Here is a 118,178-nt window from a genome sequence, read left to right as displayed (position 1 = left end):
CAGGGTCTTCCCCACAAGGCCATGTTGTTTCCGTACATTTCTTATGCATTTCCTGTCATTTGGAGGCTTCAGCTCAGGCCACCAGAGTTTGTGTGACCTGACGGGGTCTCTACTTGGAGGCTGGGTCCCTTCAATGTCCCTTGCTTCCCTGGTTGCTCAAACGGTAAAGAATCTGTATGCAATTAAGGAGAACTGGGTTCCATCCCTGGGTCAGGAAGATCCCCTGGAGAAGGACATGGCAACCCTCTTCAATATTCTTGCCTGGAGAATTCCATGGACAGAGGACCCTGGCGGGCTATAGTCCACAGGGTCACAGTCAGACAGGACTGAAGTGACTTAGCAGTAGCAGCAAGTATGAACCAAATTGAGAAAGGCAAACCCAGTTTATCCAGGCAGCCTACCACTCCTCCACTCAGTCACCTTAAGTAAACAGACTTCAAAACATAGTAAAACCCAAGCTCTGGCCATGGGGAGATTACAATCTAGGAGCCCAACAGATGGGAAATGGTCAGACATTTTCTCGGAGTGATAGGTGCTATAACATTTAAACACAGGCTTGGGTCGGGGGTGGAGGGGTGCGGCAGGGGAAGAACCACCATCGGATCTCTAGGATTTTTTCTTTCTGATTTGAAATTTGAAGGTCAAAAAAGAAAGGAAAGATGAGCCGCCCCTAACAGTGGGTTCCCTTAGTGGGTGGGGAGTGGAAGCAAAGTTAAACTGAAGGGCAATCTCAGTTTTTCACAGTAATACTTTGATGTAGGTTTCACTCTTATGATTAAAATATAATCATTTATTAGTAGTGTGGAAAAGAAAGAAACGTCAGGCCCTGCACAACCTGCTGCAAGCTCAGCACTCCACCATCACTCATCTCACTCCTCTTCCTCATTACCCCAGCTGCAGCCTCAGGCGCTGAAAAGAGCTGGAAAGTTCCCGAGTTTAACAAACCAGCCTTAAATGTCAACTCCAGGCTTTGTAGAGACAGAAGGACTACTGAACGCACTAGGCACCCTTTGCGATCACCTGTGGATGTACTTACTTGGTTCCTGGAGACTTCAATGCCTCTGCCGGCACTCTTCCCAACTAGTTCCTCCTTCCTTCCTGCTCCTTCCTAATGCAGCCATCAGCAAAATTACTTACATGCTTAATTTATACAAGTTACTGGATGAAGCACAAGCTGGAATCAAGATTGCCAGGAGAAATATCAATAACCTCAGATATGCAGATGACACCACCCTTACAGCAGAAAGTGAAGAACTAAAGACCCTCTTGATGAAAGTGAAAGAGGAGAGTGAAAAAGTTGGCTTAAAACTCAACATTCAAAAAAAAAAACCTCAACATTCAGAAAACTAAGATCATGGCATCTGGTCCCATCACTGCATGGCAAATAGATGCGGAAACAATGGAAACAGTGACAGACTTTACTTTCAGGGGCTCCAAAATCACTGCAGATGGTGACTGTAGCATGAAATTAAAAGACGCTTACTCCTTGGAAGGAAAGTTATGACCAACCTAGACAGCATAGTCAAAAGCAGAGACATTACTTTGCCGACAAAGGCCCGTCTAGTCAAAGCTATGGTTTTTCCAGTAGTCACGTATGGATGTGAGAGTTGGACTATAAAGAAAGCTGGGTGCCAAAGAATCGATGCTTTTGAACTGTGATGTTGGAGAAGACTCTTGAGAGTCCCTTGGACTGCAAGGAGCTCCAACCAGTCCATCCTAAAGGAAATCAGTCCTGAATATCCATTGGAAGGACTGATGCTGAAGCTGAAACTCCAATACTTTGACCACCTGATGTGAAGAACTGACTCATTGGAAAAGACCCTGATGCTGGGAAAAATTGAAGGCAGGAGGAGAAGGGGATGACAGAGGATGAGATGGTTGGATGGCATCACCAACTCAATGGACATGAGTTTGAGTAAACTCTGGGAGTTGGCAATGGACAGGGAGGCCTGGCGTGCTGCAGCCCATGGGGTTGCAAAGAGTCGGATACAGCTGAGCGTCTGAACTGAACTGAACTGGTCCAGATCATTCTGTAGCCATGCTTGCTCCTGTATTAATACATGACTTATTCTTAAGCATGAATATTAAAAATTATCATTAAAGTCTGAACTATGTCATATAGCACTTTGTGCTGGAGATCCTCCGTTTCTTGACACTTCTCTAAATATCTTTGTTAATTGCTCAGTCGTTTCTGACTCTTTGTGACCCCATGTACTATAACCTGCCAGGCTTCTCTGTCCTGGAATTCTCCAGGCAAGAATATTGGAGTGGGTTGCCATTCCCTTCTTAGGGAACTAAGTATCTTTGGAGATCTCCAAACACAGTCTGGTCTTCTAATTCTCCACTTAATTATGAAACTCAGCAATGGTCAAAAGACATCAGTTGAGTAAAGATATGAGGCAATCTCACAGAATCTAAATTGCAACTTACAAATTCTGAAGTGGAGATATTTTTTAAATGTTTTTAATAGGAAGTTTCAAGCATGCAGAAGAGAAGAAAGACTGATTTAATACAACTCCACATACCAACACCTGAGCATCAATATTACCAATATATAATCAGTCTTGTTTCATCCATAACCTTTATTCCTTCCCATGTATTATATAATTTCATCAGTAAATCGTAACTTTTTTCTAAAATCTTGTGGTAAAAAACACATAAATTTACAATCTTTACCATTTTAAGTGTACAGTTCAGTAGTGTTAAGTATAGCCACATGGTTGTACGATAGACATCCAGAACTTTTTCATCTTACAAAACAAACTATATCCATTACACAATTCCTCACTTTTCCCTCATCAAAGCCCCGGCAACCATCAGTCTACTTTCTGTTAATATGAATTGACTGGTTTAGATAGCTCACAAAGGTGAAATTATAGAGTTTTGTATCCTTATTCCACTTAGCATAATGTTCTTAAGGTTCATCAAGTTCTGACAGATGCAGCATGGGTCAGAATTTTCTTCCTTTTTAAGGCTAAATAATATTCTGTCATATGATATATATATTGCATTTTCTTCATCCATCTGTCCATGGACATTTGGATTGCTTCCACCTTAGTTACTATGAGTAGAGCTGTTGTTAACACAGATGTACAAATATGTCTTTGTGATCCTGCTTTCTGTTCTTTTAGATATATACCCAGGAATGGAATTGCTGGATTCTATGGTAATTCTATTTTCAGTTTTTTAAAGAATCACCATACTGGTTTCCAGAGCTACTGAACCATTTTACATTCCCACTAATAAGCTCCTTTTTTTTTTTTGATTGGTTGATTTCACTTTCAAGGGTTTTTTTTTCCTTCATTTTTTCAAGTTTTTATTTTGACATATTTCAACTTACAGGAAATTATAAATAATTCCCATAGGCTTTTCACCATTCTCACCAGATTTCTTAAATTATAACATTTTATCACCTTGGCTTTATTCTTTTTTTCTCTTTCTCCTAAACTAAACTTACTCTGTGTAAGTTGCACACACCATGAACCTTCATCCCTAAATATTTCACTTCATGTTTTCCTAAGAATAAGGACATTCATTTACATCACCACTCTACAATTATCAAAATCAGTGTATTAATTTTGATATAATACCATTATCAAATTGACATAACTTACTCAGATTTCACCAAATGTCCCAACAATAGAGGGAAAGAAAATCCCAAATTATGTGTTTAGGTATTCCACTCAGTACCCTCTCTGTTTGATTTCCTTCAGTCTGGAGTGGTTCTCTGTCATGAAGATGATGTCTTGAAGATTACTAGTCAGTTATTTTGTCCTTCAATATGAGTTGTCTTTGTTTCCTCCTGGTTAGATTCAGTCTAAACATTTTTGGCAGAAATAACATGATTCAGGCATTAGAATGATAGTTGACAAATGCTAATCTTCTAGTTCCATTTCCATAAACATTTATTAGTTGGCTTTCTACTATAGGGTGTTTGTTCCGTCTGCAAGACTCATAGATTCATTTGATCTGAGTGAATTGTATTAGTAGTGCTTTGCTATCATTATTTATTTTAGTGCTCAAATTGTCCGAGATTGGGTCAGTAGGAGCCCCTTTGAGTCGGCTCCTGTGTTTCTAATGTGTGTGTGTGTGTGTGTGTGTGTGGTCAGTCATGTCCGACTCTTTGCAAGCCCATTAGGCTCCTCTGTCCATGGGATATACCCAACAAGAATACAGGAGTTGCTTAACAGTTCCTCTTCCAGGAGATCTTCCCAACCCAGGAATTGAAACTGCTTCTCCTATGTCCACATCATTCTTTGAGCACTTTCTCATTTTCTGGCACAACAAAATATTTCAGGCTTAAGAATAAGTCATTTCTCAATCATCAAAAAGTCTATAAATAATAAATGCTAGGGAGAGTGTGGAGAAAAGGAAACCCTCATACACTGTTGGTGGGGATATAAATTGGTGCAGCCACTATGAAGAACAGTATGGTGTTTCCTTAAAAGAGCTAAAAATAGAGTTACCATATGATCCAGCAATCCTACCCCTGGGCATATATCCAGAAAAGACAAAAACTCTTAATTCAAAAAGATTTATGCACCCCAAGATTCATAGCAGCACTATTTACAACAGCTGAGACATGGAAACAGCCCAAATATCAATAGATGATTGATTTAAGATGATGTGAGATATATGTAATATAGATACATAATGAGATATTAGCCATAAAAAAGAATGAAATATTGTCATCTGCAGCAACATGGGTGGGCCTAGAGAATATCATACTAAGTGAAGTAAGTCAGACAGAGAAAGACAATAATTATATGATATCACATATATGTGGAACCTGACAAACAATACAAATGGATCTATATACAAAACAGAAACAAACAGGCATAGAAAACAGTTTTGTGGTTACCAAAGGGGAGAAGGGGAGAGGAGGGATAAATGGGTGGAAGAATAAATTAGAAGCATAGAATTAACAGAAATACACTATGCATAAAATAGATAATCAACAAGGATTTACTGTGTAACACAGGGAATAATATTCAGTATCTTGGATGGAGGATGAGATGGTCGGATGGCATCACCAACACAATGGAATGGGTTTGGGTGGACTCCGGGAGTTGGTGATGGACAGGGAGGCCTGGCGTGCTGCTGTTCATGGGGTCGCAAAGGGTCGGACATGACTGAGCAACTGAACTGAACTGAACTAAACTGCGATCATCTATAATGGAAAATAACCTGAAAAATATATGTGACTTAATCACCTTGCTATATATCTGAAACTAACAGAATATTGTAAGTCAACGATACTTCAACTGAAAAAAGAAAGAAATGATGGTGATTAATGTCATACATGTGTGAACTAAAGCTTTGGTGACAATTATTTTGCAATATTTGAAAGTATCAAATCAACTGGTTCTATACCTTAAACTTACTCAATGCTATATGAGTAAGTTCTCCGTAAAGTCATTTCTCAGTAAAGCTGACAGTGGAAAGAATAAGCCACTTCTACAAAAACTTCTGGTACTTTTGAGAGGAAAATGAAGAAACCAAGATTCACGTGCCAGGTGCTATCCTTGCTATGACTGCAACTTCTCCTTTTCCTCCTTAGTTCTCATCTTCTCCTTTGGGCTTTCCTGGTGGCTCAGACAATAAACAATATGCCTGCAATGAGGGAAACGGGTTTGACTCCTGGGTTGGGAAGATCCTCTGGAGAAGGGAACAGCTACCCACTCCAGTATTTGCCTGGAGAATTCCATGGACAGAGGAGCCTGGCAGGCTATAGTCCATGGGGTCGCAAAGAGTCAGACATGACTGAGTGAGTTTTGTTTTCTCCTTTATGCAACCACAAAATTATTAAAACATCAAAAATTTCTCCTCCAAATTCCATAATGTCATCCATCATAGTATTTAGATTTGGCCAGCTGGTTGCCATAAATATCTCTCTATTGTCTGTTTGCTTACTTAGGATCCAAACGAGGTCAAAACATTGCATTTGATTGATATAACTCCTAAGTTCCTTAAAAAAATGTTTTTATGATGGACAATTTCAATTATATACAAATGTAAAGATAACAAAATTAATATAATAATGTATAATACAATAATAAAATTATAATAAATCTCAATGTCCCCATCAGCCAGCTTCAATAATTATCAATATTTGGCCAAACTTGTTTCATCTACATCCCCATCATTGCCCTGTGCTTTAATTCTTTTAAAGTAGATTCTACATACCATATAAATTCATCTATAAATAGATGAATAAAATTCATCTAAAATAGAAGAATTTTTATACCATCTTAATATAATCAATATAAATATCACAGATAAAAATTAAAACTATTATTAATAATATCAGCAAATATTCAGTAAATATTCAAATTTTTATAATTGCCTTATTTTTTTCAGTTGGTTTGTTAGAATAAGGATCTAAACAATTCTCTGTATTACATTCATGTCTCTTAAGTCTTTGAAAAATCAGCTTTATATGGTAAATTTTATAATCAATAAAGTATGTCCATTTTAAGTGTACAATCCCATGAGTTCTAACAAATGTGTATACCTGTGTGACTGTCAGCACCAAAATATGAAGCATATCCATTACCCTGAAAAGTTCTCTTATGCTCCTTCTCAGTCAACTCCTGTGACTGCCTACAACCTTGAGCCCTAAGCAAGCACTGCTTTCTGTTACTACAGATTGCTTTCTGTTATATACTCTGTAATACATATATAACATAAATTGTGTATCTTTCCAGATCTCTCCCAGGTGGCTCAGTGGTAAAGAATGCACCTGCCAATGCAGGAGATGCAGGTTTGATCCCCGGGTTGGGAAGATCCTCCAGAGGAGGAAATGGCTACCCACTACAGTATTCTTGCCAGAAAAATTCCATGGATAGAGGACCCTTTTGAGCTACAGTCCATGAGGTCGCAAAGAGTCAGACATGACTGAGCACGCACGCACATGTATTTTTTCATCTGTCGATGGTCATTAGAGTTGTTTTCCAAGTTTTTGCATAATGCAAAAGCTACAATCTTTTAGCAATACATGAACCGTGAACTTCCAGATGTTCAAGCTGGTTTTAGAAAAGGCAGAGGAACCAGAGATCAAAGTGCCAACATCCACTGTGAGGGAGTCTTTTGGGCCTAGAAAAGAAAACAACAGTCTCAAAGGCCCTTGCTGAATCATCTAACTTCGGAGAAAACAAAACAGAACTTTAGGTCTCGCCCTGATGCTCCAGGCTGGTTGCATCTATCTGGGACTTTATCATCCCCTGTCCAGAAACCTTCCACCCCCTACACCTGCCCAGAAGACTTACCACCCCCTGCCCAACTACAAACACCATCTCAACTAAAGAATACCCAAAACATCCCGCCTGATTAATGTTTCCCTTATAGCTTCCACAAACCTCCCTATAAATATAGAGCCTCCCTGATCCCTCTCCATGCTCAGCCTGGTCGTTAGGCTGACTGTCGCCCCTCCTTGCCTGAATAAAGGTAACCTACTTCTGTTGAGGTCATCTTTCCTCTTTCTGCCTCGGCCCAAACTATACCTTACAGGACTGATGCTGAAACTGAAGCTCCAACACTTTGGTCACTTGATGCGAAGAGCCAACTCATGAGAAAAGACCCTGATGTTGGGAAAGATTGAAGGCAGGAGGAGAAGGGGAAGACAGAGGATAAGATGGTTGGATGGCATCAGCGACTCCATGGACATGAGTTTGAGTAAACTCTGAGAGTTGGTGATGGACAGGGAGGCATGGCGTGCTGCAGTCTATGGGGTCACAAAGAGTCAGACATGATTGAGCAACTGAACAACAACAATGAAAAGCAAAGTTAATCTTCATTAGAGGATGTGCTTCTCCTAGATTTAATGGAGTCACTGAAACTGAACAGAGACATTTCTTAGAACAAAATTGTCTACTCTGTAGGGACTGGAGAAGGGCTTTCTGGTTGACAATGAGATACACATCCCTAAAGATGGAGATGGCATCCTGAGGTTCCTGGCATTCTTGGTACATCCTGGCTGGTGCTGGATGGGACACAGGGTCCCTGGAGGCCATGGAAGGAAGGAGACCTTCACTATTGTTGATCTTGGGAATGCACCATTTTCCTGGGATATCTGTTTCTGTCTCTGAATTACTTGTCTCTGCTTAAAAATTTCAGCCCCTCAGAGGCCACTGAAGGCTGAGGATCATCCAGCTAAAGGAGCTGCCTGTGCCAATGATCCTTTCCTTATGCTCAAATGTGAAATTAACATTTCCTTCTCTAAGATCCACCCAATGCCTTTCTTGTTCTCCTGACTTTCAGCATCTTTACTACCCATAACGTAGCCCTCTTTTTCCTGGGCCTGGGCTGACAGGGCTTGTACAAGAGATGGTCTACCTTTTCTCTGGGTTAAAAACCAGTGAAACAAATCTTGAGTCCTAGTTCCTTTTATTTTTTTAATTGAAGTAAAACATATAACATTATCTTAGTTGCAAGTGCATAGCATAATGATTCACTATTTGTATGTATTATGAAATGATCACCACAATAAATCTATTAACATTTGTACACTGTGCACGCATGCTCAGTCACTTCTGTCATGTCCAATTCTGTGCAACCCTATGGACTGGAGCCCACCAGGCTCCTCTGTCCATGAGGATTCTCCAGGCAAGATTACTGGAGTGGGTTCCCATGCCCTCCTAAAGGGGATCTTCCCAACCCAGGGATGGAACTGGTGTCTCCTGCATCTCCTGAATCGCGATGAATTCTTTTAACTGCTGAGCCATCAGGGAAGTGGCTAAGCACTTAGTTACAAAATTTTTTCCTATGATGAAAACTTTTAAGATCTACTCTTTTGGCAACTTTCAAACCTCAATACAGTATTATTAACTATAGTCACTTTGCTATTCATTACGTCCCCTTGACTTAATTTATAGTTGCAAGTTTTTCTTTTTGCCTATCTTCACCCATTTTATCCTCTTCTCATCACCTCTGGCAACCACCAGTCTGTCCTGTACCTGAGTCCATTCCAAATTAGCATTTTGGAGGAGCCTTTCTTTCCTTTCTCTGATGCAAACTGGAGTATTTCCTTCACAGGATCCTCCGTTAACCCCATCCTGGGGAAGTAGCTGGTCTCTATGGTATGAGAGGTCCATATCTTACTTACACTTGAAGTTCTCTTGGTTTGGGGTCTCTTAGGGTCTCACTCCATCCATATGTTGTGAAATTTAACTTTGGGGAGCTTACTAGTTCACTGGCTATGAGGATGTTTCTTAAATCTTTTTTAATTGACATATTCTCCTCCATTTGTTGCCTTGCAATTTGTTGTCATTGAAGGAATTGTATTGTTTTGTAGAGTTTATCTCCGTGTAGGTTTATCCATTTGCATTCCTGTAGTATTTAACTTGCTCTTGGGGACTTTTATTACTTAGATTAGTAGTCAGATCTAGAGTAGTGGTTCTCAACCAGGCTTGATCTTACTCCTCAGGGACCATTTGGCAATGTTTAGAGACCTTTTTTAACTGTCACAACTTGTTGTTTTTCAGTCGATAAAGTTGTGTCCAACTCTTTGCAACCCCAGGGACTGTAGCACGCCAGGCTCCTCTGTCCTCCATGATATCCCGGAGTTTGCTCAAATTCATGTCCATTGAGTCAGTGATGCTATCTAACCATCTGATCCTCTGTTGCTACCTTCTTTTGCCTTCAGTCTTTTCCAGTGAGTCAGCTCTTCCCATCAGGTGGTCAAAGTATTGTCACAACTTGCCAGGGTGCTAATAATAACTAGTAGATAGGTGGCGCTAGGGGTAAAGAACCTACCTGCCCATGCATGAGATGTAGGAGATGCGGGTTCAATCCCTGGCTGAAGAAGATCCCCTGGAGAAGGGCAGGGCAAGCCACTCCAGTATTCTTGCTGCAGAACACTATGGACAGAGGAGCCTGGCAGGCTACAGTCGATATGGTCACAAAGAGTTGGACATGATTGATGCAACTTAGCCAAGGATGCTGCTAAATATCTTAAAAGTTACCAAACACTCCCTCACAAAAGGAATCATCCACCCAAAAAAGTTTAGTAAAGCCCAAGTCGAGAAACCACAATCTAGAGACTTAAGTAGATTCCACATGACATTTTTGCAAGAATATTTCATACATGATGTTGGGAAATTCCCAGTGCATCACATTAGATATCACATCACATCTAGTTGCCTCTTAATGACATTAATGTTGATCAGCAGGTTTAGGTGTTGGTCAGCTCAACTCTTTAATAACAAAGTTTCAGATCAGCTTTTCATCTCAGGTTTTAGCATCCATTGTGATCTTTATCTAAATCAATTACTTTATTTGGAATTGAAGTTGTGGTGATTCTATTCCTCTCAATATTTCCGCATTTGCTGAAAGTTCTTAAAGAACTTTCACTTGTTATCAATTTGGTTGCCCATAGGTAGAATTCATGGAGGACAGGTAAGACCAAAGTTTGATTGCTTCTCTTAATATACCAGCTTTCAGAAAAATGAAGTGCTATGCTGGCAATCTCCAAAAGCAGTTAATGAGCTATGGGTTTGTGTTTATTCTCTTTTTGATAGCATAATAAACTCTTGGATTTATATATATTTGATGTGTTTCAGTTCATTGTAGGCATTATACTTTTTAAGTACCTCTATTTAGGTATAATTGGCATGTAATAAGCTGCACATATTTAAAGTTTACAGTCTGAGAAATTTTAACATATATGTACAGCTAGGAAATCCTCGTTGCAATCAAGATAATGAACATCTCCAATAACGTGAAAGATTTATTTGTGCCCTTTGTAATCCCTCTCTGCCTTAACTCCCAGCCTCCCTCCAATTTCCAGGCAACCACTGATGTGTTTTATGTATTGTCTTGAGTTTTATATAAATGCAATCATACAATATTCATTCTTTTTTTACTCAGCATAATTCTTTAAAGATTCATCCATGTTGTTCCATGTATCAATGGTTCATTCCTTTTTATTGTGTTGAGTACTAAAATGTATTCATCCCTTCACCTGTTGATAGATATTTGGGTTGTTTCCAGTTTCTGGATGTTAACAATAAAGTTGCTATGAACATTTGTGCACAAGGCTTTGTATGAATACATGTTTTCTTTTTTCTTGGGTAAATACCTGAGGTGAAATGATTGGATCATAGGATAAGAGGAGGCTCAACTTTTATTTTTATCGTTTAATATTTTTATTTTTTATAAGAGTTTTAGATTATAGAAAAATTGTGAAAGTAATACAGAGAGTTCCCATATATGCCATACCCAGTTTCCCCCATTAAGGTTTTACATTAATACTGTATATTTGTCACAGTTAATAAAATAATATTGATATACTATTAAATAAACTTAGTATAATATTATTATATTTTATTTAAAGCTTTTACCTAGTATTTATGTTGGATTGTTTGAGGGACTTCCCTGGTGGCCCAGTGGCTAAGACTCCAAACTCCCAATGCAGGAGACATTCAATCCCTGGTCAGGGAACTAGATTCCACATGCAGCAACTAAGAGTTAACATGCAGCAACTAAAGATCCTGCATGCTGAGACTAAGACCTGGTGCTGTCAAGTGAGTAAATAAATAAATATTTTTTTGAAAATGGATTGCTTGTTTTTTTGCATACATATGCTAAATCACTTCAGTCATGTCCGACTCTGGGACCCTATGGACTGGCCCGCAAGGCTCAGCTGTCCATGGGAATCTCCAGGCAAGAATACTAGAGTGGGTGCAATGCCCTTCGCCAGGGGATCTTCCCGACCCAGGTATTGAACCTGAATCTCCTGCTGCTCCTGCATTGCAGGTAGATTTTTACATCTGAGCCACCAGGGAAGCCTGATGTTGGAATACGTTCATAAATAAATGTGATGATGTTATACATCATTTTAATGCATATTTCTCACTTCATATTTTTTTGCTCATGACATTACTTGCTGTTTATATTAGACTATAAAAATGATGTTAGACAAAAAGCAGATTTCAGCGATTTTTATATTCCAATTCATAATGGGTTGTAAAACAGCAGAGACGATTCTCAACAAAGCAATACATTTTCCCAGGAACTGCTAATGAACATAAAGTACAGTGGTGGTTCAAGAAGTTTTGCAAAGGAGATGAGAGACTTGAAGATGAAGAATGCAGTGGCCAGCCAGCAGAAGTTAACAATGACCAATTGAGCACCATCATCGAAGCTGATCCTCTTATAACTACAAGAGAAGTTGCCAAAGAACTCAATGTCAACCATTCTACAGTCATTCAGCATTTGAAGGAAATTGGAAAGGTGAAAAGCTCGTTAAGTGGGTGTCTCATAAGCTGACCAAAAATAAAAAAATTAAAAAAAAAATGTCGCTTTGAAGTGTCATCTTCTCTTATTCTATGAAACAACAATTTCTTGATCGGATTGTGATGTGCAATGAAAAGTGGATTGTATGTGACAAATGGCGATGACTAGCTCAGTGGTTGGACCAAGAAGAAGTTCCAAAGCACTTCCCAAAGCCAAACTTGCATCAAAAATTGGTCATGGTCATTGTCTGGTGGTCTGCTACTGGTCTGATCCAGTACAGCTTTCTGAATCCCGGCAAAACCATTACATCAGAGAATTATGCTCTGCAAATGAAAGAAATACACTGAAAACAGCAACACCTGCAGTCAACAGAATGGGCCCATTTCTCCTCCATGATAAGGCACAGCGCATGTGCCCAACCACATGTCACACAACCAACACTTCACAAGTTAAACGAATTGGGCTACGAAGTTTTGCCTCATCCACCATATTCACCTGATCTCTTGCCAACCGACTACTGCTTCTTCAAACATTTTGACAACTTTTTGCAGAGAAAATGCTTCCACAACCAGCAGGAGGCAGAAAATGCTTTCCAAGAGTTTGTCAAATCCTGAAGCATGGATTTGTTACACTACAGAAATAAACAAACATATTTCTCATTGGCAAAAATGTGTTGATTGTAATGGTTCCTATTCTAACTAATAAAGATGTGTTCAAGCCTAGTTATAATGATTTATAATTCATGATCCAAAACCACAATTACTTTTGTATCAACCTAATACTTTATAGTTTCTAACTAAAGCCTCTCATCAGATATGTAGTATGCAAATATGTCCTTCCAGTCTGGTTTTTTTTTTTTTGGCTGTGAGATCTTAGTTACCCAGCCAGGGATCAAACCTGGGTCCCCCACCCCCGGTCTTGGAAGCATGGAGTCTTAACTTCTGGACCATCAGGTAAGTCCCATATCTTCTTATTTTCTTAACAGTACTTTGAAGAGTGGAAATTTTACATTAGGATGAATTATAATTTATCAGTTTGTTTATTTATGGATCATACTTTTGTATTATATATATATAGAAATATTTGCCTAGCCCAAGATCACAACGTTTTTTTCTTAACTTTGAATCTTATTTAATTTATGACTGTGCTGGGTCTTCGTTGCTTTGCTTGGACTTTTTCTGGTTGCACCAAGCAGGAGCTACTCTTTGTTGCAGTTCATGGGCTTTCCGTTGCAGTGGCTTCTCTTGTTGTGGAGCACAGCTTCTGGGGCATGTGGGTTGTAGCATGTGTGCTCACTGGCGCATGAGCAGTGAGGGCTGCAGTGTGGGCTCACACTGCAGTAGTTATGGCTCATGGGCTCTGGAGTGTGGGTGCACAGGTTGTGCTCACTAGTTGTGGTGCACAGGCTTAGCTGCTCCTCAGCTGGTGGAATCTTCTTGGACCAGGAATTGAACCCATGTGCCCTGCATTGGCAGGTGGATTCTTATCCACTGAGCCACTAGGGAAGCTCCACAAAGATTTTTGTCTGATGTTTTCCTTCTCTAGTTTTATGTTTTATATCTAAGTCTATAAACAAATTTCCCTGAATGACACACTTTCTGAATACCCGTATATCTATTAAAGAAATAAAACTTGTAGTTAAAAATCTTCCTATATAAGAATGTGCGCTTTTGCCACTTCTAGTCAACATTGAACTAAACGTTCTGATCAGAACAGTTGGGCAAGAAAAATAAATAAAAGACATTCAAATTAGAACAGAAGATGTGAAATGACCTCTATTCACAGCTGAAATGATTTTATATATCAAAAATCCTTAAGTTTACACATCAAAAACTTTTAGAGCTAATAAATGAATTTATCAAAGTTTTAGGGTTCAAGGTCAACAAGCAAGAAATAGTTGTATATCAACTATACTTCAATTAAAATAAATTTTTAAAAAACAGTTGTATCGCCATACACTGCTGCTGCTAAGTCGCTTCAGTTGTGTCCGACTCTGTGCAACCCCATAGACGGCAGCCCACCAGGCTCCCCCGTCCCTGGGACTCTCCAGGCAAGAACCCTGGAGTGGGTTGCCATTTCCTTCTCCAATGCATGAAAGTGAAAAGTGAAAGTGAAGTCGCTCAGTCGTGTCCGACTCTTAGTGACCCCATGGACTGCAGCCCACCAGGCTCCTCTGTCCATGGGATTTTCCAGGCAAGAGTACTGGAGTGGGGTGCCATAGCAATGAACAATCCAAACATGGAATTGAGAAAACAATTTTTACAAGAGAATAAAAAAAATAAAATGCTTAGGATAAACTTAACAAAAGAAGTACAAGACTTGTACCCTGAGGACTACAAAATATTTTTGAAACTAAAGAAGTCCTACATAACTGGAAAGACATGCAGTGTTCATGGATTGAAAGGCCTAATATTGTTAGATGGCAGTACAGCCCAAAGTGGTCTACAAATTCAATGTTACTACTATCAAAATCCCAGTGATTATTTTGCAGAAGTGGAAAGGTTGATCCTAAAATCCAGATGGACTCTCAAAGAACCATGAATAGCCAAAACAATCTTGAAAAAGAAAAACAAAGTTGAAGGGCTCATACTTTCCAATTTTATAACTTACTACAAAGCTACAGTAAAAGAATGAGGTATTGGCATAAAGATAAATTAACAGAAGAGTATTGAGAGTTCAGGAATCAACCCGTATATCTATCATCAATTGTTTTTGAAAAGGGTGCCAAGACTATCCAATAAGAGAAGACTAACTTCAACAAATGGTGCTGGGACAACTCGATATCCACATGCAAAAGCATGAAGTTGGATACTTGCTTCATAAGATATGAAAAAGTAACTGAAAAGGGATCAAAAACTTAAATGTAAGAACTAAAACTATGAAGCTCTTAAACCTAAATATAAATCTTCATGACCATGTGTTTGGCAATAAATTCTTAGAGATCACCCCCAAAAACACAAGCAGCAAAAGAAAAAAATAGATGAACTTGACTTCATTAAAATTAAAATCTTTTGTGCATCAAAAGATACTATCAAGAAAGGCAACATACCACCAACAGAAAGGGAGGAAATACCTGCAAATCACACATCTGATAAGGATCTAATATCCAGAATGTATAATAAACTCATATAATTCAACAACCAAAAGACAGACAACCCAATTAAAAAATATGCAAAGGACATGAATGGACATTTCTCCAAAGAAGACATAACCAACAGTCACATGGAAAGATGCTCAACATCATTAGTCACTAGGAAAATGCAAGCTGAAGCCACACGAGATGCCACTAGAATGGCAATAATTTTTTTTAAAAGGAAAATGTGTTGGCCAGGATGTTGCATAATTGGAACCCTGACACATTGCAGGTGGAATGTAAAATAAGACAGCCTTTGTGGAAAAAACAGTTTGGTTGTTCTTCAAAAGGTTAAACATAAAATTGCCATATGACATAGAAATTCTACTCCTAAGTATATATCCAAAAGAATCGAAAACAGGTGCTCAAGCCAAAAGTTGTTTACAAATATTCATAATAGCACTATTAACAATAGCAAAAATGTGGGAACAACTCGAACTTTTGTTTACTGACAAATGTATAAACAAAATGTGGTATATCCATACAGTGGAATACTACTCATCAATACAAAGACTGAATTGCACACTATAAAATGATTAAAATGGTCAATTTTATGTCATTTTTACCACACTTTTAAAGAATTAATTCAGGTAATTGATCACATTAACAAAATCAAGAGAGGAAAAACCATATGATCACCTCAATGCAGAAAAAGCCTTTGATTAAATTCAGCATCTTCCTAATGGAGCTCTTAGCAAACTAAGAATTGAAGGGAACTCCCTCAACCTGATAAAGGACAGCTATGAAAAACCTTCAGTTAGCATTAAATACAGTGGTGAAAGACATCACTTTTCTTCTACGGTCAGGGATCACATAAGGATGTCCTCGTTCAGCACTTCTATTCATCATTGTACCAGAGGTTCTATATTTCAAACCAAGAAGTAAAATTATCTTTATACACATATATAGACAATATGATTATTTTATGTAGAAAAATAGATTCTACAAAAAAAGCTACTAGAGCTAATATGTGTGTTCAACTAGTATACAGGATACAAGATCAACATACAAAATGAATTTTATTTTTACATACAAGCAATGGCCGAGAGGAAATTGACATGTTAAAATGTCATTTACAATAGCATCAAAAATATTAAATATTTAGAGATAACTCTAACAAATAAAATGAAAGACTTGCACACTAAAAACTACTAAATATTGCTGAGAGAATGAGAGAAGTTAAGATTTAAATAAATGGAGAGATAATTCTTTGTTCATTGATTAGAAGACTCAATAGTAAGATGTAAATTTTCCTCATATTAATCTATAGAGTCAGTGTAGAGGTGGTCCTAAGATGGCAGAGGAATAGGACGGGGAGATCACTTTCTCCCCCACAAATTCATCAAAAGAACATTTAAACACTGAGTAAATTCCACAAAACAATTTCTGAATGCTGGCAGAGGACATCAGGCACCCAGAAAAGCAGCCCGTTGTCTTCGAAAGGAGGTAGGAAAAAATATAAAAGATAAAAAGAGAGACAAAAAAGGCATGGACGGAGATCCGTCCTGGGAAGGGAGTCTTAAAAGTGAGAGAAGTTTCCAAACACCAGGAAACACTCTCACTGGCGAGTCTGTGGCGAGCCTTGGAACCTCAGAGGACAGCATAACTGGGAGGAAAAATAAATAATTAAAACCCACAGATTACGTGCCCAACAGTAACTCCCAGTGGAGAAGCAGCGCAGACGCCCGCATCCGCCACTAGCAAGCAGGGGCTGGGCAGGGAGGTGCGGGCTGCATTGCTTAGAGTAAGGACCGGGCCTGAATGCCCCGAGGGCAATCTGAGGGAACTGACTCGAGACAGCAAACCAGACTGTGAGATAGCTACCAAGCGAAAAGCCCTAACCTAAGACACCGCCAGGCCAGGCCCACTCACAGAACAAAGGAACAAAGGACTGACGAGAGCTAGCCGGCTGTGGACCGGCCCATCCCCCGCCAGACACAGGCAGGCGAGGGCAGCCAGAGCCGGAAGGAGGCAATCGCGGCTCCAGAGAGGCATCATCTACCAAACTGCAAGCAGGCTTCGTTGCTAACCAAGACTTCTTGGGATTCTGGACTGTCGACATCTGCCTGAGCAGGTACGCCGGTTGTACACCCAGAAAACCAAGTGGCAGGGACAGGGGAGGCGATAAGTCGCAGCGACCGTGCTCGCCAAACACCTGGTCACCTGAGCTGCTCGGACCTGGGAAGGGCACAAAACGCAGGCCCAACCAAGTCTGCACCTTTGTGGAGTACCGGAGTACCTGAACCTGAGCGGCTTAGACTTAGGAAGCGCATACAACCCAGGGCTGGCCTCAGACAGTTCCCGGCAGAGCAACCTAGAGCCTAAGCAGTGTAGACAGGGAAAACACACATGCGCTGTGAGTGGTGGCAAGCCCAGTGTGGCCGAGACACTGAGAACACACGCCAGTTATTTGTTTGCAGTGTTTCTCCCTCCCCACAGCACGACTGAACAAGTGAGCCTAAAAAAGTGTCCACCACCACCCCCTTGTGTCAGGGCAGAAATTAGACACTGAAGAGACCAGCAAACAGAAGAAGCTAAAACAGAGGGAACCGCCTTGGAAGTGACAGATGGAGAAGTCTTGAGGCTACTGTAAGAATAAGACTGAAAACCAGAGACAGGAGGCTTAAGTCCAAATCCTGAGAACACTAGAGAACTCCTGACTCCAGGGATCATTAATCGATAGGAGCTCATCAAACGCCTCCATACCTACACTGAAACCAAGCACCACCCAAGGGCCAACAAGTTCCAGAGCAAGACATACCACACAAATTCTCTAGCAACACAGGGACATAGCCCTGAGCTTCAATATACAGGCTGCCCAAAGTCACTCCAAACCCATTGACATCTCATAACTCATTACTGGACACTTTATTGCACCCCAGAGAGAAAAAATCCAGCTCCACCCACCAGAACACCGACACAAGCTTCCCTAATCAGGAAACCTTGACAAGCCATCCATACAACCCCACCCACAGCAAGGACACTCCACAATAAAAAGAACTCCACAAACTGCCAGAATACAGAAAGGCTACCCCAAACACAGCAATACAAGCAAGATGAAGAGGCAGAGAAATACCCAGGTAAAGAACGGGATAAATGCTCACCAACCCAAACAAAACAGGAAGAGATAGGGAATCTACCTGATAAAGAATTCCAAATAACGATAGTGAAAATGATACAAAATCTTGAAAACAAAATGGAGTTATAGACAAATAGCCTGGAGACAAGGATTGAGAAGATGCAAGAAAGGTTTAACAAGGACCTAAAAGAAATAAAAAAGAGTCAATATATAATGAATAATGCAATAAATGGAGGGAACCAACAGTAGAATAATGGAGGCAGAGGATAGAATAAGTGAGGTAGAAGATAGAATGGTAGAAATAAATGAAACAGAGAGGGAAAAAGAAAAACGAATTAAAAGAAATGAGGACAATCTCATAGACCTCTGGGACAATGTTAAACGCCCCAACATTCGAATCATAGGCGTCCCAGAAGAAGAAGAAGACAAAAAGAAAGACCATGAGAAAATACTTAAGGAGATAATTGTTGAAAACTTCCCTAAAGTGGGGAAGGAAATAACCACCCAAGTCCAAGAAACCCAAAGAGTCCCAAACAGGATAAACCCAAGGCGAAACACCCCAAGACACATATTAATCAAATTAACAAAGATCAAACACAAAGAACAAATATTAAAAGCAGGAGGGGAAAAACAACAAATAACACACAAGGGGATTCCCATAAGGATAACAGCTGATCTTTCAATAGAAACTCTTCAGCCCAGGAGGGAAGGGCAGGACATACTGAAAGTGATGAAAGTACTATACAGCCCAGATTACTGGGCCCAGCAAGGATCTCATTCAACTATGAAGGAGAAATCAAAAGCTTTACAGACAAGCCAAAGCTTGATATTCTCTAGAAAGGAAACACAGAAAGGGTGTATAAATTCGAACCCCAAACAATAAAGTAAATGGCAATGGGATCATACTTATCAACAATTACCTTAAACATAAATGGGTTGAATACTCCAACCAAAAGACAAAGACCGGCTGAATGGATACAAAAACAAGACCCCTATATATGTTGTCTACAAGAGACCCACCTCGAAACAAGGGACACATACAGACCAAAAGTGAAGGGCTGGAAAAAGATATACCATGCAAATAGAGACCAAAAGAAAGCAGGAGTAGCAATACTCATATCAGATAAAATAGACTTTAAAACAAAGTCTGTGAAAAGAGGCAAAGAAGGACACTACATAGTGATCAAAGGATCAATCCAAGAAGAAGATATAACAATTATAAATATATATGCACCCAAGATAGGAGCACCACAATATGTAAGACAAATGCTAACAAGTATGAAAGGGGAAATTAACAATAACACAATAATAGTGGGAGACTTTAATACCCCACTCACACCTATGGATAGATTAACTAAACAGAAAATTAACAAGGAAACACAAAGTTTAAATGATACAATAGACCAGTTAGACCTAATTGATATCTATAGGACATTTCACCCCAAAACAATGAATTTCACCTTTTCCTCAAGCACACACGGAACCTTCTCCAGGATAGATCACATCCTGGGACATAAATCTAGCCTTGGTAAATTCAAAAAAATTGAAATCATTCCAAGCATCTTTTCTGACCACAATGCAGTAAGATTAGATCTCAATTACAGGAGAAAAACTATTTAAAATTCCAACATATGGAGGCTGAACAACACACTGCTGAATAACCAACAAATCACAGAAGAAATCAAAATATGCATAGAAACAAATGAAAATGAAAACACAACAATCCAAAACCTGTGGGACACTGTAAAAGCATTGCTAAGGGGAAGGCTCATAGCAATACAGGCATACCTCAAGAAACAAGAAAAAAGTCAAATAAATAACCCAACTCTACACCTAAAACAACTAGAAAAGGAAGAAATGAAGAACCCCAGGGTTAGTAGAAGGAAAGAAATCTTAAAAATTAGGGCAAAAATAAATGCAAAAGAAACAAAAGAGACCATAGCAAAAATCAACAAAGCCAAAAGCTGGTTCTTTGAGAGGATAAATAAAACTGACAAACCACTAGCCAGACTCATCAATGAACAAAGGTAGAAAAATCAAATCAATAAAATTAGGAATGAAAATGGAGAGATCACAACAGACAACACAGAAATACAAAGAATCACAAGAGACTACTATCAGCAATTATACGCCAATAAAATGGACAACTTGGAAGAAATGGACAAATTCTTATAAAAGTACAACTTTTCAAAACTGAACCAGGAAGAAATAGAAAATCTTAACAGACCCATCACAAGCACGGAAATTGAAACTGTAATCGAAAGCTTCCAGCAAACAAAAGCCCCGGTCCAGAGGGCTTCACAGCTGAATTCTACCAGATATTTAGAGATGAGCTAACACCTATCCTACTCAAACTCTTCCAGAAAATTGCAGAGGAAGGTAAACTTCCAAACTCATTCTATGAGGCCACCATCACTCTAATACCAAAACCTGACAAAGATGCCACAAAAAAAGAAAACTACAGGCCAATATCACTGATGAATATAGATGCAAAAATCCTTAACAAAATTCTAGCAATCAGAATCCAACAACACATTAAAAAGATCATACATCATGACCAAGTGGGCTTTATCCCACAGATGCAAGGATTCTTCAATATCCACACATCAATCACCACATTAACAAATTGAAAAATAAAAACCATATTTATAGATTCAATGCAATCCCTATCAAGCTACCAACAGTATTCTTCACAGAGCTAGAACAAATAATTTCACAATTTGTATGGAAATACAAAAAACCTTGAATAGCCAAAGCAATCTTGAGAAAGAAGAATGGAAGTGGAGGAATCAACCTGCCAGACTTCAGGCTCTACTACAAAGCCACAGTCATCAAGACAGTATGGTACTGGCACAAAGACAGAAATACAGATCAATGGAACAAATTATAAAGCCCAGAGATAAATCTATGCACCTATGGACACCTTATCTTTGACAAAGGAAGCAAGAATATACAATGGAGAAAAGACAATGTCTTTAACAAGTGGTGCTGGGAAAACTGGTCAACCACTTGTAAAAGAATGAAACTAGAACACTTTCTAACACCATACACAAAAGTAAACTCAAAATGGATTAGAGATCTAAATGTAAGACTAGAAACTATAAAACTCCTAGAGGAGAACATAGGAAAAACACTCTCCGACATATATCACAGCAGGATCCTCCATGACCCACCTCCCTCAATATTGGAAATAAAAGCAAAAATAAACAAATGGGACCTATTTAAAATTAAAATCTTCTGCACAAGAAAAGAAACTATAAGCAAGGTGAAAAGACAGCCTTCAGAATGGGAGAAAATAATAGCAAATGAAGCAACTGACAAACAACTAATCTCAAAAATATACAAGCAACTCCTGCAGCTCAATTCCAGAAAAATAAATGACCCAATCAAAAAATGGGCCAAAGAACTAAATAGACATTTCTCCAAAGAAGACATACAGATGGCTGAAAAACACATGAAAAGATGCTCAACATCACTCATTATCAGAGAAATGCAAATCAAAACCACAATGAGGTACCATCTCATGCCAGTCAGAATGGCTGCGATCCAAAAGTCTAGAAACAATAAATGCTGGAGAGGGTGTGGAGAAAAGGGAACCCTCTTACACTGTTGGTAGGAACGCAAACTAGTACAGCCACTATGGAGAACAGTGTGGAGATTCCTTAAAAAACTGGAAATAGAACTGCCATACGACCCAGCAGTGTCACTGCTGGGCATTCATACTGAGAAGACCAGAATTGAAAGAGACACATGTACCCCAATGTTCATCGCAGCACTGCTTATAACAGCCAGGACATGGAAGCAACCTAGATGTCCATCAGCAGATGAATGGATAAGAAAGCTGTGGTACATATACACAATGGAGTATTACTCAGCCATTAAAAAGAATACATTTGAATCAGTTCTAATGAGGTGGATGAAACTGGAGCCTATTACACAGAGTGAAGTAAGCCAGAAAGAAAAACAACAATCAGATCAGATCAGTTGCTCAGTCGTGTCCAACTCTTTGTGACCCCATGAATCGCAGCACTCCAGGCCTCCCCGTCCATCACCAACTCCCAGAGTTCACTGAGACTCACGTCCATTGAGTCAATGATGCCATCCAGCCATCTCATCCTCTGTCGTCCCCTTCTCCTCTTGCCCCCAATCCCTCCCAGCATCAGAGTCTTTTCCAGTGAGTCAACTCTTCACATGAAGTGGCAAAAGTACTAGAGTTTCAGCTTTAGCATCATTCCTTCCAAAGAAATCCCAGGGCTGATCTCCTTCAGAATGGCCTGGTTGGATCTCCCTGCAGTCCAAGGGACTCTCAAGAGTCTTCTCCAACACCACAGTTCAAAAGCATCAATTCTTCGGCACTCAGCCTTCTTCACAGTCCAACTCTCACATCCATACATGACCACAGGAAAAACCATAGCCTTGACTAGACGAACCTTTGTTGGCAAAGTAATGTCTGCTTTTGAATATGCTATCTAGGTTGGTCATAACTTTCCTTCCAAGCAGTAAGCGTCTTTTAATTTCATGGCTGCAGTCACCATCTGCAGTGATTTTGGAGCCCCAAAAAATAAAGGCTGACACTGTTTCCACTGTTTCCCCATCTATTTCCCATGAAGTGGTGGGACCAGATGCCATGATCTTTCTAAATGTTGAGCTTTAAGCCAACTTTTTCACTCTCCTCTTTCACTTTCATCAAGAGGCTTTTTAGTTCCTCTTCACTTTCTGCCATAAGGGTGGTGTCATCTGCATATCTGAGGTTATTGATATTTCTCCTGGCAATCTTGATTCCAGCTTGTGTTTCTTCCAGTCCAGCGTTTCTCATGATGTAGTCTGCATATAAGTTAAATAAACAGGCTTGACATACTCCTTTTCCTATTTGGAACCAGTCTGTTGTCCCATGTCCAGTTCTAACTGTTGCTTCCTGACCTGCATACAAATTTCTCAAGAGGCAGATCAGGTGGTCTGGTATTCCCATCTCTTTCAGAATTTTCCACAGTTTATTGTGATCCACACAGTCAAAGGCTTTGGCATAGTCAATAAAGCAGAAGCAGATGTTTTTCTGGAACTCTCTTGCTTTTTCCATGATCCAGCGGATGTTGGCAATTTGATCTCTGGTTCTTCTTCCTTTTCTAAAACCAGCTTGAACATCAGGAAGTTCACAGTTCACATATACTAATGCATATATATGAAATTTAGAAAGACAGTAACAATAACCCTGTGTGAGAGACAGCAAAAGAGACACAGATGTATAGAACAGTAGGACTATAGGACTATAGGATTCTGTGGGAGAGGGCGAGGCTGGGATGATTTGGGAGAATAGCATTGAAACATGTATATTATCATATGGGAAATGAATTGCCAGTCCAGGTTCAATGCATGATACAGGATGCTCAGGGCTGGTGCACTGGGATGACCCAGAGGGATGATATGGGGAGGGAGGTGGGAGGGGGGTTCAAGATGGGGAATACAATGTACACCCGTGGCAGATTCATGTCAATGTATGGCAAAACCAATACAATATTGTAAAGTAATTAGCCTCCAATTAAAATAAATAAATTAGAAAAAAAAATAGAGTCAATGCAATCACAGAACTCCGGCAGTACCTAAAGTAGAAAAAAAAAAAAAAAACTTTGGCAAAGAACAAAATTGGAGGACTAACACTACCAGATTTCAAGACTTATTATACAGGTACAGTTATTAAAACAGTGTGGTTTTGGCATCAAAATAAACAAATAGATCAATGAAAGAAAATAGTCTAGAAAAAAGACATACATGTATATAAACAACTGATTTCTGACAAAGTTGCAAAGGCAATTCAGTACGGAAGAGATGGTCATTACATTTTTTTAAATAATTTTATTATTTATGTAAAATTTTTTTTGGCTGTGCTGGATCTTTGCTGTTGCTCAGGCTTTTCTCTAGTTGGGTGAGCAGGGGCTACTCTCTAGCTGCGGTGCATGGGCTTCTCATTGTGGTGGCTTCTCTTGTTGCCAAGCATGGGTTCTAGAGCACACAGGCTTTAGTAGTTGCAGCTCGTGGGCTCAGTAGTTGCAACTCCCAAGGTCTAGAGCACAGGCTCAAAAGCTGTGGCGCAGAATCTTAGGTGCTCCGTAGCACGTGTGATCTTCCTGGATCAGAGATCGAACCCATGTCTTCTGCACTGGCAGGTGGATTCTTCACCACTGAGCCACCAGAAAAGCCCATTGTTATAATTTCTGATGCTTAAATTTCCCCATCTTTGGCCCCTTGTAACAGTTCAACAGCTTGTTTGCTCTCTGACACACATTCCTGGCTCATCCTGTACATTACCTGCCCTCAGACTGGGATTAGTCATTTCTTCAAGGAGTTCTGTGATCTGTTAGCAGAAAATGATATTTAGAAACTGTTGTTGGGGCTCCTCGGTAATTACATTTAATAGACCTCTTTAGTCAACAGAATTGGGCAACACATTTTCTGTTTGAAAAAGAAAAATAAATTGTGCTCTTATTAATATTTCTAATTCAAATTTAAGATTACAATGTTTTACTTAATCCTTTTGATTTTACATCTATATATTTCTCTTTCACCAAAAATTTTGGTTCTCCTGCAGTGGCAGACAGATTCTTTACTATTGCACCACCTGGGAAGCCATAAATCTTGGTTCTAATGCATAATATGACCACTCTTTCTTGCTCTATCTACAGGAAGATATGCTATTGTTGTTGTTCAGTCGCTAAGTCATGTACAACTCTTTTGTGACCCCATGGACTGTAGCCCACCAGGCGCCTCTGTTCGTGGGATTTCCCAGGCAAGAATACTGGAATAGGTTGACAGGGATCTAGGGTATCCAGGGATCAAACCTGGGTCTCCTGAATTGGCAGGTGGATTCTTTGCCATTGAGCCACCAAGGAAGCCCCCATATATAGTTTTTTTAATTTATTTTTTATTGAAGTTTAGTTGGTTTACAATGTTATATTAGTTTCTGATGCACAACAAAGTAATTCAGTCATACATATGTGTGCACACAAATATATATTCTTTTTCAGATTCTTTTCTATTACAGATTATTACAAGATATTGAATATAGTTCCCTGTGCTATACAGTAGGTCCTTGTTTTTATCTGTTTTATATATAGTACTGTGTATCTGTTAATCCCAATCCCCTAATCCCTCCTCTTCCTTTCCCTTTTGTTATTGTTATTCAGTCGCTCAGTCATGTCTGACTCTGTGTGACCCCATGCCAGGTTTCCCTGTCCCTTATCTCCTGGAGTTTGCTCAGATTCATGTCCATTGAGTCAGTGATGCCATCCATCCATCTTGTTTTCTGTCACCCCCTTCTCTTCCTGCCCTCAATCTTCTGCAACATCAGGGTCTTTTCTCTTTTGGTAACCATATATTTGTTTTCTATATCTGTACAGTTTTTAAATAACAACATCAATATTATTATTGACCTGTGATTACTAAATATCATTTAAGATTTTTCTGTTTTTAGGATATAGCCTATTGGGAAAATGTAGGATTATGGCCCTACAGATTGTGTGTTTTAAATTCACTTGAAATTGTTATTTTCTCTGTGGTTGAGCCACTAATTTGATACACAATGTCATAGGCTAGGTCCCATAGAAAACAGCCTGAATCAAAAGCTTACATGTTTATACTTTACTGGGGAGTGCAATTCCAAGGTATCAGGCATGACAGAACAAGGCAGGGAGGCAAGGAACAGGGAGAAATACAGGAGGAAGGCTACTGTTTGGTAGGAACTACATTGCTCCATCCCATGGGTCTGCTTCCAAGAGACCATCTGAATGCTTGCGTCTTAAGACAGCTCAACACGGAGCAGGAAATGAAAAGTTTTCATTTGGCAGATATCAGCTCTCAGAGGTCAGGGTTTTGCCCCGTGGGACATGAATTCTCCCGCACTTCTGTGTAGTACACGTGTGGACATTGTGCTGGTCCACAGTGTCTCGTACTCCAGTAGCAACAGGCAAGCTGTGGGGTGGGAGGCACACCCATGAGGTGAAGCACTGTCAGGCCGTGTCTGTGTAAACGTGTCACCATGGTGGTGACTAGATAGGATCCACGTAGAGCTGGTCACCACGGAAGTGGCTGAGGTGAAACAAGTGACCAAGGACCTTGAAGACAGGTCAAACTGCAAAGGTCTGAAGTGAGAACGTAAGAGTCGTCTGACACAGTACACCCTCAGGCCCTCAGTGTTGTTCATTCCCTCTCATTATACCTGGTCTCATCTGACAATATGGGTCTCCTCTACTGTGGGCAAAAGGACCTCACTCCTTCTGAAAGGCGGGGTACAAGTCCAGCCATTCATAAAAATCCCAGAGATAGTTGGATAGCTTCTCTGACTCAATGGACATGTTTGAGCAAGCTCCGAAAGGTGGTGAAAGGGCAGGGAAGTCTGGCATGCTGCAGTCCATGGGGTCGCAAAGTGTCAGACACGACTGAGCGACTGAACAACAAGAACAAGCCACAATCTCTCTTAAGACTTAGGAAAAATGAGTTAGCAAGACAAGCTACAGTTCTCTGCAGCTGAGGCTGGTTCTGAAGCTCTAAGTGAACATTACATTATCTCCCTCCTACCATTCAGTCTAGATTTTGTCACTCTTGGCTAATACTTCGCTGCTGCTGCTGCTGCTGCTGCTAAGTCACTTCAGTCATGTCCGACTCTGTGCAACCCCATAGATGGCAGCCCATCAGGCTCCGCTGTCCCTGGGATTCTCCAGGCAAGAACACTGGAGTGGGTTGCCATTTCCTTCTCCAATGCAGGAAAGTGAAAAGTGAACGTGAAGTCACTCAGTCGTGTCCGACTCTTAGCAACCCCATGGATTGCAGCCTACCAGGCTCCTCTGTCCATGGGATTTTCCAGGCAAGAGAACTGGAGTGGGGCGCCATTGCCTTCTCTAATACTTCCCAACTCGTCAGCCTGATTGCTTTCCTGAGGAGATATCCAGACTTTGATTTCTGCGGGGTCTGTGTTGCCTCAACTGTGTCAGGTTATAGTTGTTGCAATCGTTTCTTTTCTGTTACCATTGGATACAGAAGCGTGCAGAGATGTCCCAGTGAATCCCCTGGGCTCCAGTCCCACTTTTCCCAACTCTGTTGTGTTGGTCAACCCTGGTCCCTCACTGTAATGGAGGAGGGTTGCCCTGGCAGTATGGTAATGCTTCCATCTCCATATTCATTGGCATATTGAGCCCAAAGTATCCAGATGGTAATCTGAGCATCTGGTTCAGTGGAACCTACGCTATATCTTTGGGAAACATCCTCCCCTCTTCTCCCCCAAGCCAGAGTCTAAGACTGTAGGAACAATTTCAATGCATCTGAGTTACTGAAACCATCTGTAAATAGGCCTTTCCTTCCCTTTCCCACTCTGCCAACTGAGGTGTTGTTTGAACTTGTTGACAGTTCGCAAATCATGTAATTTTTTTTATGAACATGGGGTTTTAAAAGAGCAATAAACTATTTCTGCCTTAAAAAAGAATATCTACCTTAAAAGTCACTGTTATTAGCATCCTTTCCTCCATCGGGCAAAACTTAGGTGATCCTCCTTTTCTTCTCTATTTGAGATGCTGTGGGTAAAGACTTTCTGTCTACATCCCACAGGCAGTAGTTTATTTCCTGATTTAGTTCCCAAGGCTGTATTCCCATAAGTCCATCCACATTCATGAGGTCTTTGCTCTAAGGATCTAGCCTGGGCTCAATATTTATAGACCTTTGACTCTATGCCCAGTGCAGCTTTCAGTACTGGGCACTCAGTGGTGGCCCAAGCCAACTTGGCCTCTCTTTTCCTTCTGGAACACAGAGCTTTGAGATAAATGGATAAGCAACCCAATAGCATCTAGTTACTAGTGATTTGAAGAAAATATACATTTTAGGTTTTATCTGAGGTTGTTATACTCAAGTACTGAGATCTGAACATCAAAAGGGACCTGTCATGTGAGGACTCAAGTGTTCCAGGCAGAGGGTACTAAAAATGCAAAGTCCTTGAGGTATGAATAAGAATAATGAGGTGGAGGTTTGAGAGTAATGAGTTCACAATAATGAGGCCCAGAAAGTGTAGGGTAGGCTTCCTTGTTGGTCACAGAAAGGAGCTTGGATTCTATTCCAAGGCAATGGGAAGCTAATAGAAGGTTTGGAGTTGGGGAGTGATAGGATTTTACTTACTTTTTGAAAAGCTTCTCTGGCAGCTGTGATGAGAGGGGCAAGAGAAAAATCCAGGAGACCAGTTAGGAGGAAACTACAGTGTTCCAGGGAAGAGATGAGATTGGAAGCTAAGAGGTCCTTTGTAACAGACGTGTCTTCCCTGGTGACTCAGACAGTAAGGAATCCACCTGCAATGCAGGAGACCCAGGTTTGATCACTGGATCATGAAGATCCCCTGGAGAAGGGAATGGCTGCCCTGTCCTGTATTCTTGTCTGAAGAACTTCATGGACAGAGGAGCCTGGCAGGCTACAGTCCATGGAATCGCAGAGTCAGACCCGATTTAGTGATTCACACACACACACTTGAAAGATACAGTCTATTACCAACTGTATATCTTTGGGGCTCTGTCATTGCCCAACTGATACTGCAATTGACTTCCTGTTATTCTAGGAGATTCCTGAGGCTAGGCCACCCCCAAAGCTAAGTAAATGTAAGACAGTAACACATGTTGAGTCAATCTATAGCAAAGTCTAACTTCTGAAAATGGCTTTAGCAATAATAAAGCCTTTTCTCTTTTTTTAAAAAAATATTTTATTGAAGTACAGTTGATTTACAGTTGTATTAGTTGAAGTACAGTTGTTGTATAAGTTTCTGGTATATAGCAAGTGATTCAGATATGTATGTGTGTGTGTGCACGCATGCGTGCTAAATCACTTTAGTCATGTCTTGACCCTATGTACTGTAGCCCGCCAGACTCCTTTGTTCATGGGATTCCCCAAGGAAGAATACTGGAGTTTGGGGTTTCCCAGGTGGTCCAGTGGTTAAGACTCCATGCTTCCACTGGGTTCAATCCCTGGTCTGGGAACTAAGATCCCACATGCAGCATGGTGTGGCCAAAAAAGATAAAAAGTAACAAATAAATAAATAACTTTTTTAAAAGAATAGTGGAGAGGGTTGCCATACTCTCCTCCAGGAGATCTCCCTGACCCAGGGATCAAATCCATGACTCTTACATCTCTTGCATTGGTAGGTAGGTTCTTTACCACTAGCACCACCTGGGAAGCCCATATATATGTGTGTGTGTGTATGTGTATATATGGATATAGTCTTTTTCATATTCTTTTGTATTATGATTTATCACAGGATATTGAATAGTTCCCTGTGCTATACAGTAGGACCTTGTTTATCCATTCTCTATGTAATACTTCACAGCTGCTAATCCCCAACAACTCCAATCCACTGCTCCCCAACCCTCCTGCCCCTTGAAAACCACAAATCTGTTCTCTGTGTCTGTGAGTCTGTTTCAGTCTCATAGATAAGTTTATTTTGTCGTATCTTACATGTCGTATCTTACATTTCACATATAAGTGATATCAGGCGATATTTTGCCTTTTTCTGACTTACTTCACTTAGTTTGAGAATCACTAGGTCCATCCATGTTGCTGCAAATGGCATTATTTCATATTTTTCTATAGCTGAGTCATATTCCACTGGGTATATATTCACATCTTCCTTATCCATTCGTCTGCGGATGGACATTTAATTTTTCCCATATCTTGGTTATTCTGAATAGTGCCAGATAATACACTGTTTCACTCTATCCTCTCCCAAGTCTGCAAGGTGGCTATAATAAGGCCATACATTTTATATGTTCTCTATGATTTAATCATTGCCACAAACTGTGAGGTAGGAATTATTCATTTACAGCTAAGAGATGAGCAAACTGAGACAGAGATATTCACTTACCAAAGCCACAAAATTAATAGTGCAATACTCAGGTAAGAAAAGGCAGAGGAACTAGAGATCAAATTGTCAACATTCTTTGGATTGTGGAGAAAGCAAGGTAATTCCAGAAAAACATCTCCTTCTGCTTCATTGACTATGCTGAAGCCTTTGATTGTGTGGATCACAACTAACTGTGGATAATTTTTAAAAGACACGGGTGTACCAGATCACCTTACCTATCTCCTGAGAAACCTGTATATGAGTCAAGAAGCAACAGTTAGAACTGGACATAGAACAAATAACCAGCTCAAAATTGGGAAAAGAGTATGTCAAGGCTATATATTGTCACCCTGCTTATTTCACTTCTATGCAGAGTACATTATGCAAAATACTGGACTGGATGAATTATAAACTGGAATCAAGATTTCCAGGAGAAATACCAACAACTTCAGATATGCAGATGATACCACTCTAACTGCAGAAAGTGAAGAGTAACTAAAGAGCCTCTTGATAAGGGTGAAAGAGAAGAGTGAAAAGGCTGGCTTCAAACTCAGCATTAAAACACTAAGATCATGGCATCTTGTCCTATCACTTCATGGCAAATAGAAGGGGAAAAAGTGAAATCACTGCAAATTTTACTTTCTTGGGCTCCAAAATCCATGTGAATAGTGACTGCAGTCATGAAATTAAAAGACATTTGCTCTTTGGAAGGAAAGCTATGACAAACCTAGTGTGTGCATGCTAAGTCACTTCAGTCGTGTCCAAATCTTTGACCTTACGGACTGTAGCTGGCCAGGCTCCACTGTCATGGGATTCTCCAGTGAAGAATACTGGATGGGTTACCATGCCCTCCTCCAGGGTATCTTACTGACCCAGGGATCGAACCCACATCTTCTGCATCTCAAGTGGATTCTTTACTACTGAGCCACCAAGGAAAGTGAAAGTGAAAGTTGCTCAGTTGTGTCTGACTCTTTGCAACCCCATGGACTATATAGTCCATGGCATTCTTCAGGCAAGAACACTGGAGTGGGTAGCCTTTCTCTTATCCAAGGGATCTTCCAAACCCAGGGATTGAACCCAGGTCTCCCACATTGTAGGTGGATTCTTTACCAGCTGAGTCACAAGGGAAACCCAAGAATACTGCAGAGTGTAGTCTATCCCTTTTCCAGCAGATCTTCCCAACCCAGGAATCCAATCACAGTCTCCTGCATTGAGCCACAAGGGAAACCCAAGAATACTGCAAAGTGTAGTCTATCCCTTTTCCAGCAGATCTTCCCAACCCAGGAATCCAACCACAGTCTCCTGCATTGCAGGCGGATTCTTTACCAACTGAGCTATAAGGGAAACCTGGACAGTGTGTTAAAAAGCAGAGACATTACTTTGCCAACAAAGGTCCATGTAGTCAAAGCTATGATTTTGCCAGTAGTCATGGATGGGATGTGAGAGTTGGACCATAAAGAAAGCTGAGCACCAAAGAATCAAAGCTTGTGAATTATGGTGCTAGAGAGGACTCTTGAGAGTCTCCTGGACAGCAAGGATATCAAACCAGTCAATCCTAAAGGAAATCAACCCTGAACATTCACTGGAAGGACTGATGCTGAAGTTAAAGCTCCAAAACCTTTGGCCACCTGATGCAAAGAGCCAATTCATTGGAAAAGATTCTGATGCTAGAAAAGATAGAAAGCAAAAATGAGAAGGGGATGGCAGAGGATGAGATGATTAGATAACATCACCTACTCAATGGACACGAATTTGAGAAACTCTGGGAGAGAGTGCAGGACAGAGGAGCCTGGCATGCTACAGTCCATGGGGTCACAAAAAGCTGGACATGATTTAGCTACTGAACAGGGGCTTCCCTGGTGGCTCAGAGGTTAAAGTGTCTGCCTGCAATGCGGGATACCTGGGTTCGATCCCTGGGTCAGGAAGATACCCTGGAGAAGGAAATGGCAACCCGCTCCAGTATTCTTGCCTGGAGAATCCAATGGACGGAGGAGCCTAGTGGGCATGGGGTCACAAAGAGTCGGACACGACTGAGCGACTTCACTTTCACTTTCGCTACTGAACAGTAACAACTTGTTTCCCTGCAGAACAGGAGATGTACTTCCTGACTTACATAAGGCAAAACTTTGTTTCCAAGCTTAGTTTATTTTCATCACTCCAAACACCCTTAGCATAAGCCTGAGAATCTAAAATACACTGTTGGGTAAAGGTATTACTTCTCTCAATTCTCCTACTTTTTGAATGAATCTAGTTGAGTCATCTTAATTCCTGCTGGTGTCACTTAACCTATAATGAATAATTTGATGGACAGAAAGACAACAAACAAAAAACTGCTGCTGCCATCTCAATGGTCTGCTTTACTCAGCAATCAAAATGCCGTGTCCCCAACTGATAGAAAATACCTTATGTTCCAGCTACTCATAAATTGAGGGCTTGTTCTAGGATTTTCATTACTCAATAGGACAGATTTCATCCTTATCAGGAATAAAATGGTATGGAGTTAACAAATCCTTATTACTAGAATTAGAGGAACAATTATTCATTAGATTCTCTTAGCTCTCAGTGACAAATCCCAATGTGTTATAGGCATAAAACTGGGACTCAAAAATCTCTCTCTCTCTCTCACACACACACACACCAGTCCAGAGACTGATGAAAATCCAATTAAACTTTCATTTAACTATGTATTCTTTCAAGAACAGTGGCTGTGTCTTGTTTACCATTCTAGCATCTGGTCCACAGCCTGGCTCAGAACAAGCATTCAATAAATATTTGTTGAATAAATTAGCAAAATCTGTAGGTGCATATAATTTTTCAAATTTTATTGAAATATAGTTGATTTACAATGTTATGTCAATTTCTGCTGCACAGCAAAGAGATTCAGTTACATACACACATACATTTATATTCTTTCAAATTCTTTTTCTTTTCATCTTCTTTTCCATTATGCTTTATCACAGGATACTGAATATAGTTCCCTGTGCTATATAGTAGGACCTTGCTGTTTAACCACACTATATATAACACTTTGCATCTTTTAATCCCAAGTTACCAATCTTTCCCTCCCTCACCCACCTTCCCCTTGGCAACCACAAGTCTGTTCTTTATGTCTGTGAGTCTGTTTCTCTTTAGTAGATACATTCATTAGGTACATGGTAAAGTGATTCAGTTATTCATATATGAGTGAGTGAAGTCCCTCAGTCGTGTCCGACTCTTTGCGACCCCATGGACTGTAGCCTACAAGACTCCTCTGTCCATGGAATTTTTCAGGCAAGAGTACTGGAGTAGGTTGCCATTTCCTTCTCCAGGGGATCTTCCCGACCCAGGGATCAAACTCAGGTCTCCCACATTGCAGGCAGACGCTTTACTGTCTGAGCCACCAGGGAAGTCCCTTATTCGTATATATACACATACATATTCTTTTTCAGATTCTTTTCCATTATTATCATAAGATATTGAATATAGTTCTCTGTGCTATACAGTAGGACCTTGTTGCTTATCTATTTCACATATTTGCCTGTTTTTAAAACTTTTCTTTTTTTAAAACTTATTTGGTTTTGGCTGCACTGGGTCTTTGTTGCTGCCCCCTAGTTGAGGCATATGGACTCTTCCCAGAGCAAGGATTGAACCCGTGTTGAACCCTGAACTTCAAGGCAGATTTTCAACCACTGGACCACCAGGGAAGTCCTAGTATGTACCTGTTAACCCCAAATTCCTAATTTATCCCTCCACTGGCCTTACATGGAAGCCAAAAACTACAGCTAAGAAGCAGAAACTACCTTTACTCATGGAATGAACTCTCCAATTTGTCATATCATATTCCTACGATAGGGTTTTGGTTTTTTTTTTAAGTAAAATATTCTTATAACCACATCTTCATTCAAAGAAAAGGGAAATGTAGATTAAGAGGGTGTATGAAAAGCAGAACATTGAATGGTGTTTAATACAACTGCAAAATTTGTGCATGGAAAGAATACATCTTAAATCAGAATTATGCAACAACTCTAGAAGGCAACTGACTTTGCAGTCCCTCATCTAGTTCTTCTGGATCCATCATTATTGGAGATGTTGAATAGTACTGCATCTCCTTTAAGCTTTGAATTGATGTTAAAAAAAAAAGTCTCTCAAGTGGCTGCTCAGTTCAGTTCAGTTCAGTCGCTCAGTCGTGTCTGACTCTTCGCAACCCCATGAATTGCAGCACGCCAGGCCTCCCTGTCCATCACCAACTCCCGGAGTTCACTCAGACTCACGTCCATCGAGTCAGTGATGCCATCCAGCCATCTCATCCTCTGTCGTCCCCTTCTCCTCCTGCCCCCAATCTCTCCCAGCATCAGAGTCTTTTCCAGTGAGTCAACTCTTCGCATGAGGTGGCCAAAGTACTGGAGTTTCAGCTTCAGCATCATTCCTTCCAAAGAAATCCCAGGGCTGATCTCCTTCAGAATGGACTGGTTGGATCTCCTTGCAGTCCAAGGGACTCTCAAGAGTCTTCTCCAACACCACAGTTCAGAAGCATCAATTCTTCAGCGCTCAGCCTTCTTCACAGTCCAACTCTCACATCCATACATGACCACTGGAAAAACCATAGCCTTGACTAGACGGACCTTTGTTGGCAAAGTAATGTCTCTGCTTTTGAATGTGCTATCTAGGTTGGTCATAACTTTCCTTCCAAGGAGTAAGCGTCTTTTAATTTAATGGCTGCAGTCACCACCTGTAGTGATTTTGGAGCCCCCAAAAATAAAGGCTGACACTGTTTCCACTGTTTCCCCATCTATTTCCCATGAAGTGATGGGACCAGATGCCATGATCTTAGTTTTCTGAATGTTGAGCTTTAAGCCAACTTGTTCACTCTCCACTTTCACTTTCATCAAGAGGCTTTTTAGTTCCTCTTCACTTTCTGCCATAAGGGTGGTGTCATCTGCATATCTGAGGTTATTGATATTTCTCCCGGCAATCTTGATTCCAGCTTGTGTTTCTTCCAGTCCAGCATTTCTCATGATGTACTCTGCATATAAGTTAAATAAGCAGGGTGATAATATACAGCCTTGAAGTACTCCTTTTCCTATTTGGAACCAGTCTGTTGTTTCATGTCTAGTTCTAACTGTTGCTTCCTGACCTGCATACAGGTTTCTCAAGAGGTAGGTCAGGTGGTCTGGTATTCCCATCTCTTTCAGAATTTTCCAGAGTTTATTGTGATCCACACAGGCTGCTATTTGCTTCCAATTTTACTTTAAAGGTCTAAGAAAAATTCCAGGACATTGTCATAAAGTTTGTGCAGACTGTTGGTTTTAAAAAAAGTCACAGCTTAAATGTTGAGAGTTACGCTTTATCCGGCAGAAATTTTCAGGGCTTAAGCCCAGGAGGCAGCATCTCAAGTAACCCTGAGAGAACTGCTCCGAGGAGTGTGGGGAGGAGTCAGGTCATATGGAGGTTTGCAACAAAGGGCAGGAAGTCTGAACATCAAAGGTATTTTTGTGAATTAAAGAAAACCAGATATCTTGAGTTAAGGAATTTGGTGATTTTCTATACATGAGAAAGTGAGAGTCTGGGTTTATGGAAATCATTTCTTTTGTATGCATCTCAGCTATCTAGGGCCAGTATCCTGCCTTTTTCCCTCAGTGCTAACCTTAGCAAGTGGCTGCTGGATCACAGGTTGTTCTTCTTGGTTGCCCTGAAGGCCTAGAATCACTGATGACTATGGCATCCTTGTTTATTGATATGGCAGAAAATACTCCATTTCTCAAGACCTATTATAAGACCGGATTCAGGCCTGAAAGAAATAGCCCAAACCTAAATCCTTCCATCCCTTAATGTACTCTTCACAGAACTTTAGTTTTCAAAAGCCCTTCGGGTTCTGTCTCAGCAATTTAAATGCTGTGAAATTGGTGGGGTCAGATAGCACAGATAGGGGACAATGGGGCCCAGAAGGCTGAGTGCCTTGCTAGGAGTTAGACAGACACTTGATGGAAAAGCAGGCACCAGACCCTGACCCCTCTGCCTCCCAAAGCCTTCTGGAGATTGGACAGAAAAACAGGTGGCCGGAGAAAAGAAATGGAAATGAAAATAGATCTGAGGAGAGGTGGAGGGGAAAGGAAAGTGCATAAGAAGGCAGACATTGAGAGGTGGAGATAAGGTAGTAGAAAGGGTGAGGGGCTGCTTCCAAGGAGAGTGAGATAAGGCAGCATATCTGGGGCTTCCGGTGAACCTCATTCCCTCAGTGGCAAAACTAGACCAGAGAGGAGGAAGTTTGTTCAAGGATGTCCAGTACTTTTCCACGTGGACACTGGAACCTGAATCCAAGTCCTCTGATCCCACTCATGGGATCTTCCTTCGGTTGATCACAAAGAAGATGGGCCAGAGGGCAGAAACCCGAGAAGGCCTGAGGCAGGCAGGGGCAGAGTCCCAAGAGGAGTGGACAGAGAGCTCTGCCTAAGTCTGGCAGAGCCCAGGTGGCCGAGTCCCAACAATTTTCATGAGCCCCTAATCTTCCAGCTTCTGGTTCGAAGGCGGTGAGGGGAAATGCCTCGCACCCCTGGCCCAGTATTCAGGGACTTTCAGAGTGAGAGATGGTCAAGGGCTTTTGGAAACATCATGGCAGGAATCAAACATCAAATGACTGTTATTTCTGAATGGCCACAATTTCTTAAGAAACATTCTGAAACACTAGAGATGAAAATGCTTAAAGAGCAGGCAAAATCTGTCGAGTGGCATTCAGGAGTTACCGAAGCATTCGGAACCTCTTGGCTCTGAGGTCTATTCAAGGGTCATAAGTCTGGAAGATCCTGACTTCAGTTCAGTTCAGTCACTCAGTCATGTCTGACTCTTTGCAACCCCATTGACTGCTGCATGCCAGGCCTCCCTGTCCATCACCAACTCTCAAGAGTTTACTCAAACACATGTCCATCGAGTCGGTGATGCCATCCAACCATCTCATCCTCTGTCTTCCCCTTCTCCTCCTGCCTTTAAGCTTTCCCAGCATCCGGGTCTTTTCAAATGAGTCAGTTATTTGCATCAGGTGGCCAAAGTATTGGAGTTTCAGCTTCAGCATCAGTCCTTCCAGTGAATATTCAGGACTGATTTCCTTTAGGATGGACTGGTTGGAGCTCCTTGCAGTCCAAGGGACTCTCAAGAGTCTTCTCCAACACCACAGTTAAAAGGCACCAATTCTTCGGCGCTCAACTTTCTTTACTCTCACGACTCTCCTATCCCTACACGACTACTGGAAAAACCATAGCTTTGACTAGACGGACATTTGGCAAAGTAATGTCTCTGCTTTTTAATATGTTGTCTAGGTTGGTCATAACTTTTCTTTCAAGGATCTATCCTGCCATCGCCTAACTCCAAAAGGCGACTTGTCCACACAGTTCCTGGACTATTTTCGGAAGTGTTCGGGGTCGGCACGGGAGAAGGCGCCCTCTGGCGGGTGAAATTATCACCATTTCCATCCCTCCCCAGCCCCTGGGTTGGGCCGGCAGGCGCAGACGCAGTTGCGCGCCGGCGGCCGTTCAGACCGGATGTGGGTGCTGCTGAGGTCACTTCCGGCGGGTGACGGTGCGGACGGGTCAGAAGCGTAGAGGCGGCGGCAAAATGGCGGCGCCTGAGGAGCGGGATCTAACCCAGGAGCAGACAGAGAAGCTGCTGCAGTTTCAGGTAGCAGCGAGCACTCGGTGCAGCGAATGTTGCCGCGGGCTAGGGAGTGGGTCCCTAGAGGAGCCCAGAACCCTGCTCAGATTGGGCCCGAGATTCTTCTCAGACCAGCAGACGGCCCCCTCCCCCCCAGCCGCCAACTGCCCTGCTAGGTGCCCCCGGCCTCCGAACCTCTGTTTGTCCCTGGCCTTCCAGGAATGGCTGCGGCCAGACCTGCTCTCGCTCTGTCTCATCAGAGGGTCAGCTCTCCAGGTTCCCCTTTAGCAGTGCCCGTCCTTAGCCATCCTTTCCAACCAGGTTACCGGTTGGACCCTCTCCGCCCACGACTCTGGATCCGCTGAGATGCTTAATCCCCGCCGTGGAGTTGGCCTCGTTTCGTGTCTCTGTTAGAGCTTTTCCCCAACTTCCCCATGCCATTTTTACAAACATTGAGGGCTTTTTAGGTGCCAGGTCCTGTGTTGGGCGCTTTGGTAGGGCGGGGGCAGAAATGGCCCCCACCCTAAAGGTGTGGGAGGACACCTCGTATTGAAACAATGCAGCGTTGTAAATGTCATCTGTGCCTTCTGAAGGGGGTTATTTCCTGGAGCTGATTCCTGGACTCAGGCGCTTGACTCTGAGGAGGATGGACGGTACACTTGCTGCAGTCTGCCTCGTTTTAGTGGATGTGTAGGTTAAACACTTTTGGCACTAAACACCTTATCCCTGAGCTGGAGAATCCGGTTGGAGGACTTAGGTTACCTTGGCTCTGTGTTACCCTAATGGGTACCAGTTTATTTCTGCGGTACATATCTTGAGTGTTTACCCCCTGAGGACGTTGTGGAGATCACAGTGAGTTTATGGATGTTTAAAGGGCTGCATAAACAGTAAACTTCTCTCAAACAGTATTGCAACTGTTAATCCTTATTTAACTTAGGGTAGAATTAAAGTTAGTGGTGCACCTATTTCCTAATATAAACTGTGCTAAGTATTCATTAATTCCGCTATTATTTACCAAGAACTGTAGTGCTCAGGCCATAACACCAAATGGTTAGAACACCATTTATTCAGTGTGGTGGTCTAAGTACTTTGCTGAAACACTTAGCACACTAATGCATTTTATACAAGGGTTTAATTGTTTAATACAACAATTGTATTTAATACAGTGGCCCTATGAGATTCATATAGTTACAATCTCTGTTTTAAAGATGAGGGATATGAGACTTAAGAAGTAACATGCCTGGTTTACACAACTAGTAGGTTATGGTGTCAGATTTAAAGCCAGGTCCCTTGCATTTCAGCATTTCCTGAGTTCTTGAGGTGATGCTGTGCAACACGTGGGATTAGCAGTGTACAGCTGAAAGTGGAATGCCAGTGCTCTAATACTGTTTTTTTTTTTCCTTTTAGTAAGTTCTAGCTTTTCTGTGGTTTCCTTGATTTCACTGCAGTTAATTTTGAAGTGTTCTCTCTTAAATCAAGCAGTGGGTTGGAAGCGTATAGATTGGAAAATACTGTCATAGGAGTAGTTGACATTTGATTGGAGTTCTGAGTAGAGAAATTGATGATACAGCAGATTAGAATTAGAATGAATAAAGAGCGGACAACTAGCTTCCACTTCCTGGTAGACCACTAATTTCAGAGTTTTGTTTAACTTTGGCAGATCATTTTATTCCTTACAACTCTTGAGAGATAAGCCCCTGTATGGTTTTAAAGTGTAATGAGGTGATGTGAACCGTAAGTCATGAAGTACTAAGTCTGGTCCTGGAAGAACATGACTATGTGGTAGCTTTTCTGAGATAAAGTGCATGGGAACCTCTGTTTTTGTCTTCACTGGGTATTTCTATCAATAAGAGAGGTGAGGAGCAGGTTAGAATAGTATTAAGATTGCTTTATTTAATAAGGCAAGTACATTTTACATTTGTGTGTTCTCTAAGCAATTGCTTGGATCAGGTTCACCATCCAGATTACCATTAACACTCCGAAATTTACTAGGTGTCAAGCATTATACCAGGTTTTGATGTACATTAACTCTTTTAAACCTTTTCATAACACTGTAAGGTGTTAACCCCAATTCAGTGTATTAACGAAGAAACAGGTTCTGTGAGGCCAGGTAACTTGCTGAAGTAGTAAGTGACAGAGATTTAGAAATCCATACCCTTAGCCATCTTGACTATAAGCTAATGGAGAAGCCAGATAAATACATAAATAATGGATATTTTTTAGTATATTAGTGCTCATAAGTATAATAAACATAGTGGTATAAACCAAGGAAATTTAGGGAATAATAGTATTGATGAAGGTGGGAGGGGTAAAGAAGTTGGCTTTGTAGTTACCATTAAGTTTCTACTGTGCCTCAGGCATGGTGCTAGACAGTTGATAACCATTATGCTTAATTCTGACAATAGCCTTGTAAAGGTGCCACAGGTGGTATGCCTCCTAGGTAAGGAAATGGATCTATTGAAGTATTTTCTCCAGATAATTAAGCTATTAAGCAGTGGGGATGGAATTAGAATTAGAAATCTAGTGGGTCTAGATCTGAACTTAAAGGCTGGACTCCTTCCACTGTTCTTTGCAACTTTGAAGGAGGAATGAAATAACTGGAGGTGGGCAGGAATATGTTCAGAGCTGAGAGATGACTGTGAAATAATGTGGAATGTGTTTGTTGTGATGGATTTCAAGAATTGGAAGTTGAAAATAAGACTGGAAAGGTAAATTAGAGCCAGATTTTGGAGGCCTTGCAGAGCAGTGTTCAATGGTTTAAAGTTTAATCTGTAGGTATGAGGAGCCACCAAAGGTTTTTTCTAACTCTCGAGTGAAATAACACTGGGTTTCAAGTTCGCTTCACTAAAAGTATGGAGTGTGTGCTTGGACTCGCCACAGGGATCAGAGCAGATGACACTGCTAGGAGTCAGTTTTTAATATGTTGCTTCATTTTATATATTGAAATTAGCAAAAAGTAAAATATTTTGGAAATCTCAGGTTTCTTTTGTTTTACAGTTTTTGTGACACATGATTTGATTGGAACTCCTTAGGGTATATTTAGCAGGTTCTGAGTCCGTCTTATGTCTTTTAAGATTTTTCTAGTTATTTTCTCCTCTTTATTTTGGATCTAGTTGAATATGAGTAAATGATGCCATATTTGTTTTAGGTGCTTCAAATGGGAAATAATGGGTTTTTAGAGGAGCTAATGCAAATACGGGGAAGGTCATTTGTATTGAAGTCCATTTTTCCAAGTTTCCAAGTGTAGCAGACTTCTGTGGTGTACTGCCTCTAGGTTTTGTTTGAACACCTGGAGAAGAATGACATGGGCAAAGAGAAGGGACTGAAGGAGCTATGCGTGGCCAGTAGAGGAAGAGTTCTTTTCTTCTTGTACAGGAGTATGAAATTTGAGGTTTGAAGGTGTATTTATTTTTATGTTGTTTGAACACTTATTGGGCTCCCCTGGTGGCTCAGATGGTAAAGAATCTGTCTGCAATGCAGGAGACCCAGGTTCAATCCCTGAGTTGGAAAGATCCCCTGGTGAAGGAAATGGCAACCCACTCCATTATCCTTCCCTGGAAAATACCATGGACAGAGCAGCCTGGCAGGCTGCAGTCCGTAGGGTCAGAGTCAGACACGGCAGACTTGAGTGACTAACACACACACACAAACAGTTATCGAACATTTACTTATCCAAAGTGCTCTAGATGCATTGTATCATTAAGTCCTCCCAATAAGCATGGTGTAGGTTCTGGTGTTGGTGAGTAAACTAGGATGAGGATATAGTTTACCTAAGGTTAGTGACAGTGGCACCCCACTCCAGTGCTCTTGCCTGGAAAATCGCATGGACGGAGGAGCCTGGTAGGCTGCAGTCCATGGGGCCGCTAAGAGTCGGACACGACTGAGCGACTTCACTTTCACTTTTCACTTTCATGCACTGGAGAAGGAAATGGCAACCCACTCCAGTGTTCTTACCTGGAGAATCCCAGGGATGGGGCACCCTGGTGGGCTGCCGTCTATGGGGTCACACAGAGTCAGACAGGACTGAGGTGACTTAGCAGCAGCAGCAGCAAGGTTAGTGATGAGCTTAGAATCCAGAAGTCTGGTTCTCTTTCCTGTTACCTGACACTGCCTCTCTGGCTTTAGGTTTTGATTTTGTTTTCAACTACAGGTGAGTGAGTAGGGCCAGTGGAAATAGTATGGGACACTTTTAAGACAGAGAACACAATAAAGAAAGTCCAAGAGTGTGATTCTAATCCTGGAAATCATCGCTAATGTGAATTCTCTTCATCTCCTCTACATGAAGATGGACTTTTTAAGGAGAAGGGAAGAAGAATCCCCCAAAGTGGGAATGAACAAGGAGCACCATTCTCTCACTTCCATACCCACAGGTAGGAGAGAGAAAACGAGAGAGAGGGCTTCAGTTCAGTTCAGTTCAGTTGCTCAGTCGTATCTGACTCTTTGCGACCCCATGAATCACAGCACACCAGGCCTCCCTGTCCATCACCAACTCCCGGAGTTCACTCAGACTCACGTCCATCGAGTCAGTGATGCCATCCAGCCATCTCATCCTCTGTCATCCCCTTCTCCTGCCCTCAATCCCTCCCAGCCTCAAAGTCTTTTCCAGTGAGTCAGCTCTTCGCATGAGGTGGCCAGAGTACTGGAGTTTCAGCTTTAGCATCATTCCTTCCAAAGAAATCCCAGGGCTGATCTCCTTCAGAATGGACTGGTTGGATCTCCTTGCAGTCCAAGGGACTCTCAAGAGTCTTCTCCAACACCACAGTTCAAAAGCATCAGTTCTTCGGCACTCAGCCTTCTTCACAGTCCAACTCTCACATCCATACATGACCACAGGAAAAACCATAGCCTTGACTAGACGGACCTTTGTTGGCAAAGTAATGTTTCTGCTTTTGAATATGCTATCCAGGTTGGTCATAGCTTTCCTTCCAAGGAGTAAGCATCTTTTAATTTCATGGCTGCAGTCACCATCTGCACTGATTTTGGAGCCCCAAAAAATAAAGTCTGACGCTGTTTCCCCATCTATTTCCCATGAAGTGATGGGACCGGATGCCATGATCTTAGTTTTCTGAATGTTGAGCTTTAAGCCAACTTTTCCACTTTCACTTTCATCAAGAGGCTTTTTAGTTCCTCTTCACTTTCTGCCATAAGGGTGGTATCATCTGCATATCTGAGGTTATTGATATTTCTCCCGGCAATCTTGATTCCAGCTTGTGTTTCTTCCAGTCCGGCATTTCTCATGATGTACTCTGCATAGAAGTTAAATAAGCAGGGTGATAATATACTACCTTGACATACTCCTTTTCCTATTTGGAACCAGTCTGTTGTTCCATGTCCAGTTCTAACTGTTGCTTCCTGACCTGCATACAGATTTCTCAAGAGGCAGGTCAGGTGGTCTGGTATTCCCATCTCTCAGAATTTTCCAAAGTTTGTTGTGATCCACACAGTCAAAGGCTTTGGCATAGTCAGTAAATCAGAAATAGATGTTTTTCTGAAACTCTCTTGCTTTTTCCATGAGGGAGTATTTTTAGGGAAAAGCCAAGCTTCAGTTAGAACATGAAAGTGAAGGAAGTGCTCAGGGAATTTAAGGATGGATGGGCTTCCCTGGTGGGTCAGGTTAAAGCGTCTGCCTGCAATGTGGGAGACCTGGGTTCAATCCCTGGGTCGGGAAGATCCCCTGGAGAAGGCAGTGGCACCCCACTCCAGTATTCTTGCCTGGAAAATCCCATGGATGGAGGAGCCTGGTAAGCTGCAGTCCATGGGTCGCAGAGTTGGACACGACTGAGCGACTTCACTTTCACTTTCACTTTCCAGGGGATATAGCTGATATAGCAGGGCTTTTAATTCTAAACAGAATCCTAAAAATGTGCTAGACTACTTTCCAGGAAGTTTTGGCAGCCCACAGTCTCACTGAGAGGATATGAGACGACCTGCTTCTACACATCCTTGCCAGCATTGGATGGTATCTTTTCAGTTTTTGTCAATCTGATTAAATTTTCAGAGTCCTTACCTCAATTTGCATTTCTAGTGATAGTGGTAGTTATAATTCTTTTATTTTTTTAATTTTATTTTATTTTTAAACCTCAAACACTGTATTAGTTTTGCCAAACATCAAAACGAATCCGCCACAGGTATACATATGATTTTTGTTTTGCAGTCACTTGAGTTTGAACAGCTAATGCAAACACTTGTTTTAAGCTATTTCAAATGGAAAAGAGTAGGAACATAAGAGTGACAGATTGGCTTATCAGCCTCTGTTTTAAAAAAATAGAGATAATGCATGTGTCCCTCCTTATGTGGAAGTTATGTTTTCTGGTTGCCAAATAAAATGTGCCGATTTTCAATTTCATTGTTCTATAAACTGATTGTGGATGAGATTGAAGTTCTTTTGGCTATTTATGGTTAGTTATTATATAAATTCCTTGTTTATCCTTTGTTCACTTTCTTTTGGATTATTTGACATTTTCTTAGCAGTTTGTACAAGTTCTCTATGCTGGACGTGTATAGCAAATATTTTCGTTCATGACATCATTTATCTTTGCTTGTTATCTCTTCCCTTCAGTTCAGTTCACTTAGTTGTGTCCAACTCTTTGTGACCCCATGAATCGCAGCACGCCAGGCCTCCCTGTCCATCACCAACTCCCAGAGTTCACTCAGACTCACGTCCATCGAGTCAGTGATGCCATCCAGCCATCTCCTCCTCTGTCGTCCCCTTCTCCTCCTGCCCCCAATCCCTCCCAGCATCAGAGTCTTTTCCAATGAGTCAAGTCTTCGCATGAGGTGGCCAGAGTACTGGAGTTTCAGCTTTAGTGTCATTATCTCTTCCCTTAGACTTGTTTAAAATTGTCATCTGATTGCCTTTTTGTTCTTTCTGGCCTTTTGATTGTCTATTTTGTGTAAGAATGCCTTCCACTTAATGAGGTTATACAAATGTTCTCTATTGTTTTAAAAAATATTTTACAAATTTATTTTTAAAATCAGGTCTTTAATCCATATGGAATTAATTTCTGTATATATGAGATGAGAAACCAACTTCACATTTTTCCAGTAAAGACTGTAGGTTAGCTAAATAGTCAGTTCCTCCCCCAACTGATTTGAGTAGTCCTCTTTATCATACTTCTCGATAACCTATTTGCTAGTAGCATTGCTGAATTAATAATACCAGCTTTATATCAAATTTTAATATCTGAGAGGACAGGACTCTTTCCCTATTCTTTTTTTAAATTATTGGTAATTCTTACAAGTTCTTTCATGTACACTTAAAAATCATTTTGTGCAGCCATGGAATTACAGAAATTGCTTAAAATAATATATTAATTTGGGACTGGTTGAAGTTCAGGAACATGTACATTTCTTTATTCAGATGTCACATGTCCCTTAAAATATTTTTGGTAACTTTCTTTTAGATTTTTGTACGTTCCTCATTAAACTTATTCCTAGGTATTTTGTAGTTTTGGTCACCCTGTGAATGGGATACCTGTTTATTTCTAAGTGGTTACTAATAGAAACACTGTGGCATTTTGCATATTTATCTAGTTTTTTTTTTTTTTAATTGTTTAGTTTTTATTTCATAATCATAAATTTAACTTTGCAATCCAGCTAAACTTGGAGGGGGATAAGGAAAATATGGAACCCAAAGAACTGTAGCAAGAGCACAAAGATTATAGGATATTTCAAGCAGATGGGGTGAAGGGGTGCTCTCCTGGGCTACAGAAGGAATGGTCTGGTGCTTAAGTAAAACACAAGTCAAATTTATTAGATTTGTCCACAGTCAGCAATGGTGATCTTCTTGCTGGTCTTGCCATTCCTGGACCCAAAGCGCTCCATGGCTTCCACAATATTCATGCCCTCTTTCACCTTGCCAAAGACCACATGCTTGCCATCCAACCACTCAGCCTTGGCAGTGCAGATGAAAAACTGGGAACCATTTGTGTTGGGGCCAGCATTTGCCATGGACAAGATGCCAGGACCTGTATGCTTCAGAATGAAATTCTCATCATCAAATTTCTCGCCATAGATGGACTTGCCACCAGTACCATTATGGCGTGTGAAGTCACCACCCTGGCACATAAATCCCGGAATTATTCTGTGAAAGCAGGAACCTTTATAACCAAATCCTTTCTCTCCAGTGCTCAGAGCACGAAAGTTTTCTGCTGTCTTTGGAACTTTGTCTGCAAACAGCTCAAAAGAGACGCGGCCCAAGGGCTCGCCGTCGACAGCGATGTCGAAGAACACGGTGGGGTTGACCATGGCTAGACAGCAAAGGAAACTCCGGGGTGGCGGCGTCTGCAAGGCCTAGTTTTTTTTTTAACTTTATTTTCTATCCAGTTTCTTATTATGCTTTCTGATCTTTACTAATTTTCTAACTGCTAATTTTCTAGTTTTATGTCTGGGGCTCTTTTAATAGCAGTTTTATTGAGATATAATTCACATATCATAAATTAACCCTTTTAAAATCGTAAATTAATCCTTTTAAAGTATGCAGTTCAGTGGTTTTAGTATATTTACAAAGCTGGGGAGTCATTACTGCTGTTTACTTCTAGAGCATTTCTGTCACCTCAGGAAGAAACCCATTAGCAGTCACTCCCCATTCTTTCCTTCTCACCCCTGGTAACCAGTAATCTATATTCTGTCTCTAAGGATTTTGCCAGTTCTGGGCATTTGGTATTAATGGAATCATATACTGCACAGCCTTTTGTGCCTCACTTCTTTCATTTAGCATAATGTTGTCAAAATTCATCCATATTGTATCCTGTATCAGTATTTTTTTTTATGGCCAGTAATATTTCATTGTGTGGATAAAACACATTTTGTTTATCCATTCTTCAATCCATGGCCATTTGTATTGTTTTCACGTTTCAGCTTATTAATGCTGCTACGAATTTGCATACCAGTTTTTATTGGGACATGTTTTCGTTTCAACTAGGAGTAGAATTGCTGGGTCACATGGTAACTTTAACTTTTTGAGAAATTGCCAAACTTTTTTCAAAGCAGTTATACCATTTTCCCTAGCAATAGTATGTGAAGGTTCCTGTTTCTCCACATCCTTACTAACATTTGTTAATCATTCATCTTTGAAACCTTCCTAAAAGTGTGAGATATTATCTCGTTGTTTTGATTTGCATTTCCCTAATGACCTAAATAATAATGGGCATTTTTTCTTATGTTCATTGGCCATTTAGGGCTTCCCTGGTGGCTCAGATGGTAAGGAATCTGCCTGCAATGCAGGAGACCCAGGTTCGACCCTTGGGTCAGGAAGATCCCTGGAGAAGGAAATAGCTACCCACTGCATTATTCTTGACTGGAGAATTCCATAGACAGAGGAGCCTGGCGGGCTGCAGTTCATGCGGTCGCAAAAGATTCGGACAGGACTTAGCAACTAAACAAAAAAGATACTGAATTCAGTTCCATGTGTTACGCAGTAAATCCTTGTTGCTTGTCTATTTTATGTATGGTAGTTTGTAGCTTTTAATCCCATTTTCTTACTAATTTATCTCTCATCTCTCCTCTTATTCCTTTCCCTTTTAGTAATCATGAGTCTGTTTCTGTTTCTGTATATAGATTCATTTGTATTATTTTTAGATGCCATAGATATGGGATATGATATTTATCTTGTTCTGTCTTCAGTTCAGTCACTCAGTCGTGTCTGCCTCTTTGTGACCCCATGGACTGCAGCACGCCAGGCCTCCCTGTCTATCACCATCTCCCAGAGTTTACTCAAATTCCTGTCCATTGAGTCGGTGATACCATCCAACCATCTCATCCTCTGTTGTCCCCTGCTCCTCCCACCTTAAATCTTTCTCAGCATCAGGGTCTTTTCAGATGAGTCACTTTTTTGCATCAGGTGGCCAAAGTATTGGAGTTTCAGCATCAGCATCAGCCCTTCCCATGAACAGTGAGTGATCAGTGATCAGTCCTTTCAATGATCAGTCCTTCCGGCCATGTGGAGATACCGCACGTCCAAGGTCAGAGAAACCCCAGTAAGACGGTAGGCGCTGGAGTGGCTGTGAAGAGATACCCCACACCCAAGGGCGAAGGAGAAGCCCCAGCAAGACGGTAGGAGGGGCGAATTCACATTTAGAATCAAACCCCATTCCCATCAGAAACTCCTAGAAGGCTCAGAAAATCTTGGTGCGCACCAGGTCCCAAGGACCCCACAGAGACTGAGACAGAACTGTGTTTGAGCATCTCTTGTGGAGGTATGGGTCAGCAGTGGACTACGGCAGGGACAGGGGCTCTGGGTGTGGGTATGGCATAAGTCCTCTTGGAGGAGGTCGCCATTAACCCCACCATAGACCTGCCAGAATGTACACAGGACTGGGAAATAGACTGTTGGAGGGTACAACAGAACCTTGTGCACCAGAACCCAGGAGAAAGGAGCAGTGATCCCACAAGCAGACTGTCTCGGACTTGCCTGTGGGTATCCGGGAGTCTCCGGCGGAGGCATGCGTTGATGGTGGTCTGCTGCAGGGTTGGGGGCACTGAGTGTAGCAGTACATGCATGGGATCTTTTGAGGGAGATCCCCATTATCTTCATTACCTCCACTATAGTTTCAGTTCACTTCAGTTGCTCAGTCGTGTCCGACTCTTTGCGACCCCATGAATTGCAGCACGCCAGGCCTCCCGGTCCATCACCAACTTCCGGAGTTCACTCAAACTCACAACCATCGAGTCAGGGATGTCATCCAGCCATCTCATCCTCTCTTGTCCCCTTCTAATCCTGCCCCCAATCCCTCCCAGCATCAGTCTTTTCCAATGAGGCAACTCTTTCCATGAGGTGGCTAAAGTACTGGAGTTTCAGCTTTAGCATCAGTCCTTCTAAAGAACATCCAGGACTGATCTCCTTCAGAATGGACTGGTTGGATCTCCTTGCAGTCCAAGGGACTCTCAAGAGTCTTCTCCAACACCACAGTTCAGAAGCATCAATTCTTTGGCGCTCAGCTTTCTTCACAGTCCAACTCTCACATCCATACATGACCACAGGAAAAACCATAGCCTTGACTAGATGGACCTTTGTTGGCAAAGTAATGTCTCTGCTTTTGAATATGCTATCTAGGTTGGTCATAACTTTCCTTCCAAGGAGTAAGCGTCTTTTAATTTCATGGCTGCAGTTACCATCTGCAGTGATTTTGGAGCCCCAAAAAATAAAGGCTGACACTGTTTCCACTGTTTCCCCATCTATTTCCCATGAAGTGATGGGACCAGATGCCATGATCTTTGTTTTCTGAATGTTGAGCTTTAAGCCAACTTTTTCACTCTCCTCTTTCACTTTCATCAAGAGGCTTTTTAGTTCCTCTTCACTTTTTGCCATAAGGATGGTGTCATCTGCATATCTGAGGCTATTGATATTTCTCCTGGCAATCTTGATTCCAGCTTGTGCTTCCTCCAGCCCAGTGTTTCTCATGATGTACTCTGCATAGAAGTTAAATAAGCAGGGTGACAATATACAGCCTTGACGTACTCCTTTTCCTATTTGGAACCAGTCTGTTGTTCCATGTCCAGTTCTAACTGTTGCTTCCTGCATATAGGTTTCTCAAGAGGCAGGTCAGGTGGTCTGGTATTCCCATCTCTTTCAGAATTTTCCACAGTTTATTGTGATCCACACAGTCGAAGGCTTTGGCATAGTTAATAAAGCAGAAGTAGATGTTTTTCTGGAACTCTCTTCCTTTTTCCATGATCCAGCGGATGTTGGCAATTTGACCTCTGGTTCTTCTGCCTTCTCTAAAACCAGCTTGAACATCTGGAAGCTCACAGTTCATGTATTGCTGAAGCCTGGCTTGGAGAATTTTGAGCATTACTTTACTAGCGTGTGAGATGAGTGCAATTGCGCAGTAGTTTGAGCATTCTTTGGCATTGCCTTTCTTTGGGATTGGAATGAAAACTGACCTTTTCCAGTCCTGTGACCACTGCTGAGTTTTCCAAATTTGCTGGCATATTGAGTGCAGCACTTTCACAGCATCATCTTTCAGGATTTCAAGTAGCTCAACTGGAATTCCATCACCTCCACTAGCTTTTTCGTAGTGATGCTTCCTAAGGCCCACTTGACTTCACATTCCAGGATGTCTGGCTCTAGGTCAGTGATCACACCATCGTGATTATCTTGGTCTTGAAGATCTTTTTTGTACAGTTCTTCTGTGTATTCTTGCCACCTCTTCTTGATATCTTCTGCTTCTGTTAGGTCCATACCATTTCTGTCCTTTATAGAGCCCATCTTTGCATGAAATGTTCCCTTGGTATCTCTAATTTTCTTGAAGAGATCTCTGGTCTTTGCCATTCTGTTGTTTTCCTCTATTTCTTTGCATTGATCGCTGAGGAAGGCTTTCTTACCTCTCCTTGCTATTCTTTGGAACTGCATTCAGATGCTTATATCTTTGCTTTTCTCCTTTGCTTTTCGCTTCTCTTCTTTTCACAGCTCTTTGTAAGGCCTCCCCAGACAGCCATTTTGCTTTTTTGCATTTCTTTTCCATGGGGATGGTCTTTATCCCTGTCTCCTGTACAGTGTCACGAACCTCCATCCATAGTTCATCAGGCACTTTGTCTATCAGATCTAGTCCCTTAAATCTATTTCTCACTTCCACTGTAGAATCATAAGGGATTTGATTTAGGTCATATCTGAATGGTCTAGTGGTTTTCCCTACTCTCTTCAATTTAAGTCTGAATTTGGCAATAAGGAGTTCATGATCTGAGCCACAGTCAGCTCCTGGTCTTGTTTTTGCTAACTGTATAGAGCTTCTCCATCTTTGGCTGCAAAGAATATAATCAATCTGATTTCGGTGTTGACCATCTGGTGATGTCCATGTGTAGAGTCTTCTCTTGTGTTGTTGGAAGAGGGTGTTTGCTATGACCAGTGTGTTCTCTTGGCAAAACTCTATTAGTCTTTGCCCTGCTTCATTCTGTATTCCAAGGCCAAATTTGCCTGTTACTCCAGGTGTTTCTTGACTTCCTACTTTTGCATTCCAGTCCCCTATAATGAAAAGGACATCTTTTTTGGGTGTTAGTTCTAAAAGGTCTTCTAGGTCTTCATAGAACCGTTCAACTTCAGCTTCTTCAGCATTACTGGTCGGGGCATAGACTTGGATTACCATGATATTGAATGGTTTTCCTTGGAAATGAACAGAGATCATTCTGTCATTTTTGAGATTGCATCCAAGTACTGCATTTCGGGCTCTTTTCTTGACCAAGATAGCTACTCCATTTCTTCTAAGGGATTCCTGCCCACAGTGATAGATATAATGGTCATCTGAGTTAAATTCACCCATTCCAGTCCATTTTAGTTTGCTGATTCCTAGAATGTCGACGTTCACTCTTGCCATCTCCTGTTTGACCACTTCCAATTTGCCTTGATTCATGGACTTAACATTCCAGATTCCTATGCAATATTGCTCTTTACAGCATTGGACCTTGCTTCTATCACCAGTCACATCCACAACTGGGTGTTGTTTTTGCTTTGGCTCCATCCCTTCATTCTTTCTGGAGTTATTTCTCCACTGATCTCCAGTAGCATATTGGGCACCTACTGACCTGGGGAGTTCCTCTTTCAGTATCCTATCATTTTGCCTTTTCATACTGTTCATGGGGTTCTCAAGGCAAGAATACTGAAGTGGTTTGCCATTCCCTTCTCCAGTGGACCACATTCTGTCAGACCTCTCCACCATGACCCGTCCGTCTTGGGTGGCCCCACACAGCATGGCTTAGTTTCATTGAGTTAGACAAGGCTGTGGTCCGTGTGATTAGATTGATTAGTTTTCTGTGATTATGGTTTGTGTGTCTGCCCTCTGATGCCCTCTCATAGCATCTACCGTCTTACTTGAGTTTGTCTTACCTTGGACGTGGGGTATCTCTCACGGCTGCTCCAGCAAAGCACAGCCACTGCTCCTTACCTTGGACGAGGGGTATCTCCTCACTGCCGCCCCTCCTGACCTTGAACATGGAGTAGCTCCTCCAGTGGAGTAGCCACTATAGTTTGGCCCCAGGTAAATAGCAGGGAGAGAACACAGCTCCACCCATCAACAAAATTAGATTAAAGATTTACTGAGCGTGACCCCGCCTGTCAGAACAAGACCCAGTTCCCCCTCAGTCAGTCTCTCCCATCATGAAGCTTCCATAAGCCTCTTATCCGTCTCCATCAGAGGGCAGACAGACTAGAAACCACAATCACAGAAAACTAATCTAATCACATGGACCACAACCTTGTCTAACTCAGTGAAACTAAGCCATGCTGTATAGGGCCACCCCAGCAGATGGGTCTTGGTGGAGAGTTCTGACAAAATGTGGTCCACCGGAGAATTCTTGGCTTGAGAACCCCATGAACAGTATGAAAAGGCAAAAGATAAGACACTGAAAGATGAACTCCCCCGGTAGGTAAGTACCCAATATGCTACTGAAGATCAGTGGAGAAATAACTCCAGAAAGAAAGAAGAGACGGAGCCAAAGCAAAACAACACCCAGTTATGGATGTGACTGGTGATGGAAGCAAGGTCCAATGCTGTAAAGAGCAATGTTGCATAGGAACCTAGAATGTTAGGTCTGTGAATCAAGGCAAATTGGAAGTGGTCAAACAGGAGATGGCAAGAGAGAACTCAACATTTTAGGAATCAGCGAACTCAAATGGACTGGAACGGGTGAATTTAACTCAGATGACCAACCATTATATCTACTACTGTGGGCAGGAATCCCTTAGAAGAAATGGAGTAGCCCTCATAGTCAACATAGTCCGAAATGCAGTACTTGGATGCAATCTCAAAAATGACAGAATGATCTCTGTTCATTTCCAAGGAAAACCATTCAATATCATGGTAATCCAAGTCTATGCCCCGACCAGTAATGCTGAAGAAGCTGAAGTTGAATAGTTCTATGAAGACCTATGAGACCTTCTAGAACTAACACCCAAAAAAGATGTCCTTTTCATTATAGGGGACTGGAATGCAAAAGTAGGAAGTCAAGAAACACCTGGAATAACAGGCAAATTTGGCCTTGGAATACAGAATGAAGCAGGGCAAAGACTAATAGAGTTTTGCCAAGAGAACACACTAGTCATAGCAAACACCCTCTTCCCAACAACACAAGAGAAGACTTTACACATGGACATCACCAGATGGTCAACACCGAAATCAGACTGATTTCTGTCTTACTTAGTATGATATTCTCCAGGCCCATCCATGTTGCTACAGATAGCAATATTTCATTCTTTTTTTATGGCTGAGTAATATTTCATTGTACATATATGTGTATGTATGTGTACACGCTGTATCTTTTAACTGAAGTATAGTTGGTGTACAATATTATATAAGCTACAGGTATACAATATAGTGATTTGCAAGTTTTAAAAGTTTACTCCATTTAATAGCAGTTAATTGATTATTTTGATTGTGTTGGGTCTTAGTCACTACACTGGGCTTTCCCTAGTTGCCAAGCAACTAAGGGTCTGCTGTCTGGTTGCAGTGTGTTGGCTTCTCGTTGCCATGGCTTATCTTGTTGCAGAGCACAGACTTTAGGGTGTTTGGGCTCAGTAGTTGTGATACATGAGCTTAGTTGCCCCACAGCATGTGGAAATCTTCCAGGACCAGGGATCAAACCTGTGTCCTCTGCATTGGTAGGTGGATTCTTTACCACTGGACCATCAGGGGAGTCCAAATTTTGACCATTTTGTTTTGTGTTTTTCAGGTATATACCCAGGAGTGGAATTGCTGGGTCATACGGTAGTTTTGTTTTTAGTTTTTTTTTTAGTTTTGTTTTTTAGTTTTGTGGCTACACCAATTTACATTCCCACCAGTGGTGTGCAAGGTTCCCCTTTTCTTTACACCCTTGCCAGTGTTTATTTGTGTTCTTTTTTTGATAGCCATTCTGAGAGGTGTGACATGATAACTCATTGTGTCTTAGACTTTGCATTTCTCAAATAGCTAGTGATGTTGATCATTTTTTCATGTGCCTGTTGGCCATCTGTGTGTCTTTGGAGAAATGTTTATTTCAGTCTTCTGCCCATTTTTTGATTCCATTATTTGGGGGTTTTTTGATGGTGAGTTATATGAGATGTTTGTAATATTTTGGATATTAAACCTTTGTTGGTTGCATCATTTGCAGCTACTTTCTGCCATTCCTTTAGGTTGCTTTTTTTTTTCCTTTTTTGATGCTTTCTTTTGCTGTGCAAAAGCCTTCACCTTTGATTAGGTCCCATTTGTTTATTTTTGCTTTTATTTCTTTTGCCTTGGAAGACTGATCTAAGAAAACATTGCTATGATATATGTCCAAGTATTTTTGCCTATGTTCTCTTCTATGAGTTTTATGGCTTGGTGGGTTATATTTAGATCTTTAAACCATTTTTATTTTTGTGTATGGTGTGAGGGAGTGTTTCTGATTTCATCGTAGGTGTCCAGCTTTTCCAGTACCACTGTTGAAGGGTGTCTTTTCTCCGTTTCATATTCTCGCCTCCTTTGTCATTAATTGACTATAGATGAGTAGGTTTATTTCTGTCCTTTGCCCATTTTTTAATTGGGCTATTTCTCTGGTTATTGAGTAGTAAGTATTCTTTGTGTATCCTGAGCACAAGTCTTTTGTCAGATATATCATTGACAAAATGTTTTCTCTCATTCTCTGAGTTGTCTTTTCACTTAGCGGTGTCTCGGAAGTTTTTTAATTTGATGAAGTCCAATTTACTTGCTTTATCTTTTGTTGCTTGTCCTTTAGCAGTCATATCTAAGCAACCATGGTGTAATCCAGAAAAATTTACACCTGTTTTCTTCTAAGACTTTTGTAGTTTTAGCTGTTATGTATAAGGTCTGATTCATTTTTAGTTAATGGATTTTAGATAGGGGTCTAACTTCATTCTTTTGGATGTGGATATCCAGTTTTCCCAACACCATTTCTTGAAAAGAGTATTCTTTCTCTGTTGAATAACCTTGAAACCCTTGTTTAAAATCAGTTGACCATAACTAAGGATTTATTTCTGGACTCTGGTTTCTGTTTCATTGGTCTGTCTGTATCCTTATGCTGTTACTACACTGACTTTGACTTTTGCAGTTGTGTAATAAGTGGAAGTCAGAAAGTAGTCCTCCTCCAATGTTGTTTTTCAGAAGTGTTTTAGCTATTCTGGATCCTTTTCATTTCCAAATAAATTGTAGCATCACCTGTGTCAATTTCTGCAAAAAAGGTAGCTGGGACTTTGATAGGAATTACCAGCTGGGACTTTGATAGGAATTGCTGTTTACTCTAGATCAATATGGGGAGCCTTGCTATCTTAATACTAAATCTTTCGGTCCAGCAATATGAGAATCTTTCCATTTATTTAAGTCATCTTTAGTTTCTCTTGATGTTTTGTAGTTTTCTGTGTACGAATCTTGCACTTGTTTTTATTAAATTTATTCCTACATATTTTATTCTTTTTGATGATACTGGGAAAGGAAATGTTTTCTTAATTTTATTTTCAGGTTCATTACTAGTGTATAGAAATACAGAAGTATAACTGAGTCTTGTGTACTGATTTGGCATTGTTCAGCTTGGATGAACTCATTTTTAGTTCTCTCTTCATTTTTTTTTAAACTTTAGGTTTTTTCTATATATAAGATTATGTTATCTGTGAATAGTTTTGCTTCTTATTTTCCAATCTGGGTGCCTTTCACCCACTTCATGCTTAAAAGTTTTAATATAATGTGGAATAAAAATGACCAGAATAAACATCTTTGTCTTGTCCTAATCTTAGGATGAAATCATTTAGTCTTTGACCGTTATTATACTGGCTGTATTTTTATAAATTTATTTATTTTTAACTGAAGGATAATTGCTCTATAGTATTATTTTGGTTTCTGCTGAGCATCAACATGAGTCAGCCGTAGGTATACCTCTGTCCCCTCCATTTGGAATCTCCCTCCCCATCCCACCCTTCCATGTTGTTGCAGAGACCTGGTTTGAGTTCCTTGAGTCATGCAGCAAATTCCCACTGGCTGTCTGTTTTACATACGGTAATACGTGTTTCCATGTTACTGTCTCCATACAGTCCACCTTCTCTTTCCTCCTCCCCTCTCACCCGCCTTGTCCGTAAGTCTGTTCTCTGTGTCTGTGTCAGCTATGAATGTTTCTTGGATCAGGGTGAGAAAGTTCCCTTCTATTCCCAGTTAAAATTTTATCATGAAAGGATGTCTTGGGTTCTTAAAGGGTATGAGATAGTGCATGTAAAGTACCTGATAAATACTAGGGCTCTATCCAAAAAGAGGCTGTTTGGGAGATTGTTCAGTTGTGCACACTTTTTTTTTACATTTCTGTATTCTTCCAAGGAATATTTGATAAAAGAGTAGAATTGAGAATTTGTAAGAATGTTGTCCTTTTTTAAAATTGGAATTAGAAGACAAACACTTACCAAGTAGCCTAACATATACTTGCGGAGAAGGCGATGGCACCCCACTCCAGTACTTTTGTCTGGAAAATCCCATGGACGGAGGAGCCTGGTAGGCTTCAGTCCATGAGGTCGCGAAGAGTCGGACACGACTGAGCGACTTCACTTTCACTTTTCACTTTCATTCATTGGAGAAGGAAATGGCAACCCACTCCAGTGTTCTTGCCTGGAGAATCCCAGGGACGGGGGAGCCTGTTGGGCTGCCGTCTATGGGGTCGCACAGAGTTGGACACGACTGAAGGGACTTAGCAGCAGCAGCAACATATACTTGAAGGAGTGTAAGTCCTCTTCAAAAAGAATACATACAGAAAGTATTTTAAACAGAAGACTTGTCTGGTATTTTTCACATATACAGAATTAACTCTGATTTGGGAATTAAAAGTGTTAATTAAACTTTGTAAAGTTTTTTCACTTGAAAATTCAAATTTAGCTTATTAGTTTTAGTATCCTTGGATACATTTTCTATAAGCTTAATATTAATACATTATATTTCATTAGCTTTTACATAGTCTTTTCAAGATGCTTACTCCTTGGAAGGAAAGTTATTACCAACCTAGATAGCATATTCAAAAGCAGAGATACTACTTTGCCAACAAAGGTCCATCTAGTCAAGGCTATGGTTTTTCCAGTGGTCATGTATGGATGTGAGAGTTGGACTATGAAGAAGGCTGAGCGCCGAAGAATTGATGCTTTTGAACTGTGGTGTTGGAGAAGACTCTTGAGAGTCCCTTGGACTGCAAGGAGATCCAACCAGTCCATTCTAAAGGAGATCAGCCGTGGGATTTCTTTGGAAGGAATGATGCTGAAGCTGAAACTCCAGTACTTTGGCCACCTCATGCGAAGAGTTGACTCATTGGAAAAGACTCTGATGCTGGGAGGGATTGGGGGCAGGAGGAGAAGGGGACGACAGAGGATGAGATGGCTGGATGGCATCACTGACTCGATGGACGTTGAGTCTGGGTGAACTCCGGGAGTTGGTGATGGCCAGGGAGGCCTGGCGTGCTGCGATTCATGGGGTCGCAAAGAGTCGGACACGACTGAGTGACTGAACTGAACTGAGTCTTTTCACACGCAATGTGATGACTTTTTGATTCTGTCTTCCTTTATTTATTTATTAATAGGGAGTCTTCTATAAAGATATACGTTCCCTTACCTGTTTAGTTACACTAAGTTATAGTATGTATAGGGCTTCCCTGGTAGCTCAGCTGGTAAAGAATCTCCCTGCAGTGTGGGAAACCTGGGTTCAAACCCTGGTTTGGGAAGATCCCTTGGAGGAGGAAATGGCAACACACTCCAGTATTCTTGCCTGGAGAATCCAAGAGACAGAGGAGCCTAATGGACTACAGTCCATGGGATTGCAGAGTCAGACATGACTAAGCATAGCACACAGTGTGTATAATAAAGGCAAGATAAACATTTAATCCTTTCAGTTATTAGTTTTTAAATAATGGGTTGATTCCCAGCATCCTAGAAAGTAACCAGCCAAATTTTTAAAATTTTAATTGTAAATTTTTTTAATTTGCAATGAAGTCACAGATGTAAACATATTTAATGTTGTACATTTCATGCCATTGTGCTTATTGAGGCTTAGATTGGGCCGTCTTTGACAGCTGTGAATCTGTTTAGGTTGGTTCCTGATGGCCTTTTTTTTTTATTTTTTAATTTTTTTTAAGGAAAACCTAATAGATAAACAATTTTATTTTTTCAGAATCACAGAAAATATTTCCTTTTTGAGTTTGTAAGAGCTTTGTGTTTCTGTTCCTAAAGACTTGATTGTATTGACATGGCCCCAGTAGCCTTTGATAGCTTTTTAACTTTCCTAAGTTTTAAGATGTTTGACTCATCTTGGGCATTTTCTACCTAAATCTTGAATTAGCCATTTCTCCAGGAAATGTGTGTGTGCCTTGGCTCATTGCTCTTGGGTTGGGCTAGAACTTTTTAGTTAGTAGAACTAGGAAATACATATATAACACAGACACACACACATATTTGTATTTATTTAATTCATAATGAAACAGTTTTGTATTTCCAATTCAAATTCAGGACTGCTAGTTAGAATTCTGCACTATGTTTCACCTCTCCTTTCTCTATACCAAAAAATGTGGTTCTTAATGAGGTTAACATGATGATTCATTTGCTTTATCACATAATCATCACTTTAAGTGTCTCAAAATAATACCCTTACTAGTAGCAACAATCGGAGAAGGCAGTGGCACCCCACTCCAGTACTCTTGCCTGGAAAATCCCATGGATGGAGGAGCCTGGTAGGCTGCAGTCCATGAGGTCGCGAAGAGTCGGACACGACTGAGCGACTTCACTTTCACGTTTCACTTTCATGCATTGGAGAAGGAAATGGCAACCCACTCCAGTGTTCTTGCCTGGAGAATCCCAGGGACGGGGGAGCCTGTTGGGCTGCCGGTCTATGGGGTCGCACAGAGTCGGACATGACTGAAATGATTTAGCAGCAGCAATAGCAGCAGTAACAACAATATGATTATTTAAAACAATTTAAGCCTTTTTATTGTAGAATGTATAGTCAGGTGCGTGTGTGTCCGCAGTGAGACAGACATAACTGAGCATGCACACGCACCTGACTCCTCTGTCAGTGTAGCCCACTCACCAGGCTCCTCTGTCCATGGAATTTTCCAGGCAAGAATACTGAAGTAGGTTGCAGTTTCCTCTTCTAAGGGATCTTTCTGACCCAGGGATTGAACCAGTGTCTCCTGAATGGGTAGGCAGATTGTTTACCACTGTGCCGACAGGGAAGCCAATTTTACTGTGTTTTCAAGTCATGTGAGATAGTTTTGAGTTGTTATGCTACTGTCTCTACATTGATTTTTACTTGTGATGTTTAGGGATTGTTGGTGCTGCTGCTTTTTAAATTTTGTTTTATAAAATGCAATATGATTCCAAAGTCAAATCTACATGTTGCAATATATTTAAAGAAATCTAACTCCTTTTATTATCCCTTGTACTCTGTTCTTTTCCCTGCCTTCTCCTATATAAGCTTAGAATTAAAAAAATAACAAACCCTTTCATTTAAAAATGTAAGTATTAAGTAAATTTGTGACTCCCCCTTTTAAAAAAGATAGATGGTGATATTTATTACACACTTTTCTCCACCTGCCTTTTATACTTATTTTCTTGTGATCACTGCATGGCAATGTAGGAAATTCTCTCTCTTTGATATTTACAGCTATATAATACTCTATTGTATACATACCATAATTTAGCCCCCTCCTGATGGATATTTGGGTTATTTCTCATTATTTGCTATAATAAATAACATAATGGTAAGTAGCCTTGTGCACTAACATTTTATTTTTTTGCTAGTGTTTCTGGATCAAAGAGTTAAATGCATATATATACATATAAATATGTAACATTGCTGCTACTGCTAAGTCACTTCAGTCATGTCCGACTCTGTGCGACCCCAGAGATGGCAGCCCACCAAGCTCCCCCGTCCCTGGGATTCTCCAGGCAAGAACACTGGAGTGGATTGCCATTTCCTTCTCCTATAACGTTGCTAGATATTGCCAAATTTTCCCTTCTGAGGATTGTACCATTTTATGTTCCCACTAGCAATGTTTGAGGGCGCCAGCAACCTCGCTAACAGAATATATTGTCAAATTTAGTGTAGTCTTTAATCTACTTTTCCCTTATGAGTGAGATTGATCAACTTTTGTATTTTTAAGAACCATTTGAGTTTATTTTTCTATGAATAGTCCACTTACCCACTTTTGTAGCAAGTTATCCTTTTCTGGTGTTTTTTTGTGGTTTTTTTTTTTTTTTTTTTTTTTTTGGCCTCACTTTGAAGCATGTGGGATCCCAGTTCCCTGACCAGGGATTGAACCCATACCCCCCGTAGTGGAAGCACAGAGCCCCAATCACTGGATCACCAGAGAAATCCCATCCTTTTTCTTCTGTTTTTTTGTTGTTTTTTTTTAATATATACGTTAGGGATATTAACTCTTCGTCTATTAAATAAGTTGCAGGTGTCGTTCTCAGCTCTTTTCTTTTTGTATGATGCTGTTTTTTGGCCACACTCATGTTGTGGTGTTTTTTTTTTTACACACTCAGAATTTTATTTGTGTAATACAAAATCTTTTCCTTTATTGCTTATGAATTTTGAGTCATGGTTAAAGACTTCCCCACACTTAGGCAGTAGAAGAATTCACTTGTGTTTTCTTATAAACAGTTGTATGGTTGGGCTCTTAAAATTGAGCAGTAAAGAAGCAACTCAGTTAAAAAGCGGGAAAAAGATCTGAACTGATACCTCACCAATGAAGAAATATAAAGGAGATGATAAACATGAAAAGATGCTGAACATCAAGTATCATTTAAGGAATTGCAAACTATAACAATGAGATAACCACCATAAACTGTTAGAATGGCTAAAATCTAAAACACCAGATGCAAGGATATGGAACAACAGAAGCTCATCCATTACTAGTGAGAATACAAAATAGTACAGCTACTTTGGAACAGTTACGCAGTTTCCTAAAAAGTAAACATAGTCTTAGGGAATTCCCTGGTGGTCTAGTGGTTAGGACTCAGAGCTCTCACTGCTTACAGCCTGGCTTCAATGCCTGGTCAGGGAATGAGGATCCCACAAGCTGTGCAGCCAAAAAAAAAAAAAGAAGTAAACATAGTCTTAACCATATGATCCAGCAATATTTACCTAAAGTAAAATAAAAATACTTTATGTCCACACAGACACCTGCACACAGATGTTTATAGCAGCCTTATTCACAATTGCCAAAAAGGTGGAAGAAACAAAGGTGTCCTTCAGTATATAATTGGATAAACAAACTGGTACTTCCATACAATAAAATATTATTCTGTGGGGGCTGAGGGGAAATGAGTTCTCAAGTCATGAAAAGACACAGAGGAAACAAAAAAAGAAAAGACACAGAGGAACCTTAGATGAATATTAAGTGAAAGAAACCAGTCTGAAAAGCTTCTATACCTGACTCCAACTATATGCCTTTCTGAAAAAGGCAAAACTATAGAGATAGTATAAAGATCAGTGGTTGCCAGGGATGGGGGTTAGAAGGGAGAGAACAAATGGAGCATGGAACTTTTAGGGCAGTGGAACTCTTCTCTATGGCACTATGATGATAGATACATGACATTATGTATTTGACAAGACCCATAGAGTGTACGACAAAGAGTGAACCCTAATGTAAACTGTGGGCTTTAGTTAATAATAATGCAGTTATAACACGTGCACAACACTTCAAGATGTTAGTAATGGGGAAGTGGGTGTTGGAAAGGGAGTATAGGAACTGTCCATACTTTCTATACAGTTTTCCTGTAAACCTAAAGCTAAGAAATAGGGTCTACGAGGGTTTTTCTTTGTTTTTGTTTATTTTTTAACTTTCTTTTGCTCTTTGTTTTGAAATTCCTTTCTCAGTACAAAATTCTGTATGCAGTTAAGTCAGTTCCTCAACTCTCTTTTCTGTTCCATTCATCTTACACATACTACTCAAAATTGTATCATGCAAACTCAGGGAGATAGTGAAGGACAGGGATGCCTGGTGTGCTACAGTTCATAGGGTCACAAACAGTCAGACATGACGAGCGACTGAACAACAAGAGATAGTATATTTTAATCTGAAGAGGTGATCTCTTTGTTGCTCTTTTTCAGGATTTTCAAAGATTTTCTTGTTTACCTGTTTTTCCAAAAGAACTTTATAATCAGCTTCATAAAATTGAAATTTTATTAAATTTATAAATGAATTTGAGGGGATGTGATTAACATCTTTGTGTTGTTGAGTGTTGTTATTCAAGAACACAGTTATTGTCTTCTTGTAAGCTTTTGGACAAACTGATTCAGTACTTGCTGGGCTTTTGTTTGTTACATCTTTATGTAACAATCACAGGCATTTGTGATCAAGTTTATTCAGGTTTGGGGTGGTTTCTTCAGAGTGAGCTGGCCATCAGTGTTTGTTTATACATTCCTCTAAGTGTTCTCAGTAATAACATTTGTGTAATTGGCAGAGCAGTATAAATTCAGATTACTCTTGAGTGGAGGATTATCTGTACTGCAGATATTCTTTTAGAAGCAAATCTGTGAGTGTGTGTGTGCGCGTGCATGCTCAGTCGTGTCCGACTCTTTGCAATCCCATGGACTATAGCCCTGCAGGCTCCTCTGTCCGTGGAGTTTTTCAGGCAAGAATACTGAAGTAGATTGCCATTTCCTTCTCCAGGGGACCTTCCCCACCCAGGGATCAAACTTGCCTCCAGCATTGTAGGCAAATTCTTACTGCTGTGCCACTGGGGAAACCCTGCCTGTCTTTGAGGTGAATATTGGTAAAGATTAATTTTGTCAATTTTCTTTTGGGCCAGTTAACAGTCTTTTAATATATTTAGGAAATCTTAGTCGCCATTTATCTATATTATATTTTTTCTTAAAATGAATAGCAAAAAATAAGTAATAAAACTGAAGATTTGATGTTAATGCTTCTAGTTGTATATGTGTATCTTTAAACTCTTATTTCATGAAAGTGTCAGTTTCTTGGAATAAATTTAGCAGAGAAAATGTTTTCATGCTAAATATCTGGGGAATTTTTTTTTTCAGTATGTATGCATGTGTATATGTATTAATGTTTATAAATTCCTGTTGGAGTTGAATGTTGTTGTTCAGTCCATATGTCATGTCCAGCTCTTTGCAACCCCACAGGTTATAGCACAACAGGCTCCCCTGTCCTTCACCATCTCCCGGAGTTTACTTAAACTCCTGTGCATTGAGTCACTGATGCTATCCCACCATCTCATCCTCTGCTGCCCCTTTCTCCTTTTGTCTTCATTCTTTCCCAGCATCAGAGTCTTTTCCAGTGAATCAGCAGTTTGCATCAGGTGTCAGTATTGGAGCTTCAGCTTCAGCATCAGTCCTTCCAGTGACTATTCAGGGTTGATTTCCTTTAGGATTGACTGGTTTGATCTCCTTGCTGTCCAAGGGACTCTGAAGGGTCTTCTCCAGCACCACAGTTCAAAAGCATCAATTCTTCAGCGCTCAGCTTTCTTTATGGTCCAACTCTCATATCTGTACATGACTACTGGAAAAACCATATTTTTGCCTAGACAGACCTTTATTGGTAAAGTGATGTCTCTGCTTTTTAATACACTGTCTAGGTTTGTAATAGGTTTCCTTCCATGGAGCAAAGGTATTTTAATTTCATGGCTATAATTACTGTCTGCAGTGGAGTTAAATCAAACCAAAAAATCCACCACACTCAATTAACCGTCCACTCTGTCTGCATTGCCTCTACCCTAGTTTATACTTAAATTTCAATATACTTTGAACTATTTCAGTAACTGTACCAATGCTCCTAGTTTCAAGTCTCTCTCCTCTTCAATTTAGCCTTCTTAGTTTTTCCAGAATCTTTCTAGCAAAGATTTGATCATGTCACTCATTAAGATTTTTCATTTGCTTTGTATTGATTAAAGCAGCATGAAATCTTTCTTTACTTTTCATGATCTGACTCCTGTTTCACTGTTTAACTCTATAATATTCTACCCTTTATATTTCTATTCCAGTGATATTTTTTAGTTTCCTTAACATGACATTCTTTCTCTTTCCTCTGTGCCTCCATGCATATTCCTCTTTTGTCCTGAAACACCTGCTTCCACTAGTTTTCAGCTCAGAACTTTGATATCATCCTGAGTCCCCTGGAACACTTGGATTTGTTTACTACTGGTATATGGTCATTGTCATAATAATTTAATTATTTACAAGTCTTTTTACTCCACAAAGTTATTGGGAATCAGAACTGTGATTTCTTTGCGGTGCTTGCCACATGATGTCAGTTATTATTTGTTGAGTCAATTTAATAATTCACCAGAAATTTCACTTCCCAGAGGGGTTTTGTTGTAGTGGTGGGCTTCTGTAGTTGTGCTCAGTCTTATCTCCCAAGGCGTGTGAAATCTTAGTTCCTTGAGTAGGAATCGAGCCTATGTCTTCTGCATTTGAAGGTGGATTCTTAACCACTGAATTAACCAGAGACTTAATCAGGGAAGTCCCAGTGCAGTTGTTCCTGATGTTTATCTTTGTTAAAGCAATTCCTGCGGCTTTATCCCTTTTTAAGGAGGAAGGGAAAAACCAAAAAAAATCAATTTATTTGATTCCTTGAAAACAAAGTAATCTGATTGTAGTACTTCAGAACCTTTTAAGCAAGTTCAAATTCATCTCACAATATATTAAAAATATGTTTTTCCTCCAGTTTTTCAAACATGGTAAAATACATAGAAAATTTACCATCTTAGCAATTTTTAAGTATACAATTTAGTAATAACAAACACATCTGTAATGTTGTGCGATCATTATCATTCATCTTCATAACTCTTTTTATCTTTTGAAATTGAAATTACACCCATTAGACAATAACTCCCATTTCCCCCTTCCTCTAGCCCAGGGCAGCCACCAGTTCACTGTCTTTCTCTATGATTTTGAGTACTCCAAATACTTCATAGAAGTGGAATCATGTAGTATTTGTCTTTTTATGACTGGCTTGTTTTTTTTAGCATAATATTCTGAAAGTTCATCATTCTTGTAGGATATTGCAAAAGTTTCTTCTTTTTAAAGGCTGAATAATACTCCATTTTACGTATACATACATTGTGCTTATTTGCCTTATCTGCTAATGGACACTGGGTTATTTCCCATCTTAGCTACCGTGGACAGTGCTGCTGTGGACATGGGTGTACAGGTATCTCTTCAAGCCTGCGTTTATTTTAGGTATACACTTGGAAGTGGAATTGCTGTGTCATGTAGTAGTTCTATTTTTGATTTATTGATGAGCTGCACATTGTTTTACACAGTTGCTGTAATACTTTACATGCCCACCAGTGGTGCACTGGGTTCTAGTTTCACCACATCCTGACCAGCACTTTTCATTTCCTGTTTTTTCAACAGTAGCCGTATTAACAGGTGTTAAGCGGTACCTTATAGTTTTGATTTGCATTTCCCTAATGACTGGTGATGTTGAACATCTTTTCATGTGTTTGTTGGTTATTTGTGTATCTTCTTTGCCAAAATGTCTGGTCAAATCCTTTGCCTAATCAAGTTGTGTTTTTGTTGTTGTTTTAAGAGTTCTCTATATTCTGAATGATAATTCCTTATCAAATACATAATTTAAAAATATATTCTCCCATTCTGGGGTTGTCTTTTTACTCTGGATAGTGTCTTTTGTTGTACTAATTTTAAGTATTGTCACAAAGTCCAGTTTGTCTCTTTTCTTTTATTGCCTTTGCCTTTGGTGTCACTTTGAAGAAATCATTCCTAGGACTTCCCTGGTGGTCCAGTGGTTAAGGCTCTGAACTTCCAAATCAGGGTCCACAGGGGAACTAAGATCCTTCATGCCATGCAGCCAATTTAAAGAAACGAAAGAAAAATCATTCCCAAATCCAGTGTCAGGAAGTTTTTAGCTTATGTTTTTTCCTAAGTGTTTTATAGCTTTAGGTTTTACTTTTGGGTCTTGGATCCATTTTGAGTTAATTTTTATATATGGTGTTAGGTGGGCTTCCCTGGTGGCTCAGATGGCAGAGAATCTGCCCGCAGTGCGGGATACGTGAATTCGATCCCAGGGGAAGATCCCCTGGAGGAGGGCATGGCAACCCGCTCCAGTATTCTTGCCTGGAGAGTCTCCATGGACAGAGGAGCCTGGTGGGTTACAGCCCATGGGGTCACAAAGAGTCAGACACGACTAAGCACATGGTGTTAGGTAAATGAGAAGGAAAAGCAACTCCTCTGTGTTTCTCCTTTACTCGAAACAGATGTGTGGGTTTTCCACACATCAAGCAGTTCTCCCAGATTCTATTTAGTTCTGTTTGGACTCTGTCTACCTGAAGTTAGCATCAGATCCCACAAGTTAAGCGCTCAGCCCCACAAGACAGCCTTCACTTCCAGTGCCACCTGAACTTTTTACTGACCAGCTATAAATTGTGGTTCACATGACCCCCATTTGGGGTTTGATAATTTGCTAGAATGGTTCACAGACCTCAGGGATTCACTTTTGTTTATTGATTTATTACAAAAGATATAATAAAGGATACAGAAAAACGACCAGATAAAGAGACATGTAGGGCAAGGTCCAGAAGGGTCCCAAGTGCAGGGCAGCTTCTGTCCCAGAGAAGTTGGGATACACCATCCTCCTGGCATGTAGATGGCTTCATCTCTGTATCTCGTACTATTAGGGTATTATTTATGGAGGCTTTATTGCTTAGGCATGACTGACTATTAACTCCATTTCCAGCTCCTCTCTGCAGATTGGGAGGTAGGGCTAGAAATTTTTTTTTTTTTTAATTATTTATGTATCTGGCTGCCTCAGATCTTGTTGCAGCGTGCAGGCTCTCATGTACCCAAGCTTATCAGTTGCATATGGGATCTTAGTTCCCTGCAGATTCTTACCCACTGTACCAGTAGGGAAGTTCTGGGGCTGAAAATTGAACTTTCTAATCATAGTTTTTCCGTCTGATGACCAGTCCCTATCCGAGAGTCACCCCACCAGAACAAAATACAATGTTGTCATCCAGGAAATTGCAAGGGATTTAGGATGTCTCTCAGGAATCAGGGTCAAAAAACAAATATTAGAACACAAGATGCTCCTAGTGTTCTTATCACGTAGGAAATTACAACAGTTTTGGACATTCTGAGTCAGGAACTGGGATCAAAAACTAAATGTTAGAACGAGAGTATTGTATTTGCAACAAGCTCTGTGTCAGGAGCTGGGGACCGGAGACCAGTGCATATGTATGTCAGTCTTCATGTCTGTGCCACACTATTTTGATTGCTGTAACTTTATAATAAATTTTGAAATCAGAAGGTGTGAGTCCTCTATCTTTGTTCTTCTTTTTCAAGGTTATTTTTGGTTCATCAGGGTCCCTTGAGATTCCATATGAGTTTGGGTATTGGTTTTTCTATTTTTGCACTCAAAGATCATTGAGATTCTGATAGGGATTGCTTTGAATCTGTAGCTGACTTTGGGTTGTATCGACCCTTTAACAGTATTAAGTCTTCCAATCCATTAACACTGGGTGTCTTTCCATTTATGTAGATCTTTTAATTTCTTTCAGTAGTGTTTTGTAGTTTTAATTGTATAAGTCTTTTATCTCCTCAGTTAATTCCCAAGTATTTTATTATTTTTGATGCTATTATAGATGGAATTGTTTTCTTACTTCCCTCTTTAGAGTATTCATTGTTAGTGTAAAGAAATGCAACTGAAACTTCTATGTTGACTTGTATCGTGCTACTTTATTTGATTCATTTTTTAGTTCTAACAGGGATTGGGGAGATTTTTAGGGTTTCTGTATATAAGAAATTATGTCTCAATTGATTTTAGTAGATAGCTATCATACAAAGTAGTTTCTCAAACCACAGTGTGGTTTGAGAAATTGATAACAGAAATAAAACTGAAAATTTCATGAATTTATGTAAATAGCACACTTAACCAATGGATGAACAGAAATAAAATTGAAAATTTCATGAATTTATGTAAATAGCACACTTAACCAATGGATGAAAGAAATAATCACAAGGGAAATTAGAAAATATGTAGAGATGAATGAGAATGAAAATACAGTGTGCCAAAACTTACAGGATGCAGCACACAATGCTTGGGGAGTGGTAGGGGGCATTTGTAGCTTTTAAACATGAATGTTAAAAAACACAAAAGATCTTAAAGTTTAAAAAGTAATAATAAAAGGTCTTTCTGGCATTTCAGTGGTTAAGATTCCATGCTCCAGTGCATGGGGCATAGGTTCGATCCCTGATCAGGGAACTAAGATCCTGCATGCTGCCAAAATTCAAAATACAATGTAGTACGGTACAGTACAATGCCAAAAGATTTCAAATCAACAACCTAACTTTATAATTTAAGAAACTAGAAGAGAAAGAACAGGCTAAACTCAGAGCTAGTGGAAGGAAGGAAATGTAAAGGAGAGCGCCTCGGTAAACAGAGAAAATAGAAAAATAAGACTGAAAATCAGTGAAATCAAAAATTGGTCTTTTGAAATCAACAAAATTGACAAACTTTTTAGCTAGGTGGAATGAGGAAAAAAGAGAGAAGATTCAAATTACTAAAACCAGAAAGGAAAATGGGGGAACTTCCCCAGTGGTTCAGTGGTTAGGGCTCTGCTCTTCCACTGAAGGGGTCATGTGTTCAGTCCCTGGTTAGGAAACGAGGATCCCGCATGTCCCACGGCCAAAAGAAATGAAAATGGGGACGTTACCAATTCTGTTAAAAAAAAAGTTGTGAAGTGAGTACTGTGAACAATTGAATGCCAACAAATTAGATAACCTAGATGAGATAGACAAATTCCAAGAAATACAAAACCTACCAAGACAAAGTCACAAAGAAATAGAAAATCTGAATAGACCTGTAACTAGTAAGGACATTGAATCCATAGTTAAAACTCTCCCAAAAAAAGCCTTGGACCAGTAGCTTCACTGGTGAATTGTACCAAACATTTGAAGAACTGAAAAGGAGTGAAAACACATTCTAAGTCATTCTTTGAGGCTAGCATTAGCCTGATACTCAAATACTACTAGAAAACTACAGACCAATATCCGTTATGAACATTAATGCAAAAATCCTCAAGCAAATACTACTAAACTGAATTCAACAGCATATTAAAGAGAGTATACACCATGACCAATGGGATATATCTCTGGAATGCATGAGTGGTTCAGTATATGAAACAGTCCACGTAATACTTCACATTAAAAAATGAAGGGGAAGAATCCACATGGTCATCTTAATTGATGTACAAATGTCTTTCTTGTCCTCATAAACTAAGGTTCATTATAACATTCTCATTTTTAATGTTTCCTTCATGTTTCTTAAAAATAATAGCTAAATTGAGCATTGTACACTTACTCTTTACAACCTAGTGAGTTAATGAGTATTTTTATTTACATTTTACCAGTAAAGAAACTGAAACTCAGAAAGATGTTAAAGGGCACCAAGCTAGTGAATGGTAGACTTAGAATGAAGGATTGTTGAAGACTGGAGTGTCTTCTAAATTTCCGACAAAGTTCCATCCCTTATTCTACCTACTTAATTGCTTGGATAAATATTGTGAGTTTGTTTAAGAAGCTACTATGTGGGTATGGTTAGCTCTTGATTCACATGGAACATTAGTTTGACATCTCTTGATGGTCTATACCTGTGGTTCACAAACAGTTCTGTAGGAAAACTCCTCAAATGGATATTAGTTTGAGTTCTTTAAAAAAAAAACCAAAAAACCTCCTTTATGTGAGGTTAAAGGTTTTTTTTTTCCTTTTAACTGAAGGCAAGAGTTTTCAGAGCCTTTTAAAAAAAATGTATTGGGAATTTCCAGAAAGGAGATTTGATAAGCAGCGTTTTCCAGTTTTACTTGACACCAAACTATATTCAAAGAACATATCTATACTGATTATTTGTTGACCCTAGGCATATAGGAAAATAATTTTATGTACATTTATGAGCTATTACTTAGCTGCCTGTAGATACAATGACAGAGAAGGCAATGGCAACCCACTCCAGTACTCTTGCCTGGAACATCCCGTGGGCGGAGGAGCCTGGAAGGCTGCAGTCCATGGGGTCGCTAAGAGTTGGACACGACTGAGCGACTTCACTTTCACTTTTCACTTTCATGCATTGGAGGAGGAAATGGCAACCCACTCCGGTGTTCTTGCCTGGAGAATCCCAGGGACGGGGGAGCCTGGTGGGCTGCCATCTATGGGGTCGCACAGAGTCGGACACGACTGAAGCGACTAGCAGCAGATACAATGAAGAAAGAAGAGACTGGGAATAAGATGGGATAGTTCTGCTATTCTCTTGCTCTGTGACTTGGGAAAGCTTGTTCATTTTGCTAAGCCTTAGTTTCCTTTTATGCAAAACGAGAGGGTTGAAATATTGTATTCACTTTATCATTTCTTTAATGTGAAAATAGAAAAAAAATTCCAGATGTTTTATTCTCAGTTGAACAAAAATTTTGTTGAAAATTTCCAAATTGAGAATTTATTGAAAACTTCTTGTTTTCTAACATGAATTAATTAAATAATGGGAGGCAGTATAGCATAGGAGACAACCTGGACTTCAGAGATTGTTACTCAAGGTTTCAATCATGGCTGTACCACTTATTATTCTTAAATAAGGATATTCTTACACAAAGTACATGCCCTCTTGAATACTTGGGTTTCTCAGTGGTGAAAATGAGGGCTTTATTACTTACAGTGCTTATTACATAGGAATAAGTGCTTAGTAAGTGGAATCTGCAGGTATTTAATTTGGTAAATCAGTAATTAAATGTAAATAATAAAGATTGAGTATAAAAGCTTTAGTTACACATTAGAGCCTAGGTTGAAAGCCTGGCCTTTCACTTCCTGCAAGGACTTCACTTTCCATTTCTCCTGCTGCTACCAAAGAGGGCATATTGCTTATTGTATAAAGCAAAGCTATCTGTGTTGAAGGAAGGAGAGAACAGAGATCTCTGCTTTTTGCTAAGTTTCTCTCTGGGAATAACTGAAAACAAATGTTAAAATATGCATCCTCACTAGGAATAAAACTACCATCATTTCAGTTCAGTTGCTCAGTTGTGTCCGACTCTTTGTGACCCCATGAATTGCAGCGCGCCAGGCCTCCCTGTCCATCACCAACTCCCGGAGTTTACTCAAACTCATGTGTATCGAGTCAGTGATGCCATCCAGCCATCTCATCGTCTGTCGTCCCCTTCTCCTCCTGCCCCCAGTCCCTCCCAGCATCAGAGTCTTTTCCAACGAGTCAACTCTTTGCATGAGGTGGCCAAAGAACTGGAGTTTCAGCTTTAGCATCAGTCCTTCCAAAGAAATCCCAGGGCTGATCTCCTTCAGAATGGACTGGTTGGATCTCCTTGCAGTCCAAGGGACTCTCAAGAGTCTTCTCCAACACCACAGTTCAAAAGCATCAATTCTTCGGCGCTCAGCTTTCTTCACAGTCCAACTCTCCCATCCATACATGACCACTGTAAAAACCATAGCCTTGACTAGACGGACCTTTGTTGGCAAAGTAATGTCTCTGCTTTTGAATATGCTATCTAGGTTGGTCATAGCTTTTCTTCCAAGGAGTAAGCGTCTTTTCATTTCAAGGCTGTAATCACCATCTTCAGTGATTTTGGAGCCCCAAAAAATAAAGTCTGACATTTGTTTCCACTGTTTCCCTATCTATTTCCCATGAAGTGATGGGACCAGATGCCATGATCTTAGTTTTCTGAATGTTGAGCTTTAAGCCAACTTTTTCACTCTCCTCTTTCACTTTCATCAAGAGGCTTTTTAGTTCCTCTTCACTTTCTGCCATAAGGGTGGTGTCATCTGCATATCTGAGGTTATTGATATTTCTCCCGGCAATCTTGATTCCAGCTTGTGCTTCCTCCAGCCCAGCGTTTCTCATGAGGTACTCTGCATAGAAGTTAAATAAGCACGGTGATGATATACAGCCTTGACGTACTCCTTTTCCTATTTGGAACCAGTCTGTTGTTCCATGTCCAGTTCTAACTGTTGCTTCCTGACCTGCATATAGGTTTCTCAAGAGGCAGGTCAGGTGGTCTGGTATTCCCATCTCTTTCAGAATTTTCCACAATTTATTGTGATCCACACAGTCAAAGGCTTTGGCATAGTTAATAAAGCAGAAGTAGATGTTTTTCTGGAACTCTATTCCTTTTTCCATGATCCAGCGAATGTTGGCACTTTGATCTCTGGTTCCTCTTCCTTTTCTAAAACCAGCTTGAACATCTGGAAGTTCGCGGTTCGTGCATTGCTGAAGCCTGGCTTGGAGAATTTTGAGCATTACTTGACTAGCATGTGAGGTGAGTGCAGTTGTGCGGTAGTTTGAGCATTCTTTGGCATTGCACTACTGGGCATATACCCTGAGGAAACCAGAATTGAGAAAGACGCATGTACCTCGGTGTTCATTGCAGCACTGTTAACAATAGCTAGAACATGGAAGCAATCTAGATGTTCTTTGGCAGATGAATGGATAAGGAAGTTGTGGTACATATACACAGTGGAATATTACTCAGCTATTAAAAAAAGGGAATGCATTTGAGTCCGTTTCAATGAGATGGATGAACCTGGAGCCTATTACCGGAGAAGGCAATGGCACCCCACTCCAGTACTCTTGCCTGGAAAATCCCATGGACGGAGGAGCCTGGTAGGCTGCAGTCCATGGGGTCGCTGCCAGTCGGACATGACTGAGCGACTTCACTTTCACTTTTCACTTTCATGCATTGAAGAAGGAAATGGCAACCCACTCCACTATTCTTGCCTGGAGAATCCCAGGGACGGGGAAGCCTGGTGGGCTGCCATCTTTGGGGTCGCACAGAGTCAGACACGACTGAAGCGACTTAGCAGCAGTAGCAGCAGCAGAGCCTATTATACAGAGTGAAGTAGTCAGAAAAAGACAAATACCATATATTAACACATATATATGGAATCTAGAAAGATGGTACCAACTATCCTATGTGCAGGGCAGCAGAGGAGACACAGACATAAGGAACAGGCTTTTGGACTCAGTGGGAGAAGGAGAGGGTGGAGTGATTTGAGAGTATAGCATTGAAACATACATTACCATATGTAAAATAGATAGGCAGTTGGAGTTTGATGTATGATGCAGGGAACCCAAAGCAAGAGCCCTGGACAACTGGGGTCGGGTGGGGAGTGAGGGGGATTCAGAAGGGAAGGGACACATATATGTATGCCTGTGGCCAGTTTGAGTTGATGTATAGCAAAAACCATTAAAATATTGTAATTATCCTCCAATTAAAATAAATATTTAAAAAAAAATGTATCCTCAACAAGCTAGAGCCAACGAGCCAAGTGAAATTTAGAGAGTGCTTAGATTTCAACTGAGGTTTTGCCCCAACCTCCTACAGTGTTTGTTTTATATATATATATAAACAGATGAGATGTGGAAAGAAACACTTCTTAGGAAAGCACTCTAGTGATTACATTAGAGTGATGAAGTCTAGTTGCACAGTCCCTTTCCAAGTAGTTGAATGAGATATATCTGGTTGTGATACCTTCCTTGAGTTACACTTAAGCAAGAGATCAAGGATCAGAACATTTCAGAAGTAGGTTGCCAAGTGATGTTGACACACTGTTATCAACTGACTTGGGAAAGGAGGAAATTAGACCAAGGCTGGAGTAGAAGGATATCGAATAGTTCACACACTTCCCTCTAATCTCCCTTATGCATTTTACTGTTTAGAGATTGATTGGAGTTCAGGGTACTAATGCTGTCAGGCTGTTGTTACTGTTGAGTTGCTAAGTCCTCTCCAACTCTTTGCAACCCCATGGACTATAGCCGGTATACCAGGCTCCTCTGTTCATTGGGTTTTTCAGGCAAGAATACTGGACTGGGTTGCCATTTCCTTCTCCAGGGGATCTTCTTGAACCAGATATCCAACCCTGGTCTCCTGCACTGCAGGTTGATTTTCTTTTTTTTTTTTTTCAACCACTGAGCCACCTTCTGTTACACTTGTATAAATTAATGAAACTAAGTGTAGCATTTGTGCTACATCCTTGCCTGGAGCAGTTCCTGGAAGAGGAATTAGCTCTGGGGGAAGGAGGAAGGGAGAGACCATCTTGGAACCAGGGATGATTCTCACTAAGACAGACTTGGGTAAACCGGCCCGAGTAGGGGATTTGTGGTAGACACTGGTCCTGAAAGATTAGAAGGTGCCGAAGTTAAAATTTTCTACATATTGAAGCTATTTTGCCAATGCCATCTCATGTCACCTCAGATGTCAGTAGATCTTAGTGTAAAAGCAAAATTCTGAAGAGCAAGCCAGTTAGGTGAGATTACAGATTTAGTTGACCTTCAGTGAGCACTTAACTGTGTACCTGAATTAGTGTGGAGGGTCTTCCACATGATTCTTTTTTAAAGAGTCTTGATATTCTCAACTGATACTGGGTATGATGATACCCATAGGATTGTTGAGGAAAATATATAATTCCTTACACAAAGTAATGATGAACAATACTTAAAAACTACAGAGAGATGAAGTAAAAGTTGATCATTGACATGAGAACAGAGTGTTCATTTAAATATTTTCTACTGTATGCTAAGGTATTGCATTGGATCTAGGGGATATATAGAGATATATATATAGAGAGAGAGAGAAGTGGGTTCTCTTCTTGAAAGTTCCTTTTTAAAAATTATTTACTTATTTGACTGCACTGGGTCTTCATTGCTTTGCTCAGGCTTTCTCTAGTTGTGGCAAACAGGGCTATTCTTCTTGTGGGGTGCCAGCTTCTCATTGCGGTGGCTTCTTTTATTGCAGAGCAGAGGCTCTTGGGTGCGCAGGCTTCAGTAGTTGTGGCTTGCGGGCTCTAGAGCATAGGCTTAATAGTTGTGGCGCACGTGCTGAGTTGCTCTTCAATGTGAAAGATCTTCCCGGACGAGGGATCGAGCCCGTGTCCCCTGCATTGGCAGACAGATTCTTATGCTTTGTGCCAGTTCCTTTTAAGAGAATTACAGGAGCCTCCCTGGTGGCTCAGTGGTAAAGAATCTGCCTGCCAGTGCAGGAGACAACGGGTTTGATCTCTGGTCCAGGAAGATGACACATGATTCTGAGCAACTAAGCCAGTGTGCCACAGCTATTGAGCCTGCACTTGAGAACCTGGAAGCCGCAGCTACTGAGCCCACGTGCTGCACCTGCCGAAGCCTGTGTGCCTGGGGACCATGCTTCACAATAAGAGAAGCCATTGTGATGAGAAGCCCACGAACTGCAGCTAGGGAGTATCCTTGGCTGGTGGCAACTGAAGAGAAACCCACACAGGAACGGAGACCCAGCAGGGCCAAAAATAATAAATAAATAAATAAAATTTAAACAAGAGAATTACAGCCTGTTGGGTTCTAAAGAAATTAGTTTGGGAGGAGCTTGAAACCAATAACTGAAGTTATTAAATATAACGTTCCCTCAGCTTCTCTGTTTTACTTCTCTTCTGTATGTGCTTACAGCTAAATGTGTTGGAGGTGAGGAGAAAATTGGTAGCAAAGCTTATGTAGTGTCTCAAGCTATACCTGTTATAGTCTTTCTTTTTGAAGAAAGCTGGCATTGTAAAACTTAATTGGCATAAAATGATTATTGGCTTGAGACATACTTAGCTTTTGACTCACATTGAAACCAACCCTAATCAATATAAATTGGAATGGACCTTTTAAAGTGCATTTTAGTGTGTTTTAGCAGTATGTGTCAGGAACATAAAAATATGTACATTCCTTGGCCTGTAATTTTTAGCTGGATCCTCGGGGGGAAATCCTCAATACAGAGAAACTTTATAAACAGAAGTGTTCATGAGAATGCTATTTTAATAGCAAAAATTCAGAAGCAGTTATAGCATCTGTATGTCAATTGTTTTTGCCAATTGACATGTGACAATTAAAATGATTATGAACTTTAATTCCTAAGGGAATATTCTGCAAATAGGTATTTTTAACTACTAGCTTAGCCTCTAGTTAGAATATTTGGAGTTTAATTTTTCAAAAAAAAACTCAGGGTATTAATGTACAGTGAAAATGTCTAGAGGGTTTCACTTAATAGCGATGATTATTGAAGCTTATCCTAAAAGGTCTTTTTAACTTGGACAGCCTTTTTCTGTAACCTTTTAAGCCCTTACTGTGTGCCAGGGGTGGGCGTGTGTGCGTGAGTGCACATGCGCTTGCTCAGTTGTGTCTGACTTTGAGACACCATGGACTGTAGCCCACCAGGCTCATCTGTCCATGGAATTTTCCAGGCAAAAATACTGGAGTGGGTTGCCATTTCCTTCTCCAGAGGATCTTTCTGACCGAGAGATCTAAACTGCATCTCTTGTGTACAAGGTACCGGGGAGCATTATATAGAGATGAATCACATTCCTTTTTCTTAAGGAGCCTGCATCCTGTAATAAGGCAGTAGAATGAGTGTAAACAGCCAGAATAAATGATAGAAAATGATAGGTGTATAAGCGAGGTAGAAAATATTTTTGGTAAAGACCCAGTGGTCATTCATACCCTGAGAAGAAGGTAAAAGTAAAGTCCAGTTCTTAAAGAGAATATATAGAGAAGTGGAACCCTGACATACCAGTTCTCTGCAGTGGACAGCAAAGTAATCAAAAGTTAAAGGAGATTCTATTACTAGCTTCATACAAAAGTAGTTGTAGTTTCAAACTGTGAATTTAAAAAAATTTTTTATCTGGCTGCACCAGGTCTTAGTTGTGGCTTTCAGGATCTTTGATCCTTAGTTGTGACATGTGGGATCTAGTTCCTTGACCAGGGATTAAACCCAGGCCTCCTACATTGGGAGCAGGGAATCTTAGCTACTGGACCACCAGGGAAGTCCCCAGACTGTGAAATTTAAATCATTATCAGTTCAGTTCAGTCACTCAGTCGTGTCCAACTCTTTGCTACCCCACGAATCGAAGCATGCCAGGCCTCCCTGTCCATCACCAACTCCCGGAGTTCACTCAGACTCACATCCATCGAGTCAGTGATGCCATCCAGCCATCTCATCCTCTGTCGTCCCCTTCTCCTCCTGCCCCCAATCTCTCCCAGCATCAGAGTCTTTTCCAGTGAGTCAACTCTTTGCATGAGGTGGCCAAAGTACTGGAATTTCAGCTTCAGCATCATTCCTTCCAAAGAAATCCCAGGGCTCATCTCCTTCAGAATGGACTGGTTGGATCTCCTTGCAGTCCAAGGGACTCTCAAGAGTCTTCTCCAACACCACAGTTCAAAAGCATCAATTCTTCGGCACTCAGCCTTCTTCACAGCCCAACTCTCACATCCATACATGACCACTGGAAAAACTATAGCCTTGACTAGACGGACCTTTGTTGGCAAAGTAATGTCTCTGCTTTTGAATATGCTACCTAGGTTGGTCATAACTTTCCTTCCAAGGAGTAAGCGTCTTTTAATTTCATGGCTGCAGTCATCATCTGCAGTGATTTTTGGAGCCCAAGAAAATGAAGTCGACATTGTTTCCCCATCTATTTCCCATGAAGTGATGGGACCGGATGCTATGATCTTCGTTTTCTGAATGTTGAGCTTTAAGCCAACTTTTCACTCTCCTCTTTCACTTTCATCAAGAGGCTCTTTAGTTCCTCTTCACTTTCTGCCATAAGGGTGGTGTCATCTGCATATCTGAGGTTATTGATATTTCTCCCAGCAATCTTGATTCCAGCTTGTGCTTCATCCAGCCTGGCGTTTCTCATGACGTACTCTGCATATAAGTTAAATAAGCAGGGTGACAATATACAGCCTTGACATACTCCTTTTCCTATTTGGAACCAGTCTGTTGTTCCATGTCCAGTTCTAACAGTAAGTTCAAACACATCTTCATTAATCAGAATAGGAACCATTACAATCAACGCTTTTTTGCCAACAAGAAATGTTTGTTTATTCCTGTAGCATAAAAATCCATGCTTTGGGATTCAACGAACTCTTGGAAAGCATTTTCTGCATCCTGCTGGTTGTGGAAGTGTTTGCCCTGCAAAAAGGTGTCGAGATGCTAGAAGAAGTGGTAGTTGGTTGGCAAGAGATCAGGTGAATGTGGTGGATGAGGCACAATTCCGTAGCCCAGTTCGTTCAACTTTTGAAGTGTTGGTTGTGTGACCTGCATCGTGCGTTATCATGGAGAAGAATTAGGCCCTTTATGTTGACCGATGCCAGCTGCAGTTGTTGCAGTTTTCTTTGCATCTCTTTGATTTGAGCATGCTTCATATGGAATGGTTTTGCCAGGATTCAGAAAGCTGTAGTGGATCACACCAGCAGACCACCAGACAGTGAAAATGACCTTTTTTGGTGCAAGTTTGGCTTTGAGAAGTGCTCTGGAGCTTTTTCTCAGTCCAGCCACTGAGCTGTCGTTACTGGCTGTATAAAATGCACTTTTTGTCCCATGTCACAATCCAATCGAGAAATTGTTCATTGTTTCATAAAACAGAGTAGACACTTCAAATTGATTTTTTTTGATTTGCCATCAGCTCATAAGGCACCCACTTAACGAGCTTTTTCACTTTTCCTACTTTCTTCAAATGCCAAATGATCACAGCATGGTTGACTTTGAGTTCTTTGGCAACTTTTTGTGTAGTTGTAAGAGGATCAGCTTCTGTGATTGCTTTCAGTTGGTCATTGTCAACTTATGATGGCCGGCCACTATGCTTATCTTCAAGGCGCTTGTCTCCTTTGCAAAATTTCTTGAACCACCACTGCATTGTATGTTCATTAGCAGTTCCTGGGCCAAATGCATTGTGAATGTTACAAGTTGTCTGCCTGCTTTATGACCCAGTGAGCTCAAATTTAAAAATCACTTGAATTTGCTTTTTGTTTAACATCATATCCCTAGTTTAAAATAAATATAAACAGCAAGTAATAAGTCATTAGCAAAAAAAAAAGTGTGAAATGCACATTAAAATGATGTATAACATCACCACATTTATTTAAGAATGTATTCCAATATCAAACAGCAAAGGTCAACAATGAAAAACTGCAGTTACTTTTGCACCAACATAGTACAAGCCAGAAGTAAGAGGCCCAGAATGGTCATGAACCAAAATTAAAGACGGTCAGAGCTGTCAGCCATCAGTTCTTAATAGATCTCTAGAGTTCTTAACAGAGCTTTCTAATTTCAGTATTGAAACTTTTGCAGTATTTTAAACATAAAAATATATTAACAAAGTTTCTGTACTGTGTAATTTAAATTTTTTTTAATTTCTGTGTAGTTTAAAAAAATAAACAATTGCATACCTAAAGAATGCAAACTTTAATTTTTGTTTTGTTCTTTTAAGCTCTGGAAAGGATATTCAGTCCAAATTAAATCCCTCATTGTACATAAAGGAATCTGGAATTCAATTATGTCTGGTCTTTGAATCATAGGTTACAGAACCAAAACAAGAATCTCAGCCTCCTGACTCACCAGTGCATGTTACCACATACTTGTCAGGTTGAGATCAATCTCTTTTTTCCGGTTGCTTGCTGATTATTAAGAGGGATTTGTTGAGGATAGAGACTGTGTATTTATCCCTGTATCCCTGGACATAGTAATAACACAGAATAGACAATAACAGTAGACATATGATGCATGAAAAGGATAGTTGGGTAGGTTTGGCTTCTCTCGTAGACCTTGAAGGAAGGCTAGGATTTAGCTTTGTGGAAGTTTTGGTCATTTGGTATACACAGAAGCTGTTAGATTTGTTGAATTTTGAATACCTAAAGGAAAATAGAAAATAATGCCGAAACCTACATTGGTGCTACGTTGTAGGAACACTTGAATGCCAAGCTAAGAATTTTGGAATTTGTTATCCAGTTAGCTGAAAAGTTTTGAGCAGAGAAGTAGCACACACACATGCAGGAGTAGGGAGACCAGGGGAGGTGGGGAAGAGTTAGGAAGAGAAATTATTGTGACCATTCACTTGAGGTATCATAAAAGCTTGATTGAAGATGCTAGCTGTGGGAATGGAAATACGGTTATAGATACAGAAAACCATCAGAACTTGGTTACCGATGAAGTGTGTAGTTCAAAGTATAGAGTACTCAGAGATGCGACTGAGGTTCCAGATGTCATCTTTGCCTGTATAGTTTGGAAGATGGTGGTGTCATTAACACATACAGTAGTTTTAAATGATATATTTGAGGTACTTGTGCCACATCTAGATGGAAATGTTGAATAGGCTATTGGAAATGTGCTGCCAAACTTCAGAAGAGAAGAAATACATTTAGAAGTCATTTGAGTAGAAAGGATCATTGAAGGCTGAGGATTAAATGAGATTGCCAGGAAGAGGCAAAAGCCAAAGACACATCTTCAGAAAATTTTCTACATTTAGAGGGGGATAAGAGAAGAGTCAGAGCAGATTTATTTGATCATAGACAAAGTGAAACCTAAAAGTCGTGTAAGGAGAAGGGAGTAGGGAGAGTACTTACAGGAGGGAAACTTCTGAATTATAGATTCTTTTTAATAAAAAGTTTTACACAGTTTGTATTATAAGCTAAGTCTTATGCTAATAGCTAAAATATGTAAGTTAATGAAAGGCATGTTTTGCAGAAAACCTGCATTATATGAGTATGTATTATAAACAGAATAGATGTTTAACATTAAATAAGACTGTTTTGCTGAATGTAGAAGTTGAAGTCTTACATTTTTTAAACTTGAATTTGAGAGAATATAGTCAAGTAGTCTTTTTAATTAAAAGCCTTGAAGTTCAGACAAGAAATTTTTTGTTTGTTTTAACATATATGATAACCATTTGAATGAATTCTGAATAGTGATGTTTTACCATACTTGTATATCTGTTTGCCTTCAGCACTTGGTAGAGTAGTTCCCCTACAGTATTTGTAAGTATTCTATTGGGGGTAAAAATATCCACCATGTACTGTTGGTTTTCCCTAAGTAACTTTTTGTTTTTATCTTTCAGGATCTGACTGGCATAGAATCTATGGATCAATGTCGCCATACCTTGGAACAGCATAACTGGAACATAGAGGTATTATAGGATTCATTATGAGTGTACTTATTTCTTATTCCCTGCTCTGATAACAGATCTCAAAGACGTGTACGTTTCTTTTTTTCCTTTTCACAGCAAAAATCTTCTCTCAATAGTTTGGTTTTTTTTGTTGTTGTTTTGTTTTGTTTTGTTTGTTTGTTTGTTTTAATTTACAGCACTTTAGTCTTTAAATTACCCACTCCAGTGTTCTTGCCTGGAGAATCCCAGGGACGGAGGAGCCTGGTGGGCTGCCGTCTATGGGGTCGCACAGAGTCGGACACGACTGAAGTGACTTAGCAGTAGCAGCAGCAGCAGCAGCAGCAGTCTTTAAATTTGTGTGAAAGGTGAAGATTATAATCAGAGTTTATAAAATCACAGAAAAGATTGTGACCAAATCCCTCAGTATAGTGTCCCTCCCTCTTTATATTTTCTTAATGACTCTTTGGGGAAAATACTGGTTTTTCTATATTCGATTTACAGCCAGATACCATAATGTGAACCTTTTTATTAAATATTTTAAAATTTATTCTTACGAATTTTCTATTTGGTTATGTTACCTGCAGCTTGGTGTTTTTTTTTTTTTTTTTTTTCAGTATATGGATCTTTTGTGTTATTTGATGATGAATTGGCTAGTACTTCAGAATAGTCTCAGTTAATAATGGTAATAGCAAACACCTGGTGGGCTGCCGTCTATGGGGTCACACAGAGTCGGACACGACTGACACGACTTAGCAGCAGCAGTAGCAGGAAACACCTTGTCCTCACTATAATGCCTCCAATGTTTTATTATCAAGTGTAATGCTAGTTATTGTTTTGAGATAGAGCTACTAGAATGTAATAAGCTCCATGAGAGCAGAGTGGTTTTGGTTTTTTTGACTATTGTATTCCAGCATCTAAAATTGATCCTAGTATATCATAGGCTCTCAGATATCTGTTGACTGTTCTTCTTTTCTTGCTTTATTAGTGGATGTTGAGTTTAATCAAGCGCACTTTTCATGTCTGTTGAACTTAACTATTTAATTATAGTATATTATTTGAATAGAGTACTGGATTACAAGTGGTATTTAGTTATTCAGCGCTATTTTGGAGCAGTTCTAGGCTCTGGCACTAGAGCAAACAAGACTTAAGTCCCTATTCTCATGGAGCTTCAGTTTGTAATAAATGCTGTGAATAAGATGAGTACAGAAAATAGAATAAAGAGGATAAGGAAAGTCATTTTAATAGGGTGGTCAAGTAAGGCCTTTCTAGGGAGGTTATATTTGAGCTGACACCTGAATGATGAAAAGGAATGATGAATGTGGAATTTTAAGGGGAATACATTTTAGGCAGAAAGCATGATGCTGCTCTGTATGATACTTTGGTATTGTCTCCTTGTTAGACTTTGATTTCAAGCATATGCTGGCTTTTTAAAATGACTGACTTGATAAAATGGGTTGAGAAGCCTAGTTAGCGTAGATTGAAAAGAAAGCAATTTAAAACTTGCTTCTGCCTTTTCTGTATTAACTTCTTCATTTTCCTCCCATTAGTCATAATCTATTTGTTGCCTACTTTTTTCTTGATAAGCTTTCTTGAGGATCCTTTTTTCTTAGAGATTTTCAGGATAGGTTTAGAGATTAGCATAGGCTATCTCAAGCACTATTTCATTTTCTCTCTTCTGTGTTTGTTCTGTTATTCCCTCTTCTCATGGTTTTTATTATGCTTACTTTCCTTTTTTAAAAATGAGATTTGCTGGAGACTTATTTTACTTGTTTATAAAAAGCTCTTGTATTTATCAGTTCTTTTTACTGTTTATAAAACAAAATCTGATGTTAATGTATTTTACCATACTTTTGTAGGTTTGTGTTCTTTTTTTTTTTTTACCATTATGATTTTTGAAGCTTTGTTAATTTATTTGTATTCTTACATTTAAGCCTGTGAATTTTCTTCTGAAACTATTATTTTAAATGTTTTATTTTCTTCTTTGGTCTAGGAGTTATTGAGAAACACTTTTTTGTTTGTTTATATATCTGTATAGATTTGTATATAATTTTCTTGTTACATGAATGGAATTATGCCATATTTACATTTTTTCACTTTCAGTAACTCCTAAAAATAATACATAAAAGTAACTTTCGTTTAAAGTTACACGAAAAGGTGCTCAGTATCACTTAACTATTACAGAAATGCAAATCAGGGCTACAGTAAGGTGCCATCACATACAAGTCAGAATGGCCATTATTCAAAATTCTACAAATAACAGATACTGGAGAGGGTGTGGGGAAAACAAATCCTCCTGCATTGTTGGTGGGAAAGTAGTTGGTGCAGTCACTGCAGAAAACAGTGTGACGGCTCCTCAGGACACTGAACTCAGAATCGCCACACGGCACAGCAGGTCCACCGCCCAGGTGTCGTCCAGCGGAACTGTGAGTCAGAAAGACACAGCGCCCCCGCCAGGCGTGTAACATCATTCACAACAGAGGAGGCATGGAACCGGCCTAATGTCCATCGACAGAGGAACGCATAAAGAACGTGTGATGTGTGTATATATACAGTGGGATACTGCTCAGCCATAAAAAAAGAAAAAAGAAATAATGCCATTTGCAGCAACATGGATAGAGCCAGAGATTATATCATACTAAGTGAAATAAACCAACAGAATGATCTCTATTCGTTTCCAAGGCAAACCATTCAATAGCACAGTAATACAAGTCTGTGCCCCAATCACTAATGTTGAAGAAGCTGAAGTTGACAGTTCTATGAAGACCTAAAAGACCTTCTAGAACTAACACCAAAAAAAAGATGTTCTTTTCATTATAGGAGACTGGAATGCAAAAGTAGGAAGTCAATAGATACCTGGAGTAACAGGCAAATTTGGCCTTGGAGTAGAAAATGAAAAAATGAAATGGCAAAGGCAGGCAGAGTTTTGCCAAGAGAATGCTGGTCATAGCAAACACACTCTTAAAACAACACAAGAGAAGACTCTACACATGGACATCACCAGATGGTCAACACCAAAATCACATTCATTATATTCTTTGCAGTCAAAAATGGAGAAGCTCTATACAGTCAGCAAAAACAAGATGGGAGCTGACTGTGGCTCAGATCATGAACTCCTTATTGCCAAATTCATACCTAAATTGAAGAAAGTAAAAAGAACCACTAGACCATTCAGGTATGACCTAAAACAAATCCCTTATGATTACACAGTGGAAATAACAAATAGATTCAAGGGATTAGATCTGATAGAGTGCCTGAAGAACTATGGACAGATGTTCGTGACATTGTACAGGAGGCAGTGATCAATACCATCCCCAAGAAAAAGAAATGCAAAAAGGCAAAATGGTTGTCTGAGGAGGCCTTCTAAATAGTTGAGAAAAGAAGAGAACCTAAAGGCAAAGGAGAAAAGGAAAGATATACTCATTTGAATGCAGGGTTCCAAAGAATAGCAAGGAAAGATAAGAAAGCCTTCTGAGTGATCAATGCAAAGAAACAGAGGAAAACGACAGAATGGGAAAGACTTAAGAGATCTCTTCAAGAAAATCAGAGCTACCATGGGAACATTGCATGCAAAGATTGGCACAGTAAAGAACAGAAATGGTATGGACCTAACAGAAGCAGAAGATATTAAGAAGAGTTGGCAAGAATACACAGAACTATACAAAAAAGATCTTTATGACCCAGATAACCACAATGGTGTGATCACTCACCTAGAGCCAGACATCCTGGAATTCAAAGTCAGTGGGCCTTAGGAAGCATCACTGTGAACAAAGCTACTGGAGGTGATGGAATTCCAACTAAGCTGTTTCAGATCCTAAAAGATGATGCTGTTAAGGTGCTGCACTTAATATGCCAGCAAATTTGGAAAACTCAGCAGTGGCTACAGGACTGGAAAAGGTTAGTTTTCATTCCAGAGCCAAAGAATGTTCAAACTACCACACAATTGCGCTCATCTCACACGCTAGCAAAGTAATGTTCAAAATTCTCCAAGCCAGGCTTCAATAGTACATGAACCATGAACTTCCGAATGTTCAAGCTGGATTTAGAAAAGGCAGAGGAACGAGAGATCAAATTGTCAACATCCGCTGGATCATGGAAAAAGCAAGAGAGTTCCAGAAAAACATCTGCTTCTGCTTTATTGACTACATCAAAGCATTTCACCATGTGGATCACAACAAACAGTGGAAAATTCTTGAAGAGATGGGAATACCAGACCACCTGACCTGCCTCTTAAGAAACCTATATGCAGGTCAGGAAGCAACAGTTAGAACTGGACATGCAACAATGGACCGATTCCAAATAGGAAAAGGAGTACGTCAAGGCTGTATATTACCACCCTGCTTATTTAACTTTTATGCAGAGTACATCATGAGAAACGCTGGGCTGGAGGAAGCACAAGCTGGAATCAAGATTGCTGGGAGAAATATCAATAGCCTCAGATATGCAGATGACACCACCCTTATGGCAGAAAGTGAAGAAGAACTAAAAAAGAGTCTCTTGATGAAAGTGAAAGAGGAGAGTGAAAAAGTGGCTTAAAACTCAACATTCAAAAAACAAGGATCATGGCATCTATTCCCATCACTTCATGGCAAAAAGATGGAGAAACAGCAGAAACAGAGACTTTATTTTTGGGGGCTCCAAAATCACTGCAGATGGTGATTGCAGCCATGAGATTAAAAGACACTTGCTCCTTGGAAGAAAAATTATGACCCACATAGATAACATATTAAAAGTAGAGCAATTACTTTGCCAACAAAGGTCCATCCAGTCAAAGCTATAGTTTTTCCAATAGTCATGTATGAATGTGAGAGTTGGACTATAAAGAAAGCTGAGCGCCAAAGAATTGATGCTTTTGAACTGTGGTATTGGAGAAGACTCTTGTCCCTGGGACTACAAGGAGATCAAACCAGTCAACCAAGACTCTGATGCTGGGAAAGATTGAGGGTAGGAGGAGAAGGGGATGACAGAGTATGAGATGGCTGGATGGCATGATCAACTCACTGGACAATGAGTTTGAGCAAACTCCAGGAGATCGTAAAGGACAGGGAACCTGGTGTGCTGCCATCCTTGGGGTTGCAAAGAGTCGGTCAGGACGGAGTACTGAAGAACAATAATATAGATGTGTATAACTGAATCACTGTTGTACAGCAGAAATTGATCAATTATACTTCAATTTTTAAAGATCAATTAATAGAAGAAAAAAAAATTAGCTTAAAAAGTTCAAACAAAGCCTAAGATTAAGTATGAAAAAATCTGGCTCTGATCACTTCCCTACCACTGTCTCACGGTCCTACATTCCCAACATAGTAGTATTAACAATTTCTTTTGCTTTTTTCCCAGATATTTTTGTGCCTCTCTAGAAATATTTGTGTGTGAAAAGTGAAAGTGTTTGTTACTCAGTTGTGTCTCTTTGTGACCCCATAGATGAGCCTGCCTGGCTCCTCTGTCTGTGGAATTCTCCAGGCAAGAATACTGGAGTGGGTAGCCATTCCATTCTCCAAGGGATCTTCCTGACCCAGGGATCAAACCTAAGTCTCCTGTAGTGCAGGCAGATTCTTTACTGTTTGAGCCATCAGGGAAGCCCCAAAATATATATGTTGTTCTCCAAAGAGCTTTTATTTATATAGGCTGTATCTGTTTGTTTATTACCATGTTGTTGCTCTGTTCAGTCACTCAGTTGTGTCTGACTCTTTGTGACCCTATGGACTGCAGCAGGCCAGACTTCTCTGTCCTTCACGATCTCCTGGAGCTTGCTCAAACTGATGTCCGTCGAGTTGGTGATGCCATCCAATCCTCTTATTCTCTGTCGTCCCTTCTCCTGCCTTCAATCTTTCCCAGCATTGGGGTCTTTTCTAAGAGTCTTCTCTTTGCATCAGGTGGCCAAAGTATTGGAGCTTTAGCATTAGTCCTTCCAATGAATATTCAGGGTTCACTTCCTTTAGGATTGACTAGTTTAATCTCCTTGCAGTCCAAGGGACTCTCAAGAGTCTTCTCCAAAACCACAGTTCAAAAGCATCAATTCTTTGGCGCTCAGCCTTCTTTATGGTCAAACTATCACATCCATGCATGACTACTGAAAAAACCATAGCTTTGATTATACAGATAGTTGTCAGCAAAGAATGTCTCTGCTTTTTAATAAGTTGTCTAGGTTGGTCATAGCTTTTCTTCCAAGGAGCAATCGTCTTTTAATTTCATGGCAGCAGTCACCATCTGCAGTGATTTTGGAGCCCCTCAAAGTAAAGTCTGTCTCTGTTTCCATTATTTCCCCATCTATTTGCCATGAAGTGATGGGAACAGATGCCATGATCCTCATTTTTTGAATGTTGGGTTTTAAGCCAACTTTTTCCCCTCTCCTCTTTCACCTTCATCAAGAGGCTCTTTGGTCCTCTTTGCTTTCTGCTGTAAGGGTGGTGTCATCTGCATATCTGAGGTTATTGCTACTTCTCCTGGCAGTCTTAATTTCAGCTTGAGCTTCATCCAGCCTGGCATTTCGCTTGGTGTATTCTGCATGTAAGTTAAATAAGCAGGGTGACAATATACAACCTTAACATACCCCTTTCCCAATTTCCACCCAGTCCGTTGTTCCACGTCTGCTTCTAAGTGTTGTTTCTTGACCTGCATACAGATTTTTCAGGAGGCAGATAAGCTGGTCTGGTATTCCCATCTCTTTAAAAATTTTCCACAGTTTGTTGTGATTCACAGTCCAAGGCTTTAGTGTAGTCAGTGAAGCAGAAGTAGATGTTTTTCTGAAACTATTGCTTTTTCTATGATCCAGAGGATGCTGGCAATTTGATCTCTGGTTCCTCTGCCTTTTCTAACTCCAGCTTGAGCATCTGGAAATTCTTGGTCCACATACTGTTGAAGCCTGGCTTGGAAAATTTTGAGCATTACTTTGCTAGTGTGAGATGAGTGCAGTTGTGTGGTAGTTTGAACATTCTTTGGCATTGCCTTTGGGATTGAAATGAAAACTGACCTTTTCCAGTCCTGTGGCCACTGCTGAGTTTTCTAAATTTGCTGGCATATTAAGTGTAGCACCTTAACAGCATCTTTTAGAACTTGAAATAGCTCAGCTGGAATTCCATCACCTCCACTAACTTTGTGCTTCGTGATGCTTCATAAGGCCCACTTGACTTCACACTCCAGGATGTCTGGCTCTAGGTGAGTGATCATACCACCGTGGTTATCTGGGTCGTGAAGATCTTTTCTGTATAGTGCTTCCATGTATTCCTGCCAGCTCTTCTTAGTATCTTCTGCTTCGGTTAGGTCCTTGCCGTTTCTGTCCTTTATTGTGCTTGTGATTGCATGAAATGTTCCCTTGATGTCTCTAGCTTTTTGAAGACTTCTCTAGTCTTTCCCACTCTATGTTTTCTTCTGTGTCTTTGTATTGATCACTTCGGAAGGCTTTCTTATTTCTCCTTGCTATTCTTTGGAACTCTGCATTCAGATTTTCACCTTTGCCTTTCACTTCTCTTCTTTCTCACATATTTGTAAGGTGTCCTCAGATAACCAATTTTCCTTTTTGCATTTCTTTTTCATGGGAATGTTTTGATCCCTGCCTCCTATACAGTGTTACAAACCTCTATCCATAGTTCTTCAGGCACTCTATCAGATCTAATACCTTGAATCCATCTGTCATTTCCACCATATAATCATAAGGGATTTGATTTAGGTCATATAAAACATAATTTTTGATTTAGGTCATATCGGAATGGCCTGCTGGTTTTCCCTACTTGCTACAATTTAAGTCTGAATTTGGCAATAAAGAGTTCACAGTCTGAGCCACAGTCAGCTCCTGGTTTTTTGTTTTTTGTTTTTTTTTCTAACTGGAATGAGCTTCACCATCTTGGGCTTCAAAGAATATAATCAATCTGGTGATGACCATCTGGTGATGTCCATGTGTAGAGTCATCTCTTATGTTGTTGAAAGAGGCTGTTTGCTATGACCAGAAAGTTTTGGCACAACTCTGTTAGCCTTTTCCCTGCTTCATTTTGTACCCCAAGGCCAAATATGCCTGTTACTCCAGGTATCTCTTGACTTCCTACTTTTGCATTCCAGTCCCCTATGATAAAAAGGACATCCTTTTTTGGTGTTAGTTCTAGAAGGTCTTGAAGGTCTCCATAGAACCGTTCAGCTTCTTCTGCATTGGTGGTTGTGGCATTGTCTTGGATGACTGTGATACTGAATGGTTTGCCTGGGAAACAGAGATCATTCTGTCATTTTTGAGACTGCACCCAAGTACTGCATTTCGGACTCTTGTTGACTATGAGGACTACTCCATTTCTTCTAAGTGATTTTTGTCCACAGTTGTAGATATAATGGTCATCTGAATTAAATTTTCCCGTTCCACTCCATTTTAGTTCACTGATTGCTAAAATATCCATGTTCACTCTTGCCATCTCCTGTTTGGCCATCTCAAATTTACCTTGATTCACAGACCTAACATTCCAGGTTCGTATACAGTATTGTTTTTTATAGCATTGGACTTTACTTTCATCTCCAGACGCATCCACAACTGGGCGTTGTTTGCACTTTGGCTCAGCCTTTTCATTCCTTCTGGAGCTATTTCTCTGCTTTTCTCCAGTAGCATATTGAGCGCCTACCGACCTGGGAAGTTCATCTTTCAGTGTCATTTTTTTTTTCTTAGTTTAGTATTCATTTTTAAAATAATAAACTCATTGTATGTTAACATAAATGTTTGCAGATATTTTTGTCTGGCTTAGTAAAAAACAGCTGAATTTTCATATTCACTTCTGCTTTTAATCTTTTGTGATACATAGTTTTAGTTGAAGTATGTGACGAACATCTGGCTTCACCCAGGTATGTAATTTTTAAGGGGCAGTATAATTTAGTGACATTAATTTCAGTACATTTACATTGTTGTACAACAATTACCACTATCCATCTTTAAAACTTTTTCATCTTCCCAAACAAACTCTCTACCCACTAAATCAGTTACTTCCCATCTGTCTCTGCCCAGCCTCTGGTAACCACAACTCTACTTTCTGCCACTAGAAAATTAGACTATTCTAGATACATCATATAAGTGGAATCAAACAATGTTTGTCCTTTGGTATCTGACTTACTTCACTTGGTTATCCATGTCACAATATGTATCAGGTTTTTTATTGTCAAATAATATTCTTTGTATGAATATGCCACAGTATCTTTATCCATTCATCAGTTCATAGATATTTGGATTGTTTCCACTTTCAGTTTTTATTAATGTTGCAGTGGATATTAGTGTACAAGTTTTTGTGTGGGACATGTTTTCATTTCTCTTGGGTATATATCTAGGAGTAGAATTGCTGAATCATGTGATAACTCTAGGACTTTCCAGGTAGCTCAGTGATTTAAAAAATCTGCCTGCCAATGCAGGAGACAGAGCAGACTCAGGTTCAATCCCTGGGTCAGGAAGATCCCCTGGAGGAGGAAATGACCACCCAACTCCAGTATTCTTGCCTGGAAAATCCCATGAACAGAGGAGCCTGCTGGGCTACAGTCTGTGAGGTCTCAAAGAGTACCTTTTAAAGAACTGCCAGACTGCTTCCAGAGAGGTTACACTATTTTATACCCCCCAAAATAGTGCCTGATGGTTCCAGTTTTTCTACATCCTCACATGCACGGGTGCTCAGTCACTTAGTTGTGTCCTCTTTGGTGACCCCATGGACTGTAGCCCGCTAGGCTCCTCTGTCCATGGGATTTTCTTGGCAAGAATACTGCAGTGGGTTGCTGTTTCCTCCTCCAGGGGATCTTCCGAACCCAAGGATCCAAGCTATGTCTCCTGTATTGGCAGGCAGAGTCTTTACCACTGAGTCACCTAGGAAGTCCACACCCTCACCTACAATTTGTAAAAATCTGTCTCTTAGTATAGTCATTCTAATGGATGTTAAGTAGTATCTCGTGATTTTCATGTGCATATTTCTGATGATTAATGATGTATATTTTTTATATGCTTTTTGGCCATTTGTTTATCTCCTTTGGGGAAATATCTATTCAAGTACTTTGCCCATTTTTAAATTGAGTTGTTTGTCTTTTAAGTGATAAGTTGTAAGAGTTCTTTATATACTGTAGATGCTAGACCCTTATCAGATACATGATTTGTAAATGTTTTCTCCCATTCTGTGGGGTTGTCTTTTTACTCTGTGATAGTGTCCTTTGGTGCATGAAAGTTTTTAAGTTGTGTTGAAGTCCAGTTTATCTGTTTTTTTCTTTTGTTGCCTGTCCTTTTAATATCTTATCTGAGAAACCTTTTACCTAATCCAAAATCACAAAGATTTTCTTTTTTCAGCTATGTTTTCTTCTAAGGGTTTAATCATTTCAGCTCTTACATTTAGGTCTTTGATATATTTTGAGTTAGTTTTTGTATATAGGGTGATTTTAGTAGGTCAGCTTCATTATATTGCATATGGTATCAGTTGTCTCAGCCTTATTTGTTGAAAGACTGTTCTTTCCCATTGAATTGTGTCTCAACACTTGAAAATGTAAAACCTAGAGGCAAAGTTTAAAGCCAGCTATGAAGGTTAGAGAGTATACAGTCCTCTAAAAGACCATCCTTACTTCTGTTAGCAACTGCAAGTTCAAGGTGTTCCTAAAACCACATGCAGGTTTGATAATTCACTAAAAGAGCTTACTGAAAACTATTACAACTCATGGTTGCAGCTTATTATAGGGAAAGGATACAGATGTAAATCAGCTAAAGAAAGAAGCTCTTTGGGCAAAGTCTTGAGTTCCAAATACTTGTTACCCTCCTGGCCCAGATGTTTAACAATAGGCACCAAGTGTTAACCACAGGGAGGCTCACCACAGCTTCAATGTTCAGAGTTTTTCACTGAGGCTTTATTACATAGGCATGATTGATTTGACTAGTTGCCTATGTAATTGAACTCAGTCTCTAGGTTGACTGATACTGCATTACTCCAAGTCCCCAGCCTAAATTACATGGTTGGTCTTTCTAGGGTGCTCAGCCCCACCATAAAATCCCATAGCAAAGATATTCTTACCAGGTGTGACATAGATTACCTGCAGAAGCTTAAGATAGAGATCAGATTTCCCTTTGGGTAAAGCCAAATTTTTTAACTACACTGGGACAAATAGCCAGTTTCAGGGGCAGAGTTAGGAAAGGAATGAAACTTTTTTTTTTTTTTTTTTTAACTGAATATCATCTTTGTGCCAGGAATTATATTAGAATTGTGTATGGTCATCTCATTAAACTTTCAGATTAACCCTGAAAAGTATTGTTTATTTATTTTGCATGTGAGAAAACTGAGGCACATAAGCCAAGCAACTTTTCTCAGTGCTGGAACTAGGATTCAGACCTAACTTTCTCTGCTCCAAAGCCACGCTTTCTCTCAATACCAACCCATCAAGATGGCTCCATTGCACAGTTCTGGAGGCACCGTCTACAGTTGTGTTCTCTGTGGGTGGTTTTTCTTATGCTTGTACAGTGAAACACCTTGTATCCCGGCCACCCTAAATAGCATATACCACCTGGATAAAAGCAGTGAGCTTCCAGAAAAGTTCCTTGAGACTCTTCTGTGTATGAATTCTGGGGCCATCACCACACATTGCCTCCCACCTTAGCAAGTTAAAAAGGTTCATGAGTGTGTACTCCCTGGTGACCTATTTTGACACACCAGTAATAGTAGTCTCTTCTAGGTTGATAAGAGCATCATTGAAGCTACTGTTTTTTTCTTCTCAGGCTGCTGTACAGGACAGATTGAATGAGCAAGAGGGTGTACCAAGTGTTTTCAACCCACCACCATCTCGACCCTTGCAAGTTAATACAGCTGACCACAGGATCTACAGCTATGTTGTCTCAAGACCACAACCAAGGGCAAGTTATTTCATAGCTGGAACCCCTCCCTTTTTTATTTTAAAAGTTCTTTTACTTGGTTATGTTGATCTCTGTATGATAGGAGCAAAAGGAATATTGAGAATATAAACCTGTTAGCTTGACCTAGCTCCTTGGTAGATTTATTGGGTGTATCATTTTTTTCTTGATTCCTTACTGAACCAATGAAAGTAACTATCCTTTTTTTCCCTGTTTCTATGCCAGTTACTTGAAGAGTTTTCTGTGCCTTGTTTTATGTTTATGACACTTTATCTACATGTATTTACATGTCTAAAAATGTTTGCTCTGTGTTTAGTAGATCCTGCACTTTTAAATTAAAATGTTTACTGAATTCTTTGCTGTTTCATTTTGCTTAATTTTAAGCTACTTCTAGGGAAATACTTGGAAGTTCTGTGGGAGCTTTGGCCATATTTTTGAAATTAATCTCAGGGCTAGTAGTAGCAAGGAGGTGATTCAGTTATATTTATTTGGCATTTAAGAGTGTTTCAGGGTACTTGATATTTTGCTGTTGGGAATCTAGAGATGAATAAAGAGGCATTCTTCCCTCTTCAGATTATTCACAGTCAGATTAGGGAAGTCAGGTGTGTATACTCACAGTGAACTCCAGAGAACTTTTAGAGTTTCTCTTAAGAGTTAACACTCACTTCTTACACTTGAGTTTAAAATGTATTCCATCATTCCTTTTGCAGAGTACTTGGTAAGATTTAAAAAAACAGAGTTTCTAAGTAGCTGTTTTAAAGTATTTAACAGTAGAAGAGTACAGAATCTTAGAGGATTATATGATTCAAGGAGTAGTTCAAAAGAATTTCTGGCAGTCCAGTGCTTAGGATTCTGCACTTGACTGCTGAGGATCCAGGTTCAATCCCTGGTCAGGGAACTAAGATCTCACAAGCTGTGCAGTGCAGTGAGAGGGAAAAAAAAAAAAAAGAGTCCTTCTATATGTGCAGTGTTACTGCAGTTTGTTTTGGGCTTGACTGTGTTTGAGACCCTAATGTCAACTAATGGAGTTCCAGAGCTTTAGAGTTCCCTGGCCATGGACACAAATAGGATATCACATTAACATAACATATAATAAATGCTTTGTAAGCTATAGAACCCTATGTATGCATTAGTTAATAATAAGAGCAGCAATAATCAATATTGTTAAAATAATTAACACTACTGTTGAAATTAGCAGCTATTTGGAGATTTGTAATTGTGATTAATATAATTATTCATCACTTACATACAGAGGTCCAAGGTAGTAAGTAATATTGGTTATCTTTCTTGTTATTTCTATATACTACATTTTAATGTGTTAACTCTAAAAATGAAAGAATGAATATTGATGATTTGGGGAGGAAAACTTGGAATTGAATTTGACAACTAATATAGGTAGCTGCACAAAAAGTGTTCAAGCAGATTTAATACAAAAATTATGATAGTATTAGATGAAATGAGGTCCTAAGTAGTTGGTTTTTTAAGAAAGATGAAGTGGTCCAGGAAAAGAGAACCATATGTGACAGAAGGAGAAATCACATAAAGGACAAAAAAGAATGAAAACCTTATCTAGCAGTTAAGGTATTAGGGGTTGGGAGAATGATATCTAACTTTGTTTTTGGAATTTCAGGGGCTGCTTGGATGGGGTTATTACTTGATAATGCTTCCATTCCGGTTTACCTATTATACAATACTTGATATATTTAGGTACGTACCTTTGTATCCATGTGTTTAGTAGCAACAGGGTAGACTTTGGAGCAGAAACAGATCAGACTAAGGTTTATGCTCTTATCAATTTCGACTTGCCAGTTTATCATCATTATTGAAGACCTTTCCTAAAGTATTTCATATAGCATGAAAATATTTTCAGTTTTTCGAATGTAACAACAGATGTTACTTTCACAAATGAGTCTGCCTATATTTATTGTATCCTCCCTATCCCACCATGTTTTCCGCCTACATTCCCCAGTTAGTCTTCACACCCTTTCTGTTCCAACCTTTGTTACCTTTACTAGCTTCACACTCCTTGTTAACTTTCACCCTAAACCATCTTACAACTCATAATTCCAACAGATTGACTTGCTCTGAAATGACCCATTTTCCCCCCGATTCCTCCAATAACAGTTTCACTGTTCTAGACACCCCTTCTGTACATTTCCCTCTGTCTTGGCAATCCATAGGTTGCTGGCACTATAACCCTTCCACACGTGTGTACACCCTTGCTTCATACCATCACTTTTCTTCTCACTTCCTTCTTTTACCATTTGGAGAGCTCAGCACAAGAAGCTGCAGAAAGACTGGAAAATGTCAGGGGACCCAAGGTGCACATCAGACTTGAGTGTCTGATCTGGAACTCAGTAATAGATGAATCCACACCTAATCTTTATGGAGAACTAGAATGTTTATGGGCATCCAGGCCAACAAATGCAGCCTTGTATGCGTACAGTGCAACCTGTACCTGACTCTGAATACAGGCTAATCTTTGCCTTACTCTAGGGAACAGAGCCTGAAGGTATGGACTGACCAGCTTCAGGGGTGCATGTAAAAATCTTTAAAATCATAATGAAGACGGAGTTGATATCTCTGTTGTTTTGTTTTTTTTAAGCTAATTGTCCTAAATTGCGTTGGCCATTGGACTATATTGTGATGCGAAAGAACAACAACAAAAAATAATTAAAACCTTTATCCATTCATTCATAAAATTTGAAAACTTGGAGTAATAAGATAATCCTAAAATACTTGATTTCAGAGAAAGTTATCAAAACATTAATCTTAAGGATTTCTAATCACTCCTCCACATACACAGCTTCTTTCTTTTATTTTTAATTTGCTCTGAAATGTTTGTGTCAATGAGTTAGATTTGATTATTCAGGAGAAATTCCAAGTGACATTGTGTGTATATGGGGAATTTGTTAAGGGGATGAAGAACTAACTGGCTTAGTATTTGGTAAGGAGAGTATCATAGTGTAGTTAGCTTTTCTATGCTGAAATTTCTTCAAGTATATGAATATTGTTCACTTCCTTGGGGAAAAATATGCATGGCATGTGTTACTAATTTTAATGCAATTGTATCATCCAAGCAACTTGTTTAACGTTATGTAGCACCTTGACTTATCAAGCCCCTGCTTCTTTGCCTTTTATGGAAACCCAAAGGATAAATAAATGGTACTATACAAATGTGATAAGATGGCCTCTTCAGAAACAGATGTACCATCTTTAAACTTAAGTAACTGCCAAGTTTTCAACTCTGGCCAAGTGTTGTCTAGATCCATTTTATAACTTCCTCTGTGGATGCTGTCAACCATAAATCACTGAGCAAAATTTACTTGCCCCATTGACAAGCAAGTAAATCACGAGTGCAAGTTTGGATTTGAAGTTCTTGTCCATAATCTGAATAGTTTGGGAATGTGGATTCATAATTCAAAATTCCAGGAGAACAGAAAGGAAAGGGAGAGGCAAGTAGAACAATCAGAAAGAGACAGCTCTGTTCTAGAACAGCACTGTCTAATAGAACTTTCTGTGATGATGGAAATGTTGTGTATCTTCGCTGTCTAGTGTGGAAGCCATTAGCCACATGTGGCTATTGAGCACTTGAAATATGGCTGTTGTGAGTGATGAACTAAATTTTTTTATTGTATTGAATTAATTTTCTTGGTAATTTAGATAGCCATAGGTGGCTCTTGGCTGCTGTTTTAGACAGTGCCATTACAAGAGTCTGAGGGCACAGCCTGACTCATGACCTTTGTGGATATTGGGTCTTCCTTTCCCAGTTCTTTTAGTCCTAAATTTTTCTGCAAAAAGCACTTAATATTTGTTTACGCCAGTGTTGAAATTTATAATCCTAGTAGTTTGCATTCTTCTTAAACAGGCTGTGGCACAACTTGCTGCTTTGTGGCTTTTGAGCCAGACTGTCTTCTCAGGTTTGATGGTCCACTCACAGGTGTCTCACCTCCCCTTGCTGCCATGCCTGTGGCTCTGTATAGGAATCTTTACAAACTGGCCTATTCCGTATGCACTACAGTAAGCCGATTCATGTGATATTTATTCCTTCCTCCCCAGGTTTGCTCTTCGTTTTATACGGCCTGACCCTCGCAACCGGGTCACTGATCCCGTTGGGGACATTGTTTCATTTATGCACTCTTTTGAAGAGAAATATGGGAGGGCACACCCTGTCTTCTACCTGGGAACGTACAGCCAGGTCAGTGCCAAACCATATAGATGCCAATTTATTGATATGGTTCTATCCTCAAAGGAAAGCATAGGCCAGCACTGATCATGTCATTCTTTTATTCAAAAACTTTAAATGACTTTTTATAGCTTATACACACACACACACACACACACACACACACACACACACATGCACACGCACACACACGCCCTTTAGCTGGGCCCTCTTTGATCTAATCCCAACCTCCTTTTGAGGTCTTTCCTGCATAACTTGTTTTCCTGTACCTTAGGTTCCAGCTAAACAGTCCCCTTAACACACTTTGTAATGTCCCACCTCTGTGCCTTTGCTTTTACTTTACTGTTTCCTCTATCTGGAATGCCTTCCTCACATTTTTGTTAACTGGAATCTTGCCCATCCTTTACCAGTTCGTGTCTCTCCCCTCTTGTACCTTTCCTGATTGCTGCACTCTACCCTGCCTACTTATAGACTAAAATAGTCTTTTGTATTTTCGTAGTGTTTTTTTTTTTTTAATGTTATAGCAATTTCACAGTCTTCCTTATTTTATAGTTGTTTGTGTTCATGTCTTATCTCCTATACAGACCATAAGCTCCTTGTAGGCAAAGCCTAAGTCTTCTTGGATCCCTCACAGAACTGAATACGGGCATAGACCATAGACTCAAGGCAGCACATCTCATTTAACCCAAGCAACACACACCTTTGACTGTTGTTATCTCTCAGGGGCGAAGATTAGTAGGAGTTCTTTGGGTATTGGGCACACCCCACTTCACCAGAAAACAAGGTGGAAGCACACGGTGGGCGTGTGCCTAAGGGCGGTTCTGTTCTGCAGCCTCCAGGATTCCTGAATCTATCTGGAAAAGGAGAAAAATGCTGACTCTGGCTTCCTGTCTGATTCTCCCACATCTGTTTTTTCTCACTGGCTGCTCCCACCCCACTCAGTAAGCCTTAAGCACCTACTATATGCCACACGTTGTGCTCAATGCTAGAGATACAGTCATGAATGAGATGGGTCCTCTCATACACCCTCTTTGCTGTGATCCTGAGGGTAGACCACTATTGGTCGTTCAGGAAACCTTAACTGAATTGTAATGTGTCCAGGAGTCTACAAATGGAAAAGCAGACACAGGAATGTGGGATACTTGCCTTGTTTTTGAAGATCTTTTAAAACTCATGCTCTTTAAAATGCCCTTGGGTCCCTCATTTTCTCATCCCTGTTTGGCATGTGGCCAGGGATCTGGCTTATCTTCACAGTATTTATTATGCTGTAGCTATCAAGTGGCAAAATTCTCGTCTCCTTTTTCAGGTCAGATTCTCCTGTTTTTATCTTCCTTTAGACTGTGGGAACAGCTGACTTTTCTGTGATTACATGGGGCTCTTTTCTGTCAGCCTGCTTATTCTTTATTCTCACTTGCCTAATACAATTTAAATCCTAACAACACTAAAAACTTTTTCATTGAAGCGTATTAGCATATGGACTTTCTATTGGGAGAGGAATGCCAGGGGTGTGAAGATAGAAAAGCCCAGGAGTTTTCTGGTTTTCTTGCTTACCTTCTTTCCTTATTTCTTCTTTTGTTCCTAAATACATAGCTGTATCCATTCGGACCCTTATCCTAATTAAAAGCTTGAGGCACAGTTATCATCATAATTAGTGATCTTCTGTTTCTCACAGGCACTTAATGATGCCAAACGGGAGCTTCGCTTTCTTTTGGTTTATCTTCATGGAGATGATCACCAGGACTCTGATGAATTCTGTCGGTAAGTGGATTTTTTTTTTTCTCCCTCTTTTCTGATCTTATCTGCTGATAGTTGTGGTAAGCAAGTTCCTCTTACGTCATTTTCATCCCTCTCCACAGCAACACACTCTGTGCACCTGAAGTTATTTCACTAATAAACACTAGGATGCTCTTCTGGGCATGCTCCACAAACAAACCTGAGGGATACAGAGGTAAGTTGTTTTTTTTTTCCCTCATTGAAATTGTTAGAATATCTTTCAAATAATCTGGACGGACACGCCATTTATCGCATGACTATTCTGTGGCCAACCAAACCTCTCAGCAGTCATAAGAGATGGGGGTTGTATTACCTCCACTGTATAGTTTAGGTGTTTAAGCCGCTGGCCCACGATCATACAGTTAGCAAGTTTTGGAGCACACTCAGGTCTGTCAGACTCTAGCCCACTTATTACAGTTAACCATTGCCAGAACCTGTTTTGTTTTTTAAAATACCCAGTCCTGGCCAGCAACTTGTCTTTAATCTTAGTGGGCTTTTTACCAGAGTCTATTCTTGTCATTAGCAATTTTATCAGAGCTTCTTGCACAGTGAGATAGTTGTTCTAGTATGTCAAGTGCCCATAGGGATTCAGAAAGCTCAGATCTTTACTGACTGTAACTAACTCTTGACTGGAGGTAAATATTTTTAGAAGTCAGTGTAAGATGTACCAGCTTCCCTGGTAGCTCAATCGTAAAGAATATGCCTGAAGTGCAGGAGACCCAGGTTTGATCCCTGAGTCGGGAAGATCCCCTGGATAAGGAAATGGCAACCCACTCCAGTATTTTTGCCTGGAGAATCCCATGGACAGAGGAGCTTGGCAGGCTACAGTTCACGAGGTCAGAAGAGTTGGACACAACTTAGCAACTAAACCAACATAAGATATAAAGGCATCTAGTGAAGGAAAACATAGTTTACTTTGCAGCTACTTCTGTTCAGCAGCTTTTGAGTATATATTGGCATACAGGTTCTGTGCTAAATCCTGAGAACCAAAGATGCAGTAGATGGTTTGTCTGCATCCTGGAATCCAAATTGTTGTTCCTAATTGGTTTTTAATTGGTTTTTAAACAGCTGATAAGTCCTTGCATATTTGACATTCTAATATGGCTTTGGAGATGAGCAGTGATAGAAGGAGACTAAGGATATTTTTTATAGAAGCTTAAAATCTCTTCTTTTCAAATCATAAGGTAAAATCTTGGTTATTTGGAGGACCAACTTTCTAAGCTTGTTCAGAATAGAAAAGCTAGCCCTTTTTTTTATTGGGTAGCATGTATGGGACATAGGAAAAGGGGATAAGGAAGGGATTGGATAAAAGGAACAAAAGATAGGGAAGATGATGGTTTAGATCATCACCAGTAACAGAAAACTGGAGAGTTGCAGCCTTGGCCTCTTTAGGCTTGACCCCAACCAGCACAAAGGAAGATTATTATAATAAGCAGTAGCCAGAGTCCTTGCGGAGAAGGCAGTGGCACCCCACTCCAATACTCTTGCCTGGAAAATCCCATGGACGGAGGAGTCTGATAGGCTGCAGTCCATGAGGTTGCTAAGAGTAGGACACGACTGAGCGACTTCACTTTCACTTTTCACTTTCATGCATTGGAGAAGGAAATGGCAACCCAGTCCAGTGTTCTTGCCTGGAGAATCTCAGGGACGGGGGAGCCTGGTGAGCTGCCGTCTGTGGGGTTGCACAGAGTTGGACACGACTGAAGAGACTTAGCAGCAGCAGCAGAGTCCTTGTATATCCTTTTTGCTCTGTCAAATAGACATTGTCCTTGAACTCTGCAGCCTGCTCTAGCATCATCATGACAACCAGAAAAGCCTGTCCTACTCTAATCAGACTAATTGGACATAGGAACACGAATATATAACAACAACAACAACAAAAAGATGGAGAAACTAGAAGAGGAAAAAAGGTAGGCAGGGAATAAATGACACCTCCATTGTTTCCCAATTGAGACTAAAGCAGTTATCTCTTGCTTGTTGTGTGAACTCTAAGAATTAATCTGTTTCATCCCTAAGTCCTGCCCTTGGTTTTTTGGATCTTCTTTTTGTCAGTCTCTCAGGCTTTAAGAGAAAACACCTATCCATTCCTGGCCATGATTATGTTGAAGGATCGGAGGATGACTGTGGTAGGACGTCTAGAAGGCCTCATTCAGCCTGATGACCTCATTAACCAGCTGACATTTATCATGGATGCAAATCAGACTTACCTGGTGTCTGAACGCCTAGAGAGGTACAGGGGAGTTCCTCTCTGGAACTGAGAGACCAGCTGCAGACGTGGGTGCCTTACCTGGGGCTTCACAAATCCTGACTTCTTCTCTGTGTTAGGCAACTTCAAAAGCCGCCTCCATTTAATGTTAAAATATTCATATATTATACTTTGACCTAAATAACTCCATCAGATCATTTGTTCTTGGAGATGTCATTCAAAATAAAGATAAGACTGTGCTCAGGATTACAAATTGTGTCATTTAAAATAGCTGAGCATGATATAAAGAACTTAAATATAGAAACTGAGGAATGGTTATAACTCCCCACGCCCCGCCATCATATAATATACAGAAATTAATGTAGAAAATTCAGGAAACACAGAAAAGCACAAAGAAAAAATTTTAAATAATTCATAATCCTACCACCACTTTAACATTCTGGTATATTTTCTTTTAATTTTACAGACACAGACACACAACACTCTACATACATACCCAATTTTTCAGAGAGAAAAAGAAATATCCTAAAATGTCAGTGTTTCCTTTTTGATTAGTAGAATTCTGAATAAGGTTTTTCTGTATTTTTCAAATCTGCTAAAATATGTGTGTGGTTTTTTGGTTTTATAAAAGCAACATATATAAAAATGCAGTTACCCAAGAAGGTATTTACCTATAAAATATGATATTGATGATCATTTGATGGCAATAATACTGAGTTATTTCTGTTAGGATTGGGGGGAAAGGATAGTTTTACATGAAAAATTGAAAAGAGATGGAAAAACTCGCTGTTTCTTTTTCTGCCAAATTAAGACAAGAGACAGTGCATTTAGATTCTGCATGCTTTCTTTGTACTCTCTCATGATAGTGTGAAATAGTCTTCTGCCCAGATTGTCAACCTTTTTAACCCCCTAAAAAAATTTCAGTATAAGGAAACACAGGGCTTTGTGAGATTTATCTTTTCCTTTTGTGCTTTTGATCTGTCCACAGGGAAGAACGAAACCAGACCCAGGTGCTGAGACAGCAGCAGGATGAGGCCTACCTGGCCTCTCTCAGAGCTGACCAGGAGAAAGAGAGAAAGAAGCGAGAGGAGCGCGAACGGAAGAGGCGGAAGGAGGAGGAGGTGCAGCAGCAGAAGCTGGCAGAGGAGAGGCGGCGGCGGGTGAGGAGCCTGTCTGCTTCTGGTGACTCCCAGACTCTCTCTCTTTTTAAGTGTGAAAGGAAAACACTAGTTGATAGGATTGTGAATGATTTAAATTCTCCACGCCGTTTTAGTATTTACTACATTTTTCACAAAAAGTATTTTTTTTTTAAGTTTATTAAAACAAATATAAGAATAAGTATAAAGGTTATGTAAAACAGCTGTGTTCCATGAAAGGGAAGCATAAACAGATAGTAAACAGTTCATTATGCTAATTCACAGCAATAGTGTTTAAACATTCAAGTACCAGTGTTAGCTCATCTGACATTTAATTCGTGGTCTTGTTTCATCATTGCATATTGCTGCTTGATTATAGCCAGTGTCTTTTAGTCCTTCCCTTTTTTCTAACAGTTGCATACCTTAACATAGTCAATAAATAATACATGTGATGCAGTGGTGTGTAATCAGATAAATATAATTTGAAGTAAGGTGTTTCTGACTCTTGCCAAGAAGTTTTTTTCCTGATACTGCCCAGTAAACCTACATGATATGATTGTATTTCTTGTTTCCTTGTTCCCTAATTGGAACCATAGTCTCACCTTTGCTTTGTGTCTCTACAGAATTTACAAGAGGAGAAGGAAAGGAAGTTGGAGTGTCTGCCCCCAGAGCCTTCCCCTGATGACCCTGAAAGTGTCAAAATCATTTTCAAATTACCCAATGATTCTCGAGTAGAGAGACGATTCCACTTTTCACAGTCTCTAACAGTAAGGACTGCCTCAACTGTGTGAAGTGTTAATGTCTGGGCTATAGATCTGAAAGCTTTTAAGGACTCTCAAGAATGTTGTTGGTCTATCTGCTGCTCTAATGAACAGAGGAGGAAGGGGGTAGAACAGAGAGTGAAGAGGGTACTGAATTATTGTAGGTTCCTTCAGGTCTAGCTGCCAACACAGAGCAGTTATTAAGATTCATTATGTCATGTTTGAGCTCTGCCAAGAAGAAAAGATACCTTACCAAGAAGTTCCACAGAAGACTCGGGTGTTGGAGATGGGAGGCTCTCCTTTGCTGCTCGGCTTTCATTGGCTTCAGAATCCCATCAGCACCCCTTGCTGTGTAGAAAAGGCTCTATCCCCGTGGCCCTAGAAGGACTGGAATTACACAACTGGATATAAGTGCATGTGCAGTTTTCATGCAGTTGTCACTCTTTGTTTCTTCTCAGGTTAACCCATAAGCCCCACGTAATAGGGCTACATTGTATAGCTGGTGTCCATAGGTAAATAGTATTTGTCATTCCATAGGGATGTAGTTGGAGAAGGCGATGGCACCCCACTCCAGTACTCTTGCCTGGCAAATCCCATGGACGGAGGAGCCTGGTAGGCTGTAGTCCACGGGGTTGCAGAGTCGGACACGACTGAGTGACTTCCCTTTCACTTTTCACTTTCATGCATTGGAGAAGGAAATGGCAACCCACTCCAATGTTCTTGCCTGGAGAATCCCAGGGACGGAGGAGCCTGGTGGGCTGCCGTCTATGGGGTCACACAGAGTTGGACACGACTGAAGTGACAGCAGGGATGTAGTTAAAAGCATAGACAGAGTCTAACAGAATGAGGAGCAAATTCTCATTGTTCTGTTGTTAATAGATGTCTCTCCTTGGTCAGTTTACTTAATCTGTACGCCTCAGTTTCTTCATCTGTAAAATGAGTATAATGGTCACTCTGTAGTACGATAATTAGAATTAAGTTTGTATGTAAAGTACTTAACATTGTGCCTGGTTCATAGTAAACATTCAAATGCTATTTTTTATATTTTTTATCAGAAGGAATTATATTATATTTAGTGTTGGTATGTTGCCTTTATGTTTATATTGTGTTGGCATGTTGCCTTTCCAAATTTACAACCATACTATATTCTGCCATTTCCCTGATCACTTGAAATAATCAGGAGTAAACTGCATAATTGGACTTCCCATGGAGGCTCAGTGGTAAAGAATCCACCTGCCAATGCAGGAGACTTGGGTTCAATCTCTAGGTCAGAAAGATCCCTTGGAGCAGGAAATGGCAAAACACCTCAGTATTCTCCTTGGGGAATCGTGTGGACAGAGGAGCCTGACGGGCTGAAGTCCATGGGGTCGAAAAAGAGTCAGACATGACTTAGTGACTAAACAACAACAAACCGCATAATAGAAATGTGGCTGCTCTGTGGTTAGGTGAGGCTGGGTGGCACATTGATTACTTCTTCCTGTTTAATTGGAGAACATTGAGCAAGTTACAGAATCTCTTAGAGGGCCTCAGATATATCGCAAATGTACAATGGAAATATGACTTGCCCTCTGATAACATTAAACTGAAGGTATTTTAGGCCCTGTGCTGGGTACCCTGTGAGTTATGCAGGTGAGTAAAGTGTGGTTCTGAAATTCACAGAGCTTGCTGACTACTAAGAATGTTAAGATGATTCAAAGAGCTAATTCACAGTAAAACGTTGTGAGGCATCCTGGTGAAATAAATAGCTTCTCCATTTTATTTCTCTCTCATTTATACACTGATTTATATGGAGCAAGGTACTCTTCATCCCTAACTTTGGATATTTTATTTGGGAATAACATGAATGAGCCTCAAACAGGACCTACCATGCTGTAGATGGTTACTATATGTTCATTCCCTTGCCTTGATGTGTCTCCTAACTGCTGTTTTGTGTGTAGGTTTTAGCTTGCAACCATCTTGACTAACAGTTTCCCTGTAGTATGCCCAAGTTCTTCTGGAGCTTTTACTCCCCACACTCTCATTACGTATATGAAAAGCCTAACCAAAATTTGCTCTCCTCAGAGTTTTAGAGGAAAGTCTATTAGAATTGTGGAATAGAATAGACTTTTAGTTAAAGGGTAACCAACCCATTTGTTTTGTTAATAAATATTTAATCCTTGTAAGCCTTTAAAAAGATTCACACTAAAAGTTATTTTAAAAAGTAAAAACTAAGATGGAGAAATGAGGACAGGGCTCAGAGATAGGAAAGAAGTGTGACAAGAGGTATAGTGGCCCTGTTGGCTTTTCATTTAACATTCGTAGTGTTAATAGCAAGTAGCTGAAGAATGAGTTACAGTTTTTTAGTGCCCTCACAGACTGTGATCTTCCTGTGAATTCTACCCTCTATACATACTCTGGATGAGTGAATGTTACATGAAATGCACTGTTTGCACATGATACTCAACTCTTGACAGTGATTAAATGCTAGGATTAAAAAAAGGATAAAATGTACAAAAATCTCCAGCTTCTGTGAGTGGGCAGAAAAGTGGCACCTGACTTTCTCCTAAATAAATGCATATGAGAGAATCCAAATTAAACTCAGCCCAGAACTCATTTTTTTATCCATTACAAACCAAAAGGGACCTCTAGAGTGATTTTATGTGTTTCTTGATGGTTTTAGGGCATTGCCAGTGATAAAGAATGCCAGTGTTGTATTAGTGTTGAGTATTGTCAAGCAGTGATTGAAAAAGGAGCAAGATGTTTTGCTCTTTTGTAAAACCCTTACTGGGTTCATACCAAGAATACTTGGTGCAAGTCTAACTGATGCATCTCAAGAAAAGAAAAGGAGAATGAATGTTAATGGAAATTGCAAAGACAGAGGGAACTGAAAATTATTAAGGTTGACCAAAATATGAGAAGTTTGTAAAATCATGAATGGATTAGGTAAGAGGAAAATGAACTTAACTCTTTAAATGGATTTGTAGCTATAGCCCCTTAAAAATTCTAAAGAGGTAAGTTTAAGTTAAGACAAACGCAGGAAGGACTGCTTCACCAAAAGGGAATATACTTATATGAGAGGTGGAATAAAAAGGAAATAGAAATAGATTCCCTCAAAAAAATAAGTGTAACTTGAATAGTGTGTTCCTGATCTTTGTGAGGGACCTGAACGCAATGTCCTTCATAGCACATCCCTTAGAGTCTTGTTAGAAATGGAATATGTGGGACTTCTCTGGTCTTCCAGTGCATGGGACATATGTTCAATCCCTGGTCTCAGAAGGTCCCACATGCCAAGGAGCAACTAAGCCCACGCACCACAACTGCTGAGCTCACACGCGCTGCAGTGAGAAGTTCCTGTGTGCTACAGTGAGGATCCTGCATGCCACCCCTAAGACTTGACACCACCAAATAAATACTTGTTTAGAAAACAAAAAAAGGGGACTTAGCTGGTGGTCCAGTGGTTAAGACTCATGCTCCCAACACAGGGGGCCTTGGTTCCATCCCTGGTCTGGGAAGTAAATGCTGCAACTGAAAGTTTGCATGCCTCAACTAAGAGTTCACGTTCCACAGCTAAGGATTCCATGTGCCACAACTAAAACCCAGCGCAGCCAAATAAATACCTTTTAAAAAGAAATTGGCATATGAGATGAAGAGGACCATAGATCAGCCAGGGTGTGTATTCTTAATGGGTGGAGTTAAGAGAGGGGGGAAGATAAGAACTTACCTGTATCTTGTCAGAGCCAGACTAGAGTTAAGAGGGCTTTCTCAGAGGAGAGGTCCACATGGAGGGTGCTGGTCCTGATCTCGATCAAGTTAAGGAGGTATCCACTTGTGGGGACACCCAGTACAAAGAAGTCAGAGCCCAGGTGGCCTGGGAATGGAGTAGATATTAAAGCCAGAACCGGGTAAGGAGGGTGTACATTTGGAAAGAGGAATCGACTCTTAGCATTCAGCATATATAGAGGGAAATAAAGATATAGATGTGTATATGTATGTACACATTGCCTAGCTTTCTCCACAGAGTGTGCCTAGGAACATCAGCACCCCAGTAGCAGTGAACATACTTTTAGTACCTGGATCGTGGTTTTTATTTATTTTCTTATTTTTTTCTTTCTTTGGCTACATCATGCAGCATGTAAGGTCTTAGTTCCCTAAGCAGGGATTGAACCTGTGCTCCTTGGAATGGAAACATGGAATCCTAACCACTGGTCCACCAAGAAATTCCCTAGGTCATGGTTTTTAAATGCCATTGTCCATTAGGAAGAACCAGGGAATGTCCCTGGTGGTCTAGAGGTAAAGAGTCCACCTGCCAATGCAGGGGATGTGGGTTCAATCCCTGGTCCAGGAAGATACCACATGCTGCAGAGCAACTAAGCCTGTGTGTTGTGCCATAACTGCTGAGCCTGAGTGCTGCAGCTACCGAAGCCCATGGGCCTAGAGCCTGTGCTCCACAAGAGAAGCCACTGCAGTGAGAGAGTAGCCTCCATTAGCCACAACAAAAGAAAGCCTGCATGTAGCAATGAAGTCCCAGTGCAACCAAAAATTAAAAAATTTTTAAAAAGAATAATCAGGGCTCCTTGGAGAAATGGCTTATGAAAGTTAAGGTTTTTGATGGAAAATACAAGATGCGCCTGTAACACCTTGTGCCACAAAGCAAGGAATTATTCAGAGAACATTGGAGACATGTCAGAAATACACAGAAGCCAGCTTCATTGGGCTTCTCAGACTCCATCAGAAACAGTTTGAACATTAAAACCTATTGAATAAAATAGGAAAGCATGGCTCTATGTTAATAAATGAAAGAAAGTTTGAGGAGCAGAATGTTCCTGGAGTTTCAAAGTACTTCCCCACGAAATATTCCGTAGTTACAATGGAGAAAAGACTAAGAGAGAAGAGGCCTGGCAGGTCCCACCTTAATCAAGTGATCACAGTGGACATCATAGGTAATAGAGCAAATTGAAATTATACTCCACCTGAATAGGATGCATTGAGTAGATCACATCATCATTTCTATAACACTCCTGCTAAAGATGCATAACTGGAATTAATTGTGAATAAACTTCAGATAAACAAATTAAGAGGCAAAATAACTGACCGGAAACCTTTAGTAGTGTCAGGGTTATGAAAGTTAAGGAAATCCTGAAAATTTGTTCCAGGCTAAAGGAACAGACTTAGGAGATGTGACAGCTACTAAATGCAACACACAATTCTAAACTGGATGCTTTTGCTGTAAAAGGCAACTGCCAGGACTTGAATGGAGCCTGAATGAAAATGTAATGTACATTTTTATAGTAACAGTTAAGTTTCCTGATTTTGCGGCTTTTGTATTATGAAGGTAATTGCCCTTTTTGTAAAATATACACAAGTATTCTGGGATGATGGGACATTCAGCTGGTAGTTCACTTTCAGTTGGATTCAAAGCAAAAATACTATACCTATGCTTCCGACTTTTCTGTAACTCTTGACTATTCCTAAGTAAAAAATATTTAGGGCTTCCCTGGTGGCTCAGTGATAAAGAATCCACCTGTCAATTGAAGAGATGTGGGTTCCACCCCTGGGTCAGAAAGACCCCTGGAGAAAGGAAATGGCAACCCACTCCAGTATTCTTGACTGGGAAATACCATGCACAGAGGAGCCTGGCGGGTGACAGTCCATGGGGTCTCAAAGACTAGGACTTACCAACTCAACAACAGCAAGGTTTGTTGTTTATATCAGACCAGTTTTCAAAGAAAGAAATGTATGAATTCATAGCAGGACTGGGTAACAAATCTCTTAAAAGAGCTTCCCTGCATTGCTCTGTGAAATGGATGGATTTTGAAATGAAATTTCAGTGTAATGCAGTAATTTTGTATCTCCAGGTCATCCTGGAGAGAGCTGGGGTGTATTTGATTTCATAGTTTGTGTGTGTGTGTGTGTGTGTTTTCTCACTGCCCTTTTTCTCTGTGACCTCTGCAGGTAATCCACGACTTCTTATTCTCCTTGAAAGAAAGCCCTGAAAAGTTTCAGATTGAAGCCAATTTTCCCCGAAGGGTGCTGCCCTGCCTCCCTTCAGAGGAGTGGCCCAACCCCCCAACGCTGCAGGAGGCCGGACTCAGCCACACAGAAGTTCTCTTTGTTCAGGACCTAACAGACGAATGACACTTTTTCTTCCTCTTCTCTCCCACCCCAATCCCCAAAAGAAATGGAAAAAAAACAACAAAAAAATAAGAGAGATTGATATTATTATTATTATAATACAATATTTTTTTTAAAGACTGCTGCATCCTAAGGAAGGATCAGAAACCATGCTGCCTGCAAGAGTCACCACCTGTGTGCGCACGCAAGGTTAGCAATGAACGTTCCCGCCGGCAAGCCCACCCTTCCCTGCTCCCTCTGCACCACACACCTTCCAGTGAAAGGAGACTCTTCACCTCCAACCCAGCCAGTGTCCCAACTGGGGAAGGGCACATTCCCACTAGAGCTCATGCATTCTTGCTTTTATGGAAAATAAAAGTGAAAACCTTCATCAAACAGCTACCGCAGCGTCTCCTGAGGACTCGCTTCTCCCACCTCTAGAGAAGAGAGGGAAGAGAAGGCACAGGGCAGAGAGATGTTCCTTCAGCTTCCTACGATTTATGAATAATTTTAAATTTTTTTCTGTTGCTTTGTAATGACCAAAGGAATAAGGCTGACATAGGTATATTTGTTTTCCTTAACATTATTTGATAAAGAGCCAGTTTTTAAACCCATGAATTTTTGCCCTGGGCTCTTTAGCCCACAAGAGTGTAATAAAGGTGCCCTGGGCTGGTTTGTGCTTATTTCTGCCATTGTCCCTCTCATGTTCCCAGAGAGGTTATTCTTTTTGGTCCAACTCTTGCTGTCCTTTCTTGCCACCTGTGCACCCCACTTGGGGCAATGGGAGGAAGTCCGGGTTTGTAGCCCTGCAAAGGTTGTGTATGTACCAATACACCCGTATATGTGGTATGAACTCCATGTAGATTTACCTATACATAAAACTGCAGCTTTTCCTTGGAATCTGGGTCAGGTGGTCATTATGGGGTCTGAACCAAAGGATGGCAGTTCATTCCTGATATGTGCATGCCCTTTCTGTCCAGCCCTGAGCCTTCCTGAATTGCCAAGCTTGGTGCCTTTCCAAAGGACTAACAGGGCCTGTGATGCAACCAACAGAACCATGTGAGAGGACCCTGCCTGTCTCCTTAGGAATGTGGTAGTGGTGGTTTAAAAGAAAGAACCATAGGCCTGAAGGAAGCCAAGACAGAACTCAGCCTCTGTAAACTGTTGGAAGGCACATTTCAGGTTTCGATGCAGCCACCTGCTGTGGAGACAAGTTTTTATCCTCTCTATTGCTGTTGAAGTAGTAGGGGTTTTTAGCCTCTGGATGTCTGTCTGTGGTTGAGTTTATGGTAGTGGGTACATGGGTCAGACCGTGTATTAGCATGAGCTGACAAGTATTCCAAAGTCTTGTGTGGTAGACTGGTGTAGACTCAACACTGTAACCTACTGAAGTTACCACAGTTCCCTAGCATGTGGTGAGGCCAGGGGCTCATACCAAGGTCAAGCACAACTTGCTGGATTTGCAGTCTCCAGAGGCTTTCTCCTGCTTAGCTAAAACCTGAGGGCCGTCCTTGTAGGTTGCCTGACGTGGCTGCTATTTTCTGCTGCCCTCAGTGGTTGGGGTAAACACCAAGGGCTGGTGGGGAGCCCAGTAGGTGTCACCTGAGGACCTTGAGAATTTCGCAGTGGCCTTGGCACAAGTGTCTACAGCACCATCTCCAGGAAAATGTATTCCCACTCCTGGCTTCTGTCATCCTTCCACTTTGTTTCCTGCCATCCCATGACCAGACGAGTGGGAAATTGCTGGCTGTTGGCATAAAATGTTATCTGAAGTGAATACCAGGATAAACCATGTTCTCCAGTCCACCTTATGTGAGAAGTTTGCTTCCTGCTGACAAGCACGCAAAGAGCAATTTTTTCAGTTAACTCAGAACCAACCTGCCTGCCTAGAATTTGCATTTCCCTGGCAGGACCTTTGCCAGGCTGGATGTACCAAGTATCTTGCCCACACCTCTGGGAAGTTGTGCTTTTTTTGCCTAATAATTCAATCTGCATCTTATTCTACAATGTGCACTTTATGCCTCTTGCCTTTTGCTAACCTGTCCAGTGAAGGAGGTCCAATGCCAGAGTATTAAAGTCCATTTGTGTCAGTACAACTCTCAGGATGGCCTGTCAATTTGCTTTGTTTTGTTTTTGTCTTTTTTTTTTTTTTTAGTACTGCTTTACTCAGAGCAGTTCCTGTCTTCTTGCTGATCTAGACCTGCCACTCATCCCACTCCTTTCCTCCATGAAAGATGCACATTTTGTCAATGCCAGTACAATCTGTATGTTATTCCCAAGGCCCTCTTGGAACTTGATGGGACCTTCAAGCCAGAAAACAGAGAAGCTGGTGATCTACAAGCATTTGCTCTTGTTTCCAATTTGCCTGATTATTTCAGCTGTTTTCAAATGCCAGGTCATCAGCTAAACAGAAACACTTGTTTCCAGTTCTGCACTTCCAAGACTGAAGTTGTAGATTCCGCTGAATTTCCATAGGAAGTGACCAAGCAAAGATACCCAGTTGGAGTCAGTTGAATTTCTGCAGCCTCAGTTTTTTCTTCCACGCCTGCAGAATTTCCTGCAGCAAGTACTTCTTTCTCCTTGCTTTCACTATAATGTTTGGATAAAAAATGGCCAACGGAGAATACTTCTTTAAAAAAGAAAAACAAACTAAACAAGCTAAAAAGAACCTAGAATCTTCAACTGAACAGTCATTATGTAAATTGCAAATGGTGCCAAGGCCAAGGAAAAAGTTACGGAAAATGACTATGGGAAGGAGTGATAACCCCCAGAACGCAATGATAACCCCCAGAACGCAAAGTCAGGGGAGTATTAATCTGGTGCTTGAACAAGGAGCTCCACTTTAGAACTGGTTCTGTTTGTTTTTTTAAGGACTTGCGAGAGACGCAGCAACAAGAAATCCATCCACAAAGGATGCAGTGCCCCAACTTGTACTGCACCTGAATACGTTACGTGATAATTTACTGAGGAAATCTAGTGTACTTTAAATTTTTTTCATAAAAGTTTACATTGTATTGTAGGTTAACATTAAATGTTTTATAACAAAATTTTCATACCAAGTTGTGGGTCTTTCTGTCTGGGGGAGATGTGGTTCTGTCTGAAGGCAAGGTTGGAAAATATCAGCGAAGGGAATATTGCCAAGAAGTAAGAGTCAAAAAGAAGCAGGGAGTTAAAGTAGACCCATGATGTGTTCCTGTGAAAATGGCAGCTCAGGCAGCGAATAGAAAGCTGGCGGATCTGCATTCAGATTGTGGTCTGTCATTTGTCAGTCTTGTTAACCTCTGTCTCAGGTCCCATGAGCTTTAGTTTTACCCAGATGTAAATGAAGTTAATACCATCTGCCTCAGGATGGGCTTGCAGATGAAATCAAACGGAGGGGGAAAAAACTATATATATATATATGAAGCGCCTGACACAGGTGTCGTCGTTTGTTCCCCTTTCTCTGAGGAAGTGTATTTTGAAGGTATATTTTCTGGCATTAATAACAATCAGTTTCTTAAGGAATGTCATTTCTCCTGCCTGTACAGACCTGTGTTCTTGCAAATGAGTGGCTAGAGAAGAGTCACTTTGGATCTAACAGATTCTTGACTTTTAGAACTACCCTCCTAGTCTATTTTTGCTCTTATTTTTATTTCTGAGGAAATTTAAGCCTCAGTTCTTCGCCTCTTTCCTACTATCTGTCCTGGGCAAAGAACTCATTTCTGTAAGTTTTGGTCACCTGCAGAGTCTGCCTTGTTTCTTACCCAAAGATACATATATGTATTTTTTAACCCACATCTTAAGTGCAAACTAGAATGTCTTCTCAGTCTAGTATGTCTGCAATAATAGTTTATTCACCTTAGGTCAGAATCCCCTAAAAATGAAAACTTTACAGTTGATTGTTCACAAGAGTTGCTTGATTGCTGACATATAAGATTTGTTTCATCTGTTAGTCAAGGAAGATGTAAACTCTGATGCCAGGTACATCTGGTCACAAATCCTGGCTGTGGCTGTGATTTTGGCCAACTAACCTCAACTCCCTGGGCTTCAGTGTCATCTGTAAGATAGGTCCAGATGTAGCATTTCCATGAAGATTCAATAAATTGCTGCTGCAGAGTGCCTGGCACACAGTAAGTATTGGGTAAAAGCTCCTGTTACTGTTTTCCAGTTTGTAGGTGGCCCACTGCTAGCAATTCATCCCCATGCAGATCAAGGAAGGAGAGAAATAAGGGAGTGGTTAGTAGTTTGCTTATGGGCAAACAGTGCCTGACAATTTTTCTTGACACACCTCCACCACTGCTGTTGGGACTCCATGTGTGCTTTTACCCTGACAGAGCCACAAGCCCCCAGAGTTCCTTCCTCTTGCCTCTTCTGCCACTTTGATGCGCTGTCCTCCAAGGCAAGCTCCCAAAGCACGTGCCATGTGCTTGGACTATATCCTGTTCTGGTTGCTACTGGCCATTCTCCAGATGTTGGCAACTGATACTTTTTCCACCAGCAATGTGGGTGACTCGACACCTGCATATGTGGATTCCCTAAAATTCCAGCTCCACTTGTGTGGAGCATAGTATTCAACTTCTGTGGCAGCATAGTATTGCGGGAAGCAGCTTTGGAGTCAAATCTGAATTTGAAACTGCTTCCTGCTGGCAAGTTTCCTCGTACATAAACCTCACAGCAGGATCCTTGCAAAGTCCAGGTGCCATTTTGCGGGATCTTAGTTCCCGAACCATCCCAGCTCCTGGCAATGAAAACGCCGAGTCCTAACCACTATACTACCAGTACAGTCCCTCCAGATGCCATTTAAAGGAACTGGTATCTGTGAAGTGCTTGGCACTGGGTACATGGACACGAAGTTGAGTGGTCGCTTTCTCCCTCCTATGCCAGCAGTCCTAGGCTTTGAGTATGGCCTTCACTCACAACTGCCTCACCCTCAGGACTTAAGAACCGACCCTCCTCACCATAGCTGTTACTGTTCCAACTCCACTGTCCGTACTCTGCCCTCAAAGCCTTTCTGTCCCTTCTACTTCAGCGTCTACTGGAATCATCACAGTTGGCTTCACATCTCTCTCCACTACAAGCCAGTACTGACTGTCACAATTCCCAAAGTAAACTCAACTGTTAGATTTCCCTTCTCTTTCTCCTTCAGCTGCAGAATCCTAGCATGTATCACGGTGAGTTGAGGAGCCCTAGGGGTTGGTGCCCGCTCCTTGGATCCAGCTCAGGGAAATTCACACATTTGTACCCCCACTGGCACTGCATCACTGTGTCCCCTTTCTCAAATCCAAGCCCACGTGCATCCTACTCTTAAGCCTACTGCAACATCTTACTTCCTGAGAAAAATGAGGTCTTGCACAGAACTTCCTCATCTTCCTTTTTCACCTCAAAATGTTCTGTGTTTTGTCACCTGCTTCCTGTTTCTCTTCTGTCTTGTGGGTGTATTTTCTCTCAAAAGAGATATAATTAACACAGTAAAATGTCCAGCTCATAAATCCACAGCTTGATACAGTTTTTACCTAAGGGTACACCAAAACCAACGTGCAGAATACCTTCTCGCCCCCAGAAAGTTCCCTTGTGTGTCTTCCCAGTCAATGGCCTCTCAGAGGTAACTTCTGACTTTTCACCATAGTTTTGCCTGTTCTTAAACTTTGTATAAATGGATTCACTTTATGTATGTGTGTATGGGCTTCCCAGGTGGTTCAGTGGTAAAGAACCCGCCTAACAATACAGGAGATGGAGGAGACACGAGTTTGATCCCCAGGTTGGGAAGATCCCCTGGAAGAGGAAATGGCAATCCACTCCAGTATTCCTTCTGGGAAAACCCCATGGACAGAGGAGCCTGGCGAGCTATAGTCCTTGGAGTTACAAGAGTTGGACTCGACTGAGCATGCATGCATGTATGATTGTATAATTTTAAAAGTTGTTTTCATGATGGGAATTTAAGGAAGTTCAAAGCAAAAAAAAAATAACCACACTGTCCAGAGATGTCCATTGTTAATATTATGATGTGTATCTTCCCAGACTTTGCATATAAAAGCATTTTTAATACAGAAATGGGGTAATATTATAAATATTGAATTATCTCTTATTTCACACATTCTTCTATGTCTTTTTTAATGGCTATGCAGCATTTCCCTGAATAGATGTACCACATATTGATCAAAAGCCTCTTATGACATTTAGATTGTTAAACTTTTTGTTTGCTTTTCTAGATAATAAATTGATGAACATCCCTATAGCTAAATATGCATGTCCATGTTTATTTTCTCAGGAAAAAAAAATTCTAGTAGTGAAATTAGTCAAAAAGGAATGGAAATTTTTACTTTTTAAAATGTTTGTGTTATCTCTAAATTGTAGTTCAGAAAAGTTATTTTATATTCTTATCAGACACCATCTGTGTTATGATCACCAGATCTTTACCAAAAACTATTCCCTTTTCAGTTGCTTGGATTGCTTTATCTTCTACCACAAACTATTTGGCATCTCCTCCCTTACAAAATCTTAACCTTGCTTTACCCATAAATCACCTCCCTGTCTCCTTCCCTTCCAAGATAGTTTGCACAACCAGCCCCCACTTCTTCCTTAACCTCCTGTTAATTATACTTTCATCTCCACTTGCCATCTCTTGTGGTCACCCATGACCTCTTTTTTTTAATTTATTTAATTTGGCTGTGCCAGGTCTTAGTTGTGGCCTGTGGGATCTAGGTCCCTGACCAGGAATCAAACGTAGGCCCCCTGCACTGAGAGCCACTGGACCACCAGGGAAGTCCCCCCATGACCTCTTAATTGCCACTTTGATTGGCCTCTTACAAGACCTTTTGGAATGTAGAAATCGCCCAGTTGATATTTGGCACAGAGTAATTGTTGCCTTCTTTCCATTCCCACAGGTTGGGTGTCAGAATATGTGAAGAGGTTAAAGAATTCACACTTTATCCTGAAAGCCATTGAGAGCTTTAAACAAGGGAGGCATGCTGGATTAGGGTTTTAGAAAGTTGATTTTCTCACTGTGGGGAGACTGGATGGGAGAGGGCAAGATAAGAAGTGACAGGATGGAGTTGTGTATCAGGAGCAGCCTAGGGATGGTGAGAACCGAAGAACTGATGCTTTTGAACTGTGGTGTTGGAGAAGACTCTTGAGAGTCCCTTGGACTGCAAGGAGATAAACCAGTTAATCCTACAGGAAATCAGTCCTGAATATTCTTTGGAAGGACTGATGCTGAAGCTGAAACTCCAATACTTTGGCCACCTCATGTGAAGAAGTGACTCATTGGAAAAGACCCTGATGCTGGGAGAGATTGAAGGCAGGAGAACAAGGGGACGACAGAGGATGAGATGGTTGGATGGCATCACTGACTCGATGGACATGAGTTTGAGCAAGCTTCGGGAGTTGGTGATGGACAGGGAGGCCTGGTGTGCTGCACCCATGGGGTTGCAAAGAGTCAGACATGACTGAGCGACAGAACTGAAATGAAGGGATGGAGAGAGGCTAATGATGGACTGAGCACTATTTAGGAGAAATAGTGGCCAAGACTAGAAGGTTGATTAAATGTGGAGGATCAAGGCGAGTGAGAAATTGAGAATGTGCTTATGTGTGCTTAGTCACTCCGTCATGTCCAACGCTTTGCAACCCCATGGGCTGTAGCCTGACAGGCTCCTCTGTCCATGGGGATTCTCCAGGCAAGAATACTGGAGTGGGTTGCCATGCCTTCCTCCAGGGGATCTTCCCAACCCAGGGATTGAACCCAGGTCTCTCACATTGCAGGCGGATTCTTTACCAGTTGAGCCACCAGGGAAGCCCATGAATACTGGAGTGGGTAGCCTTTCTTTCCCTTCTCCAGGGGATCTTCCCGACCCAAGAATCAAAAACAGGATCTCCTGCATTGCAGGCGGATTCTTTACCAGCTGAGCTACCGGTTTCCAAAAACTGAATTTAGGAACAAAGGTGCTATTTCAATGGGGGAAGATAGTGTCAGAGACAGAAGTAATACCGTAAGAGGCGAAGTGGGAAGATCAAATGTAGGCAGCTCTAACAATTTGTCAGTGAAAGTATGGGGGGAAATAGGAACCAGGACTGCGGAAGGGTTATTTAAAGTAGGAGAGACTTTGTTATGTTTAAATGCTAAAAGCGGAAATTTTAGAGAAAGAGGTTGAAAATGCACAGAGGAGGGACAATAGAGAAAGATGCCACCAGAGTGGTGGGAGGCATTGGCCTTAGGAGGAAGGATGGGAACAAAAGTCAGTGCATTCTGACTTCTAGAATGTAGGTTTGAAGACAAGTTACGGGTGTCCCCATGTTATGATGTCTGTTCACTCTCAGGTTGGGGGTAGTGATGAAAGTGATGGGGCCAGAGATCTAATTAGACTGAGAGATTTGAAATGTCTGTTTTAGAGAGCAAGACAGAGTGTAGGTAGACTTAGAAGCCTGTCTCAGCAAACTGAGGGCCCAGGAGAGATTAAGCCCAGAACACACTGGGAGTAGCATGAAAATTTACTAGTCTGCCTCCCTCACTCCTGCCAATTGGTTTCTGAAAACAGAGGTCATGGGGGAACATCCAGAGGCTTTCAGCTCCGCAGCCTGGAAGTCGGGGCCTCAACTCTGGGGCCCTGGTGGAACATCGTAATTTCATTTTTCTCTGTTCCTCCATACAATCACACTTAAGTAACACACACAGATCTCTTGACTCTTTCACACCAGGCATTTGCCTGCCTAAAGTCAGACCAAGACAACTCACATTGGATAGAAAAGTTTTCAACAACATGCTGTCAATTTTTTGAACTCCTCTGATTGCCAAGAAGGCTAGTACCTAGACTACATGATTCTAGTCTTCCAGAATCATACTGATAGGACTCTTGTTTAAGTCTGGCTTCATTATCACCCAGGTCCTAGCAGGAGAGTAGATGAAAGTCATATTTGGCCTAGTATGCCATTTTAGACACAGGACTGCACACACCTGGGTTTGCTCATGCAGTTCTTACCTTCTGGTGTCTAAAGAGATCTGTAGTTGAAAAGTAAAGTTAGTCACTTCAGTTGTGTCTGACTCTTTGCGACCTTATGGACCGGTGTAGCCTGCCAGGCTCTTCTGTCTGTGGGATTCTTCAGGCAAGAATAATGGAGTGGGTTTCCATGCCCTCCTCCAGGGGGTCTTCCCAACCCAGGGATCAAACCCGGGTCTCGCACGTCGCAGGCAGATTCTTTACCATCTGAGCCACCAGGGAAGCCCTTTAAAGAGGTCTGTAGTTAGCAAACAACAACAACAAACCCACTGTAGCTAATTTAAGGAAAAAACTGGTGTGTTGAAAGACTACAAGGTAGGTCCCAGAATGGAAAGCCAGACTTCAGAAAGGGTGGGGTCCAGGTCTCAGAAAGGGTGGAGCGCAGTTGTGGGATGGGGGTTGTCGCAGGTAGAAGGCACATTCAAATGTCAGGCCTCCTGCCTCTGGAGCATAACGCAATCAGATTGGGGTTTT

The 118,178-nt window shown here is 40.5% G+C and overlaps 2 protein-coding genes across 4 annotated transcripts; one reads left to right on the top strand and one right to left on the bottom strand.

The window, feature by feature from the left end:
- Nucleotides 1-37,802: 37,802 nt before the first annotated feature.
- FAF2 (Fas associated factor family member 2) lies at nucleotides 37,803-111,782 on the top strand. Of its 3 annotated transcripts, none has more exons than XM_006075551.3 (11): nucleotides 37,803-37,950; nucleotides 80,709-80,777; nucleotides 92,452-92,586; nucleotides 94,214-94,290; nucleotides 96,643-96,781; nucleotides 98,442-98,527; nucleotides 98,626-98,717; nucleotides 100,595-100,772; nucleotides 101,737-101,908; nucleotides 102,508-102,651; nucleotides 108,577-111,782. In XM_006075551.3, exons 1-11 carry the CDS (start codon nucleotides 37,888-37,890, stop codon nucleotides 108,757-108,759), a joined length of 1,338 nt encoding a protein of 445 aa, XP_006075613.1. In that variant the 5' UTR covers nucleotides 37,803-37,887; the 3' UTR covers nucleotides 108,760-111,782. The 3 variants fall into 3 exon arrangements, with proteins under 3 accessions (XP_006075613.1, XP_025148760.1, XP_025148759.1); XM_025292974.3 differs by lacking the exon at nucleotides 37,803-37,950 and adding an exon at nucleotides 72,087-72,130; XM_025292975.2 differs by lacking the exons at nucleotides 94,214-94,290; nucleotides 96,643-96,781.
- Nucleotides 45,651-46,223, bottom strand: LOC112586929 (peptidyl-prolyl cis-trans isomerase A). The gene has a single exon (XM_044947786.1). The coding sequence runs from the start codon at nucleotides 46,168-46,170 to the stop codon at nucleotides 45,676-45,678; it is 495 nt and encodes a 164-aa protein (XP_044803721.1). The 5' UTR covers nucleotides 46,171-46,223; the 3' UTR covers nucleotides 45,651-45,675.
- Nucleotides 111,783-118,178: the final 6,396 nt, after the last annotated feature.

The sequence above is a fragment of the Bubalus bubalis genome, chromosome 9 (genome assembly GCF_019923935.1).
Source record: "Bubalus bubalis isolate 160015118507 breed Murrah chromosome 9, NDDB_SH_1, whole genome shotgun sequence".
NCBI lineage: Eukaryota > Metazoa > Chordata > Mammalia > Artiodactyla > Bovidae > Bubalus > Bubalus bubalis.
This window is presented reverse-complemented; position numbering and strand designations above follow the sequence as displayed.

Coding starts and splice junctions, on each gene's coding strand:
- FAF2 (XM_006075551.3), top strand. CDS start 37,888: ATGGCGGCGCCTGAGGAGCGGGATCTAACCCAGGAGCAGACAGAGAAG. Junction 94,291..96,642: donor ACAATACTTGATATATTTAG/GTACGTACCTTT, acceptor CTTCCTCCCCAG/GTTTGCTCTTCGTTTTATAC. Junction 98,528..98,625: donor GACTCTGATGAATTCTGTCG/GTAAGTGGATTT, acceptor CCCTCTCCACAG/CAACACACTCTGTGCACCTG.
- LOC112586929 (XM_044947786.1), bottom strand. CDS start 46,170: ATGGTCAACCCCACCGTGTTCTTCGACATCGCTGTCGACGGCGAGCCC.